Genomic DNA, 142,953 nt, shown 5'->3' on the forward strand with positions numbered 1-142,953 from the left:
CCCACAAGAGAGGCTGGGAAAATCGGACGACGGGTGCAGGCAATGCCCAAACCTCCCACGTCTCTCACTGGCTGCCTGTGTGGGTGGGAGCCTGTGGGACTGGGCTTGGGCTACTCCCCTCCCCAGAGCCAACAGCCTGGCTGGGCAGAGTGGTCGTGAAGCAGTGCTGGCCTCCCCCGGGAGCTGGCTTAAGGCGCTCGTCCCCTAGGCCCCTGCCTAGACTTCTGACTCAGAGGGCTTGGGCAGGGCCAGGGAATCCGAGTCTGTTAGGTGCCCCAGTGGTTCTGAGCCCAGCCAAGTTCGGGAGCCACTGCCTCAACTGATTCCTTCCCGTGCGTTATGGCTGGGCTTGTCGCTTTTCCCAGGGGGCCTGCAGACAACTGGAATGTGCCACAGGCTGTCAGGGAGCAGAGGTGCCCATGTCCTTGTGGGAAATGGCCAGGGGTGCCCGTGTGTGCTCATTCAGCACAAGTGAGGCAGGCACCTTGGCGAACAGGCTGGACGCCTGGGCATACGTGTGGCAAAGTTTTAGGCTTACAGGACAGAAAACCTCCAAGCAAGAGTGAGCGGCTGCCGTGAACGTCGGCAGGAGGTGATGCAGGGAGCTGTGGCGAATGTGGTGAGTGTTTCTGGTGGGCCACTTGTGTGTGAAGAAGCACTGAGCGGGGCCGGGGGAGGAGACCCTGCAGGGCTGCAGAATCCCCGGGCTGAGCACAGCCCCTGCAGGGCTGCGACCTGGGAAGGTGTGTGGACCCGGGGCATGTCACCATCCGAAAGTTCTTAGTAATCTGATCTTTGAATCTGTGTTTGCTAAGTCCACTGGGACCACGGAGCATGCTTGTGAGGAAGCACATTCGCGCTGCATGTCCACGCGACTCCTCGCTTGCCTCATTCACTCTTAGGGCTCAGGGCGCCCCTGTACACAAGGTGCTGGTGGGGCGACTGTTTCGGGCCGCCCAGACTCAGGCAGGTTCCAGGTAGGCACATTACTGGACTGCTGAGTCAGCGGGGCACTGACAGCCCCAGGGCCAGGCTTCCTGCTCTAACCAGAACTTGCTTCAGACAGAGAAGGCAGCGGTGTCCTGAAAACCACGAATGGCTACGTGACCTGATCATAGCCTTTTTTTTTTTCCCCCCTTCTCAACTTTTATTTTAGGTTCAGGGGTATAGTGCAGGTTTGCTGCATAGATAAACAGTATGTCGTGGGGTTTGGTGTGCACTTTATTTCATCACTCAGATATTAAACACAGTACCTGCTTTTTTTGTTTTGTTTTGTTTTTATTTTCACTCTTCTCCCACCCTCTATCCTCAAGTAGGCCCCAGCGTCTGCTGTTCCCTTCTTGGTGTCCACATGTACTCAGCGGTTCACTCCCACTTATGAGAACATGTTGGCCGGGCGTGGTGGCTCATGCCTGTAATCCCAGCACTTCGGGAGGCCGAGATGGGCAAATCACAAGGTCAGGAGTTCGAGACCAGCCTGGCCAACATGGCGAAACCCCATCTCTACTAAAAATACAAAAATTAGTTGGGTGTAGTGGCAGGTGCCTGTAATCCCAGCTACTCAGGAGGCCGAGGCAGGAGAATTGCTTGAACCCGGGAGGTGGCGGTTGTAGTGAGCCGAGATTGCACCACTGCATTCCAGCCTGGGCGACAAAGTGAGACTCCATCTCAAAAAATAAAAATAAAAAAAATAAAAATAAATGAGAACGTGTGGTATTTGGTTTTCTGTTCCTGCATTCATTCACTTAGGATAATGGCCTCCAGCTGCATCCATGTTGCTGCAAAGGGCGTGATTTAGTTCTTTTTTATGGCGGTGTTGTATTCCATGGTGTATCACATTTTATTTATCCAATCCGCCATTAATGGGCACCTATATTGAGTCCATGTCTTTGCTATTGTGAATAGTGCTAGGATGAACATATGCATGCATGTATCTTTATGGCAGAATGATTTATTTTCCTTTGGGTATATAACCAGTAAAGGGATTGCTGGGTCGAATGGCACTTCAACTCTTAGTTGAGAAATATCCAATTGATTTCTACAGTGGCTGAACTACTTTACATTTCCACCCATGGTGTATAAGCATTCACTTTTCTCTGCACCCTCCCCAGGATCTGTTATTTTTGATAATAGCCATCCTGACTTGTGTGAGATGGTATCTCACTGTGGTTTTGCTTTGCATTTCTCCAATAGTGATGTTGAGCATTTTTTCATATAGTTGTTGGCCATCTGTATGTCTTCTCTTGAGAAGTGTCTGTTTGCATCCTTTGCCCATTTATTAATGGGGTTATTTGTGTTTTCCTTGTTAATTTGTTTAAGTCCCTTATAGAATCTGGATATTAGACCTTTGTCAGATGCATATATTTTCCTCCATTCTGCTTGTTTTCTGTTTACCCTATTGATAGTTTCTTTTCCTGTGCAGAAGTTCTTTAATTAGGTCCCGCTTGTCAATCTTCGTTGCAATTGCTTTTGGAGTCTTTGTCATAAAATATTTGCCACAGCCAATGTCCAGAATGGTATATCCTAGATTTTCTTTTAGGGTTTTTATAGTTTTAGGTTTTATTTAAGTCTTTAATCCATCTTGAGTTGATTTTTGTATATGACATAAGAAAGGGATCTGGTTTTAATCTTCTGCATATGGCTAGCCAGCTATCCCAGTGCCATTTATTGAACAGGGAATCCTTTTCCCATTGCTGTTATTGTTAGCTTTGTTGAAGATCAGATGGTTGTATTTCTGGGTTCTCTAACCTGTTCCATTGGCCTGTATGTCTGTTTCTGTAGCAGCACCATGCTGTTTTGGTTACCGTAGCCCTGCAGTATAGTTTGAAGTTAGGTGAGGTGCCACCTCTGGCTTTGTTCTTTTTGCTTAGGATTGCTTTGGCTATTTGGGCTCTTTTTTGGTTCCATATGAATTTTGGAATAGTTTTTCCCAATTCTATGAAAAATGTCATTGGTAGTTTGATAGGAATAGCACTGAATCTGTAAATTGCTTTGGATAGTATGGCCATGTTAACGATACTGATTCTTCTATCCGTGAACCTGTAATGTTTTGTGTCATCTCTGACTTTAAGCAGTGGTTTGTGATTATCATTGTAAAGATCTTTCACTTCCCTGGTTAGCTGTACTCTTAGGTATTTTATTCTTTTTGTGGCTATGTGAATGAGATTGTATTCTTGATTTTGCCCTCAGCTTGGATGTTATTGGTGTATAGAAATGCTATTGATTTTTGTACATTGATTTTGTATCCTGAAATTTTGCTGAAGTTGTTTATCAGATCCAGGAGTCTTTGGGCAGAGAATAAGAGGTTTTCTAGGTATAGAATCATCTTCTGAGAAAAGAGATCATCTGATTTCCTCTTTTCTTATTTGGATGCTTTTTCTTTCTTTCTCTTGCCTGATTGCTCTGGCTCGGGCTTCCAATACTATTTTGAAAAGGACTGGTGAGAGAGGGCATCCTTGTCTTGTACCAGTTTTCAAGGAGAATAGTTCCAGCTTTTGTCCATTTGATATGATGTTGGCTGTGGGCTTATCATATTTGGCTCTTATTGAGGTATGTTCCTTTGATGCCTAGTTTGTTAAGGGTTTTATACATGAAGGGATGTTGAATTTTCCCAAAAGCCTTTTCTGCATCTCTCGAGAAGATCATGTGGCTTTTCTTTTCAGTTCTGTTTATGTGATAAATTACATTTATTGAGTTGGGTATGTTGAACCGATTCCGCATCCCAGGGATAAAGTCTACTTGATCGAGGTGGATTAGCTTTTAGATATGCTGCTGGATTTGGTTTGCAAGTATTTTGTTGAGAATTTTTGCGTCTATGTTCATCAGGGACATTGGCTTGAAGTTTTCTTTTGTTGTTGTTGTTGTGTCTCTGCCAGGTTTTGGTATCAGAATGATGCTGGCTTCATAGAATGAGTTAGGGAGGAGTCCCTCCCTTGGCCTTGATTTTTTGGAATAGTTTCAGCAGAATTAGTACAAGTTCTTCTGTATGTCTGGTAGAATTTGGCTGTGAATCTGTCTGGTCCAGGGATTTTTCTGGTTGGCAGGTGTTTTATTACTGATTCAATTTCGGAACTTGTTACTCGTCTGTTCTTCCCAATCATAGCCTTTCTTACTAGGGTTTCTTCCCTGTATCAGTCATTCACAGAGTCAAAAAACAGTGACTGAAAAGGAAAGGGGAAGATGGCTGCGCCTTAAGCTGCCCCCTTCAGCTATTTGTTACCTCAGTTTCCTTTTTGGTTCTCTAAGTCTTCCAACATCTGTTTAGCCTTCCTTTCCCTGTCAGCCTTCCACACGCATCAGTAAGCTGCAGGTGGGGAGAGGAGGTAGAATGTGTGTGGGTCAAAGTGACAATCATACCTCGCTTAACACTGGAGACACCTTCTGAGAAATGTGTTAGGCAATGTTGTCATTGTGAGAACTTCACCGAGTGTACTCACACAAACCCAGATGGTACAGCCCACTAAGCACCTAGGCTGTATCGCAAAGCCTATTGCCCCTGGGCCACAAACCTGTACAGCAAGTTGCTGTACTGAATACTGTAGGCAATGGTAACACAATACTAAGTGATTGTGTATCTAAGCAAAACATATTTATTTATTGAGATTGGGTTTCACTCTGTTGCCCAGGCTGGAGTTCAGTGGCACGACCAAAGCTCATTGCAGCCTCCAACTTCTGGCCTTAAGCGATCCTCCCACCTCAGCCTCCGGAGTAGCTGAGACCACAGATGCATGCCACCACATCCAACTAATTGTTTCATTTTTTGTAGAGATGGAGTCTCACTGTATCACTCAGGCTGGTCTTGAACTCTTGGCCTGAAGCGATCCTCCCATCTCAGCCTCCCAAAGTGTTATGATTACAGGCATGAGCCACCACACCTGGCCTCGAAACATGGAAAAGGTAGAATATAAATACAGTATTATAATCTTATGGGACCTCTGTCATATGTGGTCCGTGGTTGACTGAAATGCCATTATATGACACATGACTGTGGTTGCGTTAGCCTTATGCAGAGCTGCCCTGGTAAGAATGAAATATTTATGCATGTATAAGCTACACAAGACAAATTGTGTAATTTCAGTGATTCTGTGTAGGCATTAAATTCTATTTGCATTTAAAACAAGCAATGAACAATGTAAAAACAAACAGTAATGTTCATCTTACATTTTAATGATAACCTCATATTTTAGGTTTTATGTACTTAGAATAACATTAAATGGCACCAAAAAAATGCCAGGACAAGGGGAGAGAGAGTGAGTGAGAAAGGAAAAAAGTGCTTTAACATTAACAGCACAATTTCCCTGATTTTCAAACCCCACCTTTTCATTTCGCTCTGGCCCCTAAACCCTGGGATGAAGTGAGAAGTGCCTTTGCCTGGATTTCAAGAACTGCCCAGGGAGTTGGCCGGGCAGAGTGGCTCACACCTGTAATCCCAGCACTTTGGGAGGCCGAGGCAGGTGGATCACCTGAGATCAGGAATTCGAGACCAGCCTGGCCAACATGGTGAAACCCCATCTCTACTAAAATTACAAAAATTAGCCGGCCGTGGTGGCAGGTGCCTGTAGTCCCAGTTACACGGGAGGCTGAGGCAAGAGAATCACTTGAACCCGGGAGGTGGAGGTTCCAGTGAGCCAAGATCGCGCCATCACACTCCAGCCTGGGGAACAAGAGCAAGACTTCGTCTCCAAAAAAACAAAACAAAAACAAACAAACAACAACAACAAAAACTGCCCAGGGAGATCATGGAGGCAGGCTGTGAGGGGGCGTCTGTGAGCACCCCAACTGCGTTCCATTCGAGAACAAGTCAGTGTAAACACAGGCCAGGCCAGAGAGCCTGATGCTTTCCTACGAGAGCGCCATGGGGTGGATGACCTTCTGTGCCCCTCCTCTCCTTGTCCCTGCTTTGAGCTCGGTGGAGTCTGACACTGAAGAGGAGGAAGTGACATGGGAGCAAAATGAGGGGCAGGGAAGGACCCTGTCTCCTCGTACCAGATATTGAGCTGTTGTCTCTCAGCTTCAAGTCTCGCTTCTATGCTTAGCCTCAGCTGAGCTACACATCTCTCCGTTGTCAGCCGAGTCCTTGTTGACCTTGCAAATGGGAGGTTCTAGAAGGAGACAAGAAAGCTCTTCTCCTTCCCATCGTGCCCACTGTCCCGATGGTGGTATGTCAGCAACAGCCCTGCACGCCAACAGGGGCGGCCGGTTCCAGACTCAGCTTCATTCTGCTCTTCCAGGACAGCTTCATCGCCGCTCCCACAGGGGCTACCACCAGCCTGGCCATGCTGCTCCTCCCAGATCTGGTTCCCTCTCCCTGGGGCCCTTCTCTGAACTTTCAGGCTCTGACAAGCCCAGATTCTCTCTTCCCTTTATCCCTTAACCCCTAGAGGGTGGCAGCTGCCCCTTCAGCTATTTGTTACCTCCGTTTCCTTTTGGGTTCTCTAAGTGTTCCAACGTCTGTTTAGCCAAGTCCCCACATTCAATTCTTTGTTGAAATACCTAGTGTGGCTCCTGTGTCCCTGACTGGTCCCCACTCGGTGATCCAACCTGCTATCAGGAGTGGTGTCCTGGGAAACAGATCCTCAAAGATGGGGGAGCTCAAATCCATAGTGTGATGGGCCAGTGAAGTGTGGAACTTTCCCATCCCTTATCTCCTGCTCCCTACTTTGACACTAGTAGGATAAAAAAATTCAAGCTAGTAATAAAAGAGAGGAGGGATAGAAGTGAAATATGGGGAAGGGAAGGAATATCCCATGCCACCTTCCCTGCCTTCCTGTATATTGAATATCCCAAGCAGAGAAGGGAGAAGATTTATCTCTGAATGAATTTGGCAAGTTTGAATATCACACAGCACGAGCCATTTTAATAACTAAACTGAAACGGAATTTTTTGCTTAGACTAAGTTTTCTCTTTTCTATGAGAGACCAGAAAGATCATGGGATCTATCAGTTTTCAATCAATTGCTCCCCCACTAACTGTTAAGGAGTCAGGGAGTAAAATAAAATTGCATATTAATTATGTCATATAGGCCCTGCTTATTCAACATACTGGTTATACTAGATTTTATGTTCAAATTTACCTAAATAAGATAACACAAACAATTTAAAGCAGCACTGGGATTTAGTACAACTGTTTTTCTTTCAAAAAAGTCCTGTAATTTAGGAAACTTGAATACAGACTTGGCATTAACTTTAGTTTTTAAAGATATATACTGGAAAATTTAGGGGTAAAATTTAATGATGCCAATAAATTACTTAGTAAAGAAGATATATTAGTCAGCACAGGCTGCCGTAACAAAATATCACACGCTGCATGGGTTAAACAACAGAAACTTCTTTTCTTTCTTTTTTTTTTGTTTGAGACGGAGTCTCGCATTGTCTCCCAGGCTGGAGTGCAGTGGCCGGATCTCAGCTCACTGCAAGCTCCGCCTCCCGGGTTCCCGCCATTCTCCTGCCTCAGCTTCCTGAGTAGCTGGGACTACAGGTGCCGCCACCATGCCCGGCTAATTTTTTTGTATTTTTAGTAAAGATGGTGTTTCACCGTGTCAGCCAGGATGGTCTCGATCTCCTGACCTCGTGATCCGCCTGCCTCGGCCTCCCAAAGTGCTGGGATTACAGGCGTGAGCCGCCGCGCCCAGCTAGAAACCTATTTTCTTAAACAGTCTGGAGGCTGGAAGTCTGAGATCAGGGTGCTGAGATGTTCAGGCTCTGATGAGGACTCTCTTCCCGGCTTGCGGATGGCTGCCTTCTCCCTGCACCATTTTGTTTTTCCTTTTTTTGTTTATTTTTTAATCTTTTATTTTGGTCTTTAAACTCATTAAAAATTTTTGTTTTTTAACAGAACAATAAACACCTTTATTACATGGGTGGAGACAGAAAGGATGAGGATTTATTTGTCTTTCCAGGCCCTGATTTTCCTAAGATAGAACTCTGACTCCTTGGTCTCTAGCACGTAGCCATCTGCCTGGCCACACCGTCCTGGCCTTGATGCGGTGCTTGCCCTGCTGGAGCTGCTTCTCCGGAGGCTGACTTTGGTATTCTTTTTCCTTTCATCATATTTCTTCTGAATTCTTTAGATCAGTTTTTGTTTAAAACCTCTTCCTCCTCAGGAATCAGCTTGGCCCCTTTCTTGCGGCCCAGGAGCAGTGCATGGTAGGACTCGTACCACCACGGTGTGCTGTCAGTGAGTATGACGCAGCTCTTCACCAGCGTCTTGGTCCAGACCAACTCATTATTGGACGCACTGTAGACAACATCCATGATGCTTGTTTTGTGATTACAACACTCTGGGCCCCAGGAGAAACTCCCCACATCCAGCCTCAGGGCACAGTGTGTTTTGTGACTTCTCTGCACATGGACTGCATGGATGTGGCGGGGGCCAATCTTGGCACTGGCAGCGGGGCACCCCAGCTCGTACTTCTACTTCTTGTGGTTAGGCTTTCTCTTGCCCCCGGTCTTGTGGTGCTTGTGCCAGCTGTCCCGAGAGATGCCATTCGCTCAGCGCTGGCTGGAATGACCCACCTGTCTTAATCTTAATAAATGTATTTAAGCCTTCGCTTACCAAATTAGGCACATAGAGTTTGTTGAGGCCACAGACTTACAGGAATTTCAAATTTTTCCTTACCATTTCCTCTGTCACCTAGATTGCTTAGTGTATTGTTAGTCTCCAGATGTGTAAGATATTATAAAATTTATTTTCAATTTTATTACATGATCCTATGATGTTGACTTTGGGATTTACTGAGACTTCCTCTGTGGACTGATAGAGGCAGTATTCCTGTAAGTTCCCTGTGTTGAAAAGAATTTGCCTGTTGGGTCTAGTGCTCTCTCTGAGCCCAGGTAGAGAGCTGCGGCGTTCCAGTCTTCTAGTTCTTTGCTTTTTCACCCACCTGACCTGTCCATTTCTGAGAGGGGTGCATTCAAATTTCAAACCACACTTTTTGGTATTTTGTTTCTCCTCATGGTACTGTGAACCATCATACGCACACACAGTTAGTTATATATTATACATATACTACATGGTGCATGTTTTGTAATTTTATATATTGTTAGGTTTTCCATTTGCTCACGGCCCTTAACTCTTTTTGATTAGTGTGTTTTGGTCATTGACATTTATTTTAACTACTGGTATATTAGGGCTTATTTATGCTTTTATTTCATTTTTCCTATATTTACCATATTTTCTGGTACGAACAGACTTGATCTGTTACTTGATCTGTTACTTGATCTTCGCCAAAAATCTAAGAAGCAAGGATGATATTTTCTTTTTCTCCCCTTTTCCTGACTGAATTTCCTTCTGGCCCAAGTAATGATTTTTATTTTTGTCTATCAATTTTAACAACTTTTTTTTTTTTTTTTTCAGATGGAGTCTCGCTCTGTCACCCAGGCTGGAGTGCAGTGGCCGGATCTCAGCTCACTGCAAGCTCCGCCTCCCGGGTTCACGCCATTCTCCTGCCTCAGCCTCCGAGTAGCTGGGATTACAGGCGCCTGCCACCTCGCCCGGCTAGTTTTTTGTATTTTTTAGTAGAGACGGGGTTTCACCGGGTTAGCCAGGATGGTCTCGATCTCCTGACCTTGTGATCCACCCGTCTTGGCCTCCCAAAGTGCTGGGATTACAGGCTTGAGCCACTGCACCCGGCCAATTTTAACAACTTTTAAAAATGTTAGGCATCCATCCCACAAACCCAGGTGCGTCCCTAATATCCTCTCACATTCCTCTGGTCTCTCTCTCCATGTTTCATCTCCACCTCCATCAGCAGAGTTGGTATCATTCTTGGAGCTTTATGAAGTCTCATGGTCCAGAAAAATGTCCAAAGGTTCACGAGTTACTCCTCAGGACTCTCAGAAGCCACACTGACTCCTTAGTAGTTTCTCTGAAGTCAACACCAACGCCTTCAGCCACATGTAGGTAGCTCATTACAAATGCTATTATGCAGGCACATATGTACATGGCTACCTATACCTGTGTCCGTCTATAAAATACATGTGTATACATCATGTATACATGAAGTTAAGAGACTTTTTTTTTTTTTTTTTGAAACGGAGTCTCGCTCTGTCGCCCAGGCTGGAGTGCAGTGGTGCGATCTCAGCTCACTGCAAGCTCCGCCTCCCAGGTTCACACCATTCTCCTGCCTCAGCCTCCCGAGTAGCTGGGACTAGAGGCACCTGCCACCACGCCTGACTAATTTTTTTTCCTATTTTTAGTAGAGACGGGGTTTCATCATGTTAGCCAGAATGGTCTCCATCTCCTGACCTTGTGATCCGCCTGCTTTAGCCTCCCAAAGTGCTGGGATTACAGGCGTGAGCCACTGCACCCGGCCGAAGTTAAGAGACTTAAAAATCTGGTTGCTTGTAAAAAATCAGTGGGGAAATTAATGACTACATACCAGTATAAACGCATGTACATACACATGCATGTAGACAGGATATAGCAGGTGGTGAAATAACATTTGGAGAATCTGGGTGAGGAAGAATTCTTTGTACTATTTTTGCAACTTTTCTTATTTCAAAATTAAAATTTAAAATGTAATGGGGTCAGCCAACAGGACACGGGACTCAGCTTTGAAAAGCTTCCCTGACTACAGTTTTGGCAAGTCAAGTCTCAAAAAGAGGAATGAAAAAGCCAGAGAAATAAGGTATGATGCTGCCTGAGGCAGCTATGAAACCAACACCACATTCTGAGCCTGACCAGTAAAGGGAAAGAACAGGGCACGGGGCTGCCTTTTGCCTGAGGCTCACCTCAGGGCCACCAAACAGCCCTGGCTGACATGCGGGAGCTCTCGCTGACAGCAAACTGCCAGCACGTGATGGCAACAGGACAAATTAAGGAAATCACTCTTCCCCGAGCCCTCAAAGAATTCTTGCTCAAGGCCAGGATTGTCAACTGAGGCCAACAGCATGTGACATGTGGATGAGGCACCCCCAAAGGAAGCCCACGTGGACAACTTCCTCTTCACAGGGAGGAAAATGTGACTGAGGGATGGAGGACTGGACTGTCATCACGCTAGCCAGTGGCCAATGTTAGCATCACTGGCCTGGTGTGATGGCTCATACCTATATTCCCAGCACTTTGGGAGGCTGAAGAGGGAGGACTGCTTGAGCCCAGGGGCTTGAGACTAGCATGGGCAACAGAACAAAACCCTGCCTCTAAAAAACATGTAAAAATCAAAAACCAAAGTTTTAGCATCACTGACAGAGGGTTAAAAAGATATGAAGTGTCCTTTGGTGTGATTTAATAGAAAGGACACAAAATCACTTAAATGTATTACAACCAAAAGATGCAGGTGAACCTAGCAAAGCTTTATCTGTACCTTCCAGATTCCAGGAGATCCTGGGGATGGGAGCAGGTCAGGGCAAACTCTTAGAAGTGGCCACACAAAGCTGGAGGGTGCACACCCTGCAGCACAGCCTACCCTGCCTGGCACTGTTAAGTTGGTTCAATGGAGGATAAGAAGATCCTTAAGGACACGACAACCAGAAAGCAGGCACTATGAATGCATGGGTGTTGACTAGGCCCTGGAAAAAAAGGCAAGGGATGCTCAAGGCGATAAACATCTGAAGTCACACCCAGCGTGAGCCAGGCTCTGTCCTGATGGAGACATTTTTGTAGTCATCAGGCAACAGGAGAGCTGCCTGGCGTCAGTTGTACGGTCCTTTGCGGAATCAGAGTCACGCAGCCTTCAAAACACATCACTTCTTTATTCACGCTGAAAAAAAACAAGGCCACTAAGTGCCCTGCTCCCTCACTCACTCGGACCTACAGACACAGGGACAAAACTAGTCATGTTTTCTAAGTGGCCACAGGATAGCAAAAGTGTGGCTATCAAGGGGGAGGCGGGCGCTCACCACCTGCCCCTCTCAAGTAAAAAGAAAGCACTCTGAGATCCAGGGAGGGTGCCAAACTCATTTCTTTTTCTTGAAATGTGACTAGTAACTGGAGCAGAGAGTGACGCTGAAGTGCATTCATGCTTTCCGTGACCCATCCATCAAGCTCCTTCTCTGTGACCTTGCGGCTGAGTGCTGAGGCTGCAGAGCTGAACTGCCCTGCTGACGGGGAGACAACAGCCACGTGGACGTGTCCTGATGACTGCCTGAAGGTGCTGCTCATCACCAGGCAGATGAAGGTTCGGGAGACACGTTCATGCCATCGGACCACAGATGTCAAGTTGGGAGAGAATGTTTACGACGATGACAGAACTGGGATTGACTGTAACATCACAAAAACTGAGATGGGCCTAGACCCAGCGTGTGACATGGCTGTCGAGACTAAGGCCACCCGAGACTGTGTTAATTAATGGGGGCCCTTAGAGGGTGCCCTGCTCAGGCTGTATCTCAAATACTGTGTCTACTCCTGGGCCCATGTTTTAGGGGTGCAGCTGACAAGTGGGTCCCCAAGGTGGTGAGGCTCTGGGGGATTTTATTGTTAGAGAATGGGTCTCACTCTGTCGCCTAGGCTGTAGTGGCCTGGTCAGTGCTCACTGCAGCCTCACACTCCTGGGCTCCAGCCATCCTCTTGCCTCAGCCTCCCCAGCAGTGGCAGCTTTTTCATAGGAGAGGGGGTTGGATGAACTTTTGAGTTTAACACAGAGAAGGGAAGACTTGGAGCTGACCTATCCAATTAACACGTTAAAGCCTGCTACCAAAAGCAGGTCAGACTTGCTCTGTTTTGCCTAGAGGAAAGGTCTAGGGCCCAAGGGCAGAAGGTACGGGAGCCAGGCGTCAGTTCCATTTAAGAAAGAACGTTCCAGCAGTTAAAAGTACAAACGATTCGGTGGGAAAGGAATTCCCTTCTTGTGAACAGGGGCTGGGTGACCAGCTGTGAGGAACTCTTCAGGCTGAGTCCTACTTGAAGGTGTGTGACGCAGAGAGCCCCCCTGTGCATTCCGCTCTAGATGCGCAAATGAAGTTCACTTCAAAGCACACTTAAAAATGTGTGAATGAAATTAATTTCAAAGCACATTTATAAAAGCTGTAAGAAAATCACAGGGAGTTTGAGGGAAGAGGAGAGAATATATTTTTGGAGAATCAATTTAAAATACGGTTTTAAGGGAAAGAATTTATTTCAAAGCTCAGCACAGAACCACTCCTTTAGGAGACTGTTTAATGATAGCTGTGTCTTTGTACATTTCCATCTAGCTCCTGAGTTCCACATGGAGGAAGTGATGGCAACTACCCAGTTCACTGGAACAAAGTCGTTGTCTTTTCTTTCTGCCATCAAGTAAGAACACCAAGCAGTGCTGGGGCTGAGTGACGATGCCCTGTGCACACCCAAGATTTGTGTACAAACGAGTCAGGCCCAGCAAGGGCAGAAAAGGCAGCAGAACCCTCCTGAGGCTCCGCTCCCTGAGAACACGAAGCGTCTGGGAGCTGCATCTAGAAAGGGGCTTTTCAGCCGGGCACAGAGGCTCACGCCTGTAATCCCGGCACTTTTGAGGACGAGGCAGGTGGATCGCTGGAGCTCAGGAGTTCGAGACTCACCTGGCCAACACAGGGAAACCCCGTCTCTACTAAAAACACAAAAATTAGCTAGGCACGGTGGTGCATGCCTGTAATCCCGGTTACGTGGGAGGCTGAGGTACCAGAATCGCTTGAACCTGCGAGGTGGAGGTTGCAGAGAGCCGAGACCACGCCTCTGCACTGCAGCCTGGGCGACACAGTGAGATTCCGGAAAGAAAAAGAAAGAAAAACGAAGGAAGGAAAGAAGGAAGGAAGGAAGGAAGGAAGGAAGGAAGGAAGGAAGGAAGGAAGGAAGGAAGGAAGGAAGGAAGGAAAGAGGGAGGGAGGGAGGGAGGGAGGGAGGGAAGGAGGGAGGGAGGGAGGGAGGGAAGAAAGGAAGGAAGGAGGGAGGGAGGGAGGGAAGGACGGAAGGAGGGAGGGAGGGAGGGAAGGAAGGAGGGAGGGAGGGAAGGAAGGAAGGAGGGAGGGAAGAAGGGAGGGAGGGAAGGAAGGAGGGAGGGAGGGAAGGAAGGAAGGAGGGAGGGAGGGAGGGAAGGACGGAAGGAGGGAGGGAGGGAGGGAAGGAAGGAGGGAGGGAGGGAAGGAAGGAAGGAGGGAGGGAGGGAAGGACGGAAGGAGGGAGGGAGGGAGGGAGGGAAGGAAGGAGGGAGGGAGGGAAGGAAGGAAGGAGGGAGGGAGGGAGGGAAGGAAGGAGGGAGGGAGGGAGGGAGGGAAGGAAGGAAGAAGGAAGGAAGAAAAAGAACGGAAGAAAGGAAAAGAAAGAAAAGGAAAAGAAAGGAAAAGAAAAGAAAAGAAAGGGGCTATTCACATGGTATCCACTGGGGTCCAGGGCTCCTCTGAAAGCTTGGCAAAAATTCTGTGCTTATGGCGTTTTTCTTGGGAGAAGGTAACAGATGTCAGCAGATTCTCAAAAGTGTTTATGACTAAAAGAGGAGAGTGAGATTTGCAAGAACGCGCTGCCCACGGGGTCAGGGCAGACCCACCGCTCCTTCTTGGTGCTGTGAGGTGCCCTTCTTTCTCGGGCGTAAGGCTTTCTCACTGTTGTAGGGTGGGGGGTTAGACAGAATGATTCTGGATTTCCCTTCCAACTCTAAACACCATGGAGGAGAACTGAGGCAGCAAACACTCGTGCTCACAGTGACCCTCGGGAACCACGGCCTTGGTCGTTCTAACCGCAGAAGAGCATGTGGTCTCCAGGCCTTGAGGACTCAGCCTGTGACCAGCTCCCAATGGCTGAGACATGCATCTCCCTTATATAATGGCTACGTTCAGCTGCAAGCAGATGTGACTGACCACTCTGTCACTGTTATTACTGATTTTGTTACCAATTTTCCTGATTAAAACAATATCGAAGAACTGCCTTATTGACAAAGGTAACCACCTTATGCTTAAATTCACATAAGTAGCCACAGAATCTTCCAGATAATGCAAGTAGCTAATTATGACGTTATTTTGAAATACGGGCACTCTCCTTCCTCCCTGAAAAGCCCCACCCCACCTACGTGTATTACTTCAGTCGATAAATAAAAAGCATTTCAGTGCTGCCTACAGTGAAAGAGGGAAGAGGGAACAGGACAGAGAAATGGAACCCAGACCCAGACCCCAGTATCTCAAGAAACAGCTTCCTTCTCGCAAGACCTTTACAAACACAGCTGACACGCATCTCTCTGGAATGATTCTAGTCCTTTTAAGCAGACAAAGGAAATTGAGCCACTGAGTGTCCTTCTCCTCCTGTGGTATTAAGTACTGAAGCCTAAAGTGCTTCAAAAACACACGTCAGATGAACTTGGCTCATCCCTTGCAAAGCCACAAGCACCATGAACGACGTTAAGTCATACGACTAAGGCTGACTGGCGGATTCTCCTGGCCACGCCTCATGAGAAAACAATTACACCAATACTCTGAACCGTGCTTGTGTATTGGTGACGTCAAAACTTACCGCCATTAGTTTTGAAAACACAGATTTAGGAGTTTGCAGAATATTTTCAATAAGAGAACAAACAGCAATGTTTCTGCCTTTCATGTGAAACCTCTTACTAATATTGATCAAAAGCATGATGCTTTATCATCTATCTGTTTCATGTTAAATCTGTCATCAGAGATGGTGATGGAGAAATTATCTAATTGTCATTTAAAAACACACAAAAATTGGACATGCTATACATTTATCTTTTAAAATGTAGTCTGTATTATTTTCACCAACCAAAACACACATAATATATTTTATTATAAAACATTAGGCAATGTTACTTTTGAGATATGCAATCTGAAAGGTCACATTTGTATTTATTACCAGAAGAGTTACATTAGAAATCAACCAGACAGACTCGTACGTCGTTATCGTGACTTACACAGCATGAAATGCGGGTTGAAGCAGCACCCACTTAGTGTTTTGGACACGGACCTGGTGTGGGCATTCCCCTCTCCGCACTGGGGCTCTGCGTCTCACATCTCAAAGACCAGAGCAGAGCCCTGTGTCCACTCCAGGCCCACGGCTGACACAGTGTGCACAGCCAGTGTTTCTAGACTCTCTCCTGCTCTGACAGAACTCGTTCTCCGGACTCTGCACTTGAAATTACAACCTGAACATGGGGGAGACAGTCATTTCCTTCTTGACTGAAAACCAAGTCAACAAATGAAACAAACCTAGTCTAAATTCCAGGATAATAATAAATTACCTGGTTTATAAAAATACATGTCCAAAATAGTTACTTCCCGGGTTGTGTACAATATAAATTACAAAAATAAAATAGAAAAGATGAAAAGTTGAGCACATTTTTCAGTTCTTTAACCAACACCAGCATTTTTCCATAGAGATCAGTGTGAAACCATGTGTGTGGCACCAAGACCCTGGCAAATCTAGGCTCAGGAGGGAGAGCCCTGAAGCTGGGCGAGGTATTTCTGTGGAGCCCTGTGGCCTGTCCTGGGCACACTCGCCTCTACCTGGTGGAAGACGGCCTTTCCAGGAAACCCTCCGCGCCGTCCGGGCTCCATCTGTGGCAAGTGGCTCGCAGAGTCACAGCCGAGCGAGCGAGCAGAAGGGCACCTGCGGGGGCCTCGTCCCTGTCCACGTCTCCCGAGGAGGGAGCATCACACAGTGCGGGGCAACTCGTGCATTTTCAACCTCTCCCTTTTGTTTTTCCTTTTAAAGATAGATTTAGTGAAGTCTTTTAAAAGAATGTGTATTACAGAGAAGATAGATAAGACAGCCATACAATAGGTATTTCTGCCTCAATCCAAGTTATTATTACCATTTTGTATTTGAAAGTGTCTAAATGACAATATAAAAGAACTATTTCTTATTTCAATATTAGTTTTGCTAATCAAGGGTTCCAGTTTCCAGTGATTCGACCAACCGACAGGACATAACGGGTGCAGAGAGAGCCATGCACTTTAGATCATATCTAGAACCCACTTTCTCATCACAGTTCCTCCTCAGAACACAGTCTAAAGAATGTTGACTGAAAAGCTTCCAAAATAATTGAACACAAGATATGAATCAGCAAGAAAATAAGCTCAAGGGAAAAACACGGGCACAGGCAGCAAAATGTGATCGTCATAGCTCCGTTTCTGCAGTGACACTTAACACACTCGGTATCTGAATGAGTTCTGAATCATTTACTTATCGGAAAGTCTCAAAGTATCAATTTCAGGTGAGCAGTTTTAAATCAGAAAATATTCAATGGTTAATCATTACTCTTTAAGTATTTCCTTCATATCCTCTGAAGAGTTTCCCAGAACATTCACGGGTTTCCCTTGTGAAAAGGAATGCCCCCAAACAATGGAAAGCAATAGCAAAAAACAGGCATCTGAATCAGCCTGGCCTCTGAAAACAGACCAAAGAGGAATTTATCCGCTTTCTTCCAGTGAAGAAAGAAAATCAAGAACATGGTATTGGCAGAGGGAAAGTGAATGAGGGAAGGTAAGTAAAGGACCCAGGTCAGTCTCTGGCAAAGGAAGCACTGAGGGAATGACTGCAGTGGTCTCTAGGGACCATTCTGTAAGATTCTACTCCAGCGTTAGGCCATGGATGCAGGAATCTATCTGCCATCATCTTATTAAGAGGGAGTGTTACACGCCTAACAAAGAAGGTGAAGTTCTAGGTAGAATTTTAAATTCATAGTAAGTCTAGAAGACTAAGAAGAAAGAGATAAGGTAGCTAGGATTTCAAGCAGCACTAAGCAAAACTTAAAATTTTATCGTGCAGTAAAGCTGAATGTACAATCATCCCAGACAAGACAGTTTAAAGAAAACAAGATGTCCACATGAGTGTCTTGGTTTTAGCCGTGATAATTCTCAGCCCCAAACATCACAAATTTAAGAAAAGCTATATATTTTTATTTATTAAATAGATTTAATTAATATGTCTTCTGAAATACAAAAGATAGAATAAATCATAGCACAAAAGGGAATAAGATATGATAACATCATGACGGCCAATTAATACACATAAATCAACCTTTTCTGGACAGACACCAAATTACTTAAGAAGATTAAGAGATAACTTCAGAAGCAGCACTACCTGGGAGATTATTTGGCATTTAAATACTGATTTCCAAAGTGCTAGATGGGCAAGTCCAAGCAAGCATCTGTGGTCACATGCACACACCTCTCAACAGTTACGGATGATGAGAAACTGTCACTATTACAGCTTGAAACAACCTCACCTACTCTAACTGCTCACCTGAAATGATCTTGAACAAAATCTCTACAAGTGTGGCTTGCACTTTTTTTCTTCAGACATATTCTGCCTCATTTTATCATCTAAGCAGGCAATCCTATTAGATCTGAGTAGGGGCAAGGCATTGTGTTTCGTACATGCAGAACATGGAGTTTTCTATTTGGTTCCATCAACTCCCAAGCATTTCAGGCCCATGGAGGTGAGAGTTCCTTCAATGATGACAGGTTTGCTATTTCTAACTTATCATCGACAACCTTCAAGGGGTCCCGTCGAGGCATCAAGACTGCTGTCTGTGTCTGAGGCCAGTGTCTGCTCAGTGGACATGGATGAAATGTCATTGATAGATGAAGACTGAGAAGGAGTGGCGTTGCTACTTACTGCTGCATCTGTGCTAAGAAAACCAAATATAATAAAATCTGAGGCACGACATTGCTGCAAATCCAGGCAACGAGACTTCAGGCCATTTCTCGGCTCTGTCCTTTTGCAGTTTCCCAATCCTAACTATGAGCATAAACAAGAAGTTAGTCAGCTGGACTTTCTGAACTTTTCCTTGAGTCTTTCTTTGGGCCCAGAGTCCCATATTCCTATGTCTTTCCTTGCAAGATTCTTCTTTTCTTCTCAGTGGCTAAACATATATGTGGCCATGTATAATCATGTTAGCTACTTAAAAAATAACCGCTGCTTTCAAGCAGACATCAAAAGGAAACAGCTATATTTATCTGAAAATGCAGTATCACAAAAGCTTAAGCCTGAATTGAATTCAAGTGTCACCAGACACTTGAATTATAACAATTTATAACATAAACACTAAATCTACAGAAAAGAAAGCATCAACATTCAAATAAATCTTTTGCAATAAAGACTATATACTAGAAAAAGGAAAAAAATTAGTGGCCTCGTATTTTTTATTGTTTTGTACCTCCAGAAAACTGACATTTTAATCTTTTAAAGCAAATGAAACTATTCTACTTCCTACTATCTATATTTTAGTCTGGTGTGAATAAAAATACAACATGCAGACTCTCTGAGATCGACGTCTGCAGTCATAAATTCGTGCTTAGTTAACAAGCACTTAAGTTCTTGCTGAAGTTATATAATCTCTAGATGCTTGACACATACGTCATGTTGAATATAAAATTCAAGAATAAAAAGTAAGCTGTGCTCTCTGCACATCCCCACGCGTGTGTGCTTTCCAGTGGGAGTGGGAGAGAGACAATAAATATAACTTGAGCGTTTCATTTAGTAAACGGGAAGAATCCTGCAGACGTAAGTGAATACCACTAATATCAGAGTCTCTCATAATCGTACAACCACCCGGTCAGCAGGCTTCCACCACTATCAAGATCGGCAGATCAAGTAGAAAAATGGGAGAATGATATGAACAATTTTCTCAAGAGAAAACCAAATTCCATTTTACTTAGATTGGCATTTTGGGTGGGTTATCAACGTTGAAAAGGCTTTAAATTCCATTTCATCTGTAAATGGACGTGACAGCAATCGTTGCAAAGATGAAAGAGAAATGTTTATAAGGAAGTTCAGTGCCTGGCACATCAGTAAAATGCCATCCACCACCCCCTTCACTATGACAAGCCAAAAAGGGTGGCTATTCATACAGTGGTTTTTAAATCTGATGCTAGCCAGGCTGGCGTTTCAAACATGCTGCTGCCATTTATAAAAGATGAATAGGGAAAGAGGCCAGGTGCAGTGGCTCACGCCTGTAATCCCACCACTTTGGGAGGCTGAAGCGGGCGGATCACGAGGTCAGGAGATCAAGACCAGCTTGGTCAATACAGTGAAACCCCGTTTCTACTAAAAATACAAAAATTAGCCGGGCGTGGTGGCACGTGCCTGTAATCCCAGCTACTTGGGAGGCTGAGGCAGGAGAATCACTTGAACCCAGGAGGTGGAGGTTGCAGTGAGCAGAGATCATTCCACTGTACTCCAGCCTGGGTGACAGAGTGAGACTGTCTCAAAAAAGAAAAGCTGAATAAGGTAAGAAAAATATCATACAATCAATTAAAACAATCACTAACCTGAAGGCTGATCTTTTACAACACCATTCTTGCTTCTTTCTTCCCAATCCATGACTTCTTTGTAAATTAGCTCTTTAATAAAAATACAAGTTAAAATGCTTAATCAGTTTCTAAACAGTTTCATTGTATCTCTAAACTCTGCTTCCAAATCAACTGGAACCACTCCAAAGGCACTCCGATGTGTTATTTTTAATTGTAAGATAAGAGTCAATTCAGTAATATAGTCTAAGTGGACCAAAATATTCATGTTTTGATACATTATATCTTTTCTTTTCTTTCTTTCTTTGGGTTTTTTTTTTTTTTTTTTGAGACAGTTTCATGCTGTCATCCAGGCTGGAGTGCAGTGGCACAGTCTTGGCTCACTGCAACCTCTACCTCCTGGATGCCTCAGCCATCCAAGTGGCTGGGATTACAGGTGTTCACCACCATGCCTGGCTAATTTTTATAGTTTTTGTAGAGATGGGGTTTCGCTACGTTGGCTAGGCTTGTCTTGAATTCCTGGCCTCAAGCCGTCTGCCCACCTCGGCCTCCCACAGTGCTGGGATCACGGGCCTCCCACAGTGCTGGGATCACGGGTGTGAGCCACTGCGCCTGGACTACATCCCATCTTTTCCATGCAGCAGTAAGGGAGCAAAACGTGGGGTGGTTCTGGACCCACAAGGGGCTGTATGAAGTGGACTGGCTCCCACAGAACACTGTAAGGGACTGGATACTCTCACATCCATTTCAATATGCTTCTCTATGTAGTTACTTGGGGTTTTCCAAAGGTAACCGGCATCCACATGTGGGCTAGGAACCCCCGACACTGGCCAGAAATGAATCCACACGCCTAAGTCTTTTCCTTGTTTCAACTTCAACTTTCATTTGTAAGAAAAACTAATTACCTACTAAGTAAGTGATTAGGGATTCCTAAAATGTCAGTATTCATAAACCAGCACTAGCGCGTTGCAACCATTTCCGGAGGCCAGTGAGTGTGCTGTGAGCATGCACTGCTGAGCACAGGCTCACACAGGCAACCGGCACTCCAGGAGGGCCCTGGGGCAGGACCCACCCTCAGTGCTGACTCACTCTGACTGTGGTTCTCAGTTACTACTGATGCCGCTTCTTAATGAAGAACTGTCAGGCCGACCTCTTCATTATAGGTGCAGTTTGTTGTGGGTGGTCTGGTTAATCTTACAGTGGTAATAATACCTATTTGCATATTTTCAATCTGCAGTTTCCCCCAAACTAGATTTTAAAACGTATGTACAACTACACGGCTTAAAAAAAGCAGGCAGAAGTTCACATGACCCCCAGCCCTGGCTCCCCATATCTGCACACACTGGGAATTCTATAGGTAACATGCAGCCTGTGAACTGGTGTCACCTGAAATTTGCAACATGTTATCAATGTAAGTGTGATGCAATTACTAAGCTCAGTTTACAAACCGATATGTGAAAAGCCATGAAAAAAATGCTATTTTTCCCTCTTGAAGCAAATGATAAGAAATTGATACATGTTCCTCTCTAACTCTGTTCTCTTCAAGTCCTTTTTCTACTGGAAACTGGGGAGAAAGAGGCTAAGTGGGTCGCAGCATTTCTTGCCCCTTCCTGAAGGGAAATGTCACAAAATGAAAAGCCTCTGCTTTACAGGACTGGAAGAAATGTCCTAAGGAAGGATCAAAATAAGCTCCATCTTTACCTTTCCATTCTTCAATTGCATGTTCTCTTTCTTCCAACTGGGCATCATAAATCTGAGGTGGTGGCTAAAAATTAAATCATATGTAAAGTCAATAGTAATGCCTCAAAAAAAATGAGGCACTAAAAAAGGTAAAATCGCTTGGAAGACTTCTAGTCTATTTATGATATGGATTTAGTTTAATTCAACACATGGTTTAATAAAGATTTGTCATGCAATATTGGATCAGCTTTGGGATCAAAATAATTATGAAAAAGTTAACCAAAAAAGAGTTACTATGTTCCTCTTAATAATCACCTGACCTCAAAACACAGACATCTGCCCATCACAGGCTGTTTCCCGAGACCCATCATGGACAAGGCATTGTGCAGGCAGCTATGGAAGGTACTGCTGTTTCTTAGAACAAATTTTACATGTTCTTCATGTGAGAACTCCCAAACCCAAAGTCCAACTCATAAATGGACTGTTACAAAAGTCTGCTTATAAACTGGATTCTTTTTATATAAAACAACGTTTAAACTGATGGCAAAACCACAGGCCATGCCATAAACATGTGTGTCACTCATGGCACGAAGGAAGCCCGCCACTACGCAGTGATCTCCCTCACAGCTAAGGCTCACTCACACCAGCGCTGACACAGAAACACGCACGTGAGCACCGAACTCAGAGTGGAGCTCCTCCAGCGGGAGAGCCAGGAGGCACAAGGCCTTTAGGGAAGGATACACAGACGTGTGATTTTTCAGCAAGCTGCTCAGCCTCTTGGCCTAAACAAGAGGATGTAACCAAAGCCAATGGCACAGAACAGATGCTTAATAAACTATGAGCTCACAGCAGCCTTTGCAAAATGGAGACTGGTATCACCAAAGCGTAAGTTCATTCCTGAGGTCCTCCGAGCAAAGCGGCCCAGGCCTCAGACAGCACTTGGCCTTTTTCTAACTGGGAGCCCCAGATGGAGAACTTGCTACCCATATGTAGCCGCTCTGGACGAGCAGACAAGATCCAAGGAAATACAAGCCCGGCCTCCACATACAAGTCTTTTCAAAACAGATACTCACTGCCTCTGCTTCGGCCGGGTCATACCAGACAGTGATGTACGGGTGACGCAGAGCTTCGTCTACAGAGATCCGCTTGTCAGGATCAATCACTAGCATTTTCGATAACAGATCTCTGGCTTGACTGGCTAGGGTGACAACAAAGATTAGAATAATACACTAATGCTGTTAATATGAAACAAAGAGAATCATACAATAAAGAACTAAATACGACAGCACAGACAGAACAAAGATGTATTAATTTTGAGAAACGTTTGATAGGTTCAAGATGAATATAACACAAACTTTTTTTTTTTTTTTTTTTTTGAGACAGAGTCTCGCTCTGTCGCCCAGGCTGGAGTGCAGTGGCGCAATCTCGGCTCACTGCAAGCTCCGCCTCCCGGGTTCACACCATTCTCCTGCCTCAACCTCCCGAGTAGCTGGGACTACAGGCGCCCGCCACCCCGCCCGGCTAATTTTTTGTATTTTTTTAGTAGAGATGGGGTTTCACTATGTTAGCCAGGATGGTCTCGATCTCTTGACCTCATGATCTGCCTGCCTCGGCCTCCCAAAGTGCTGGGATTACAGGCATGAGCCACCGCGCCTGGCCATAACCCAAACATTTTTAAGAAAAAGTCAGATGGCCACTTTCATGACAAACCAGGTTTCCAAATGTGGTTTTACGCCTCTGGATCTGCGAGGGGAAGAGAAACCTGGGCCCCCAGGGTGGTGGGGAAGAGCACCAGGCAGCCTCAGACCAATGTCTGGGCAGGGCCCAAGGCTGGGAAACCACAGCAAGGAAGGTGGCAATTGCCGAGCTGTGGGTGGCACTGCCCAGGGTGTGGGCATGAGGCACGGGGGAGTATTTTTCTCTAAGTCACATCAAAATGAAATTAGAACAGACTTTTTAAACCGTGCAACAATCTCACATTCCCACAGGATGAAACACTCACAGATGCTTCTGGCTGGCCTAGCTGTATACAGTGCTGGCAACTTACAGTTTTTTTTTTTTTTTTTTTTTTTAATCTACAGATTGGTATTTAGAAAAAAAAAAAACAAAAACAAGTTCAATAACTTAGTTAAATATAAGGATCACCTAGGTTTTGGCAATTGAAGTTCACAACCTGAGTAAGCATAGGAATGACTGAGGGTTTTCTGATTAAGGCACAGTTTACCTTAATTTTTTTTTTTTTTTTTTGAGACGGAGTCTCGCTCTGTTGCCCAGGCTGGAGTGAGTGGCGTAATCTCGGCTCACTGCAAGCTCCGCCTCCTGGGTTCAGGCCATTCTCCTGCCTCAGTCTCCCGAGTAGCTGGGATTACAGGCACCTGCCACCTCGCCCGGCTAATTTTTTGTCTTTTTAGTAGAGACGGGGTTTCACCGTGTTCGCCAGGATGGTCTCGATCTCCTGACCTCGTGATCCGCCCGCCTCGGCCTCCCAAAGTGCTGGGATTACAGGCGTGAGCCACGGCGCCCGGCCCAGTTTACCTTAATCTTAATGTGGACAGAAGAAAATCTCTTCTTTCTCCTTAAGCAATCACACCGTAGTAAAGGCTGCAGGAGGAGGTGGGGAGGACCTTTTCTACCGAGTGACTGTCACATGGCTCCGACTCTAGAATCTGCATTCAAGGGTTCTTTTCACCTGAAAACTTTGTGAATTCCAGTTGCTGTAACTGTAACAAGATTCTTTCAGACTGATTTGATGATTTTTATTTTGGCCAAAGGCTTCAATTAAGCCATGTTATGGAGGATAAAGCTTCTAGACCTTTAAGCTTTCTCTCCTCAGTGCCTTCATACCTCAGACTTCTGGCCTAAAATGACTTTCTCTCCCAAAACTCACAGGTTTTTAGAATACAAACATGAAAGACTGAAAGCGCCACCTGAATTACAAAACACAAGTCTAAGAAAAAAAGGGTATCTTACTTTTTATTTTGTCTCGCTCAGACTCTGATGGGAATATCCAGTCTGGAAAGAGTTCTTCGAATTTGATTCCAGGATACTTTGGTCTGTTTTCTACATAATTCCTCACAGTCGGCTGCAGTTTCTTCATGAACTCTGCTGATGGTGTTCCAAGCTGCTCAATAACTTTATTCCACTGATCAATATCTAAGGAGTCTCTTGAGGAAAATACAACTGGAGTGCCTCGTATTCACAGCACATGCAGCAGCGTTTGACTCATCTTTACACCTATCGGCTAGGCCACCCCACCGGATCAGCAGCAGAATTTCCAAATAATATTCAAATAAGGTTTGGGTTTCCAAGTTACACTATTTTTAAAAACTCTTCCACTCTGCATCTTCATAAACTATGACACAGCTTATTAAATCAACACAATGAAGTCTACACACCTTCCCACTCTAGTTCAAAATAAAGTTGATCTTGTAACTAAGAATACCTATGGCAAAAATGATTAAACATGGAACTAGATAAACATTACATCAGCAAATTGAAATCAGTTTTCATACTAATGCTACCTTAGATTCATTCACAGCTCTCTGAAGAACAGAGGATCTCGAGGGACCTGTGAGAGACCTGTCTGACCTCCTCAGTTTACAGCCGGGGAACCAACCAACTGGGCTTAGACTGAGCCCACTGACAGCTTTCAAACGATACTCTGCTTTACTTGGAATTGACTCTTCCCAACCATCACTGCAATACCGAGGTAATGCATTTTATTTCCTTTCAAAGTGCATGACCTGGGTTTCAGACTCAACTCTGCATTCAACACTCACAGTGTGTCAGGAAAGTCAAGCTTCCTTAGGGGTCCATTTCCTTCTTTGCTCAATGCAGACATTACCAGCTTTGCCTGTTCCACAGGGTGCTTGTTAGGCTTGGGATAATTAGGATTACATGTGGGAAAGTGATACTGGAACCGTACTCAACTATACAAGAGAATGCAAGCGAGAAAAAAACAGCATCAACAGCAGCTTCAAAAAGTGCTCACTGAGGCATGTCTTAGAAAAATGAACTTACATGACCATGAAATAACCTAGGGAACCGGTGCATGAACTCAGTTCTTCCAAAATGTTATACTTCCAAAGACCTGCTCAGGAAATGGGTTTCTGGCCTTCAATTCACTAGCAAATTCTCCTTCTTACTCCTGTTTCATACATGTTGTCAAATCAGAATTATGTCCACATTTTATTTACCTATTTAGCCAAAATGTGAAAACTGTTCTCAGACTTTTTCCTTCTGCCATATATAATATACACACACACACACATACACACACACACATACATATATATATATATAGTCTCGTTCTGTCGCCCAGGCTGGAGTGCAGTAGCATGATCTCGGCTCACTGCAACCTCCACCTCCCGGGCTCCAGTGATTCTCCTGCCTCAGCCTCCCAAGTAGCTGGGACTACAGGCACCTGCCATCACGACCGGCTAATTTTTGTATTTTTAGCAGAGATGGGGTTTTGCCATGTTGGCCAGGCTGGTCTTGAACTCCTGGCCTCAAGTGATCTGCCTGCCTCGGCCTCCCAAAGTGCTGGGATTATATAGGTGTTAGCCACCGCGCCTGGCCCGCCTTATACTTTTGATACCTCTTCTGTATGCTCACTCCCACAGACTCCCCAGGATGCACCCACCCAGCATCTGTGTGCCATTTGCCACACAGCAACCAACTGGGCTCCCGGCTACACCTAGCCTGCCCAGCTCTAGGCTAACCCTCGTGCTTACCCAAGGAAGAGCTCCCTCAACTCTTCCTTCTCCAACATCATCAACGTTTTACACTCTACCAGTACATTCCATCACGTTGGTAACTGACAGTGTTTTCTCCTGTGTTAACATAGTAGCTGCCTGCTTTTGGCCCCCACTACCTATTGCTCTATCTTATTCCTATTTGCAGCAAAACTTCCATAAAAAGCTGTCGGTCGGGCGTGGTGGGTCACACCTGTAATCCCAGCACTTGGGGAAGCCAAGGCAGGTGGATCACAAGGTCAGGAGTTCAAGACCAGCTGGGCCAAGACGGTGAAACCCCAGCCCTACTAAAAATACAAAAATTAGCTGGGCGTAGTGGCGGGCACCTGTAATCCCAGCTACTCGGGAGGCTGAGGCAGAGAATTGCTTGAACCCGGGTGGTGGAGGCTGCAGTGAGCCGAGATCACACCACTGCCCTCCAGCTTGGACAACGGAGTGAGACTCTGTCTCAAAAAAAAAAAAAAAAAGAGCTGCCTATACTTGTGTCTCTAATTCCCAGCCTCTCATTTTCTCTCAAACATACTCCCATCAGGCTTTCTTCCCTCCACTCCATAAATGCTGTGCCCATCATGGCTGCCAGCAGCCATCACGAAGCCCAGTGGCCAGTCCTCTGTCCTCATCTCATGTGAATGACCCTCCCTCTGTCACCACGCTCTAGGAGGAGGGGTCGCTGGAGTGCCTTCTCCATTTCCTTCCCTATTCCCTTTGTCCCTCCACCTCAAGGGGGCTAAGTCCTGGGTCCTGGTCTCTTCCTCCCCTGCAAGCGCTTGCTACCAGTCCTAGGCTTCAAGGCTACCAACAGATGGATGACACCCACTTTGATCTCTCTATTCCCAGACCTTGCCCCTGAATTCCACTGTCTAACAGACATCTCCATACCCTAGCAAGGCTCCTTGAAGGGTCCAACTTCAAAGCAGAGTACAAGCCCATCTCCCTGGCCGCACCCTCCCAGCCTGCTGGGGGCCTCCACCTCCATCTCCCCGGCCGCACCCTCCCAGCCTGCTGGGGGCCTCCGCCTCTCCTCTGGATGATGGCAGCCTCTGCTCTGGTCTCCTGCTCTGCCCTGCCCTTGATGATCCAGCCTCAATTTAGCAGCTGGGAGGAGCCTCTTTGCATCTAAGTCAGACTAGGCACCCAGAAATGGGCAGGTGAGAGAAATATCTGCTGGATTAATGATAAAGGACTAGAAATTAAACCAGTTGTGGGAGAAGCCCCACAGATTCCCTGAGAGGCCTGCACCCCAGCATCCCACAGATGGGAGGGACAGGGGACAGATGGGAGGGCTGGGGGAAGGGGAACAGTAATTCCAGCAAGCTCAGTGGACCCTGTTGTCTAATTTTCGTGAAGCTGCAGGCAGACTGCAGGTCTCCTATTTTACAGAAGGGGAAACCAAGGCTCAGAGAGGCCCTAAATTTCTCAAGAATGCTTGGCTGCCGAGGGGAGGAGTCTGAGCTGGAGCCCGAGGTAGCCTGGCGAAAGCTTTCTCTTTCTCATAGGCCACCACAGGGACAGGAGTTCCTTTTCTACCCCAGGTCACACATTAAAGCAAATCTCTGAGACCCTCAGTCTGATTTCTGCAACTTTTTTCTATCTCCCAAATTTCAATCTAATACTTGAAAGAGCTGGCAAAATTTTCTTTAGAAAAATGATGTTAAATTGTGTGTGACTTTTGGGAATAACAAGGTAACCTTATAGATAACACCATTAATTACTGACATTAATATTAACATGTAAAGCAGGAATTTTAAGTTACTTACTAAAATGCACCAAAAAGTACTCACATTTTTCATTTTTGTACTTTTTGAAGAAAACATTTCTTAATAAAACAAGGAATGGCACAAAATGAATAAGAATTGAGACAAACTGAACATTAAGTATATATTTCTAAATTATTAGTCTCTTAATTCCTCAACTTTCCCTTTTTAATTAAGTTCACTTGCAAAATAAAGACTTCCTTATTTATAGGTTGAAACAAGTGAATCTGAGGTAAGGCTATAGAAACTGCTAGAAAATTTACTAGAACAAATAAAATATTTAACTTGACATATAATCTATGATACAGAAAATGTAAAGAAAAGTAAATAAAATGAGAGGAATAAAAATATTTTCATTTCAAGTTTGCATTGTGAAGAATTTATGTTATAAGGAGACCACTCTGATGAACTTATTAAAATCTGAAATTTTCTTCCTAAGATACACACAAAACACTGACCACAGAGCTCGCTTTCCTTAAAAGCAGCCATCAATCTGCCCAAGGATGGAGACCAATTTCAACTTTTGTAACGAAAACAAAGCCAAAGACTAATGAAAAACTAAGTGGTTAAAACACAAATGAAAAAGGGAAGATGTGAAGAACCATGTTAGGGTAAAAAATACTAAGGATGGAAGAATGGCAAATGAGGAAAGAAGGCTATCGTAACAATTAGTTATTCTCCTTTCTGCTGTATATCTAACACGACTTGCTGACTACAGTATGAGTTTATCTCTTTCATTTTACATGTATTTTGACTTCCCCAGTGTGTCACAAAATAACCCACCAGATTTTTTTTTAAATTCTACAAAATGTCAGCACAGTAACAAACAAGAAAGTTTAACATATTGTTCCTCACAAAATTTTCATTTTAATCTCTTTCACTTAGGTCTTTTATAATGTGCTTCAGTTCTTACTTTGGGGGAAAATATTTCAATGCATACCAGTAACTAACAAAATAGTACTTAATTAAAGCACACAAGTACATGAGTCTATTAAATTTAGATAGCATCTTTCCTAGTTAAATGGGATAAACTAAATAATACAGTATTTTCATTTAAATATCAGAATATACTTATCAAAGAGTAAATAATTTCTTCTATATGTCCAGCTATTTTTGGTAAAATTAAGCTAATATAATTGATTTAACTTAACTCTAACTCTCAAAATCATCACAGGTAATCAAGTTAAAAATAAAGAATAAAATTGAACCACTTGGTTTGTGACGCTAATTAACAAATATAGTCAAGCCCCCCTTAGAACACAGTCTGGCGTGGTTACGACATTGTCCTCGTGAGCGCCCGTGTAAGCAGGTGGTCATGCTGCCTGAGGCATTATGGAAAGCATGGCGGGGCCAAGGTCGCGGGGAAGGATACGGTCAGTGCCTTGGAATATCACACAACCTTTCACCAGCTCTCCCATGATGCAACCCACTGACCAGATATCAACTGAAAATAAAATGAAATGATAAAATTATGAAGTGTCATGAACAAAACAAAGGTGAGGAAAAGGAATTCTAACAGTGCACTAAACACACAAATATGGAAAAATAAATTGCTAGCTAAGGGTGAAATTTTACACAATATGAATGATTGCTGACCTCTAGTTTAGCCTTCAGTTTGTAGCAATCTGGGGTTTTAGTGCCAAAGAGTCCAATACTTTATAGCTTAAAACAAACAAACAAACAAAAAACCAGAAACAAGAAGTGCCTGTGAACACAAAGCTTTTCAGGGTCACATGCCCACCCCCAGCCTCTATGGCCAAGTGCCAGGTCCCCCGTGAAGGATACAGTCTCTTCCTGGGAACAGGACTTTATGGAGGACCATTTCTGCCATGATGCACCCGACAGACCAGATGTCCACTACCAAACACCAGGGGATTAAAAACCAGCTAGAGTCCCACATCCCTTTTCTCCAAACCCCCTCCCAGAGACAAACCCAGTAAATGTCACTAGCTTGCCAGTGAGAGCCTTTGTGCATTGTTGACACCACACCTCCTGAGCGATCACTTTCTAGACTGCCCGTCAGAAAGGCAGCAGCACTCCATGGGGGAACTGATTGTTGGCGCAGGTTGGCCGGCTTGTAGGACTGCAGGTGAGGCCCTGCCAGAGGAGCCCAGACTTCCACAGTGCCCACCCTCATCTGTGGGGCCCAGGCCCCAGACAGACAGCAGAGCCCTCTAAATGCCCTGCTGGTGGGCAGAGGGGACAAGTGAACAGGGGATCAAGTTTTCTCTCCTCCACAGGAAGCACATAGAGCTGTGCCTCTCAGGGCGAGAACACAAGCTACAACGCAGCAAGATGGACCTGCAGCAAAACTCATTTCAGATGACCTGGGCAAACTTTCAGTCTTTTTAAAAACAAGTCAGCGAGATTTCGTTATTTTCAACAAATTTGCTAAAAGCCAAGTTTCAAAGAGCTCTGATATTGCTAGAATAAGCTAAGTTTTGATGTAAAAAACACCAATTTTACATGAGAACATGTATTATTCCATTTATATCAAATTCAAAACACCAATATGCAGACCAACAAATAAAGCTGATCCAGGGCACTGGCGATCAGGAGACTGGCCAGCCCCGTGTGCTGCGACGGGGAGGGGCCAAGGGGAGGCCAGAGCTGCGGGTGCTGTGGGTGTGCTCACGTCAGCTGAGCTGCACACTCAGGATCTGCACACTTGGCTGCAGGTAGGTTAAACTGATTAAAAAGTTCAAAAATACTAATTTTAAAAGTGGATGTTTAAGAGAGAATGATTTTAACCAATGGAAAAACACAATTAATTATTTATCATCTCTGGATCATGCTATATTCTATGCGTAACAGTCCCCACAGTATACATCATATAGTTCAAAGGAAAGAGAGAAAACTCGAGACCACCACTAGAGCAGTTTCTAAACATCCCAGCCTCCTCCAGCCCTGGCTATACTCACCGTTCTCTTTGTAGCCCATACCCAGGATGACTTCGGGTGCCCGGTAGTACCGGGTCACCACGTAAGGGGTCATCATGAAGTTGGTGCAGGCCGTCCGGGCCAGGCCAAAGTCAAGGATCTTCAGGGTGCAGTCTGATTTCACAACGATGTTGCTAGGCTTCAAATCCTAGGAAAGCAACGGGTTAAATTAGTCTAATGAATGAAGCACACTAAATAAACGACTTCGCATCCGTGAGGGTTGTGAAGCCAGTGTGAGAGTGCAGGGAGTGAACAGAACTCTGAGATTTGGGAACAATTTTGGAAAATCTTACTCTCAAACTGAAACTAAAATAAATCAGCCTAAAGCGGTCAGATGGTGCCCCTCGCCCTCAGTGGAAACCTTCATGGCTCTCCTTTGCCCGTTCTGTGGTCTCGCAGGCCCTCAGGCTGTCCTATCTACCCTCCATCCATGCATCTACATGTCCAGCACACGCGCCCCCTCCCGCTCTCCACACCTGGACTTGAGCTCCCCAACACTCTGACTCTCTTCTGCTAAGGTCCTCATGCTCACCATCAGTCCAGGGCAGTGCTGTTCCATAGACAATGTCACAGAATGCGAATGATGTGTATAATGTACATTTTCTAGTAGCCATGTTCAACAGCATGAACAGAAATAGGTGAAATCCTAATACAGTGTATTTTATTTAACCCAATATATCCATAATATTATCATTTCAAAATGTAATCAACATAAGAAAAATACTGAGATATTTTACATTCTCTTTTTGGTAGTGAGACTCTGAAGTCCAGTATGTATTTCACAAATGTGGCATGGCCACATCCTGGGTGCTCCACAGCCTCTTGTGGTTAGTGGCTGCCATACTGGACAGCACAGGTCCAGAATCCTCCCAACCTGGAATCTTCCCATGGCTCTTTCTCTCCTTGGAAGAGCAATTCCATGATCATCCACCTCCAGGCTTCTCACCTCCGCCACAAGGACCCACCAGCACTGGTGCTGCCATCTCCATCTGTACGTGGCACAAAAACTCACCTGCTCATGTTCCAGTTGCCACCTCTCTTCCCCTCCCCAGGGCTGACTCTGTGTGAGCAGGGCACTGGCTGTGCTCTCAGCACTCAGAAGCAGGCCTGGGCAAGCTCTCAGCGCTCAGAAGCAGGCCTGGCGCAAGCTCTCAGCGCTCAGAAGCAGGCCTGGCGCAAGCAGACACTTGGGAAGTGCCTGCTGAATGAAGACGTGCATCACGTTCCACCCGACTTGCAAAGCCTTAACACAACCTCTGCAACCGTTTCCCTCATAACTAAGGGACTTTCTTCCTGCTGATCCTCCACCCCAGCCCCTTCCTCAGGCCTGAGGAATTTGACTTTTGCCTGGGGACTTCAGCCTGCAAACTCAATCTAGAAACTGTGACTTGTAAACAACCCATATCCATTCTTTCCACAAGAGCAGTGTACCTGCAATGTTAAACTGCCAAGCCACTGACGCAGGGTAAGGCGTGAGGATCCTTTACCTGGGGAGTTGCAGGTTCCGTAACACTGCCTAACACCTGACTTTAAGACATCTCAACTGATGGGCCACAAGCGGGTTGCAGGTGTGCCTCCGTGAAGGCTGTGGAGCTGTTATCAGGGCAAGCAGGAAGCCATTTCAACATTCACAACAGTTACAATCACATTCCAATGCTGCTAAATGGTCTATTTCTAGGCTTCCTAGATTCTGTAAAATTTAAATGATCAATATATAATGTTTAAAAATGCAGTCACAATCTCTACCTGGCCCCCAGGCCTCCATTCCACCTCAGGGCACTGTGCAGACACCCCGAAGGCCTGAGAGGAAGAAGCCAGGCCGCCTCCCACACGAAGGAAAGCTGGGGAGAAGCAGCCCACATTCAACCAGGGACTGTCCGCTGTGAGGACCTGGTCATGGAGCTAAGACCAAATGAACCAATTTGTTTCTCGTTTCCTTTTTTAAAATCAAAGAACATGGCAAGAACAGGCATTTCAGAACACAAATTACTAACAGATAAAATAATGCTCAATCTCACAAAAATCTTTTTTAAAAACCCAACATGAAAGCCCATTTTTAGTCTATCACGTGGCAGCGATGGAAAGCAAGCAGCCGTGGTGCTGGCGGGAGAAGCTGAAAGAGGCGCTCCCTCAGGCCGCGGAGGGTGTGGCGTGGGCACTTTCTCTCCAGAAGGCTGACTTCTGAGGTGTGAAATGCACACACTTCACCAGCCAGCAGGCCCCGAAGCCCAGCCCACCCAGAACTAACAGCACAGCCGCAGGAGCAAGGATGACAAGGACAGCCTGGTTCTACAAGGACAGACGCAGCAGTGGAACCATCTCCACAGGCTGCCCGCCAGCTCCGCGAACCCCAGTGCGCCAGAAAACACGCTCATCTGAAGACGCTGCCATCTGTCAAAAAACTGTCACCACATACTAATGTAGCCGGAAAAGCACACTTCACTGCCGTCTGCTGGAAGACTGTGGTGACAGAATCCCAAGCTTGCACGGGTGCTCTGTGTGGCCAATGGGGAGGTGGCTAAGGAGGTCACAGGGCTCCTAGAGCTCTCCCCGCACCCTGGGACCCTCTCTAGGCACCCGCGAAATACAAACTGAGACAACTTCCCAACACCTCACTTCAATTTCAAGGACAGCAGAGGAAAGACAGTTATGCCCCTTCAAGTCTTGAAAATCACTCAGAACAAAGATGACAAATGCCAAGTAAAGATCCAAGTGATGCCTGGCTCGGGGCTTGGCTCCCAAAGAGCCTGGAACCCAACGCTACTCTGTGGGCAGCAGTGACGGCACCACAGCACCCGCAGCACGAGTGGGGCACCAAAGAGCCTGGAACCCAACATTCGCAGCACAAGTGGGGCAGGTGCTGACCTCCCCCACTGCCTGCTCGACTCTGGGATCCAGACCCACTGCTTGAGAGGTATCCCAGGAAGGAGCACATCCTGACAGGTGTCCACTGTCTGGCCTTCCCTGGTCCTTCCCCACAGGTAGCTGTGGCTGTCCACTGGGTAAGGAGAACAGCCAGGCACTCTTGAGGATGAATGGACACAGCTCTAAGTAGACACTGAAACCCGAAGACCCCAAACGCTATCATGGCTCCTCCACTTGCGGAGTTTGTGGGGTCAGGTCAGAAGTGAAGTCTGGGCCAGTTCTCTTCTGGTCATGTTATGGGAGGGTGGGAACGTTAGCAAAGCCTTAGAACAAAGCTGTAAGAGAACACTGCTGTCCAGCCTGCACGCGTGTGGGTGCTGTCTGGGCCTCTCTTCTAAGCAGTGTGGAGGATGCATTTGCCCGATCAATACGCCGCACCTGAGGCCTTATTAATCTGCTCCAGCAACTGCACCTCGACCCGCACAGCAGCCGCAGCCAGGACTGCCAGTGCCATAAGCCTGTGGCTGTCTAGAGTCATTCGCCAGAATCCATGCAGTTTCTTCAAGGGCTGGACTAGTGAGTTAGACGGGGATGCAGGAGACCACTGTCCCCGCTCCCCTGAGGCTTCCATGGTGGCACGAATCTCTTCCACCCACCCGAGCCCTGCATGTGTGATCTTGTTCTTGATTTGCTATCTTGGGGGCAGTTTCAGGTTTCCATCTGGCCTCGTTGTGATGACTTACTCGCAGGCCAAGGAACTCGTGTGGGGGTTACTCCAACTGCCAAGGGCCTCTGCTCCAGCCACACACTGAGGGCTGGGGAGACGGCCACTGGGTGGCTGGGACCCTGTGGCCCACTGAGCGCCACCAGACACAGACGGCTCAGGAATGAAGGTCCGGGACACACGCCAGGTAAGCCACAGGGGCTTGCCGATGTGAGAGCTGAGGGTGTGAATAACAGGAAAGGGGAAGGGCAAGAGCCAGCAGAGAGACCACAGGGACAGGGACTATAGGGTGTCCCACTAACCTCTGTCTTCCAGAGTTCCCCTGAGGAAGAGAACCATGGACGCCACAGGAAAGCCACTCCCAACTTATGTGGAGAAGTAGAGCTGAGGGGGCCAGGGTGGACTGTGGGGGCCACGGAAACGCACTCCTTGGTCTCCCACCACAGGAGTGGGAGTGACAGACGGCCCAGTGCGGTGTCTGCACCCATCCTCTGTCCCTGCCAGGGTGTACCTCTCACAGAGCTGTCAGCCAGGGGCCGATTGGGCAGGGGTGCTGAGGCAGGCCTGTTCCTGTGTGACACTGGAGGCCTCAGAGCTGCACCGAAGTCTGGACCGGCCCTTTGAGGGGCCAGGACTGCACCGCATTCAGCTGGTATTCGCTGCCTCCTCCGGCTGCTCCCCCTTCCTTCTCCCAGCCGGTCCCTCGCCTGTGTAACCCCCCGTGGCATGCTGATGTTGCCCACGAAAAGCCCCCACTCTACAGAGACAGGAAGCTGCAGGACCGTACCAAATGCCATGGCAGAGCGAAGGGAATGCCAACCTCCACAAATGGCCACGACACCCAGGAAAGGCTCAGCAAGTGAACCACAGGTGCTATGGAGGCGGAACGAGGCAAGGTCAGCACTCGGAGTTTTCTTTTTACTGAAAGTCCAAGTACGTAGCAGTTAGATACCCCAGATCCCCACCTCCATCCCAAAAGTGAGGCTCCACTCCTTCCTCACTCCTGCTGGCCCTTCATGCAGAGAAACTGATGCCCAGCTTCCAGGTGCAGGGCCACAGGTGCAGCACGCAGTCCTGTGGGCACCAACAGGGAAGGCACGGCGAGGCCTGCCTGCAACAGGGCTGCCCAGAGAGTCTGCACTCTGCCACATGAGAAGCCCAGTCCCACCCCACAGCCCTGTACCCCAGCAGCCAGGCTTACATCCCTCCACCAAGGGACTGGAAGGGCCTTTTCCAGAGAAATTAAATGGTGCCCAGAGAAAAAACCTACAGAAGGCGACACCTGCAGCTGCCTGTGGCCCAAGAGACACCCATTCTTTAACAATCCACCCATTCACTCAGCACTTCCAGTCGGCTTCTAATACTTCAACCTTTTTTTTTTTTTTTTTTTTTTTTGAGATGAAGTCACGTTCTTGTTGCTCAGGCTGGAGTGCAACGTTGTAATCTTGGCTCACTACAACCTCCGCTTCCGGGGTTCAAGAAATTCTCCTGCCTCAGCCTCCCGAGTAGCTGGGATTACAGGCGCCTGCCACCATGCCCGGCTAAATTTTGTATTTTTAGTAGAGACGGGGTTTCACCATGTTGGCCAGGCTGATCTTGAACTCTTGACCTCAGGCGATCTGCCCATCTCAGTCTCCCAAAGCACTGGGATTACTGGCATGAGCCACCATGCTTGGCCTAATGCTTCAATCTTAAACATGATCCAACCAGACATTTGGGGAAAGCCTTGTGTGTGACAGGGAGGGACCTAACACACTAAAAAAGGAACTCTGGGTAGAGAAAGACAATGAAGGGAGTGATAAAACCCTTTAACAAAAGCTTATCCTCAGAGATGATAGTATATCCATGCAACAAGAACAGAATGCTGTAAAAAGGAACTTTTAAGAGCAAATGAGTGTCAATTAACTCGTGCTTCAGAGAAAAAGAATACAGAATGGAGTTAAGAGGACATTCTGAAAGAAATGATATAAATTTCTCAGACCTCTATAACATGTGCTTCCAGACTGAAGGCCAAGTGCCCAGCAAAACTAAAGAAAAAATGTCCATATCAAGGCATACATCAAAACATCTCAGAATACAAGGAATAAAGAACTGAGTTTAAAAGTTTCCAGAGATAAAACCAAACCAAAACCCCAAACCACAGCACTTAGAAAAGGTTAGTCATCGGCCGGGCGCGGTGGCTCACGCCTGTAATCCCAGCACTTTGGGAGGCTGAGGCAGGTGGATCATGAGGTCAGGAGATTGAGACCATCCTGGCTAACACGGTGAAACCCCGTCTCTACTAAAAATACAAAAAATTAGCTGGGCGTGGTGGCGGGCGCCTGTAGTCCCAGCTACTCGGGAGGCTGAGGCAGGAGAATGGCGGGAACCCGGGAGACAGAGCTTGCAGTGAGCCAAGATTACGCCACTGCACTCCAGCCTGGGTGACAGAGCGAGACTCCGTCTAAAAAAAAAATAAAAAAATTAGTCATCAGATGACACTAAGGCACTCTGGGGCGATGCTAGGGGCCTCGCTACCACAGGACTGCATCTGCCATTCTGAGCGCAACTGATCTGTAACTAAGAATTCTACACACAACCACACTACTCACCATGGGAGAGGGCAGAATAAAGAGTTTCAGACATTTGAGGCCTCAAAAAATGTCTCTCCTCTGTGGCATTTTTAGGAAGCTTTTGGAGGATGTCTCCCACCAAAACAAGGGAGTAATCTGAGAGACAAGGACAGCAAGCAAGGAATCCAACATGGGAGGGAGATGAAGGAAATTCCCAGAAAACCACCAAGGGAGATCCAGGACAGCCCCTTCAAGCAGGTGCAGGGGCAGTCAGTGCAACGGGGAACAGGGCTGAGGCTGCGGAAGAGGTTCCTGAAGAGATGAGACTGATGAAACACCCAAAATATCTGCATGTGCTGAGAGAAAATTTAGATGCCTGATAGAAGAGTTAGGGCTGAATTACCAACAAGAACATAGAAAACTATCTCCCAAAACAAACAAAAACCTCAAACAAACAAAAGGTAAGTGTTTGTTAACTCCAGGGACCGAAAGGGGAAAGGGGAAGGTCTGTTGTACCAAAGCATTTCCACGCGCACGATGATGCAGTCAGCCAAACACCATCACATCAGCCAGCCGGGAGGAGGGCGAGGAAGGCCAAGGGTGAGGGCTGGGTTGGTAAGAAGCTAAATCAGCTTTTTTTTTTTTTTTTTTTTTTTTGAGACAGAGTCTCACTCTGTCTCCCAGGCTGGAGTGCAGTGGTGCGATCTCGGCTCACTGCAAGCTCCACCTCCTGGGTTTATGCCATTCTCCTGCCTCAGCCTCCCGAGTAGCTGGGATTACAGGCGTGCACTACCACACCCAGCTAATTTTTTGTATTTTTAGTAGAGACGGGGTTTCATCGTGTTGCCAGGATGGTCTTGATCTCCTGACCTTGTGATCCACCCGCCTCAGCCTCCCAAAGTGCTGGGATTACAGGAGTGAGCCACCGTGCCCAGCCACTAAATCAGCATCTTATGCCCCAAACTGAGAAAGGATCAATGAAGAAAGAGCTAAGCATATTTTTTCAATATGGAAATAGACACCAAAATAATCAGCTAAATGAACTGAAGGAGTTTACTTCTAGGGAGAGAGAAATAAAAGAGGAGGTGGAGGAATCTGTTTTTCATAAATATAAATACTTAATAGAACTATAAATATATAATAGTTCTATAAATAGAACTATTTGATCCTTGATTAAAAAAAAACCAAGCTACTTGTTTAGCAAGTTGCTACAGTTATATACAAGGTGATCCTGTCTTTAAATTAGCATGTAAGTTCAAAAGGACATAAGTACAGATATGTTGGTATTAACATCAGTTAACAGAGGGAGGCAGGACATGCACCAGCGTGCTCTCACTGGCCATCTCCTGGTGCTAACACAGGGCTGGGGTACTTGCTTTTCATTTTTTGAATTATATAAAGTATATACTTTGGTGGGATATCATGGGCAAAACTTTATCTTTCAAATATTTAAAATTTATGTTTTGTATTAAATCATTTTAATAGGCAAAATTAAAAGTATGTCTATCTTTGTGCTTGGTACTGTAGATGGGACAAAGCATGGTGCAGTCCACACAGAATAGTTAACTTAGGGCTCCTCCCCTCCTGGGATGTGGGCAGGGGTGGGGCGGGGAGCAGGGGCAAGAGGGGGTTTCCCTCTTTGCTTTATACACCTGTGCAATGTTTGGAACCTCCCCACAGTGAGTGTGCCTCACTCTCCCACATGGACACAGATGTGGGGAGAGCCTGGCAAGGCCATGGATGTGAGAAGCACGAGGGAACAAGGTGACAGGGAGGACACAGCAAGACGCCAGGCTGGTGGGGGTGGTGAGCACGAGGGAGGGACGGCAATGGGGTCATTTTCTGACGGCGTCTTAGGTTTCTATACCTCATGCTGGGCAAACCAAACACTTCTCTGGGCCCCATCTGACTCGGGCTCAGGAACCGACTATTTCATAAAAAAGGCCTCTGAGGCTGCAGCTCGCACGAGGCCCCAGTGACAGGAGGCCATTGCTTCCCGCTCACCTCGGGGCCCAAGGGGGAACAAGTCAGGCAAACCATTTCCCCTCATAAAATGAATAAGGCCTAATGTAGTACGACTAATAATCTGGGAAATTATTCTAAAGCATGAATTTAATAAAATCTATTTAAGAGACATTAAGAGTATCTTAAATTACATGAAGGTCCGTGGACATTTCAGGAACGGAAATAGGATGGTACATCAGGAGATCTTCATTTTTAATTCAGAAGCCTAGTGTTACTATTTTTAAAACAAAGTCACCAATATATTATTTTAACTGACCATCTGATGGCAGCGAGGTTTCTATTTTAAATAACAGTACACTGGATGGCAGATGGGAGGCTGTCAGCTAGCCCTGGGAGGGCCAGAGCTATCCCTGACGCTGGCCTTGGGCCACAGCCTGAGGCTTGGGATGAGGCAACCCTGCCCTCTGTGGGTCAGTGGGCTCTGCCCCCAAGGGAGGGCTTCACTAGCTGTGATAGAACCAACCTTTGCTGGCACAGCAGATCTGAAAAAGCTATTTTACCACTCCACCACCTAAAACCCATCTGCTCATTTCTGTAACAACAGGCTCCGCTGTTCTTGTCTCTCACTAGCTCCTTCCCGACATTCAGTTTTCAGTTCAGCAAAAATACGACCTCTTGCTGTTGGAACATAAAATCTAATGGCAATCTGTCAATAAAATTAGTATAGTAATAATTTAGGGAATGCTAAGCACATCTATTTCCGATAAAATTATATTATCTCTGCCTCTAGTCTCACTCAATACTTTGTTTTTTTTTAAAAAAATTCGGGCCCAGGAGGCCTAGGTGGCTCTGCCTCAGACTCTGTCACCCTGTGACCTTGGAGATCCCTAAGCAGGATGCCAGAGAACCCCGGAAGCCAGGAAATGGAAACAAATGGGAAGACCAGAACATTGAAAGTCATTTCAATAATTCTGGAAAAAACTTAAGAAGTCCTATGGTAGAAAGACTCTGTGAATGTAAAGAAGGTAGTCCTTGTGGAGAAATATTCGGCCAGATTCCAAATCTGAACCTGAAGAAGAAAATTTCTGCTGATGTAAATTCATGTGAATGCAGTGTGTGTGGGCAAGTCTTTATATGTCCTTCACCCCTTAATAGGCACATCTTACCTCATTCTGGACACAAACTATATGAACGTGAGAAACGTGGGGTGAAGCCATACAAATGTAAACAATGTGAGAAAATCTTCCTTTCTCCCATAAATGTCCAAAGACACATGGTAACACACGCTGGTAATAGACCTCATAAATGTAAGAAATGTGGGAGGACATTGAAGTTTCTCTATTTACTTCTAAGACACAAAGTAATTTACACTGGAGAAAAACCCTGTGAATGGAAGAAAGGTGGTAAAGCCTTGAGATTTTGCAGTTCTTTTCAAAAACATGGAAGAACGCACGGTGGGGAAACCCTTGTAAATGTCGGAAATGCGGTAAAGCCTCTGGACATTCTGGTCACCTTCACAGCCACAGAGGTGCTCATGCTGAACAGAAACCCTATGAATGTAGGAATGTGGGGAACGATTCAGTTTCTGTAGCTACTTTGAAAAAAATGTAAAACAGCTCACAATGGTGAAAAATCTTCGATGTGTTTAAGAAATATGGTAAAAGACTCACTCTTTCTAGTTCCATTCAGAAATATAAAAGAAGTAACACAGGAGAGAACCCTATAAATGTAAGAAATGTGGCAAAGGCTCGAGTCGTTCCTGCTCCGTGTGAAGACAGAAAAGAACACACTGGACAGAAAAAGCCGCCGACTGCAGAAAATGTGGCAGAGCCTTCAGTCAACACAGTCCCCTAAGAAGACACGAAAGAGCCACACCGGAGAGAGACCCTACGAATGTCAAAAATGTGATCACGGCCGGGCGCGGCGGCTCACGCCTGTCATCCCAGCACTGTGGGAGGCCGAGGCGGGCGGAACACGAGGCCAGGAGATCGAGACCATCCTGGCTAACACGGTGAAACCCCGTCTCTACTAAAAAAAAAAAAATACAAAAAACTAGCCGGGCGAGGTGGCGGCGCCTGTGGTCCCAGCTACTCGGGAGGCTGAGGCAGGAGAATGGCGGGAACCCGGGAGGCGGAGCTTGCAGTGAGCTGAGATCCGGCCACTGCACTCCAGCCTGGGCCACAGAGCGAGACTCCGTCTCAAAAAAAAATAAATAAATAAATTAAAAAAAAAAAAGTGATCAAGGCTTCAGTTGGTTCAGTTACCTTCAGACACATGAGAGAACTCATACTGGAGAGAAACCCTATGAATATAAAAAATGTGGCCAGGCGCGGTGGCTCACACCTGTAAATCCTAGTGCTTTGGAGGCCGAGGCAGGCAGATCATGAGGTCAGCAGTTCGAGACCAGCCTGGCCAACATGGTGAAACCCCGTCCCTACCAAAAAAAAAAAAAAATCAGCCAGGTGTGGTGGCAGGTGCCTGCAATCCCAGCTACTTGGGAGGCTGAGGCAGGAGAATCGCTTGAACCTGGGAGGTGGAGCTTGCAGTGAGCCAAGACCGTGCCATTGCACTCCAGTCTGGGCAACAGAGCAAGCCTCCGTCTCAAAAAAAAAAAAAAAAAAAAAAAAAGAAAGAAAGAAAAAGTGGTAACACCTTTAGGGATTGGACAGCTCCCTTCAAACACATGAAAAATCTCATACTGGAGAGAAACCCTGAGAGTGTAAAAAATGTGGTCAGGCCTCCAGTTGCTTCAATTACCTTGAAACATGACAATTCACACCAGAGAGAAACCCTCTGACTGTAAGGAAGGTGGTCATGTCTTTAGATATTCCAGTTCTCTATATAAACACGACAGAACTCACACCGGAGAGAAACCCTCTGACTGTGAGAAACGTGGCAAAGCATTTAGGTATTCCAGTCCTGTATGTAAACATGAAAGAACTCATACTTTGTAGAAATCCTGAGAATGTAAGGATTTGGGGAAAACATTCAGTTAATTCAGTTATCTTTGAAAACATGAAAGAAATTATACTGGAGGAAAACAGTATAATTTACATAATATGCATAAGAGAAGTGTGATGACGCCTTTATATGTTCCAGTTACCTTTGAACACATTAAAAAGCATATGCAACGTTTCCATTTTCCTTTGAAAATATGAAAAAAAAATACTACTGGAGGAAAAATTCTATGCATGTAAACAATGTGGTAATGTCTTCAGTCTTTCCAGTTCTACTTGAAGATATAAAAGAACTCGTTTCTGAAAAGCCCTGTAAATGTAAAGAATGTGGGGATGCCTTTGTTTCTCTTGGGAACATTCAAAGACATGATCTGTGCAAACTGGAGATGGATCTTTAAACACAAGAAGGTATTCTGTATCTAAACCCTAGTAGTTTGCCAATAAGTTTTCATTTTAATAATTATTTCAAAAGTCATCTGAGAACTCCCACTGAAAACAAATCTTATAAATTTAAGGAATTTGGAAAGCCTGATGCAAATTAAATATTCCACAATGCTCAAAACATGCACATGAATGAAATGTTATACAAGTTATAAATAGATTGTGTTTGTCAGTGGCTCTTTTTTTTTTTTACATCAATTCCATCTTTCTTTTTTATGAAAAATGTACTGTTTTTTGGCAGGAAGAAGTTTATTTCATTTTCTTTGCTAATAAAAGTATTGGTATCAAATTGCTAAAAACAATTATATCGTGATAGTCTGCTTACACAGCTGTACAAGTAATAATAACAAAACTTGTAAAATCAGCTCAGCGAGAATTATATCCTAGCTCCCCAGTTTATTAAATGTGTTTCCTGACAGTACAGTCACACTGTCAGTCAAATCCCAGCCTGTGCCGAGCCCACAGGTCTGCTCTGAACCCTTGTGGCACGGGGCCAGGTCACTCCCACCAGTGACGCAGGGAAGCTGGCAGGGCAGAATTTTAGGATAAGAGAAATGGATATTTGGGTCATTATTTAAGAAAGTTAGTTCTCAAGCAGCTGTCTCACTGACTACTTGGCCTCTAAGTTCCTTGCTCATTAAAAATGGGCTTTCAAATATGGCAAAAATATTAACCATAGGTGAACGTAGACAAATGGTAGTTGGAAGTTCTCTGTCCTATTCTTGTAATTTTTCTCTAAGTTTTAAGTTACTTTAAAATGAAAAGTTTAAAAAAATGTATTCTTGTGCAGTATCTGACCGAGAGTGCAGTATCTGGCCGTGTCCACGGCAGCTCGCCTAGCCTGGCAGGCCGGTGCAGTATCTGACCGAGAGTGCAGTATCTGGCCGTGTCCACGGCAGCTCGCCTAGCCTGGCAGGCCGGTGCAGTATCTGACCGAGAGTGCAGTATCTGGCCGTGTCCACGGCAGCTCACCTGGCCTGGCACGCCGGGCGGCTCCACAGAGGCTTCCTAGAACGACTCTCTTACAACACAATATGATTCCATCATTTATTTGGATTTTCAACCCTAACAATTGTTTTTAAATGTTATTTTGTACGTAAAGGATTATGACAACCAAATGATTATGTTTTAAAAATAAAATTAATACATCACTACTTACTCTATGAATTATACCAGCTGAATGCAGATGTTTAATACCACAAAGCATCTGGTAAAGAAGGTAGGACATTCTTTCATGATCCAGCTCCATGTGAATAACCTGACATAAGTTAGCATCCATTAACTCCATAACCAGATACCTGAGAAGAAAAGGTCAGTTATGTATTTGAAAATTATCCAAAGTTCCTTTATGACTAAATTTCATGAAACGGTAACTTACTTCCAATCACTGCACTGGCTAAAGTAAAAAGATAACTTGGTATAATGGAACTTTCTAAAAATTTTCCAAAGAATATATAAATAACACTTAATGTCTTACAAGTTAAAAATTAAACAAACAAAAAACCTTTAATAGCATGGTAAATAGAATCTCAAACACACACAGTTTCCTACTTCTTACATTTTTGGCTGAAATCCTCCTTACCAGCCTAAAGACCATGCTGTTACAGGCTCATCAGTCACAACACATGTACCCTCTGGTGGGAGATGCTGATAATGGGGGAGGCTCTGCATATTAGGGGCCAGGGATAGACAGGAACTCTGCACCTCCCGCTCAATTTTGTTGTGACTTTAAACTTCTCTACAATATATATATGTGTTTAAAAGTGATCATACAACAACAACAAAAAGGACACTTGACCACACTCCCCACTCAGCAACTCCCCAACTCTTTGCTCCCTTTGCCAGCAAAACTCCCCAAAGAGGCATCTCATGTGCTAGCTCCAATTCTTCTCCCTTCGTTTTATTTTTTAAATTTTTTTGAGACAGGGTCTCACTCTGTCACCCAGACTGGAGTGCAGTGGCGTGATTTCGGCTCACTGCAACCTCTACCTCCCGGGTTCAGGTCATTCTCATGCCTCGGACTCCCAGAACTGAAAATTAAATACCAAAAAAAAAAAAAAAAAAGCCATCATGCCTGGCTAATTTTTGTATTTTTAGTAAAGACGGGGTTTCGCCATGCTGCCCAGGCTGGTCTCAAACTCCTGACCTCAAGTGATCCACCCACCTCAGGCCTTCCAAAGTGTTGGGATTATAGGCATGAGCCACTGCACCCAGGCTTCTCCCATTTTTTTCTTAATCCCACTTGGATAAGGCTTGTGCAGCCGACATTCTGCTGAAACTGTCCTCTTCAAGGCCAGTGATGGCTTCCATGCTGCTAAATCCACTGGCCAGTCCTATAATCCTAGCTGGTCCTGCCCTGTCCTGTCTCCAACTTCTTGCTGTCAAAATGCCCAGCAACTGGTCCCTGACCCTCTTCTCTTCTGTGACAACACTCACTTTCTTCGTGATCTCAGTCATAGGCCGTCAGCTCCCAAAGTCCTACCTTCAATGCAGACGTATCTCCTGAACTCCAGGCTCATTCCTCTGCCTCCCTATTCCCAGTTCCACCTTGATGTCCAACAGGCGTCTTAAAGCCACGTCCGAAACTGAACTCCTGATTCCACCCCTAGCCCAGTCTGCCTTCTCACAGCCTTCCTCGTCTCAGCTGAGAGCTCCTTCATCCTTCAGGTGCTCGGGCCAAAAATCTAGGTGTCATTCTCAGTTCCTCTCTCTCACACCACACATCTGATCTATCAGCTAATACTGTGGCTCTACCTTTAGAACCATTTCAGCATCCAATCTCTTCCCCTCTCGCCCCTCTGGGACAAACGGACCCTCCAAAATGCCTTAACAGAATTGCTGCAATAGCAGTAACTGATGTTCTGCGCCCCCACCCCTCACAGTGGGTCACCAACCCAGAAGCCAGACTCATGCTTTTAAAGCAGAAGGCAGGCGAGCTCACCGCTCTGCTAAGACTCTTATTCTGACTTGCCTTAGAGCAAAAGACATCCTGACAACGGCCTGGGGGCCCGCAGTGTTCACCCTCTTCTCTTCCCCTGCTCCCTCATCTCTAGCCACACCACCTCTTGACGGTCTTGGAAAACACCAGGCGGGAATCCGCTGCTGTCCTGAGCGTTGTCTGTTCCTTCTATCTCCATTCTACTTGCCCCCAAGCATCTGTAGGACCGACTTCTTGATCTCCTTCAAGGCGTTCTCCACATGTCACCAACTCACGGAGGTCTTTCCCCAGCCACCTTATTTAAAACTGCAGCCTCAAGTCCAACCCTCAGCACTTTTGATCCCCTGACCCAGCCTGACCCTTTGTCCACAGCACTTAGCGCTTTTTTTTTTTTTTTTTTGAGATGGAGTCTTGCTCTGTTGCCCAGGCTGGAGTTCAGTGGCGCGATCACGGCTCACTGCAAGCTCCGCCTCCTGGGTTCACGCCATTCTCCTGCCTCAGCCTCCCGAGTAGCTGGGACTATAGGGGCCCGCCACCACGTCCGGCTAATTTTTTGTGTTTTTAGTAGAGATGGGGTTTCACCGTGTTAGCCAGGATGGTCTCGATCTTCTGACCTTGTGATCCGCCCACCTTGGCCTCCCAAAGTGCTGGGATTACAGGCGTGAGCCACCGCGCCCGGCCAGCACCTAGCACTTTCTATTGGACTACACGCGTTCCTCATTTATCATGTTACCTGTCTGTCTTTCCTGACAGGCTCCAGGGAAGCCAAGTATGCCAAGTCCCAGAGAGCGCCCAGCACACAGAGGGCAATCAGATACTTGTTAATGACTGAACACACCAATAAATTAAGGATGAAGTTGGGCATTACGCCTCTCAATAGATTAATACTTCATTGCACTGTTAGTAAGATGATTCTACTTAAGATTCTGGAAGTATAGAATCTTAAATAGAATTAGTGCCTTAATCATTACAAATAATACTCATAAATTCCTGAACCCTAAAATCCTGGCTATGAGGGACTTGAGAAAAACATTTTATAGTTCAGCAAAACACATTAGTGATCCTGGTCTGCTCTGAAGAATTCTTTCCAGTCATCCTTTATCTGTTATGAAGACGAAAACCCATGTGGTACAAATAATTAATATTACCATCAAATTTTCTAAATACTTCTCTGCAACAGAGAAAGTTATCTGTGATGTCACAAAATGTATTGCCACCTACGTTTCCTAAGTATAAAAAGCAGTTGCTGCCTTTTCTAGATGTTCACGCTTTGATGTACAGTGCATTACTGAATAAAAATGATACTTACACATCTTGAAATTCTTCTAGAGTTTTTTGTGGTGTAAACACATTTAACAAACTAATAATCTGAAAAGAGAAAATTAATTGTACTTCAATATGTCAGATGACTCTACTTGATTACAAAAATTAAGTTTAATATCGAAAAGCATTAAAACTGGGGAAAACAATCACAGCAGAACTCAGTACTTATTATTATTACTGCTTTTACCAATTACATGGCATTTGAGAAAAATTAAACATCAATTAAAGGAAAGATGCACTTTTAATCAAATCACCTTCATGTGTCCCTAGTGACTTAATTATTACAGAATTTAAACACATAATGTCTTTTTGAACATAAAAAAGTAGAAGTTATGGGTAACAAAACACTAAATAAAGCAGTATGTTAACTCTGAAAACTTAAATACTATGCACAAATTTCTAAAAAGTTTCGAAATATGAAGGCTAAGCTCATATTTTTGGTGTGACAAAGTGAAAGGCCTCATAGCATTGTATTTTTACTTAAAGAGGGTTAAGAGCTGATCCTGCTGCAGGCCTCCATCCTGGCACTCTGACACGACTTGGCTTTGTCCCCACCCAAATCTCATCTTGAATTGTAATGCCCATAATCCCCACATGTCTAGGGAGAAGCCTGGGGGGAGGTGACTGGATCATGGGGGCAGTTTCCCCCATGTTGTTCTTGTGATAGTGAGTGAGTTCTCCTGAGATCTGATGGTTTTAAAAGGAGCACTTCCCACTTTGCTCCTTACTTTTCTCTCTCCTGCCGCCTTGTGAAGAAGGTGCCTGCCTCCCTTTCATCTTCCGCCTGATTGTAAGTTTCCTGAGGTCTCCCCAGCCATGTGCAACTGTGAGTTAATTAAACCTTTTCCTTTATAAGTTACACAGTCTCAGGTATTTCTTTACAGCAGTGCAGGAACGAACCAATACACCCCATGGTGTAAACAGCGAGTCCCACGGCTTAGGCACCAAACACATAACCTAAGTCATTCCAGATGACTGAGGGAAAGATGAATTATCCATTATATAGGATTGGGGTGATCGGTTAGCTAAGGACAAAAATAAAACTGCATCCATATTTCAATCTTTATACCAAGATAAACTCAAAATGGAACAAAGATTTAAATCTAAAACATGAAATAAAACATCAGAATATGATAAACATTTATATAATCCTGGTGTAGAAAAATCTTTTCTAAACCTGACAGGAAACCTAAGGGATCTGATTACATTAAAATGAAACAAAAAAACAGGCGATAAAAAATCAGTATGTCAACAACATAGTCAAATGGAAAAAAAGAAGTAAAGGGCAATAGTTTTAATATTAAAAAAAAAAAAAAAACCCTCCTTCAAATGCAGAAGAGACCAGCAGTCCAAAAGAAAAATGGATAAAGGCCATAAAAATTAAATTACCAAAACACATAAAAATAAATGACAACCTCACAAATAAAAATATCATTTATCTATCAAATTGGCAAAAGTAAAACAAAAAAAAATCAATGGTATGTAGTGCTGGGGGATTCTGAAGTAACAGACATTCTCAGATACTTTTTTTTTTTTTTTTGAGATGGAGTTTCACTCTTGTCGCCCAGGCTGGAGTGCAATGGTGTGATCTCGGCTCACTGCAACCTTCGCTTCCTGGGTTCAAGCGATTCTCCTGCCTCAGCCTCCCGATTAGCTGGGATTACAGGCACCCGCCACCATGCCCAGCTAAATTTTGTATTTTTAGTAGAGACAGGGTTTCACCACATTGGCCAAGCTGGTCTTAAACTCCTGACTCAGGTGATCCACCTGCCTTGGCCTCCCAGTGTTGGGATTACAGGCGTGCACCACAGCGCCCAGCTGACACTTTTTTTTTCAAGAGATGGGGTCTTGTTTTATTGCCCTGGTGTGCCTTGAACTCCTGGCTTCAAGCGACCCGCCTGCCTCAGCCCCATAAGTAGCTGGGATTACAGGTGGAAGGGACCATGCCCAGCTTCTCAGATACTCTTAATGAAAATATCAAACTAATAGTCTTCCTTGAGATCAATTTGTCAGTATATATTAAAGTAGAATATATATAAACCAGAAGTGTGTACTCTGACCCGGCAATGTTGGCCAAGAACTTCACCTGGACAAGTGTGCAAAAATTCAGGCGTAAGAATGTTCATTGCAACACTGCTTATAACAGTGAGAAACAAAACAATCTATCCAACAACAGGTGGTTGGCAGTCTCTTAAATTACTGTGCATCTGCGCTATTCAGTCATTTAAAAACTGGCTTATATCTATGTTAATTAAAGTACATGAGGTCAACCCACACTGCGTGAGGAGAAAAGCAGGATGAAGAATAACACGATTAATCTTGTTTATGTACTTGTGTACATGTATGTATAAGAATGCTCACCAAATTGTTAATGCTAGTACTCTGTGGGTGGTGGTAGTCAGGAGTTTTTACTTTTTTATATTGTTTGAATTTTTAAAAATAATATATATTTTTTGTAACCTGAAAATTTTTTTAAATAAACAAGTAAAATAAAGCATGCATTAGAGAAATTAAAACCAACTCAAGCCACAGACTCAAAAGAAGGAAGCTCAGGAGTTTAAGACTAGCCTAGGCAATGCGGTAAGACCCCAACTCTACAAAAAATTTAAAAAATTGTCAAGCATGGTGACACACGCCTATAGTCCCAGCTACTTGGGGGGCTGAGGTGGGAGAATCACAGCCTTGGTGACAGAATGAGATCCTGTCTAAAAAATCAACACAAAACAAATAAAAAAACTCCTTCCAGATTTAACATTATTTATTTATTTATTTATTTATTTATTTATTTTGAGATGGAGTCTCGCTCTGTCGCCCAAGCTGGAGTGCAGTGGTGCGATCTCTGCTCACTGCAAGCTCCTCCTCCCGGGTTCACACCATTCTCCACCTCAGCCTCTCGAGTAGCTGGACTACAGGCGCCCACCACCACGCCTGGCTAATTTTTTGTATTTTTAGTAGAGACAGGGTTTCACCGTGTTAGTCAGGATGGTCTCGATCTCCTGATTGTGGTGATCCACCCGCCTTGTCCTCCCAAAGTGCTGGGATTACAGGCGTGAGCCACCGCGCCCTGCCAACATTTTATAATTTTATAACTTGGCAAGGTTATCAACGTAATGCTCAGCAGCGACCACTAGGAGAACATACAATGTGCCTGATTGAGCACAACTTCATTTTCTAGAAACATTATTTCTCCATAAAATTTAGTGCTTTGATTTCTGTGGCGCTTCCAAGAATAGCTACTCTAAATGTGACATCATCTAATAAGTGTATTTGAAACTGAGATGTCATATACAAGGTAAAAAATTACTTATAGAACAACATCTTTCCACAAAATATTTAGTTGTTTCTCAATTTGTTGGATCAATACTGTTCCTATTTTACAGAAACAGTATCAACTGATATTCCTACTCTGGTTGAGTGACCTAAATTCCTATGAACCATAATGATGCCTCTTTTCAGCTTTAATTTCCTCAATGTTTATTAAGAATTTTATCAATAAAAAATAGGCCGGGCACAGCGGCTCACACCTGTAATCCCAGCACTTTGGGAGGCCAAGGCAGGTGGATCAAGAGGCCAGGAGATCGAGACCATCCTGGCTAACACGGTGAAACCCCGTCTCTACTGAAAATACAAAAAACTAGCCGGGCGTGGTGGCGGCGCCTGTAGTCCCAGCTACTCGGGAGGCTGAGGTGGAGAATGGCGTGAACCCGGGAGGCGGAGCTTGCAGTGAGCCGAGATCACGCCACTGACCTCCAGCCTGGGTGACGCAGCGAGATCCCATCTCAAAAAATAAATAAATAAATAAATAAATAAATAAAATAAAATAAAATAACAATGTTAATAGTCACTTTTATCCTTAGCTTATCCTAGATCTGAACTCAATGTATCTCCAGAAGACCCTGAAGATTCTCACATTATTGACAACATGGAAGCACACAGACAAAATACACACATAACTTACATTTTTATGATTGACACATTTTAAGAGGACGAGTTCACGATAAGCTCTCTTTGCATGAGTTTGGTTCTGAAAAGGACGGCTTAGTTTCTTGACTGCAACATTTATCCCAAGAACTGTATCAAATGCAGCACTAGAATTAGGAAATATAATGCACAATCCATTAGAACCGTTTTGGAAAACACAGCAATGCCAGAATATACATTGAATATATTATCTTTTTAATAAGTAACAAGGAAAAATCTGCTTATTTCCATTCAAGGTACCACACATATGAAGAGCACAGTGAGCTGGCTAAGACTACAGCATGGACTAACCCCTTTGCAGAGACATATTTCAGCGACAGTTAAGACGGGGTTCAGCAATCCTTCACGTACCGTTTTCACAGTTTAGACTACATTCAAAACCAGGTAATTTAACATAGAGTGCATAAAACCAGTCAAGAAATGAAATCTTCAGTTTAAACATGACAAGAAGTTGGAAACAAAGTCACTGTTATCCCATCTTAAAATGTGTATATTTTGGAATATCACAGTAGAGGAAATGGTTGAGTTGATGAGAAGAATACAATAAATCTAAAGTTTGAGTCATTGTGTTTTTTTCTTAGACAACAGTATCTAATAAGAAAAGAAGCCAAAATTTCAGCTCATGGTAAATGCCCAAGATACAAAATCTCTAACGTAAGCAACTGCTATATAAAGTTCTTTTAGAAATATCTCCTCCTACTACTATGGTAAGAATAAAATTTAAAGGCTGTGTTTCCAGATCTCAAGTTTCCTGTTGAAATTCTGTTCATTTTCCCCCAGAAAACAGATATGAAAAATCAAGTAGCCTGATGGCACATTTTTAGGTTTCTAACTGGTACTAAATAGTACCATTTCTGTTATGACCTCTGGGCTACCCATCAGGGCTAACAGTTACTAAAGGCCACCTGAGAACCTAAGCACTGATTTAAATATTGCTTCTATTTCTTTATTCTATTGAGTTTATAACATTGTTTACATTTATTCTCTTCTATTAATGCTTTTTGCCAAACAACTCGAACTTAATTCAACGTTTTAAAGTTAAAGGCTGTCTGCTGTAGCATTTGGTTAAGAAGCTACCTTACTTTAATTCAGTTAATATTATGTGTCTGTCTACATACATATGTAAATCCACAGGCTCATACGCAAATTGCACCACTTATATGAATTATAAAATGATGAGGATACATCCATGTGTGAAACAAGTCATTAACATACATGTAGCCATCAAAAGTATTTATACTTATATACTTCTCAGACTCAAGAATTTGAAAACAGGCCAGATGTGGTGGTTCATATCTGTATTCCCAGCACTTTGGGAGGCCAAGGCAGGCAGATCGCTTGAGCCCAGGAGTTTGAGACCAGCCCGGACAATATAGTGAAACCTTGTCTATACAAAAAATACAAAGATTAGCTGAGTGTGGTGGTGCATGTCTGTAGTCCCAGTTACTCAGGGGACTGAGATGGGGGGATTGCTAGAGCCGGGGGTCGAGACTGCAGTGAGCAGTCATCCCTCCACTGCACCCCAGCTTAGGTGACAGACTGAGACCCTGTTGCCCAGGGTCTCAAAGAAAAAAAAAGAATTTGAAAACAGACACACTTTTTTGGTATCAAAAGTTTTTGTCCAAAATTTCAGTTAGGAGGAATAAGGTCAGGAGGTCTACTGTGAGATACGGTTACTGTAGTTAATAACAATATATTGTATTCTTGAAAATTGCTAAGAGTAGATTTTTTAAGTGTTCTTGTCAAAAATTTTAAAGAAGTATGTGAGGTAATGCATATGTTAATTCGCTCAATTTAGCTAGTCCATAAAGTATACATATTTCAAAACAATATGCTGGACACGATAAATATATACAACTTTTATTTGTCATTTAAAAAATGTGTTTAGCTAACACAAGCCAAATGGACCAGGTCTAAGCATCTGAGTGGGCATAAGCTTCCCCACTTGTAGCTCCAGCTCCATGGGGAACTCCCTTCAATTATTCCTGGTTTTGGTTATTGTGGTCACTCAAAGAATACATTTTTATCACTCTCTCTTCATTTATCCACTTTAGAAATGATCTACCTACTCCCCACTATGAAAACTGAGTAGTTAACCACTTCCCTGAAATCCCCAACACCTCCTATTTTTTCTCTTCTGCTTTTCGGGTTTTCCCTGGTTACGTCTTTAAGTAACATCCCTAATCTTCGTGCCTCTTCAACTTCGAAGGGAACGTCTTGACTTCTGCGTATGTAAAATGGGACGACTCCATCCCTTTCTCCTCCATTTATCACGTATTTATAACCGTGTCTTCTGTATTTCTTCTTTAGGATGTGTCTAGAAGTTGAAAATCAATCCATGGAGTGTGGGTGTGTGTACACATGTAACCGTCACGAACGGCCAGAGCTGGGACTGCGTTTCAGTTTCTAAAGATCACATGGCTCTTGCTGCCACTCATGAGACGGTGAGACTGTTTTCGGGATCGAGAAAGGATTCTCTTTTCTTATATTTCATCAACTGCTCAAACATCATGTCCTTTTTATTTGTTTTATAATTAGGCCATGATTTTTTCTAGTTTTTCTCACACAATCCTAATAAATAATAATTAGATGATTTTATTATATTACTAGATTATTATTAGTTTTTACTAATACAAAATGCCAGTTTTAGCCTATCACTAGTACTTCCTAGCTTCTTACACTATCTGCTGTTTGGCATCTACTCCACATTCTTTGCAGACACTCTTCTTGGAGCTTCCTTAAGGCCTGCCACACAGCCACCATCCTGGGATTTCTGTTTAGTCCCCACTGCTGCTTGCATTACGCTCTTGGGTTGCCTCTCTTGCTGGAGTATATCCTCATGGAATTTTTTCCTCAGAAAAGGTGTATGGAAGATAGATGGTACTGCTCTGCCCTCACCCTTGACTGACAGTACGTTTTCTGAGTTTAAAATCAATTTTCTGTGAGAACTTTGAAGGCACTGTCCCACTGATTTCCGCACTGAGCGCTGCGGTGAGAAGGCTATGCCTGTTACTGTACTGATTCCTGTGCTGCTTCTTCTGTTTCCCAGCTCAATGATTTATCAGTCATGTTCTCTCTGTATCCCAAATGCCTCTCTCAAAATTATCCCAACTAATTACTGTCCCTCCTGTCCACCAGTGATAACTGCTTCTGACATGTACAATAATCACTTTCTTGCTTTTACCAGCGAAAACATGCACCCTGGAGTGCCCAGTTTATTTTTGCCTGTTTTTTGAAATCTTCTGTGTCTGACTTATTTGGCTCAATATTACAAGACTCATCCATTGTTGCTGTATGTAGCTATAACTCATTCCATCATTGCTGTAAGTTTCCTTTGTATAACGATATCACATTACATTGAGGTATTTCAGTTGTTTTTAGTCTTCAATCAATTACAAAACACACGGTCATCAATATTCCCATCCACAGCTCTGGGTCCCCTATTCATGTGTTTCTGATGAGTAGACAACTAAGCGTGGGAACGTATCCGTTGTATTTCAGTAGATAATGTCAGACTCTTTACCAAGGCGGTTCTACACATTTGTAGAGCTGCCAGCAGTGCGTGAGGGGTCACGTCTGAGAGCTGCCTCGGGTGGTTCCACAACCTTACCAGCACCTGGTATCACCAACAGCTTAGTTTCTAACCATTCTGCGAGTGTGGAATGGTATTTCATCGCGGCTTTAAATTGCACTGTCCTGATGCATAATGACATTGAGCACTTTTTCCTGTTCACAGGTTATCTGGGTACCCTCCTGTGACAATCTGCTGACTATTTGTTTGTCTATCTTTACAATCGTCTTCACTGTTGTTCTTTACATATTCTGAACGAGAGTTTTTTTCAGTCATATATCTTCTCACATGTATGCTTATCTTTTCAGTTTCTTGATCTCAATTTTCTTAAACAACATTTCTTAATTTTAATACAAATTTAATCAATCTTCTATGATAAATTTTTGTTTGTTTGTTTTTTGAGATGGAGTCTTGCTCTGTCGCCCAGGCTGCGGTGGAGTGGCGCGATCTCAGCTCACTGCAAGCTCTGCCTGCCAGGTTCAAACAATTCTCCTGCCTCAGCCTCCCAAATAGCTGGAACTACAGGCGTGCACCACCACGCCCGGCTAACTTTTGTATTTTTAGTAGAGACAGGGTTTCACCATGCTGGCCAGGCTGGTCTCAAACTCCTGACCTCATGATCTGCCCGCCTCGGCCTCCCAAAGTGCTGGGATTACAGGTATGAGCCACCATGCCTGGCCTGATTTTTTTTTTTTTTTTTAAATAGAGATGGGGGTTTCATTATGCTGGCCAGGCTGGTCTTGAACTCCTGGCCTCAAGCAGTCCTCCCACCTTGGCCTCCCAAAGTGCTGGGATTACAGGCGTGAGCCAGCACATCCAGCAGACAAACGTTTTTATGTTGTGTTTAAAGGAGCCCTTCCCTGCTCCAAAGACCATGAAGAAATTCTCCTATATGACCTTCAAATAGCTTCACTGGTTTGCCTTAGACATTTACAGCAATTCAACTGTGGTTGATTTTTGTATATAATATGAGGTTGGGGTCAAATTTCACTTTTTTCCATATGAATATTCCTATGTCCACTTATGTAAAAGACCATCCTTTCCTCATTGCTCTACAAGGCCACCACTGCCATAAGTCAGAAGCCCACACAGGCATGATTCTGTTGCAAGGTGAGTCCACTGTTTCTCCTCGCACCACACAACACCATCTTGAGCACCAGTTTTCTAGTAAGTCCTCACATCTGGCAGAGGGAGTGCTCCTCCCTTCTTCTTAATGGGTGTCTTGACCATTCTAGGGTTTTTATTTTTACATATAAATTTTAAAATCAGTTTGTTCATTTCTTTGTTTTTTAAGACTATTGAGATTTGACTGCAATCACTCTAGACAAGTCTGAAAATTGACCTTTATGGTATTTAATATTCTAACTCATGAAAATCAGATTTCCCACCACTATTTCAGTTTTACTTCTTCTAATTTTTTTAGCTTTTTGTAAACAAGTCTTTCATATTGTTAGACTTTTCCCCCAGATACAATAATTTAAAAGTTTTTATCCTATTTTAAATGGTATCCTTTTCAAATTCTCATTTTCTATATACTGCTAGTATATAAATATGCAATTTGGGGGGGGAGGGGTACATATATTGACCCTGCATCTTGCAAAGGGACTAAACATACTCACTAATTTAACAAAAGGCAGATTATCCAGGTGGGCCTGTTCTTATCACGAGAGCCCTTTAGAGGCAGAGTTTCCTCTGGTTCACAGAAAGGGTAGGAAAGTCAGGGAGATGTGAGTCTGGGAAGGGCTGGGCAGGCCACTGCTGCCTTTAAGATGGAGGAGGTCACTTGAGAAGGAAAACAGGCAGCCTCTAGGAGCAGAGAGGGGTGCCTGACTGAGAGAGATCGGGAGACTGGGAACCACAGACCTAAAGCTGTGAGGAACTAGACTCTGCCAACAGCCTGAATGAGCTTGGAAGCAGATTCCCTTCCAGAGCCTCCACCTGTGAGCCGAGCCCAGCCCCGTCGAAATCTGGACTTCAGTTTTGTGAGACGCTGGGCAGAGAACCCAGGCAAACCCATCCAGATTTCTGACTACAGAACTATGAGATAATCAACAGTGTTGTTTTAAACAACTAAGTTTTTGTTAACGTGTTATGCAGCAATAGAAAACTAACAACCTCTCTTTTGTGCTCTTCTGCCATTTTTGCCTCTGCAGCTTTCATTCTGGGTATTTTTTGCTGACCCATCCTCCAGGTCACTAAATCTCTCTTCAGTTATATCTAGTATGCTGTTAAACACATTAAATTCATAATTCAATTACTATAGTTTTTTCTAGAATTTTGACTTATTCCTCTTAAAAAGTTTTCATTTCTCCACCAAAACTTTTAATCTTGCCTTTATCACCTTGAACATAACATCATAGCTATTTAAAAATGTAGATCTAATAATGCCAATATCTCTTATGAATCTGTTTCTTTTGTCCATTGTTTCCGCAGGATTTTACTCAGATTGTCATATCTCCTTGTGTGCCTAGACTGGGCCTTGCACTTGTAAAACTGTCTGCTATCTAGAAGTAAGTTTATCTAATATGATGCTGTCTTCCTCCACAAAGAATTCAAATTTATTTCTACTAGGTACCTGGGTGCACTAGCACTTTTTGTTTACCTCCATATAAGTTCAGCAAATGAGACGATAATCTGAAGCTGAGTGGCGGTGCCTATTAAGGGCCAACCTCTGAGTTACCTTGACTTCTAGGAAGCAGCCTTTTATTGGTCCCAATACAAGGCAAAAGAAGTTTGCTGCGCAATATTAGAGGCCCTGGACTCTAGTCTCCTAGCCACAAGGCAGTCCAAAACACTCTCTCAGCAGCCCCGTGCAGAATGTTCAAAGGCCCCTGAGGGAAAGACAGCCCCACATGCTGAAGCTCCCCCCCGGAGGGAAAGACAGCCCCACATGCTGAAGCTCCCTGCCCCGAGGGAAAGACAGCCCCACATGCTGAAGCTCCCCCCCCCGAGGGAAAGACAGCCCCGCATGCTGAAGCTCCCCCCCCAGAGGGAAAGACAGCCCCGCATGCTGAAGCTCCCCCCACCGAGGGAAATACAGCCCCGCATGCTGAAGCTCCAGCTCCCCCCCCCCCGAGGGAAAGACAGCCCCACATGCTGAAGCTCCAGCTTCCCCCCCCGAGGGAAAGACAGCCCCGCATGCTGAAGCTCCCCCCCCGGAGGGAAAGACAGCCCCACATGCTGAAGCTCCAGCTTCCCCCCCCGAGGGAAAGACAGCCCCGCATGCTGAAGCTCCCCCCCCGGAGGGAAAGACAGCCCCACATGCTGAAGCTCCAGCTCCCCCCGCTGAGGGAAAGACAGCCCCACATGCTGAAGCTCCCCCCCCCAGAGGGAAAGACAGCCCCGCATGCTGAAGCTCCCCCCCCCAGAGGGAAAGACAGCCCCGCATGCTGAAGCTCCCCCCCCCGAGGGAAATACAGCCCCGCATGCTGAAGCTCCAGCTCCCCCCCCCCCGAGGGAAAGACAGCCCCACATGCTGAAGCTCCCCCCCCGGAGAGAAAGACAGCCCCACATGCTGAAGCTCCAGCTCCCCGCCCCGGAGGGAAAGACAGCCCCGCATGCTGAAGCTCCCCTCACTAGGCTTCTGTGTTCCCCAGATCCTGACCTAGTAACTCCTCACCGACTTCCTCTCTAGGGGCAACGCTGAGCATGGGGGAGAGTGGGAATGCTGGGGGAACACTGGCACAGTTGTTTCATACGCACACTTTTAATTAACAGCCCGAGTTTTAGCCGCTCATTTCGTTCTTCTTCTTGACTGTCATCTCTATGCCCACAGCCCCCGTAGAGTTTTACTACAGGTAGATTCTCTTCCTTAACGCAAATACTTCAGCTACTTATTCTCACTTTATCTGCTGTTTTATCTGTATCACAAGATTCAAGCTACTTTCTATATTTCATCAATTTGTTAAAACTCTCTTCCACTCATTACTGCCCTCTTATCTTTGTACAGGTGTTTGGGCCACCATCTTAAATGAGAAGTTCCAAACCACTCATTTTACAGGTGAAATATTAGGGCCCATAAAGAAACTGATCTGGCCGGGCGCGGTGGCTCAAGCCTGTAATCCCAGCACTTTGGGAGGCTGAGACGGGCGGATCACGAGGTCAGGAGATTGAGACCATCCTGGCTAACACGGTGAAACCCCGTCTCTACTAAAAATACAAAAAAACTAGCCGGCCGTGGTGGCGGGCACCTGTGGTCCCAGCTACTCGGGAGGCTGAGGCAGGAGAATGGCGGGAACCCAGGAGGCGGAGCTTGCAGTGAGCTGAGGTCCGGCCACTGCACTCCAGCCTGGGCGACAGAGCGAGACTCCGTCTCAAAAAAAAAAAAAAAAAAGAAACTGATCTGCCCTGGTCATAAAGAACTCTGGCTGTGAGGAAGAGAGCAGGGCTCAGAACTCATCTCCCGAATCACAGCCATCCTAGGCCTCATCCCATGTCTCCTTTATCACAGAAATGTTGTTGTGAACATTGTTATGTTTTTATGTATTCATATTAATAGAAAATAAGGCCAGGCGCGGTGGCTCACGCCTGTAATCCCAGCACTTTGGGAGGCTGAGGCAGGTGGATCACAAGGTCAGGAGATTGAGACCATCCTGGCTAACATGGTGAAACACCGTCTCTACTAAAAATACAAAAAATTAGCCGGGCGAGGTGGCGGGTGCCTGTAGTCCCAGCTACTCGGGAGGCTGAGGCAGGAGATGGCGTGAACCCAGGAGGCGGAGCTTGCAGTGAGCTGAGATGGCGCCACTGCACTCCAGCCTGGGTGACAGAGTGAGACTCCATCTCAAAAAAAAAAAAAAGAAAAGAAAACCATGTTAAGAACAGGCCAGTACTCATGTTTGTACAGAACTTGAGGAAACAAAAAGGAATACACTATACCAATTATTTCACGTTAAGGCTGTAACTGTCGCTTCTAAGTACTGCCAGACTTAATATTAAACACTTTAAAGGTTAAACATTTCATGGAACGGTTTCATAAAACAAATAATCTTTATTATTTTGGCCAAACAACTTGAGATTTTTTAAAGAGAAAGAAAAACTGAATATCTGTATGAAAGAAACGTACACACATCTTCCCCACTAGAGCTTCGAAATCTTACGATTACTTAATTGTACTATAACACAGTTGATATTTATGAATACTTCAAAATTACATTTTAAAACTTATTTTAGGCCAGGCACAGTGGCTCATGCCTGCAATCCCGGCATTTTGGGAGGCCAAGGTGGGTGGATCACAAGGTCAAGAGATCGAGACCATCCTGGCCAACATGGTGAAATCCCGTCTCTACTAAAATACAAAAAATTAGCCGGGTGTGGCTGCGGGCGCCTATAGTCCCAGCTACTCAGGAGGCTGAGGCAGGAGAAACACTTAAACCCGGGAGGTGGAGACTGCAGTGAGCCGAGATCATGCCACTGCACTCCAGCCTGGTGACAGAGCAAGACTCCGTCTCAAAAATAAAATAAAATAAACTTATTTTCAACTGTAAAAACTTATTTCCTAATAAATTTTACTAACATTTTTAAAAGAACGAAAACAAAGAAATAAATCAAAGACAACTATAAAAACAATTCAAAATGAGGAACCAGAATATTTTCTTCTGGTTCCAGCTCTTCCATTTAATCCTGTACAGGTCACAGGCCCTACCTGCACTTTGGTTTATCTGCACACCTGCCCTTCATAAAGCTCTAATTTAAATAGAAGATTAGCTAGTTGCATAAACCATACACTGCTGCTATTATATTTCTCAAAAATGTAAAAATACACATGCTCGTGAATCAGTTTCCTATTGCTATTGTAACAAATAACCACAAATTTACTGCTTTAAAGCAACACAAATTTACTATCTTACAGTTCTGGAGGTCAGAAGTCCAAAATGCATCTTATGCGTCAAGAGGCAAGCAGGGCTGCGTGGTTCCTTCTGCAGGCTCGGGGGGACTCTGCTCCCCGCCTCCCTCAGCTGCTGGGAGGCTTCCTGTACTGCTCGGCTGTGACCCCACATCACTCCAAACTTCGCTGTCATCACATCTCTGACTATGACCCTCCTGTCTCCCTTTTGTAAGAAGGACCCACCCAGCTAAACCTGGAATAACCCTCCCATCTCAAGACCATTAATTTAATCACACCTGCTAAATTCCTTTTGCCATGTAAAGAAACATACAAATTCCAGACATTAGGATGTGGACAGCTCAGGCGGGGCCATTATTCTGCAGGCTACACCCCCCAAAGAATCATTGACAGATGATTTTCAAGTACAATAGTGACAAAAGGAAGTTTCAGATCATCAGTTAACTATATAGTGCCAATATTTTAATATGAAATATGATAGAAAATCCAATTCCTCTTGTCAAAGTGTCAGCTAATCTACTGTTGAGCTTATTTTAGGAAAAGCTTTTTTTTCTTTTTTGAAACGGGAATGTGCTATAACTAGATTATTTCCCAATTCTACTTGGTGCCTCAGAGCCTGGTGAAGAAGAGAGAGAAAAAGAAAGGGGGAAAGGAAGCTAAAATCACTTACAAAGTGTTTACTTTCCCTATTAGAACATAAGATAGAAGGACACCATAAAACACAAAGCCAGTTATAGTTATAAAAATTGAAACTGTTCTTGAATATAACAATTGTCTTATAGAGATAAATACAATTAACTAAAAATTATTTCATAGGTGTTTAGTGAATATTTGTTCATTATTGCTAAGATTTTTTTTTTTTTTTTTTGAGACAGAGTCTCGCTGTGTCGCCCAGGCTGGAGTGCAGTGGCGTGATCTCGGCTCACTGCAAGCTCCGCCTCCCGGGTTCACGCCATTCTCCCGCCTCAGCCTCCCGAGTAGCTGAGACTACAGGCGCCCGCCACCTCGCCCGGCTAGTTTTTTGTATTTTTAGTAGAGACGGGGTTTCACCGTGTTAGCCAGGATAGTCTCGATCTCCTGACCTCGTGATCCACCCGCCTCGGCCTCCCAAAGTGCTGGGATTACAGGCTTGAGCCACCGCGCCCGGCCCATTATTGCTAAGATTCTAAACAGAGGTTGGGTCAGAGGACTTGTCCTGTCAAAGTATCAGTGGTTCAAAGTCTTCAACAAGTCTCTCCATGGTAGAGGCAATCAGGTCCCAAAGGCCCACAGCTTGTTTTGGTCCCAGGCCTCCCACTAACACTCTGTGAGATGGGAGACGCAAGTGAGCCTTCCCAGTCCTTCGTTTCACCACCAGTGAGGGTTACGGTAGAGCTCATGGTGATTGTATACTATGTACTATTCACACTACTACCAACCTTCAAAAGCAAGTGAATGACATGCCAGCTGGGATAAATGAAGCACATATTTAAAACAGCTACCTGTAGATCGGGTGCAGTGGCTCACGCCTGTAATCCCTGCACTTTGGGAGGCCGAGGCGGGTGGATCACAAGGTCAAGAGATTGAGACCATCCTGGCCAACATGGTGAAACACTGTCTTTACTAAAAATACAAAACTTAGCTGGGTGTGGTGGCACGTGCCTGTAGTCCCAGTTATCGGGAGGCTGAGGCAGGAGAACTGCATGAACCTGGGAGGCGGAGGCTGCAGTGAGCCAAGATTGCTGCACCCCAGCCTGGTGACAAAGTGAGACTCTGTCTCAAAAAAAAAAAAAAATATATATATATATATATAATAAAAAAATAAAACAGCTACCTGTCTATAGCCACAAACAACTCCCCAAGACCTCTGATATTTCTCCCTTCTTGCTCCCTCTCTCCTTTTTCTCTCTCTCACGTGCACACATCAAATTATCTGTCAAATTATCATCTAATTCCAAATAGGAGATGGATTATAAATCAAAAGAATGTTTTGTTGTTTACAACTTTCCATTACCATCAAAGTTTCCTAATTTGAACCATCATCCACTGACTTTAAAACTTCTTTTTTTTTTTTTGAGATGGAGTCTCGCTGTCCCCCAGGCTGGAGTGCAGTGGTGCGATCTTGGCTCACTACAACCTCTGCCTCCCAGGTTCAAATGATTTTCCTGCTTCAGCTTCCCGAGTAGCTAGGCTACAGGTGTGCGCCACCATACCTGGCTAATTTCTATATTTTTAGTAGAGATAGGGTTTCACCATGTTGGCCAGGATGGTCTCAATCTCTTGACCTTGTAATCTGCCCACCTTGGCATCCCAAAGCACTGGGACTACAGGCATGAGCCACTGCGCCCGGCCAACTTTAAAACTTCTTCTGGCACACTGGATTTAAGTGCCAAAACAGTCTGTGTCACTGGGAAGTTAGGATCACCATTACTTTAGATGCAAGCTGGGCATTCCTTCCAAACAGTCCCTTCTCCCACCTTAGTTTCTCAAAGAAGCTCTGGACTGCAATTTCGTCTTAGCTCCCAGGGCTTGCAGCCGCCAGGGCCGAAAAAACAACTGTTTCCCTGATCATAGGTCTCTGCAACAGAGGATCAGTTAAAAATCATTGGTAAAGATTCTCCAAACCCAACATCTCTATAAGTAAATGTAAACTCCCCTACTAGACCATCCAAAAGAGTTTTCTTCTATCTCAAATCCCCTCTGTCTACTAGCTGTAAACATTAGATGTTTAACTTCATCAGTTTCTTTAGGCGCAAAGGTAATCCTATTTTCATTGACCCAAAAAAAAAAAAAGAGAGAAAAAAAAAGGAAAGAAAAAAAAAAGAAAAAGTTCTGCCCAGAAAAACAAGGGGTAAAAAGTATGGGAAGTGCTGACAACTGCAGTCTAGGAAACGTGAAGAGCTTTACCTTGAGCTGGCCCGTGACGCCGCGGCGGCTGACCGTCTTACCATGCAAGAGACTAATGTTCAGGGTCAGACTAACGATTCTGACGTTCTGGGCTGGACACACAGTTGAAGTGAGACACCAAGGAAGAGACGGCCAGCCCAACCCCTCACACAGCATCCCTTCCTGGTTAATCCATGGAGTGACAATGACACTGACTGGCCTCATCCTGCCAGTGAATGGCAAGGCACTGCAATGATGGCGCCTAGAAATGAATAGGAGTGATTGGGAATAAAAGGGGGAGGGGGGGGAGAAGGTGGCCATGATGAAGAAATGAATAAAACTCCAAATTTCTGTTACAACTCACTGCCATACCTATTACTCTGATATCACAATGACAGGAGAAATGAAAAAAAAAATGAAAGAAAAAAGAAACAAACAAAAAAGAAAACCTGCTACCTATTTAAATTCCTGCAGCGTTCTAAGAATATGGGTTTGTACCCTACAGCCTGACTACACAGAACTAGAGCGAGCAGTTGATTCAATTTAGCTCAGAAACCTATAACACAGTTTTGTTTTTTTTCTTTATCATCAATGTTTCTAAATTCTGACACTTTAGTTTTACTTTTTATTACAGCAAAAACTCAGTCCACACTATTAAAACAGACCATACTTACCAAACAATCCCTTGGGCCCCAGAGCCAATTGGTTTCAGCTGCTGGTAACGTTTTAGGACAGTGAAGGTTGAGTCTGCCACTTGCACACTGTAAAACTGACTGTCACATTTACCGTCGCTCATGATGTAGTGTCATGCAATATTCCGAAGGGCTGGCAACTTTCAGATTCCTTCAAAGAAAAACAGAATGAACACGCATTCTTACCGAAAGTATACATACATAGCTCACTTACAGCGTTCGGAACTTATTGGTATATAAGACAATGTGGCTGTAAGTTGATAAAGTCAATTTGACCACGTTCTGAACTTGAGCAAGACACAAAAACATGCAGACATTTTAGCGGCACCAGGACCATTATGAAAGGAAGGAATGTTGAGGTCCAGCAAGACCACACTTCAGGGGGTTGGACTAGAGAATAAGCACCGTTGGAGAAAGAATCTGTGCATTCCTGCTGGCTATGAAAACACGACATCACTCTCCGCTTCTCATCAGCTTGCCGGCTGCGGAACCATTTACTCCTAGCTGTCTCAGCCAGAGACGGGGCATTGCTTCAAAAGGACCTTCTAGAATGCCTAGCGGGAAGCAGACGGACCAGTCTTCTGCTCAGCGTATAGATTCTGGTTGAAACGATGAACCAAAAAGCGAGATTCATATGCCAAAGTGACAGGCTGCTAGAGGCCTAGTGGCATCCGTGTGCTGTGTGTGCCCAAGCACGTGCTCCTGCCTCAGGAGGTGGGTCCCAGAGTCGGCATCAGCTGGCACAGCCCTAGAGTCCCACATCACCACCAGGCTTCAGGGTAGGTATCTGTATATGAAGAACTCTGCTGTGACCTGTAGTCCATAACAGCAACACTATGAGGTTGATTCACTATGTCTGAGTGTAGGCCAGCAGGCCCAGAAAGCAGCTTTTCTGTGGCTGAGGCACAGGCTGAGATTCCTGCTCTGCAGGAGGCTGGATGATTTTATACAGAAAATAAGCAAACAGAAATCAGCAAGTGGTTCCGAGGCTCTTGTCTGGTTACGCTTATTTAAAAGTCAGCAAGCTATGTATTTTGGTCTTTTATTTTTTTATTTTATTTTATTTTATTTTTTTTTTTGAGACGGAGTCTCGCTCTGTCACCCAGGCTGGAGTGCAGTGGCCGGATCTCGGCTCACTGCAAGCTCCGCCTCCCGGGTTCACGCCATTCTCCTGCCTCAGCCTCCCGAGTAGCTGGGACTATAGGCGCCCGCCACCTCCCCCGGCTAGTTTTTTTTTTGTATTTTTTAGTAGAGACGGGGTTTCACCAGGTTAGCCAGGATGGTCTCGATCTCCTGACCTCGTGATCCGCCCGTCTCGGCCTCCCAAAGTGCTGGGATTACAGGCGTGAGCCACCGCGCCCGGCCATTTTGGTCTTTTAAAACTAGATAGTCAACAATAAAATCATATAGGTAGACATTCTATACTGTTTAAGACTACAGAATTTAAGTTTTATTCTACAGCTCCGTCAAATCCCTTGCCTTTATGTTCTAGTATCTAATATCTAACGTCAACCCAATGAGATTTTTGTGGTGATGATTTGTATTTCCACACAATGATATCTAGGATTTTCCTTAAACATGGAAATAAATGCATTAATAACAAGTCTAAATAAAGAACTGAGTCAAACTAATTAATTTCTCCAAGTGACTACTGCCCCACGGTCCTCTCCCCATCCTCCGGGTGGTGGCTGCAGTGTGGCTGCCACTCTGACCACTCCTGCCAAGATGTGTCAGCCAGCCAGGGAGTGACTCCAGGGACGCCACAGTGCTTTAGATGCTGGACAAACAGGTGCTCATACAACCCGCACAGCAGGAGTGTCAGTTCCGGGTTACCTGGGAGCAGTCTAGGATTGAGTGAGCTGAAACACCTGCCTAGGGCACAGTGCTGTGAGAAGGGGACTCGGGAGCTCCCCACTGTGCCCTAAGCTGTAGGAGGTGCGAGGCAGGTCTGTCTTGCTCATGGCATCTCACGCTCCAAGGACAGGAGGACAGGAAGCTGGTCTTTGGGGCAGCATGGGCATTCAATAAACCTTTGTTGATCTGATTCCCCACAACGCTGCTCCATCTTACTGACATCTACAGGGAGATCCTTTTCTAAAGATTAGCTTATTTACAGTTTACAAGAGGCTGAAACAATTCCACTCAACGTTTAGGGGGTGCCTGTACGCACGAAAGTGGTAAGTATCGCAAGAGATATGCCGTAGTCAGCTAGCAACCAGTCTTGAAGCAGCACGAACTGCACTATTTGGGGGAGAAGTGTGAGCAATGAGTCCATTATCTATATTACACGTGACAATATAGGGCCATATGCAAAATGTAAACAAAATCAAAAGGCAAAAGAGATCCTACCCACTGGCAGGGGTGCAGAACACAAGGATGGCTTCATGGAGGAGGCGGCATCCGCCCTTAGACTCTTTTGCCAGAGATGGACAGTAGAGGCACAGAGCTCAAACTGACTGTGTCCCAACACAGCAACTGCTCAGCTTGGCTAGCAAGGGTACAAGTGCAAAGGATTAGAGACAACTCAGCATAAAGGCAGGCACCCACTACCACCTGCTTTATCAGGGGTGGCCGTTCCTCTGCTGTGCTGCAAACACACCAGTGACACAGTTACTTCCAAGCGTTTGCTGAGCACCCACTGTGGATGGTGAGGCACTATGCCAGGACATGTGGCCTGCCCTCAGTGAGCACACACTCAGGAAGAGGCCCTGCACACCAAGGGTCCTAAACCCAGTAGGGTGAACAAGATTTAGGGGAATGGGAGGAAAAGCAGCAGAGGTGGAGGCACATTCAGAATGTGACAAGTCACTAGGGACTGGGTAGAGGGCAAGTGAAGCTGGAGAGAGAAAAGGAGGCCAAATCACTATGGGCCCCAGAAGCCACGCAGAGCCATCTGGCCTCAGTCCTGAGGGCTGTGGAAGCTGTCAAAGCATCAGAGGTGCGGCACAGGTGCTGAGGTGCTCAGGGAACCATTCCTCCCTTCCTCGCTTTCATAAGAGAAGCCTCCCCCCTTCCTGCTAGACAAATGGCTGCCCAAATAGAGACGACGCCTGGCAGCTTTCCCAGTAGCCAGGTATGGCCAGATGACCAAGTTCTGACTAATAAGATGTGGGTAGATGTGATGTATGCAACTTCCAGATCACTTTTATTATTTTTCTTTATAGAAAGCTGCTGGCCCTCCAATCTGACTTTCTTCCTTGCTGCTGGCTATCAGCTGTCACAGACCCAGAGACGGAAGTCACATGCTGTAGACAGAAAGCTGCCCACCAGCTGGATTCCTCAACAACCTCACGGCACAGAGCCAGCCCCCATTCAGGACCCCTGTCCACACTGGGACTGACAGATCAATCTCAACCCTGCTGACCAACCCTGGAACTCTCCCTGCTACAACTGCTTTCAACCTATACTTGGACTATGACAATATTAGGTTAACTTCTTTAAATTTGGGGAGTATATTCAATCGTATTAGGTTTTAGAACTATAATTCCATCTCAAGATTTAAAATAGTCCGGGCACGGTGGCTCACACCTGTAATCCCAGCACTTTGGGAGGCCAAGGTGCGGGGAATCACTTGAGGTCAGGAGTTTGAGACCAGCCTGGCCAACATGGTGAAACCCCATCTCTACTAAAAATACAAAAATTAGCCGGGTGTGGTAGTGTGTGCCTGTAATCCCAGCTACTTGGGAGGCTGAGGCAGGAAAATCATTTGAACCGGGAGGCGGAGGTTGCAGTGAGCCGAGATCATGCCACTGCACTGCAGCCTGGGCCACAGCAAGACTCCATCTCAAAAACATACAAACAAAAAGATTTAAAATAATTATAAAATTAAAACAAGGTGCCCTTATTGGGCAGGAGAAAAAAGTCGCCTAAGTGAGAACCTGTTAAAGCCACCTTCTCTGTCAAGCGTGGGCTTTGTGAGAGCAAAAGAACCTCAAGGCCACCTGAGAAAGCATGTAATTTAGCTATTCATGAGTCAACTCTATTGAGATGATATTTCAACAAAAGGCTCAGAGAACAGTTTTACAGATTGGGAAGTGCGAGAATTCTTCATGCAACCACATCAGCAATACAGCCAACCCTGCCTTCGCTGCTCCACTTCCCACCCCAGCAGGTGCCGGCTCCTCCCCCGGCTCCCAGTCTGTGCTGCCACTGTCCGTCCAGCACGGGGCTCCCTCCTTCCAGCACGGGGCTCCCTCCTTGCCACTTGTGCACTCAGCAGCGCCCGCCAGGCTGCACTGTCACAGCCTTTGTAGGGTCTGCCTCCCTCCCAGGCTATGAGCACCTCCAAACTGGGAGGGAACGCTACAAGGAGGCTTCCAGGAGGAGGCAAGACCTGAGCTCAGGTTGGTTCACAGTATCGACCAACGCATGAGGAAACAGGCACTTTCACACACGTCAGTGAGAGCTGTGAAGTGGCAAAACATTTTTTTGGATAGAATAGAGATAATAGCTAGTAAAAGTTACATGCACATCCTAAACTGGCAAATACAATTCTCTAAGTGTATCTGACAAATATGCGTACAAGCATCCAAACATATTTGTGCAAGGATGTTTGTAACACTTCTTGTAACAGGCAAAAAACTAGAAGTAATCTAAAATGTACACTGTGCATGGACTGAATAAATTATGGCACTAAAGTACAAGAAGGCCATTCAACAGAATGCAAGGACTTTAGGTACCAATGTGGAAAGATGTCTAAGATACAGAAAGGAAACACAGCAAGTTGAAGAAGAGAACACATGATGCCCAGCTACGTAAACACACACACACGTGCGCATACACGTGCACATACACAAGGCTAGCAAGTAGAGAAATAGCGAGAAATGAGAAACCTTCTTCCCATCGTAACTTTCTATTCTGTTTTTCAAATGTACATATTTCACATTTAAAAACTGAGTAAACAAAAAATGTTAAATGAAAAGCTGCAGAATGATCATTTAACACTTGTACAGAAGATGGGCTTGAGGCAGGTAAGGCTAGAGGCATGAGAGTGGGCCTGGCTCTGAGATATACATTTATAAACACCCTTATAACAACTAGTGAGGGACATATTACTATCCCCCGCTTTGCAAATGAGGAAACTGAGGCTTAGAGGCAATAAGGAAGTTGTCCAAATTCTCAGCATGGCCCAGATTTGAATTTAGGTGTGTTTCACCACAATATTCAAGTTCCTCCCAAAGCACCATTCTGACATCCCTTTAGAAAGTGAAGCTATTTGCACGCAGGCTGGCCAGGACCAGAACACAGTCCTGCATATTTCATCCTGCTGACTTCCCCTACCAAAACACTTTTTCCTCTAACGATGACGATTCAGTGATCCACAGACTCAGGCGAACCTTGAATCACACTAAAGCTTCAGAATACCCAGGACATGCGATATTTAAATCAACTGACTACTGTGATTAAAAGCAGATTCTCACAATCACCCTCAATGCTTGCTGCCGACGTTTTTTTCATTAAATTGTTCTGTTTTCCAGCTGGACACGATGGCTCACACTTGTAATCCCAGCACTGTGGGAGGCCGAAGGTGGGAGGAGGATTGCTTAGGCCCAAGAGTTCCAGACCAGCCTGGGCAACATGGTGAGGCTTCATCTCTATGTTAAATAATAATAATAATAGTAAAAATTTGGCCGGGCGCAGTGGCTCATGCCTGTAATCCCAGCACTTTGGGAGGCCGAAGCGGGCGGATCATGAGGTCAGGAGATCAAGACCATCCTGGCTAACACGATGAAACCCTGTTTCTACTAAAAAATTACAAAAAATTAGCCAGGTGTGGTGGCGGGCACCTGTAGTCCCAGCTACTCAGGAGGCTGAGGCAGGAGAATGGCATGAACCCAGGAGGCGGAGCTTGCAGTGAGCCAAGATCGCGCCACTGCACTCCAGCCTGGGTGACAGAGCAACTCCCATCTCAAAAAAAAAAAAAAAAAAAAGAAAGTAAAAATTTTAAAAGTTATTCTATTTTCCTACTGTAATTCTTCTGAAGAATAGCTTGGTAGAACAACTTAACCTTTCTTTGATAATCGAGAATCTTGCAGCTCTCAGGGCCATCCTCTGTAGTTCTTAAGCCACAGTATATGCCACAATACAGAACAACCAGCATTTGGTTATCGCCTCACCCACTGTTGGATCCACAGGACCCTGCAAGGATCCCGGTCACCAGCCCCACTTCCAGGCACCCAGGCCTGCCTATTTGCCCCTCTCTATCCCCCACTCCCAGAGGCCTGGGTAACAGCTTCTCATGGCTCCTTGGACCAGCGACAGCAGCAGCATTCTCCCAGATGCCATTCCCGTGACCTCCAAACCACTGCACACATGCCACTTTAGACAGAGAAATCACTCCACATGAGAATATGTACACAAATGTTCACAGCAGCTTTATTTTTAATAGCTAAACTAGAAACAACCCGAACGTCCTTCAATGGGTACACAGGTAAACTAACTGCTGTACGCCCGTGCCACGGAACACCACTCAGCAACGGCTGAAACACACCACAACTCGGGTGGATCTCGAGGGCAGTATATTCTATGAAAAAAGCCAACCTCAAAAGTCACACGCTGTCTAACTCCATGAGTATAACACTCCTGAAAAGACAAAAGTCTAGAGATGGAGACTAGATTAGCACTTGCCAGCAGTTATGAATGCTGGGGAAAAGGTGCTGTGGCTGTAAGGGAGTGGCACAGGGAGATATTTGGGATGATGACGTAGTTTTGAATCTTGATTGTGGTGGTGGTTATATGAATTTTCACATGTGATAAAAAATGACAATGAACTCTATACACATTGTTCCAATGCCAAATTTCCTGGTTTGGACATTTTACTATAGTTATGAAGATACATAACCATTGGAGAAAGCTGGGTGACGGGTACTGGGACCTCTCGGTGCCATTTGTGCAACTTCTTGTGAATCTATAATTATTTCAAATTATGGAGATGGAAAAAGAGAGAGATTTGTTAAAAATACGCAGTGATCATGCCATACCATTTGAACTCCTTCAACAGTGACTGACCGCCTTGAGAATAAGACTCAGTTCCCTAGCACAGCACGGGAGATGGCAGTCCTCTGGCCCAAGCCTGAGCAATATCAAACCACCTGGGATCGGCAGACACACCCAGCTACTGCACACCTGCAGGCCTCTGCCTAAGCTGTTGCATCTGCTTGAAATGGCGTCCCTCTCCTTTCTGACCTCCTGGTCAACCTTCATCCTCCTTCAAACACTAGTTCAAGCACCTGCTTCTCTTACATGTTTCCTCCTCCAGCCTTTCCCTTCAAACCGTGCTGGGCATGCCCCCATTGTTGCCACCCTCACTGTATTCACTTTAGACTGCACTGCGAGTCTACTTATACTTCTACTCTGTAAGGGCAGAAAATGTGTCTGATTTATTTCTCAATCCTCTACTGATTACACAGTGGGTGCCCAGTAAATGTTTGTTAAAGACAAAGCTAAACGGGAGAATACATGTGGTAGGGCAGCTGGGAGCAGTGATTCAGATCAGGACTTTGAGTCAGACTCCCAGTGGGTCTGCTGCTTATCTGGGTGATGTGCAGAAACGATCGGGCTCATCTGTAAAACAGACGGGCAGAGAGCCTCAGGTTACCTCTAGATAAGAAGTGCAGAGCCCACTTAGGACGGCATCTTGATGGAGGAATGTACCCTAAATCTGACCAAGCCTTGTCTAGATCCAATCACTAACTGACAGAGATTACAGAGAAACACATTAAATTACACTGCAGAGATGCAATCAATCAAATACCAACTGTGGAAATGCTACAGAACAACTTGATTGCTTCAACAAATAAACTACCAAGAAAACAAAGAAATAGGAGGGGGATCTATGGATGAAGAGAAACTTAAAAGACGTATCAACCAATCAACAATGTATGGACCTTATCGTGCTCTACCTTCAAACTATTAAGGAAACTTAAAATTCATGGGGCAGCTGGAAATTTGAAGATTGACTAGTTATTTGATGATATGAAGGAATTATTACTTTTTCACCTTTAAAAGAGTCAGGACCTTTAGAGACCCACCGCAGTGTGCTGTATAACTACTGCATACCTACCGAGCACCCTGAGGTTGTGCCCGTCTGTTTTACAGATGAGCCCGATCGCTTCTGCACATCACCCAGATAAGCAGCAGACCCACTGGGAGTCTGACTCAAAGTCCTGATCTGAACCACTGCTCCGAGCTACCCTACTACATGTATTCTCCCGTTTAGCTTTGTCTTTAACAAACATTTCCTGGGCACCCACTGTGTAATTAGCATCCTGAAAAATAATGAATGAAATGACATGATATTTAGGAATTCCTTGAAAATAATTATGGGTGGTAAGTGTGTAAGAGGATAACATTAGAGATGAAACAAGATTGGTCAGGAGTTAATAACTGTTAAAGCAGAACGCTATTCTGTTTAGTTTGTATATGTTTGAAAATTCCCATAATAAAAGTTAAAATTTAAAAAATGATGTTGAAACCGGATCATACAATCAAGTACAAAATATCAGGAATTAATTATTCTGAAGGAAAATTATGGAAAAATGGCACCTTCCTAACCAAGTGTCAGGTATAACTACTGTATGTATGTAGACCAAAAATAGTTGCCCTATTGGCAAATCAATAGTCTTAAGAAGAAAAAAAATCTGGTCTCTGTTTTATGTCTCACGAAAACTGGTCTAGTCACTATTAACTGGTTTGTCTGGTCCTTTTCTTTATCCAGAAAATTAAAAATATTTTATCTTAGACACATTCAAGAATCCCCTCTAATGTTTATTCAGGGAACCAAATAAACAGATTTTAGTCTGTGAACAAATTAATGTTCTGGCACCCTGAAAATTAAATTACCAGGAAAATCAAAGCTGTCCAGAGAAGTCTATGCAAAAATAGTATTGTTTTTAACTCTGCAGGATCCTTTTGAAGAAAAATTTAAAAGTTAAATCAAGGAAAACATTAAATAGATTGGTGGTCATTCTTCCAGAAGAAGTTAAAAGCCAAAAGAGAATACTCAGAGCTGAGGGACTCAGGAAAGAATCCTTATCTAGGGAGAGATCTGGGTTCGGATTCCACTCACCAGCTGCTTGCTAAGAAGCAGACTACTCAAACTCCTGAGCTTCCGTTTCCACAGGGCTCCAGTTACAATCAAATGAGTATCTGGGCTGGCACCTGGGCAAACAGGGCCTGACTCTCCTGGCCTTAGGCTACCTTTCCTGCTCTCCTCACAGCTCCTCCCTCCCACACAGCCACTCCTGGAGGATGACAATCTGCAACCAAGCTGAATGAATCTGTATTTGGCTTGGCTCACAGCATTTAAAAAAAAAAAAAAAAAATTAATTAGCTATTGCCAACATTTAAAAATCGGAACAAATGTGGAGTGCTGCCTTCTGTTTTAGAGACAGGGTCTTGCTCTGTCACCCAGGCTGGAGCACAGTGGTGCGATCATAGCTCACTGCAGGCTCAAAATCCTGGGCTCATGGGATCCTTCCACCTCAGACTCCCAAGTAGCTAGGACTACAGGTGGATGCCACCACACCTAGCTAATTTTCAAAAATTTTTTGTAGAGACAGGGATCTCACTGTTGCCCAGGCTGGTCTTGAACTCCTGGCCTGAAGTGATCCTCCCACATCAGCCTCCCAAAGTGTCTGAGATTACAGGCGTGAGCCATGGCACTAGTCAAATTCCACCTTCTTCTAGAAAACTGCTAGGTAAGGTTCCAGTTCTTCAGAGTCCCCACGACTCTGTGCCCTTACACCTGGCCCTCCAGACTGATTCTCAACTCCACAGTGGGCTATGGTCCTTACCTGGCCCTGCTCCTTCATACCTCTGCCTCTCCCTGCCTAGCAAATTTCTCATCACCCTCAAGGCCCCCCAGCATCACCTGTCACCTCCTCCACATTTCCATGGCATAGCCCCTCCACGACAGCAAGGGTTGCACAGTCCTGGAACTAAGTGTCTGCATGCCTGCCTTCTCTACTGGGCTCCTGGGCTCTCTTCGGAAAGGGACCCTGTTGCTATCTGCCTTGTGTCCCTAGGGCCTAGCAGAAAGCATGACCTAGATAATGCAGAATTCAGTAAATGTCTCCTGCATGTGTGGAAGAAAGCTAGAGCTAAACCATTATAAAAATGTGAGATTTTACATCACAGCTTGTTCCAACGGTTAGCAATTAAAGGGGTCAAGGACACCAAAATGTTTCACAAAATAGAACAAGCTTCCATCTGCTTACAAGTTTCACACGTTAATCAGAAGTCACTAAATTAACAGATAAAGCAGAGACAACAGGGAGACTGAGCCATTTCTTTGATCATTCATTCATTCATTGAGCTGATACTACTGAATACTTACTGTGTGCTTTCTAAGTACTGGGGATAAAGCAGTGGACAAATCAGACAGCTACCTGTTTTCACAAAGTTACATCCTAGTCGGGGAGACAGAAAATAAACAGGCAAATAAATAGAAACGTTTCAAACCAGGTAAGAGCTAGGAAGGAAATTTTTAAAATAATGAAATAGCATGACTAAGGGAAGAAAGAGGGTGGTCGAGGAGGGCCTCACCCAAACCGAGACATCTGGCCAGAGGAAGGAGCAGAAAGAGCTACTTGTGCCAAGATCACGGACAACTCCAAAGACGAGGAAACAGCAAATACAAAGGTCCTGGGGCAAATGCGGGCTGGCATGTTCAAGGCGGGCGAGATGAGTGGACTGGGGCAGCAGTCTTCTGGGAGAGGGGTGTGGTGGTAAGGGATGTGGGCTGGGTCCCCTCCGGCACTGCTGGACACTGAGTGTGCAATGACAAGGCAAGGGAGGCGTGCGTGGGGAGGCGGGAGGCTGGGCGGATGAGGAGGGGGTTCCTACACCACTCACACCGGCAAGGGCCAGCACCCTGCCCAATCTTCCACAAATGTTCACCGGCGTCCTGCCCAGGCGTCTGCATACACTCACACAGCCTGACAACAACCCTGTCCAGAAGAGGCATTTCCCCACCTTCCTGAAGGCAAAACCGCGGCAGAGCGAGGGTCAGTGCCTTGGTCAAGGTCGCGGGGACGCGACCCCGGGCCCCTGGGCCCCCGGCGCAGGAGTGCAGCTGTTCGCCCCACCTCCGCGAGGGATGGCGCCCGCAGACCCCACGGGCAGGTCGGCCGGGCCAGGCCGGGGAGCAGGCCCGCAGCCCGGAGCCGCTGACAGCCGGGCGGAAGGGGGCGCCTGCGGCATCCCCGAGCACAGGGGCGACGGCTGCGGCTGCCAGGGCCCCGCAGCCCCCGGCCCACCCCGAAACCCCGGCCGCGCGGTTCCCCCGCCGCCCCTCCCCGCGGGCCCGGCCCGAGCAGCCGCCGGCAGGCCTAGCCCGCCCGCCGGGCTCACCTCGCCTCCCCGCCGCCGCGCCACGGGGAGAGGGCGGGCGGGCGGACTGGCGGCGCTGCGTGCTAGTCACTCCTGGCTCCGCGGCCCCGGCTCCGCCACCGGCCCGCCCCGCTCCGCTCCGCCCCGCCGCCGCCGCCGCCGCAGTGGGTGTGAGGGGCGCCGGGGCGCTGCGACCCTTCCGGTCCCGCTCCCTTCTCTGCCGCTGCCGCCGCCGCGGCGCCCGGTCTGACCGACCCTCGGGCCGACCAATCAGCGCGCGGAGAGCGGAGCAGGCGCGGCCAATGGCGCCTGGGGGGCGGGCCGCTGGAGGTGGTGTGGGCGGGGCCGGGGGCCGGGTCGGGCGCCCGAGGTCCTGGGCCCGGGTTCCGTGGGTTCGACGCCCCCGGGCCTTTCAGTGGCGTCGGCCGACCGGCCATGGCGCTCGGGTGCGCGCCGCGCACGCGGTGAGCTGGAGACGCAGGCACTGCGCGTCCCACCAGCTGAGCCCGCTGTCCGCGCGAGGGGGCCGCAGCTCGGGGGAGAGGGTGGCCCGGAGGACCGGGAACCGGGCTGGAGGCGCGCGGGGCTCACACCGCGGGGTCCGCGGGGAGCCGGGCCTCGCCTACAGGTGCAGGCTCGTGGCGGCGAGGCGGCCTGGAGCAGCACGGGAGGCCGCCCGTTTCGGGGAGAGCCCGGGGCGATCGCGGGGAGAGGCCGGCCTGGCGTCCGGGAGCCCGGCGTGCTAGGGCCCGGGAGGCGGGGCTGGCCTTGTACTCGGTTGCTCGCTGCGGCGCCGCAGGAACGGGTCTGTGGGGGTGTGGGTGAGGCCAGAAGTCGGGTTGGAGAAGGGGAGGGGGTGCGAAGAGATGGCCGTGTGTAGACAGGTTACCCGATGGGTCGGTGACGCAGGAGGGGAGTGCGCTTGGTGGCGGGGTGACTTAGTTGACAACATTTAAAAATTGGGAGGTGCGGCAGGGCGCGGTGGCTCACGCCTGTAATCCCAGCACTTTGGGAGGTCGAGGCGGGTGGATCACCTGAGGTCAGGAGTTCGAGACCAGCCTGGCTAACCAGGTGAAATCTGTCCCTATTAAAAATACGAAACAATTAGCTGGGCGTGTTTGCGGGCGCCTGTAATCCTAGCTACTCGGGAGGCTGAGGTAGGAGAATCACTTAAACCCGAGAGGCGGAGGTTGCAGTGAGCCGAGATTGCACCATTGCACTCCAACCTGGGCGACAGAGTGAGACTCTGTCTCAGAAAAAAAAAAAAGGGAGGTGCTCAGTCAAGTCTCTGAGAGGGGTGGGGGGCGGGGCGAGGAGTCCCTTGCTCAGGGCCCCCTAGGGACTGGGACCCGTTGACTCTTGAGTTGCTTTTGAGGCTGGATCAGGTACCAGCGGCCTGGGGGTCGTACAGGATGGGAGAGGCCGGGACTTGGGATGTTGCCAGATCTACGTTGAAAAGTGAAGCAGGAAGCGCGGCACGAGGCTATGCACATGGGGAAAACCGCGGAGAGCCGGGCTTTGGGGACTGGAAGAGTGGGAACAGTGGTTGACAAATGGTGAGTGGGGGGTAGAACAGCAGTAACACAATACCAGTATCCACGGAGTGGCCAGGGCCAGAGTTGGGAGAAGGAACAGGACTCTGCAGATGGGGAGGGCAAGGGGCTGGGTGGTGTGAAGGGTGGTTGCAGACTTTGGGGAGGGCAGCTAGCCTGTGACCCAGATTCCAAGGGCACTGAGGGCTGGGCCAGGCCGCTTGGAGGCACCAGAGCCTCAGAGGAGGGGTGGGGTAGAGGAACGGATGCAGCATGGTGTCCTCCTTGGCCACCAGAGGGAGTTTGCTAAATCTCAGCATGGCTCATCGCGGCTTGAAATTCTACCTCGCAGTGTGGCCTGCATTGAGGAGGGCCCACACCTGTCCTTACCTCAGACTCACCTGCCACCTGCCTCAGGTGCATGAGAGAAAACAGGAAACCAGAAATTGCCAGGATCAAGGATCATGGGAAAAGAGTAAAAGCCTAGCTGTCAGAGCTGAGGTTCCACCAAGGAGCACTGATGGGTGCTTCTCCTCATTAGGAAGGCTACCCGGTGGCTCACACTTGTAATCCCAGCACTTTGGGACGCCGAGGGGGGTAGACTACCTGAAGTCAAGAGTTCGAGACCAGCCTGGCCAACATGGTGAAACATCATCTCTACTAGAAATACAAAAATTAGCTGGGTGTGATGGTGGGTGCCTGTAATTCCAGCTATTCAGGAGGCCGAGGCGGGAGAATAACTTGAACCCAGGAGGCAGAGGTTGCAGTGAGCCGAGATTGCTCCACGGCACTCCAGCCTGGGCAACAGAGCAAAAACTCTGTCTCAAAAACAAAACAAACAAACTAAAAAAAAAAAAAACGGGGACACCAATTTCAAGCACTGCAGTCCTAACTTCATAGCACTCACATCATGTCAAGTGAGTAACCAAAAATCAGTGTACATGTGTACACACCTATACATATCTCACACTAAGTTTTCTGTAAGGGTTCTTTTTATTCCAGAGACACTGCTTTTTTTCTGGTTTATGAAATACAGTGAACATTTATGGACACAAAGCTGAGGTGACAGGGTGGGGATGGGGGCCTTGGAACAGCACCAAGAATGCTGGTTGAACCCTCCAAGTGAAAAGATCCTGCCACAACATATGTGAACCAGGTAGGACACGTGAGCATGTCTCACCTGATCTGGTCTGTGGTGGGGAGAAGCAATTGAGGGAGGCCTCCTGGGCCGGAGGAAGCTGTTGCTAAGACTGCCCGGCAGGATATGTTGGGCCTGCGACTTAGGCAGAAAGGGCACTCAGGCCCAAATGTTCAGACGTGAGGACCTGCTTCCTGTGTTCAGGGAGCCACAAGTCACCTGGTCTTAGGGAAAGGTGAGGGGACTGGAGAGTTCTGAGGACCTTGAGGTAGATTGGCACTGCCAGGCCTGCGGGCTGCCTTTAGCTCACTGATAGGCCTTGTTTAGCCCAGAGAGGTTTGCTTTTTTTAGTTGATTAGTTAAGAAACATTTAAAAATTAGGAGGTGCTATTTTGAATATTTATCCTCTATGAAACTCATGTTCATACTTAATCTCCAGTGTGGCAGCACTGGGAGGTGGGGCCTCTGAGGGTGGTTGGGATTAATCTGATGGATTCATGGATTAAAGGGTTATCACCGAGTGGGACTGGTGGCTCCTTTAGAAGAGGAAGGAAGAGCGGAGCTGGCATGTGAGCATGCTCAGCCCCCTGGCCATGTGACACCTGGACCATCCTCAGGACTCTGCAGAGTCCCCACCAGCAAGAAGGTCGTCATCAGATGCAGCCACTCAACCTTGGACCTCTCAGCCCCCAGGGCTATAACAAATACATTCTTTTTAAAAGTCAATTACCCAGTTTCAGGTATTCTGTTGTAAGCAACAGAAGCAGACTAAGACAAGAGCACGGCAGGGTGGAGGAGCTAGGGGTGCCTGGGGCATCGGGGACTTGTCCGGAGACCAGCTGTATGTGCAGCCACAGTGCCTACAGGTTTCTGTGGTCCTGATATCCCCCACCCTTGATTGGCCTGGATTCCAATCTGACTCATTTGTCAGCTGTGCTCCTCTGGGCAAGGGATTCACTTCTGCCTGCCTTGGTTCTGTAGGAAGTGGTGTGGAGAAGGAGGGAAGCAGGAAGAGTGAGGTGCAGCCCATGCAGCAGGGATGGTGTACGTCCTTATGCTGACTGGCCTCTGTCCCCTCAACACCGTGCCTGCCCTCCCCCGACTCCACTAACCCACATCTTCCCTTCTCCCCAACCCCTACAAGGACCCAGAGATGTGCTGAAGGGTGTAGGTCAGGGCTGCCCCAGCTGTGTGCTGTAGAAAGCTAAACTGCACTTAAACCAATGGGGATGTTTGTTGGGAGGTGCCTGTAACATCACACTCAGAGGAGGCGGGGGTAGAGCTGGCCTGGAAACCCTAGGGCCACGGAGGCCACCTCAGGCCCGAATGGAGTTTGACAACCCACAACGATGGACTCTGATGGTCCCCCGGACAGGGCTTCTATCCTGGGACTGGTCAGCCATGCTGGGGAGACCGGCTCACACGAGGCCATGCCAGGGAAGGGCAGAACTGGGAAAGGCAGAAGTCTGGAAGTTTCTTACATGGTGATTATTAGAATGAGGGCATCTGAGCTGCGGCACAGCTGAGGGTGTGGCACTGCATGGAAACAGGGTTATTTGGGCGCCGTATAACTGAATGTTGAACCCAGTGGCCCTTTGCCGTCCTCCTCCGGGAATCCCCCAGAGCACCAGCAGCTGGGCCCGTACTCTCAGGCAGGGAGCCAGCAAGCTGTTCTCCAGAAGTCTGACGAGCCCTAAAGGGAAGACCTGAGACATGAACATGATGACACCCCCACCCCCGCCAGATTTCCCAGCAGGGAATCTTGCATCAACCAGCCCTACCATGTGCTTAGAACTTCCAGTCAGCCCACCTTGAATCTGAACAGACAGCTCAATGTCATATGGCTTAGAAAAGTAAGACAACTGCATCTTGAAAGAAACAGACTCTGGAGAAGGAAAATTCAAAAAATAAAAATAAAACTATTGTTGGCTTCAGAGAGAATGAAAACATATTACATCCTTAAAACAAGAGCCAGCCATTTAAAAATTGTTCAGCACAGGTGTATGCAACATGGCCTTGCTCTGTCAGCTGAGATGGCCTAGAAACAATGACATCTCAGTAGCAGCCAACACACCCAGAGCCCAGAATCTTCTGTAATGTCATTTGCCATGCAAGGAACCAGGGATCCCTGGAAAAATGGCTGATTCTAGGGCTGGGGCAGGGTATGGACAAGACAAACCTGGAGAATATTGTAGTGCGAGTACACACACACACACACACACACACACACACACACACACACACACACACAATGATGGGGCTATGCCAAAGAGACAAGAGCCAACTGAAAAAGCCTCCAGTGGCTATTGCTAGAACTATTGGAGCAACAAACTAACATAGTATTGGGTATGACTCAAAATATAAAATAAATATCTATGGTTCATACTAATAGAAATAACAAATGGGGAAGAATAGACAAGTTTGTGGCCAGGCACGGTGGCTCACGCCTGTAATCCCACACTTTGGGAGGCCGAGGCGGGCGGATCACGAGGTCAGGAGATCGAGACCATCCTGGCTAACACAGTGAAACTCCTTCTCTACTAAAAATACCAAAAACAATTAGCTGGGCATGGTGGCGGCGCCTGTAGTCCCAGCTACTAGGGAGGCTGAGGCAGGAGAATGGCGTGAACCCAGGAGGCGGAGCTTGCAGTGAGCCGAGATGGCGCCACCGCACTCCAGCCTGGGAGACACAGCGAGACTACCTCTCAAAAAAAAAAAAAAAAAAAAACCTTTGTGCAGAAGAATCCCAAATTGTGTAGATACTCCTCTCTCGAGGAGGTGAAACATCACACCCTGCCCTTTAAGTGTGGGCCAAGCTTAGTGACTTCCTTTCAGAGAGTACAATATGGAGAAGGAGGAAAATGGGAACCTTTACAGTGGAGAGACCTGGCTCCCACCTCCTCAGCCAGCTGATGAAGGCCGCACAGCACACCAGTGATAAGATGTGGATAGTGTGCACCAATGATATGAAGGGATGAGAAAGGCACTTTCTTCTGTGGTGTTCCTCCCCAGAACCCAGAACCCCAGTCTAGCCATGAGTAAAGCGTTAACAAACCCAACAAAGGGACAATCCACAAAGCACCCACCAGTAGTCTTCAAAACTGTCAAGGTCATTACAAACAAGTCTGAGAAACTCTCACAGCCAAGAGGAAACTAAGGAGGCATGTCTCAGAACAGAAAAAGGACATTAGATAAGAACTAAGGGAATACAGATAAAGTACAGACTTTAGGTAACTTTAAAAATATGTTATATAACAGCAGGGCGCAGTGGCTCACGCCTGTAATCCCAGCACTTTGGGAGGCTGAGGTGGGCGGATCACGAGGTCGAGATTGAGACCATCCTGGCCAACATGGTAAAACCCCGTCTCTACTAAAAATACAAAAACTAGCTGGGCGTGGTGGCGCATGCCTATAGTCCCAGCTACTTGGGAGACTGAAGCAGGAGAATCACTTGAACCTGGGAGGCAGAGCTTGCAGTGAGCCGAGATTATGCCACTGCACTCCAGCCTGGCAACAGAGTGAGACTCCGTCTCAAAAATAATATACATATATATGTTTTATATATAGAGAGAGAGAGCAAAGAAAAACTCTTGAAAATTAAATCATATTGGCAGAAATGAAAAATCTTGGTAGCAGGTTGGGAGATAAAATTGAGATCTCTCAGTAGGGCAAAAAGACAACAAATGAATGAAAGAAAAGATAAGAAATTAGAGGCCAGTCCAGCAGCTTCACCCTGGGAATAATAGACACTCCAGTGAGGACAGAGAAACAGAGAAATCCACAACAAAGTAATTCAAGAAAATTTCCTAGATCTGAAAGGCAGAAGTTACCGGACTCAATCAACCCGAAATGAAATGTGACTGTAGGCAACTTGTGGTATTTCAGAACACAGGAAACAAAAAGGAGACAAAAAGGTCACCTACAAAGACATCAGACTTTGGACTCCTCAGTAACAACACTGGGAACAAGACGATGGAGCAGTACCTTTAAAATTCTGCAGGGACATTTTTTTCCGACCTGGAATTGTATGTTTAGCTAAACCCTCTATCAAGTATAAATAAAAAAATCATTTCCACACTTGCAGATTCTCAAAAAACTTGCCTTCTGCCGTGGCCTGAATATTTGTGTTTCCCAAAGTTCATATGTTGCAATCCTAACCCCTGCCACATGTGATGTTATTAGGAGGTGGGGCCTTTGGGAGGTGATGAGTGTGAGGGTGGAGCCCTTATTAATGGGATTAGGACATTTATCAAAGAGGCTCCAGAGAATTCCCTTGCCCCCTCTGCCATGTGAGGACACAGCAAGAAGGTTGCTCTGTACAAACCAGGAAATGGACCCTCACCAAGACTCCACATCTGCCACTGCCTTGATCTCGGAATTGCTGGTCTTGAGAACTGTGAGAAATAAATGTCTGATTTTTATAAGGCACCAGGACTGTTATACAGCCCGAACTAAGACACCTCTCAAGCACCTTTTCTCAAGAAGAATGGGCTTCACCGGAGCAAAAAAGGAAACTCAGAAGAAGGAAGACACACATACAGAAAACAGGGGCTCAGGCCGGCCACGGTGGCTCACGCTGTAATCCCAGCACTGTGGGAGGCCGAGGCAGGCGGATCACCAGATCAGGAGTTCGAGACCATCCTGGCTAACATGGTGAAACCCCGTCTCCATTAAAAATACAAAAATTGGTCGGGCACAGTGGCTCACGCCTGTAATCTCAGCACTTTGGGAGGCTGAGGCGAGTGGATCACCTGAGGTCAGGAGTTTGAGACCAGCCTGGCCAACGTGGTGAAACCCCGTCTTCACTAAAAATACAAAAATTGGCCGGGTGCAGTGGCTCATGCCTGTAATCTCAGCACTTTGGGAGGCCGAGGCAGGCGGATCACCTGAGGTCAGGAGTTCGAGACCAGCCTGACCAACATGGAGAAACCCTGTCTCCACTAAAAATACAAAAATTGGTCAGGCGCAATGGCTCACGCCTGTAATCCCAGCACTTTGGGAGGCCGAGGTGGGCGGATCACGAGGTCAAGAGATTGAGACCATCCTGGCCAATATAGTGAAACCCCTTGTCTTCAGAAAACACAAAAATTAGCTGGGCATGGTGGCGGGCACCTGTAGTCCCAGCTACTTGGGAGGCTGAGGCAGGAGAATCACTTGAACCTGGGAGGTGGAGGTGGCAGTCAGCCGAGATTGCACCGCTGCACTCCAGCCTGGGCAACAGAGTGAGACTCTGTCGAAAACAAACACAAAGACAAAAACAAAAACAAAAAAACCCAGGAACCCAACACAGAAGACATGGCCTGGGAGGCCCATGGAGGGTGGCGAGAAGTGACCCTGGGGTGATGGCTCTGCACCAGACGTGGAGGGCGACTGAGCCATACTGAGCAGTGTGACCCATGGGTGAACAATCTTCACAAGGCCCCACCTCCATCAGGCCAGCTGTAGCCGGGGGACGGAACGCCCAGGAGAGCCTGGCCTAGGCTCTTGGCAGTACTTGGCTTGGCCATGTGCCGATGAGGGGCGCTCCCATCCTCCGCTGAGGACACACAACACTCACAGAAGTTCCCAGCTTCCCCCCACGGAGAGCTGAAGGCAGGCCGTGGTGAGCTTAGAAGCAGGATGTACAGGACAGCCCCCTCCCTCTGATCGTATTTCCGCTGCAGGTCCAGCGCCTGGTCCCCACCTTGGCCCTGCCAGGTGGCTGACTGTGCTGAGCCCAAGACTCCCTCGAGACCTTGCTCATGACTTTCCCAGGAGGGGCCTTGTCAGCTCCCAGAGAAGCGGGAGTCAGACCATGACCTGGAGACTGATCTGCTCGCCTCCGGGAGCCTCCGTCCAGCGGGGGCAGTGCCGCCCCCTCCTTGCACACCCATTGTGCACTCACCCTCCACTTTCGAACTAGACAGGGTATTTGGGGATAGATACACAGGTGGAACCATAAAGAAAAGGGAACAATTAGCACAAAAGTCAGAATGGCCATCGCCTCTTGGGCATAAGGATGAAAGACACTTTCTAGGTCTTGTCCGGAGAAAAATGTTCCGGCTAGTTTGTAGTCTCCTAATCTTGGAAGTTGTATTGGTCATGGATTGATCAGTAGGACAGAAACCATTCTAGCCATTTCCCTGGGACTGACCCAGGGCCTGGAGGACAGAAGTCAGGAAAAGCCCTGCAGCGCCCGGGTCCTGCCAGCTCTCCAGAGTGGGGATTTTAGAGGAGCCACAGGAAACCTCTGCTCATGGTCACCACTGCCTGGGATGCTGAGGTGGGTGCGTTTTGGGCAGCACCCAAGGGCCGTAGCAGAACCCTCCATTTGCGGAAGCCACATTTCTGTCTGCTTCTGCCAGAGAGAAATACAAAAGGGTTTCTGCCGCTCAGCTGTCTTCCAGGTCTCCCATGAATGCCTCTCGCTGGTGGACAACCTGGAAATGCAGTTCCCAGGTTTCCAGCCCCTGTGATACACGTGAGGGCAGAGGAGGGGATGGAAGTTTGCTGAGTGGCCCGTAGGTAATCCTGAACAGAGTTTAATGAGATACTAGTGCGGCGCACATCCGTTGGCATGGAGACGCCATTCAGGGTGTGTGTTATAGCACTTACGTAGGCAGCCTAAGTTCCGACTTCACAAGACTTCAGAACTTTCTGGCTTTCAATCTTCTTGTCTGATTGTATTAACGAAACCAGGGACTGTAATAGGTTAATTGGGGGAAAAAATACAAATTGGAGAGTTTCAGCCCTCTGTGCTGTCTCCAGGTTCTGGCCAACCCCTTCCAGGTTCAGTGGCCCCTCTGCTGAGTCCCAAATCTCTTGCGTTTGTTGTATCGTAGAAAACAGCCCTCCTTTTCCTACTAGAAACCCATAGGTCTCAGGTGTGGAAGAGGCCAATGGTTACTAACAGGGCTGCCCCTCCAAACATGGCCGAGCTCCTGCACAGTCCTCAAAATCCAAAGTACACAAAAAGAATGAGGTTAACAAAATGCAAACACACACACAAAATTGTATGTTCTTTATTGTCCTAAAATTGCATAGTACTTTGATTGTGCACGCTTTTAAATCGAGAGCAGAGTCGCCCACTTGAAACTACTCTCTTGCATGGGATATTTCAAGCTGTTTTACTATATGGGCAAGGAGCAGGGACCAAAATGCTGCCTGGGCCTAAAAAGAGCTGTGATCAGATTCAACAGAAGTTGGAGAGGGGGAGGGATCTGGGCCACACACGAGAAAAAAGTGTGGAAGGAGGTTGAGATTTCAACTGGACTTGTAGGAAGCACAGATGGGTGCTGGAGGGGCTTCATGGATGTCAGGGAACAGGATTCAGGAGCAGCCTAGACAGGAAGGAAAAGGAGAAAGGAGTCCAGAGGGCCATGCCTTGTGCTCACATCTGAGATGAATGCCACCTGCCAGGGGCAAGCCTGGAGACAGCGCACGGGTAGCCAGGATGAACAGTTTGGGCGTTACCACGGCTACGGAAAGCCGTACCACATACTAGAAAAATAACTTAAAAGCTATACAATCGTCATTATAAATATTTTGTCTTCTAAAACTAACTCTAGTGTCGGTTATAAAAGGTTCACAGTTACTCTGAAGAGAGCTGTATCTCTATTGCACAGTAGTGGAGAAGTCTGCTCTGGTCCCCATGTGTAAACAATGATTCCCTTCTCCGCTGGCGACTTCAGGACACAGAGAAACAGTATCTGCTGTAAGCAAAAGCACTTGGGTAGAAGGCACGTGGCAGCTGTCAGACTCTACAGGAGCAGGCAGAACATGTGGGATGCCCACTTCTCCTCCCATGTCGCATCCCTGCTGTTGGGACAGGTCTGGAATCAGAGGAAAGGTGGTGATGGTCTTGTCACGGTCTCATCCTCATTCCACAGTTACAGACTTGGCCAGATTTCTGGGGAAGTCAACCTAAAACGAAAAAAAGTGGCTGTTCAGGACCCCAAAGATCTCAGCAACATGCTACCCCTCAAAGACAATTTTCAGAGTACTTAAAAACAAGGAGACAGATGTTCACCATAGTCACCAACCTAGAGACCTGCATCTTGGAAGCAGATTCCTTAGTCCAGAAGCTTCATTTAACTGTATAAGGGTTAGTCCCTCAATAAACATTTATTGTGTACCTGATGTGTGTCACGATCTGTTAACATGATTTAAAGAATATGGTTCATGCTTTTAAACACAGGTAACTTGATGTATACCGTTAAAAACTCACTTTTCTTGTAAGAATATATATGAATTCCATGTGACTAATTCATTTAGGGTGGAGTGGGAAGGAAATATAGGAATGGTTCATCAGTAGGCTTCTACTGGGCCGGGCGCAGTGGCTCACGCCTGTAATCCCAGCACTTTGGGAGGCCGAGGTGGGTGGATCATCAGGTCAGGAGTTCGAGACCAGCCTGACAAACATGGTGAAACCCTGTCTGTACTAAAAATACAAAAAAATTAGCTGGGAATGGTGGCGCGCCTGTAGTCCCAACTACTCAGGAGGCTGAGGCAGAGAATCGCTTGAACCCAGGAGGCAGAGGTTGCAGTGAGCCGAGATTGCGCCACTGCACTCCAGCCTGGGTGACAGAGCGAGACTCTGTCTCAAAAAAAAAAAAAAAAAAAGTAGGCTTCTACTGTATCTGGTATCTGCAATGTCTTACATTTAGATATTTTAAAAGATGAAACACATATGAAAACATGTTAGCAAACGTCAGCTCTGGATGATATGTACATATTCAGGTACTCATTATATTCTTTGTATTGTTATGTATCTTTAAAAGCTTCAAAATAAAATTGTAATAAAACTTTTATTTCTTTGTACTGTGAACTGTGTGTTCTTACTTGCTGTGAGATAATAAATTGGTTCTTTTCTGGAACATAATTTGGCAATATATGTTAGGAGTCCAACATGTTACATCATAGCTCATTTGTTAGATTAAGGACAAATTTTTTTTTTTTTTTTTTTTGAGACAGAGTCTCGCTCTGTCGCCCAGGCTGGAGTGCAGTGGCATGATCTCGGCTCACTGCAAGCAAGCTCTACCTCCTGGAGTTCACGCCATTCTCCTGCCTCAGCCTCCCGAGTAGCTGGAACTACAGGCACCCGCCACCAAGCCCAGCTAATATTTTGCATTTTTAGAGAGACGGGGTTTCACCATTTTAGCCAGGATGGTCTCGATCTCCTGACCTTGTGATCCACCCACCTCGGCCTCCCAAAGTGCTGGAATTACAGGCGTGAGCCACCGTGCCCGGCCAGGACAAATCTTAAATGTGGGACAACATTGTATATACAAAGATGTTCACTGCTGTGTTATTTATGAAGACAAAAAACTGGGAACAGCTTAAATAGTAGAAGATTGGCTAAGTAAACATTAATTAAATCATGTTATAAGATTGTGGTGGAATATTATGTAATGATTAAATGCTACATATAACAAGCTCATAAAGATGTAAGAAAATACTTGCAATATAACAATAAAAGGAAGATGCAAACATTTTATCCTTGACATAATATTAAATAATATTTTTTTAAAAAATTCACATGCACAGGAAAAACCTAGACTAAAATTCTACATTTGCTAATTGGCATTGCCTCTGGGTGATGAGGTTGTTTCCGGTTTTTTGTTTTGAAACAGAGTCTCACCCTGCTGCCCACCCTGTGCAGTGGCGTGATCCTAGCTCACTGAAGCCTTGAACTCCTGAGCGCAAGTGATCCTTCCACCTCAGCCCCACAAGTAGCTGGAACTCCAGGCACATACATCAGGTTAATTATAAAAAATGTTTTTATACAGGCAGGGTCTTGCTATATTGCCTAGATTGGTCTCAAACTCCTGGCCTCAGGCAGTACTTCCACCTTGACCTCCCAAAGTGTTGGGATTACAGGCGTGAGCTGCCTCACCTGGCCAGGTTATAGGTTAGTGCCATGATCAGAAGATACATTTTGCAGTTTCCAGCTTGTTTTGGGGGGCGGGAGGTGGTATAAGCTACTTTAAAAAGAAAGCTATTTTAGGCCAGGCATGGTGGCTCACCCCTGTAATCCCAGCACTTTGGGAGGCCAAGGTGGGCAGATCGCGAGGTCAGGAAATCAAGACCATCCTGGCTAACATAGTGAAACCCCATCCCTACTAAAAATACAAAAAAATTAGCCGGGCGCGGTGGCGGGTGCCTGTAGTCCCAGCTACTTGGGAGGCTGAGGCAGGAGAATAGCGTGAACCCAGGGGGCGGAGCTTGCAGTGAGCCAAGATTGTGCCACTGCACTCCAGCCTGGGCGACACAGCGAGACTCCATCTCAAAAAAAAAGAAAAGAAAAAGAAAGCTACTTTAAATAAAATTACTTATTCTATGACTATTTAAGTATTTAAAGAACACAAAGGAACTTTGGGGCTGTGTCTCTCCTCTCTGCTGTTAGGTGCGGTTTTTAGACGTACGTCATATCCTCGGAGCACAGCCAGGTGGAAGGACAGCAGCTGCAGCGGAACCACACTCAGGATGCCCTGGAGGCAGTCCACAGTGGGAGGCAGCTCGATCGTCTTATACGCAAACTTGGAACTTTCAGTATCGTCCTTGGAGCACAGTATAATGGGGCGACCCTGGGGCAGAGAAATAGGATTATAAAATAGATGGTCTCTGAAAGCGGCAATCCCGGACGCATGCGGAGGATCTGGAACCTACAGGACTGTGATGAGAACAGTCCTCTTTTGCATTTGCTGGAATCCTGGGTGAGGTGGTACACGTGGGACACAAACGCTTGGAAAGGATAAAGTGTCTGAGGCTTTTTGGTGGGTTTCTTCCCCTTCCCTGAGAAGGAGATTGCCACCCTGCTGCATCATGTGGCACCCGTGTGTGCCTTGCCGAGCGCAGGGCAGACTCACTCCTAAGTCTGTGGGGCTCGTAGTCCAGTGGTGGAAAACAAAAACCTAGACAAGGACACCAAGAAATAAAGATGAATTCCAAAGACATGCCACCAAGGCAAGAAAACAGGATAATGTGATTGGGAGACGGGTGAGGTCTCCGAAGCTCTCTCAAAAACAGGAGACATTTGGATTGAGCCCTAAATGATGAGGCCAACTCTCGGCAGAGCATTCTGTGGGAAGAGCATTCCAGACAGCAGGAACAGCCAGCACAGGCCTGGAGGCGGGTGTGGGCGCAGCGTGAGTGGAAGCAGAAGGAAAGCTGGAGTGCCTGGAACTCACTGAAGCAGGAGGAAAGGGCCAGATAACCAGGACAAAAAGGCAGGTTTTTGTTTTCCACCACTGGACTACGAGCCCCTCTAGACTTAGGAGTGGGTCTGCCCTGCTCTCGGCAAGGCACAAATGGGGGTGCCAAATGGTGCAGCAGGATGGCGATCTCCTTACCAGGGAAGGCTCACCTGTGGCTTGACGGGAAGGTATGGGAGGGTTTTAAGTGGGCAAAGGATGCAGTTGTGTTTTATCCCCTCACAGTGACCTCTGTGCTGAGCCAGGGGTGGTGACATCTGGATGCGGCACCTTGTTGGATTTCACCTCCCTGAAACTTCATGAACTCTGCCCTCCCACCTCAGGGCAGCTGCTGTGCACAAAGCATTTGGTTGGTCTCTGTGGCCGGTTCCAGGAAGGAGCTCCCAGCCTCTGGACCTTCCCATGTGACAGAAGCATCTTCGTTATTCATGGGAGGTCTCTTGGACTATACCTGACTGTATGCTAAGGTGACGACTCGTGGTGGGCCTGCAGATAGTCCCAGGATGGGGTCTCGCCTGCCAGAAAGCCAGCCACATGATTAGAGGGGTGGGGCTTTGAGACATGAGCCTGTCAGCCTGATCTCCCAACCTCCAAGGACAAAAGTGGGGCTGGCAGCTGAGTTCAATCACATGGCCGATGGTTCACTCTGTCCTGCCTACTTAATAAAACCACAATACAAACTCCGGACACTGAAGCTAGCAGCTCAGGGGAGCTCCCTGGAGACACACGGTGACGTGCCGGGAGGGTGACACATCCTGAGGACACAAACTTCACATTTGGGGCCCTCAAACTATGGGTCCCTTGTTTGGGGTTGGCTGTGATTTTTATAAGAAAACTGTAATAGGATAGTGATTTCCTGAGCTCTCTGAGTCGTTCTAGAAAATTATTGAACTTGAGGCGAGAGTGGGAATCCCTGGATTCATAGTCAGTTGCTCAGAAGTGCGGGTGGTTCCCTGGCTTGCGACAGGTGCCTGAATCAAGGGCAGTCTTTGGAAAGCTGCGCCCCTGCCCTGTGAGATCTGGCCTAACTCCAGGTAGTTCGCGTCAGAGCTGCCTGGCCGCAGAACGGGGAAACCCTGCCCCGGGGATCTCCACCAGGAGCCCCTCCCCCGAGCTCCAGGCCAGCATCCGGCGCTGCTCACGGCAGTGTGGGACCCCGGGCCCCGCCAAAGAGCTGTGTGGGACAGCTGCAGGCTGACCAGTTCCTTTCCAAGGGTGTGCACTCCTCACGGGGGGCCCGGGGAGGGTGTGCGCTCGCAGCCACGCGCTGGCCAGACCATCCATCGCTGGTACTGGCAGACGGTGGTGAGGTGGGCATGCGTGCAGAAAAGCAGGAGAGAGCTGGCCCAGTCCGGTGGAGAGCCCTCACCTGGCGGGCCGTGACTTGCTGCAGGGCATTCTGGCATTTGGCAAAGCAAGGATCCTTCATGATGACCATGATGACTGGCATCTGCTTGTCAATCAGTGCCAGGGGCCCGTGCTTCAGCTCCCCAGCCAGGATGCCTTCTGAGTGCATGTAGGTGATCTCTTTAATTTTCTGGAAAGAGGAGGTGAGATCAGAGTCACTCTGGGCAGATGGGGCAGGAGCAGATCAACCAGAGGGGAAGAAGGGGAACCAGGGGAGGATGACTCCGGAAGGCAGAGAGCCAAGGGTTGCAAGGCAGACAGATGCCTGGAGTGGTTGACAGCACTGAGGACACCCAGCAAGGGCCTGGGGAGAGGCCTGGTTACCACCCAGGGCATGCACCAGACCAGGACACAACCTCTGTGTCCCCACACCAGCCCCGGGCACTGCTGCTCTGTCTCTCTCCAGTCCCATGCACAGCCACCCCTTAGGACAGACAAGTTGGAGTCAGCCTAGCTCACCCTCTCCTCCTCCCTAGCCAGCCACATTTATCACGATGGCATTGTATTCTGCGTAGCTATACCTTCAATTAATGATCTGATTAAGCATTCGCCCATTAATAACTTCTAAAGAGTGGTTCCACGCAAAATCGCACAAACTGGGGTGTTATTTGAATTAATTTTTTTCCTATATTCAGGTAGATCCATCTGTATTCAGTTACCACAGATCCACGTCATTGAAATGGTGAGACAGGCCGGGCACGGTGGCTCAAGCCTGTAATCCCAGCACTTTGGGAGGCCGAGACGGGCGGATCACGAGGTCGGGAGATCGAGACCATCCTAACATGGTGAAACCCCGTCTCTACTAAAAATACAAAAAACTAGCCAGGCGTAGTGGCGGGCGCCTGTAGTCCCAGCTACTTGGGAGGCTGAGGCAGGAGAATGGCGAGAACCCGGGAGGCGGAGCTTGCAGTGAGCCGAGATTGCGCCACCGCACTCCAGCCTGGGTGACTGAGCAAGACTCCGTCTCAAAAAAAAAAAAAAAAATGGTGAGACAGTTGAATAAATCATCTCTTGACTCCCGCCAGCACTGTTGATTTGGGTCAGGGCAATGCTGTAAGGAGTGTGGCTCCACTCGAGGCTGCCGACAGCTGCAGGGCCGGCCTCCCAGTGACCAGAGGACCACTGGCTCGTGCCAGCAGCCACCTAAACGCTTCTTTCTTCACCAGACTCATGTGGCGGCATGGCTGAAATGTGCACCTTTCACCAGTACATTCAGCCGCTGCAGCTGAGCCCCCCACCCATGAGGCAGAGTCATCTGGGGGCTGTCAGTGCACCCCAGGCCTTGTCTCTACTGCACCCCAAGAAGCAGCACCTGCCTGTCCTCAGCTTCCTGTACCAGGATCTCCAGGGGGCGGGTGCAGGAGATGGAGCTCACTGTGGTCAGCCCAGCACTCCCCACCAAGACCAAGAAAATCCATTCTGAATGTTTCCGGTGACCACTTGCAACCGGCATTGTCTTATTTATTTCCTTCCTTCCTTCCTTCCTTCCTTCCTTCCTTCCTTCCTTCCTTCCTCCCTCCCTCCCTCCCTCCCTCCTTCCTTCCTTCCTTCTTTCCCTCCCTCCCTCTCTCTCTCTCTCTTTCTTTCTCTTTCTTTCTTGAGATGGGAGTCTCATTCTGTCACCCAGGCTGGAGTTCAGTGGCACGATCTTGGCTCACTGCAACCTCCTCCTCTTGGGTTCAAGTTATTCTCCTCCCTCAGCCTCCCATGTAGCTGGGATTACAGGCGTGCACCACCATACCCAGCTAAGCTTTGTATTTTTAGTAGAGATGGGCTTTCACCATGTTGTCTAGACTGGTCTCGAACTCCTGACCTCAAATGATCTGACTGCCTTGGCCTTCCAAAGTGCTTGGATTACAGGCATGGGCCACTGCACCAGCCTAGCATTGTCTTTCAAATGCGGGTGGTGGGGAGGAGATGGGAGAGGATGGCAGCCCAGCTGGGCCATGGTTAATGCCCTCATCTTGATGGCCAGTGCAGCCTCACCTGGAGCGCTGTCCCTGTTACCTGGGCTGAGCCTCTGCTCCGTGCACGGCATGCTGACAGTGAGAGGGCAAACCCGAGATGCAGGGCCCTGCCCGGTTCTCTGCCCACCCTCTGGGCAGCCCTGTGGCCCTGGCACCTTGTCCCTGCCCCATCAGCTTTCTCTTTGCTGGTGTGGATCTTTATTGCTGAAGGCGGCAAACGGCCTGTCATCCATTTTTGAAAAAGCAGGGCCCTCAATGTTTATTCCTGCAGGATCTCGAACTCCCCTTGGAAGTTTGAGGGGTAACAAGGAAACTCTGCGGAGAACCCCCCCTCGCAGTTTTGGTGGTGGCGGAAAAAAGTAAAAGCCCCATAGACTCGGTCCCCATGGACTCAGGTCTGATTCGGGTCCTCTACGTCATCTTGAGTGAGATAGTTAAGCTTTTGGAGGCTTTGTTTCCTCCTGGATGAGAGGCGAATAGCAACCGCCAGCCTCTCCTAAGAAGCTCATGAGGCCTAAGTGAGCTGTTCCAATTGGGCCCTGGCAGTGGCTGGAGAGCTGAAGCGGCACACCCCAGGCGCCTGTCCCTTTCTCCTCAGTAGACTGGGAGCTCCCTGGGGCAGGCACCTGCCTCACCCATCTCTGTGTGCCCAGGGCTAGAAACCTGGTGGAGAGCTGGTGCTTGGCATAAGCTCACAGGAGTGGTCAAGGGGTCCTTAGACCCGGCCCTCCCCAAGCCCAACGCCCTGCCCTCCTTCCTGCTGGTTCCTCCAGGTCTCCTGTGCCTGTCCTCCTGGGGGTGGGGGCTGGGGGGGGGCTCACCAGGGCTCCCTCCAGGCAGGTGGCGTAGTTGTAGCCCCGCCCCATCACCAGCAGTGACCTCTGCGTGTACAGCTCCAGGGCTAAGTCGTGGATCTTCTCCTCCAGTGACAGCACCTCCTTGATCAGCTCTGGGCCATGCACCGAGCAGAGGGAGAAAACCAGTCATGCCGATTTTAGAGCGATATTCATGAAAACAAATGCTGGGGTTTAAGAGGAGGTTTTGAAACCCACATCACTTAGTACACTTTGCTTCCTTGCATTCGTTTAAAACAGATTACAGGAAAGAAATAACTCGGGCTCCTGGCCAGGATTTTGTCAGGGTGGGGATTTGTACTGTGCGAGTACTTTCTTGAGCACCAACAAGGTAGGCAGGGAAGTATCATTTCTCACTCCATGTTACAGGTAAGACAACTGAGGCTCAGAGAGGCAAACTCACCCACTGGAGACAGAGCTGACACCACCAGTTAACACCCCTCTTTCCTGCTGTGTCTCAAGACAAGGCCCCTGTAAGTGGGACCACCAGTTCTCCAACTGTTTGGTCTCAGGACTCCTTTACGCTCTTGAAAATTATTGCAAGTCCCTCAAATTATTGCACATCCCTAAAAGCCTTTGTTTTTGAGTTAAATCTGTCAACATTTACCAGATTAGAAAATAACACTGAGGGCCGGGCGCGGTGGCTCACGCCTGTAATCCCAGCACCTTGGGAGGCCAAGGCAGGCAGATCACGAGGTCAGGAGATAGAGAACATCCTGATTAACACGGTGAAACCTCGTCTCTACTAAAAATACAAAAAATTAGCCAGGTGTGGTGGCGGGCACCTATAGTCCCAGTTACTTGGGAGGCTGAGCGGAGAATGGCGTGAACCCAGGAGGTAGAGGTTGCAGTAAGCTGAGATTGTGCCAAAGCACTCCAGCCTGAACTACAGAGCCAGACTCTGTCAGGAAAAAAAAAAAAAAAAAAAAGAAGGAGGGAAGGAAGGAAGGAAATAACAATGAGAAATTTAAAAATATTCACTTAAAAATAACAACACTAAATCTATTACATTACTACATTTTCAACAAGAATTAGTGAGAAGAGTGGTACTGTTTTTTGTTCTTGCAAAACTTTTTAGTGTCTGTTTTTTTAATAAAAGACTGTTGACTCTCATATCTGCTTTCACATTCAATCTGTGGTGATACGTTCTTTTGGTTGAAGTATAAAAATAAAATTCAGCCTACAAATACAGATTTGTAGTTGGAAAAGCAAGGAGTATTTAAATTATTTTTCAAATAATTGTGAATGTTGTTCTTTGACACCACAGTACATCGAACTTGAGAAACAGTAGGCTCTTGAAAGGGTAGGTGCCAATATAGCATCCGAAATCCTATCAATAAACTTTTTCTACTTTGTTATGTTAAAATTTATTGTTCTGTCTTATGCTTTTAAATGGAACATTTACAAGTGCATAATTTTGTGACATCATGAACTGGCCACAAAGGTATGTAAATCTTCTTAAAATGGACACATTTTATTATAAAATTTTTTTAACAATCCCCTTGTTGAAGTCACCTTGATCTTATCAGAGAAGTCTTTATTTTTTTTTTGAGACAGTCTCACTCTGTCATCCAGCCTGGGGTGCAGTGGCGCGATCTTGGCTCACTGCAACCTCTGCTGCCCAGTTTCAGGTGATTCTGCTGCCTTAGCCTCCTGAATAGCTGGGATTACAGGTGCCTGTCACCGCACCCAGCTAATTTTTTTTTTTTTGTATTTTTAGTAGAGACAGGGTTTCACCATCTTGGATAGGCTGGTCTTGAACTCCTGACCTTGTGATCCACCTGCCTCGGCCTCCCAAAGTGCTGGGATTACAGGCTGAGCCACCGCGCCCGGCCCTAGAGAAGTCTTTAAATGTTGGGAACTGGTGAAGCTCATGGTAACAGGTGTTTTCTAACACTCAGAGTTTTGCTTGGGAGCTCAAAGGTTATCACTGGCAACACATACCATGGGTTGCTTCTACTGGTGCGTCCACTGATGGTTCATTTCGAGAAAATGTCTACCGAACACAAAATCAGCTTGCTATTCAATGGCACGGCTGCTTCTCTTGAGACAAGCACCATTCTTCACTGTACAGCAGAAAGGCCTTTTTTTTCCCCCCAGATAGAGTTTTGCTCTTCTTGCCAAGACTGGAGTGCAACGGCGCAGTCTTAGCTCATTGCAACCTCCACTTCCCGGGTTCAAGTAATTCTCCTGACTCAGCCTCCCAAGTAGCTGGGATTGAAGGCACACACCACCACACCTGGCTATCTTTAGTAGAGATGGGGTTTCACTGTGTTGGTCAGGCTGGTCTCGAACTCCTGACCTCAGGTGATCTGCCCGCCTTGGCCTCCCAAAGTGCTGGGGTTACAGGCGTGAGCCACCGCACCCGGCCTCAGTAGAAAGGCTTTATGCATACTCTCCATTTCATTATAAAGAATACTAAAAAGAGTTGCAATTTACAGACCAATAATTTTTACCACCTCATCAAGGACATTCCTTTTTTTTTTGAGACAGAGTCTCGCTCGTCGCCCAGGCTGGAGTGCAGTGGTACAATCTCGACTCACTGCAAGCTCTGCCTTCTGGGTTCACGCCATTTTCCTGCCTCAGCCTCCCGAGTAGCTGGGACTACAGGTGCCCGCCACCACGCCTGGCTCATTTTTTGTATTTTTAGTAGAGACGGGGTTTCACTGTGTTAGCCAGGATGGTCTCGATCTCCTGAACTTGTGATCTGCCTGCCTAGGGCTCCCAAAGTGCTGGGATTACAGGCGTGAGCCACTGCGCCTGGATGTCAAGGCCATTCTTAAGGGAAACTGGCTGTGTGCTGGTGAAGGACACAATGACCAGTAGGCCTTCTAGTGTGCTGGGTGCCAGGCACAGCCACCACTGCCTTTGCAAATGTGGATACAGGCAAAAAATAAAAAGAGATTTGCTGTAAAAAATATATTGCTATATTACTATGTGAACAGTTTTGCTTAAAGGGCTTTGCAGACACCCAGGACCTGTAGACCACATCTGGAGAACCGCTGACTCAGACGTCAGAACTGGGTCCTGTTTTGCATGGTTATGACCTGGCTTAAAGGAAGAATGCTCTTCTCAGAAATAAACCCTCAGCATGCGGTCTCGGCCAGTGTCAGGCCCCGAGGGCCTGGAATTGCCCGTTCTCTATGGTGGCCCTTCCCCCACTGCCTGCTCTGGGGTTTGGCCCCGGCTCCCAGGGAGGCTCCAGTGCCCACTCTGTCTCTGGGAGGGCACCCCCCAAAGCCCCGTGATGTCCTGTCCGCAGTGAGCACTCCACGTCAGCCTGGGGCAAGGCTCGACTCGTCTCCACCTCTCAGGCCTGCACAGAGGTCTCCCTCCTACTGTGGCATGTGGGTGACTGGAGGACGTGAGCCGCTGCTTATCTTGGCAGGGCAGGGATGGCACGCGGGGCAGGGCATGGCACTGGTTCTTCATGTATGTGTGGTGGATGAATGAAGAAAAGGGAGGCCGTGGTCCCCAAGAAGGTCATGATTTAGTGCAACAGACACTGTACCTCACCAGCTACAACAGCTGGGGCTGTGCTGCTGGCCAGCAAACGGGGAAAGTGTGGTGGGACTGCCAAGGAGTGCCTGGCATAGGAAGGGCCTGAGGCCATTTGCTCTTTCTCGGGTACTTACTGAGCACCTACTGTATGCCTGCCTGTGCTGGACACCAGCTATCCAGCGGCGGCTCTGGCAGACAGGGCTGTGTGTTCGTGGAGCTGACATGTCAGCTGGGGGAGACAGGCCAGTCAACAGTTAACAGGGAATGACCTCCGGTCATGAGGTCATGAGGTATGTTACAAAGAAAGTAAACAGACTAATGTTTCACAGAGTGCTGGGGCTGGGGCCTTAGTGTGGCCAGGGAGGGTCTCAGGAGGTGACATTTGAGCTGAGGTTTCGGAGATGAGAAGCTGTGGGCTGTATGCAGAGCAGGAGGAAGATGGGTCAGCAGAGGAAACAGCCAGTCCAAAGGCCCTGCGGTGAGAAAGTGCTGAGCACCACTGAGGACCAGGGAGGCAGGGAGGCAGCGCCGGGTCGGGGCAGGGGCCGAGCAGCATGAGGACAGAGGCAGCAAGGGCTCCAGGAGGGAGCTGGGGTGGCTAGAAAGTTTTAGGAGGAGGGAGAAATGAACAACATCCTGTACAGGCGAGAGTCAACAGAGAGTGGCCAGCAACAGTCCACTAGATCTGAAAACATGGAAAGCTGAATTCTAGAACATACCAGGTAAAGATCTCAAGCCACGGATGATCTCTTGCCTCCTGTTTTGTAGTGAAATTCGGTCTTCAGACATCATCAAACCAAACATCACCAGAGAGATGAACTGACTGGTATAAGCCTGTGCACAAAGAAGGAGGTGGCAAGGACCTTATTTTCACTTTTAAGTCAACTTTACTTTACTTTTTGAGACAGGGTCTACCTGTTGCTCACGCCAGAGTGCAGTGGCGAGATCACGGCTCACTGCAGCCTCTCCCTCCTCAACTGATTCTCCCACCTCAGCCTCCTGAGTAACTGGGACTACAGGCGCCACCACCCTGCCCAGTTAATTTACAGGAGCCACCACCCTGCCCAGTTAATTTTTAGGTTTTAGTTATTTATTTATTTATATTTTGTTTTTGAGACAAAGTCTCGCCCTGTCGCCCAGGCTGCAGTGCAGTGGCACGATCTCGGCTCACGGCAACCTCCACCTCCCAGGTTCAAGCGATTCTCCTGCCTCAGCCTCCCGAGTAGCTGGGATTACAGGTACGAGCCACCACACCTGACTAATTTTTGTATTTTTAGTAGAGATGGGGTTTCACCATGTTGGCCAGGCTGGTCTCAAACTCCCGACCTCAGGTGATCTGCCCGTGTCGGCCTCCCAAAGTGCTGGGATTACAGGCGTGAGTCACCGCACCTGGCCTAAGTATTACTTTTGAAGGGATGGGGTTGTCCGGGGCGGTCTGGAACTCCTGGGCTCAAGGGATGCTCCAGCCTCGGCCTCCCACAGTGCTGGGATTCCAGGTGGGAGCCCCGTGTCAGGCCTAAAGGGCTTTAAAATAAGGGTCTCCAAGGTGCTCAAAGAGCCACAGGACGACATGAACAAAACACAGGAACATGGGAATAAAATGAGACTAAATGAAGAGATGGGATCCCAAGAGGGGAGGGGAAAGGAAGGGACGGGGGAGAAGGGGTGAGGTGGGAAGGGGAAAGAAAGGCGGTGGCGTGGGCAGAGCAGGGCGCAATTGCCCAGCACGTCCAGGCCGAAGGAGAGCGGCCTCCGGGGCCTTGCGGCCTCCGGTGCACCTGCCTGGCCAGGCTCTCCCCGGGAGGGGCGCCCGTGGCTCCTACCTTGGTGCTGGCCACGCCGACCTCCGGCCCTGCGTTGATGTGGACGCCGCAGTCGGTCTCACGAGAGATGGAGCTGCCCACGGTGTTGGTGACGCCCACGGTCAGGGCTCCGCGGTCCTTGCAGTAGCGCAGTGCCAGGAGGGTGTCCGCGGTCTCGCCTGCCACACAGGGGCCTCTCAGCGCCGCGCTCCGCCAGCCTTAGCCCTACCCCAAACCCCCTCCTCCTTCACCTCAGCTCTGACACGGAAATCGGTGCCTAAGACACAGCCAGCAGGTGTTCGGAAAGGAAAACGCACGCAACAGCCTTTTCGGTTGATTCTTACATTCAAGATTTGTTGCTATGTATGTGGCGAGCACTTTTTCATTTAAATCTCGTGACAACCCCGTGAGGACCATCGTCCCCATTTTCCTCTTGAGGATGAGGGCTCATGACAGGAGGAAAATGGTGCTCTGATCAAAGCCATACAGCTGGTGACAGGTGGGCCTGGCTCCCAGCGCCCGTTCTGCAGCTGAATAAGCTGAGATGGAACAGATTTAACATTTGAAAAGCAGGAATGTCCCCAAGTGGTGTTTCTCACTAGATTGTTTGAAAGGACACTTCTCGCAAGCCTCTCAGTGTGGACTCAAATTGTTTTTAGAATAAAGCTAAACAGCTTCATGCATAAACCAGCACAAACTCCCTATGTTTGTAAGTCCTAACGAACTCAAATTAAATTACAGCATAAGCCAGACTATAAAATCAAAACTGTTGAAATCCTCAAGAGTCAGGAGGCTGTTCTGTCTGCAGGGCCATGGCTCCGAACTCAAATTAAATTCAGCATAAGCCAGACTATAAAATCAAAACTGTTGAAATCCTCAAGAGTCGGGAGGCTGTTCTGTCTGCAGGGCCACGGCTCTTGGCTGTGTCTGTCCCAGCTTTGCAGGGCAGGCAGGGGCCGCCCGGTACTAGGCGGCCCAATTCTCCTCTGTGTTCTTCTTTCTTCGGAGCCCTGGGTTATGGCACTGGAGTGTCACGGGGTACTGCGGCGAGGGTGGGGGAAACAGGGTTCTATCTTTTGTCACCCACACCCCAGGGTTTGATAGTGTTTTTCCCATCTCATTAAAGGGCTGACTTCTATACATACAGAATTTCGGAAGCTGCCACTGCATTATTTTCATATTAGGTCCACCTCTGTTCTTTTGTTAATGTCTCCCACCAATTTATAAAATAGTTTCAGGCTCTGGCGGGATCATAAACCCAAAGGTGAATGTGACAGCAGGTCCTGGGTCATAAGGTGGGGGGCCGGATGGTCGGTGCATCTGTACTGGTTTTTCTTCGCTTGTCAACAAAATGGAAACGGTATTTAAAACTGACAATGGCAGCAGTACTAAAAGTCCCAGTAGATGGTGGAGCATTACAATCAGTTGTGGTAGTAACACTGTGGTTGTATGTTTTTCTTTTATCGTTTTAATCATACAACCTGAAGTGTTTATGTGGATGAATATCATGATGCCTGGGATTGGCATCAAAGTAACCCCATGGAGAAGAGGGGTTAATATCAGTGTGTCCGACCGGCACAAGATGGGCTGGATAAGGCTGCGATATTCATTAGATGAAAACTCTACTTTTATAAAGGTTTGGAATTATCCGTAATTAAAACATTTCAAAAGTCCTCCACGAGCTCAAGGAGACTCCAAGCCTATGGCCCTGGATCACCTCCCTGAGGCCGCTGGAGCACATGTCAAGTGTTGGGAGGGCACCGGACGGGGTGCATTTAGCTCAGGGGACCTTCCTTGGTCCTAAAAGGGAGCACCGTCTCCCCACACCTTTCTCTGCTGGGCAGCATGGGCACTGCAAGCCACAGGCCACGGCTTGGACACTTGGGCACAGAGCCCATACTGGGTCCTCCACATGACTCTCAACCTAACAGAATGTTAAAGGAGATGTTTTTTCTATTAACATAAATCAGCAAACATTTATGGGCGCCTTGGTAAGTGGTCCTTGAAGTCTTGGATAGGCAAGAAGAGGGAGAAGCCATGGGGCAGGGGAAAAATGAACGTGCGTCATTTCCAGCCCAGTCCCAGCTCTGTCACACCCTGGCTGCATGGCCTTAGACATCTCTTGCCCTCCCCGTACAATGGCAACAGCAATCCGCGGCTCTAAGGGTTACATGACCGCTGCAAGAGCGGGTTCGCAGCACAGGGTAGCCATGCAGAGGAATTAATTGAATGATGGAGAAGAGGAGAGAGCCCAGAGCTGACCTGATGCAAGGCTGGCCACACTGCCTTGTCCCTTACCTGATTGGCTGATGAAAAAGCAAACGTCATCCCTGAACACAGGTGTGTTCCTGTCCAGAAAATCGCTGGCAAGTTCAACCATCACAGGAAGCTCGGTCAGTTCCTCCAAAACTTGCCGCGTCTGAAGCCAACAAGCATGGAGACTAAAGTCAGTCACAGGCATGACAGGGGCATGGGGCAGCTGGGCTTCTAGGGTCAGTGTGTGACACGGAACCTCACTGTCCAGGTGGCGAGGGGACTTCGGTCACCCACAGGCCACCTCGAAGATACAAGGGCTCCGTGTCATTTCTCACGCTAGCTCATGGGAATGGGTCCGAGGGCTTAGCCACTTTCAGAAGGCCAAATGAGTGATAAGACTGAAGGCCAGCATCTAGTCCCAGACTGCTGTGGATTTCCCCACACGCATGTGTCCCACTTACAGCCACGGCAGCGTGGTAGCTGGTCCCACAGCCAATCACGATGAGCCTTCGGCATCGTCGGATCTCCTTCAAGTGGTCCTTCAGGCCCCCCAGGAGCACTGCAGGGCACACGGCAGGGCGTTAACATTGACACAGTCACCGCATTCCCTGAGACTAGGCACAGGCGGAGCCTCCCCACCGAGTGCAGGAATTACCTGTGTTGGTCTCAAAATTCACCCGACCTCTCATAGTATTGAAAACGGACTCTGGCTGCTCGAAGATCTCCTTCTGCATAAATGCGCTGAAGTTACCTGGTCAAATAAACGTCTGGTCAGTTTTAATTTCATTATATTTCACTGCTTTTCATTATGCAGCAGTGATAGCAGCTCCTGTAAAGTTTACTGCAGATTCCCAAAGGCATCCCCAGGGATTATCCTGCCTGACACTCACTACCATCAGAGGCAAGCAGGTCAGGGACCAGGGCTCTCTCCAATTTACATATCGGACCCTGCAGCTTGAGGGAGGGAGGGATTTGCCCCAGGCATGCAAGTAACAAACGGCCTGGCTGGTCCCTTTGGGCCATGCTCCCTTAGCAAGGCCAAACGCAAGTAAAGTGCTTCCCTACCAAAAAGCCACCCAGCTAGGAAAGTACAGCTAAGCCCAAAGCAACAGGCAATTTTCCTTTTAATAAACACCCTCCTAGTTTCCGTAATAAAAACCTTCCCAGCCACACAGGCATTTCCGGGGCTCTGGTTTGAGTGGGACTGGATGGTGCTGACGGGACAATGGGGCTGCAGGTGTTCAAGCCCCGATGCAGCAGCTACACCTGATGCTCTGGAGGTGCCCACAGGTGGGGCAGGCCGTGTTCTCGGGGATACACATACTCATGACGCCAACACGCCAGTGCTCCCAGCCTGTCGCCCATGACCTGGCACGTGTGCGACGAGCAAACGAAGCAAGTGGGGGGAGTGAGGGGTGGCCACCGTAGGGGAGGGGTTGGGGAAGGACCATGGCAGACACAGGAGCAGAGAAGGACTCTCTGAGGGGTGACATTTCAGGGCAGCTGGAGGCAATGAAAGGAGCCAGTCCTACGAGAAGAACAGTGAATGCAGGGGCTGTGGCGGGGCACAGTCGGACAGTGGGTTGGGTGTGGTGGGGCCAGGCTTTAGCTCTGGCAGGAGTGTGGGGGTTTGTGGGCTGCGGCAGGGAGTTTAGATTTTATTCTAACAACAGCAGGAAACCACTGGAGGGCCTTGAGCCACGGGAGGATCACGGGGGCTGAATCAGGTTCTTACAAGTTTGCTTAGGCTACCCTGTGGGGTAGAGGTTGTAGGGGATGGAAGTGGGTGCAGACAGAGAGGCTCTGCTTGTAGGGAGAAGGTGTACCCCCAACCCCCCATTTGCTGCAGACCTGCAGACTTCCACCCAGAGGAGAAACGATGCCTGAGGGTGGGAATGTGATCCCCGGAGTTGGTGAAGGAAGGCAGTGGACACACCGGGCTCAGTTCCAGTAGGGAGGACCTGGCGCCTGGCTGCTGACAGGAGCCCCCGCTTGGAGGCACCAGGCCAGCCTCCCCACATCCCCTCACCTGTGCAAGCCACAGGCTACCTGCAGCCCCGCCCTGGTGGCCACGGAGGGCAGGAGGGCTGTGGCCTCTACTAGGGCCAGGCAGAGTGTCAGGAGCTCCACCAGACACTGGCTCCCGAGGCTGCTGCACACGGGCTCTAGGGGACACCTGCCTTTCATGATTTGCTGCAGTTCCATCTGCAAGGTCTGGATGGCTCGAGATGGGTCATCACTGGCCGAGCGCTTGACCCGGTGAATGGAGAGTTTCCCATCAGCCGCTGCGGCAATGTCGTCGTCCTCCAGGAAGATGACCCGGTTGGTGTGCTCTATGATGGCGCTGGCGGAAGGGAAACAGGCGTTATCAGGCCCTGCCCTGAGCAGTTACGAGGCAGCAGCCCCTGCCGATTCCCGAGCGTGGGGGCCACATCGTTGGCATTTCAGGAGGGACAGAGACACCACAAGGAAAACACCGATTTGCAGGTGAATCTTCCTCTTCTCCACTCGTCCTCCCGTCCCCACGGAATTATTTTGATGCCAGACGTTGTATCATTTCTTCTGTAAACACTTTAGCTCCAAAACTATTTTAACCTACTATAATACCGTAATCATATCTAACATTAATAGTTGTTCCTTTATATCATCAAATATTCAGCATGTTCACGTTTCTCCAATAATCTCATGGCTGTCTTTTTATAACTGGTTTCTTCAAATCAGGATCCAAACAATGTCACCTCTGGAGGATACTCGAGAACCAACACATTATTCTGAGTCGTAAAGGGAAAGAATAAAGCATTCATCTTGCCTTTCTAAACAATTTGTCTTTCAGGACAACCACACATTGTATGAAGGCAAGTCTCTCTAAGAAGTGATACAGCTAGTAACGAAGAAATAATAGAATTAGAATAATTAATTTATGAACTCCTAATTATTAATAGCTCTAATCAAGGACCATCCATTGCTGTTGAAACCAGAAGGTGAAAAGCTGGATGAAGCTTTATCATGGATGGATAAGGCTGGCAACACTCAAACCCCTGATGGCTCTCAGCACAGAAAGAGAGCCGGTGAGACATTGTCTGCCTCCTGATGGAAGGACACACCACCAACCATGTATTCTTGCCAAAAAAATCAAACCTGAGTAAGACTGAGCTTTTAACACTCGTAAACTCCAGTGTACAGGGAAACAGAGGAAGATGGTAAATAACACCAGGGGGTGCACTCAGCAAATCCCAGACAACGGGAAGCTCATCAGGACAAAATACCTAGTTTCCTTTTTTTTTTTTTTTTTTGAGACAGAGTCTCACTCTGTGGCCCAGGCTGGAGTGCAGTAGCGTGATCTCGGCTCACTGCAACCTCCGCCTCCCGGGTTCACGCCATTCTCCTGCCTCAGCCTCCCGAGTAGCTGGGACTACAGGTGCCCACCACCATGCCCAGCTAATTTTTTTGTCTTTAGTAGAGACGGGGTTTCACTGTGTTAGCCAGGATGGTCTCGATCTCCTGACCTTGTGATCCGCCCGCCTCGGCCTCCCAAAGTGCTGGGATTACAGGCGTGAGCCACCACGTCCAACCAAGACCTAATTTCTTACACAGGCGCATACATGTACACAAAGGAGCCCTAAAAGTAATCTACAAGCTATGCTTACCAAAGAAACATAGGGTCATTGTGTTTATTTTTATAATTTTCTCTGTATGGAAAGGAATAATGATTTTTTTTTCCCTTGAGATCATAATACAAAGTGTCTTTTTAAATAATTTTAAGTTTGAAAAGTTGCTAAATGAACAAGAATGGTAATTAATGGTGTATAGTTGTGGTATAAACCATCAGGTCGGGCTTGAAGGATTACTGGATAAAACACTCTTGGCCGGGTGCCCTGGGTCACACCTGTAATCCCAGCACTTTGGGAGGCCGAGGCGGGCGGATCACCTGAGGTCAGGAGTTTGAGACCAACCTGGTCAACATGGTAAAACCCTGTCTCTATTAAAAATACAAAAATTAGCTGGGTGTGGTGGCGTGCACCTGTAATCCCAGCTACTCGGGAGGCAGGAGAATCACTTGAACCCAGGAGGTGGAGGTTGCAGTGGGCTGAGATTGTGCCACTGCACTCCAGCCTGGGTGACAGAGCAAGACTCCGTCTCAAAAAAAAAGAAAAGAAAAAAAAACAACAACAAAAAAAACCACTCTCATTCTATCAAGAGCCACACCCACATGTGAATGCCTGAAAATGGACACTTAACTCCTGGTGCAAAGGTAAGGAGGGAAACTATCAAGGTCTAAGGCTCTAAGAGAGGGATATCCAGCCAGATCCTAGGAAGAAACAGATAGAAGGATGGCAAGCCACTGTACTGGAAAAAGTATTTTAAACAAAACTTGGTATGTACAAATAACTTTGTATATGTTGCATGAAAGTATACAAATAACTTTGTATACGTTGTATAAATGTATACTAATAACTTTGTATACGTTGTATAAAAGTATACTAATAACTTTGTATACGTTGTATAAAAGCATACTAATAACTTTGTATACGTTGTATAAATGTATACAAATAACTGTATACTTTGTATAAATGTATACAGAGTTTTGCATAAAAGTATACAGTTTTATACAAAACTCTGTCTAAAAGTATACTTTTTTTGTATAAAAAGTAGAACTATGGAGTGACAAGAAGTAAAAATGGCCCCGTCCTATCTCCAAGAGATGGACACTGCTTACCTTGTAGCATTAACCAACCAACAATGCATGATCCATGTGTGTTTATATTTATGTGTGCAAGTACATATGTTTGTTTAAATATAATTATTTTATTTCCAAAATGAGTAGTAATGTAATCTAGTCATTAAGACCACTGACCCACAAGTTAGGCCTGAGGTGCACTCGGGGCCTCTGCCTCTTGCCAGTCCTGTGCCCGTGGACAACATCCATCGCCCCCTGGAGTTCCTGTCTCAGGTTCCGCCTCTGTAAAAAGAGTTGTGCCTTCCCCAGAGGTCTGTCGTGATTATTGGATGGGATCCTGGCGAGGCCCTCATACCGTGCCCCGCACACACTGGCCACCATTGCCCAAAAGCTGGACAGCGTGCTCACATCTGGGAGGGCCACCTGCCGTTCCTCTTTCTCAGCATGTGTTGTCTTTCTTGTCTCTACCTTACACATGACAGAATCACTTCCTGACGTTCCAAAGGTATAAACAAATAAAAGAATCTGGAGGGTCGAGCCGGGCGCGGTGGCTCACACCTGTAATCCCAGTACTTTGGGAGGCTGAGGCAGGCAGATGATGAGGTCAGGAGATGGAGACCATCCTGGCGAATACGGTGAAATCCCGTCTCTACTAAAAATACAAAAAATTAGCCTGGCGTGGTGGGGGCCGCCTGTAGTCCCAGCAACTCGGGAGACTGAGGCAGGAGAATGGCGTGAACCTGGGAGGCGGAGCTTGCAGTGAGCCGAGATTGTGCCACTACACTCCAAACTGGGTGACAGAGCCAGACTCCATCTCAAAAAAAAAAAAAGAATCTGGAGGGTCTTAATTACAACGCAGAATTCACAGATTAATTTGGGGGAGAGTCAATATTTTTAAAAAACAACTTGTAATCATTAAATTAATTTTAAATGTTGAGTGCATTAATTTTTGAAAATAGCTACTCTGGAAGCTGAGGCAGGAGGATCCCTTGAGTCCAGGAATTAGTTTGAGGACACCCTGGGCAACTTAATGAGATTCCCGTCTCAAAAAAAATAAATAAATAAGATGAGAATATTAAGCCTTCCTACTGAGGAATGTGGAATCTCTTCCTATATTCAAACCTCTTACTTCCTCACGGTAAATTTCTGTAGTTTTCTCCAAACGTGTTCTGGAGTATTTTTGTTAAAATTTACTCTAAGGAATTTAATTAAAGCATTTTTTTTTTCCAGCTATGGTGAATAGTATTGCTTTTTGGGTTCACTTAACGTTTGCTGACTGCCTCGTGCCTGGTCACGTGAGGTGACACCTGAGAACAGGGTGGACATGGCCCCACCCGAACCAGATACAGCTTAGTGGCTAACGCCAGGATATAGGATTTCCACACCTTTACTCCCAGCTGCTAGTACTATCAGTTCTAACAGCCTTTTGGCTGGATTTAAAAATGTATAATAGATAGTATTCCCTACAAATAATTATTTCCTCTCAGGCATTCATGCCTTTTTTTTCCCTAAAAAAAGAAACCTCTGGCAGGGCACGGTGGCTCACGCCTGTAATCCCAGCACTTTGAGAGGCCGAGGAGGGTGGATCATGAGGTCAGGAGATGGAGACCATCCTGACTAACACGGTGAAACCCAGTCTCTACTAAAAATACAAAAAATTAGCCGGGCGTGGTAGGGGGGCGCCTGTAGTCCCAGCTACTCAGGAGACTGAGGCAGGAGAATCGCTTGAACCCAGAGGCGCAGGTTGCAGTGAGCCGAGACTGTGCCACTGCACTCCAGTCTGGGCGACAGAGCGAGACAAAATAAATAAATAAATAAAAATAAAAAAAGAAACATCTATCATATTTCATTGAATATAAGTTACTATTTATCGCTAGGATCACAATTATTTGACAAACTTCTAAGAAATAAAAAAGCTTCAACAAATTCTAATGGCACAATGCCAAAATCTACAATTCTCTGTGTTTTAGAATCACTGAAATAACACCAGCGTCTCGCTGGTACTCTCGGCGTGTTCTAAGGAGCACCATTTGGGAACGCTGCCCCAACCTCCGCGCTAGGTACGACGCTGGCTGTGCGTTTCACCAGGCCTTGCCTCCCTGTCACTCCGGTTTCCCAGGAGATCTGACCTGGTGTCCTCCCTGCCTCACAGCACGGCCCTATTAGATGCTGGTCGGGAAAGAGAAAAACCATCAAGAATGGAAACATAGCAAAGGCCCAAGCCTTCGGGTCTTTGAAGAAGGTACCAGAGGTCATTATAGAGGTTTTCTACTTCAAATGGCAGGAAAGTGCTTTGGTTCTCTCTCTCTCTCTCTCTCTCTCTGTGTGTGTGTGTGCCTGTGTGTATAACTTTTTTTTTCCCCTGAAATGAGTATAAAGTAGAATTTCTCAAATTTCAAAATCGTTATTTGGTGGATGGATGAGAGCATGGACTTCAGAATCCATTGAAAAACTCCCTGTGTCTTCGCTCCGTCTTTCACAAATGGTCTCAATCCAGGCAAAGGCAGGGAGGGCGTGGGAGGGACCGAGGTCTAGACACACCTGTCTCATCTAAAGGGGGCAGCCTCTGAGCAGATCCAGACACCTGCCACCCGAGAGGGGGCTGCACGGCGTGCCCAGACCTGGTAGTTCTTCCAGAGAAGCTAGAGATTCAGATTTTTGTGTGAAATCTCCAAATTTTACAACATTGGCAACTAACCCATTCATTTGGTGCAGGCTCGAAACATTGTGCCCACCAGTGCGTCTGGCCTTTGGCCACCAGGGCTGCCTACCAGTCATGCAGGTGCTCCTAGGACAAGGACTCCAGGCCCAGGGCCAGGGATGGCTGAACTCTTTGGCCCTGCGACGTGCTGAGCCCACGACAGCTCACATGGAAGGATGAGTAAGAACCGGCAGTATTTAGACAGACATTCTTTGATTACATAATCCCAGGAAGGGAAGAGAAGAAGGCTCAGTTACCTTGCATCAGAAGCAAAGAAGAATTCCACGGCCTTGTCACCCACAGCGTGCAGGCAGGCAGAGCTGTCCAGCCTCTTCATCCGTGTCTTACAGATATTCTTCACATTCTCCAGAGTGCCTAGCAAATGGAGGAATGGGTTGCAAATCCCACTGGGACGTTTTGTTTGCATAACATGCAGCAAGGAACCAATTTCCCCTCTGAATATGTGTGGGAGAAATTTGCAATTTTTAGCTTTGGCTATGTCAGCCAAATCGCGTAAAAGATCCCCAAATAGCACAGTACCACTGCAGAAGCATTTAAATGGCTACAGTGTGAGAGGAATGCAAACAAAAACAAATCAAAGAAGCACTCAAATCAAAGCCCAGTTGCTGTCATACAACGGCACTTCTGTGTATGTTTGACAATATACAAAATCATGATAAATTCACGTCCATAATAAAAAGCTTTAAAAAATGGAGCCAAGTCTCAGTTGCACAAAAACCTTTTAGACTTGGAGCCATGCGCCTGTTGGGTCTGGCTCAGAGTGGGGCTTCCTTGCCTCAGAGGGGAGCTGACCGTGCCCCGTGCCAGAGCAGCTGCCGAGTCCTGTGACGCCAGGCGGCAGCTGCGCCGTTCCAGTACTTCTTGAGAAACTTACACGTCCTGTATAAGACGGGGATCTGTTCTGTGGAGAGCTTGTATTTGCTCCGGACTCCGATGAGAAGGGGGCTGCCTCTCCTGTAGGGAGAAGGAGGCATCCCATTACCCATTGCCTTTGACACCCAGGGCTGGGTGTCTGCCCAGCATCGGAGGTAGGATCCCCAAATCCAGCCCTTTCCCAGGGGCAGAGGGTCCTGTTTAGGTCCCACAGGATGGAAAGGCCAGCTCCTGAGTCTCAGGTTCCTGACTTGGCATCACCTTCCTGCCCAGTAAGCCTGGTAACCTGTCCCACTCCCACCCTCCTAGGCCGGGCCTCCTCCAGTCCAGTCGAGTCCCCACGTGTGACCAACCCACACGGTTAGATGGCAGAGGCTGAGCGTTCGGCAGCGGATGAGGCGCTGGTGGGCCACGGGGCACTCTGGGTCTCCACCCAGCCAAGGCCGCAGCACGTCCCTCTAACAATAGGGCTCTGCACCCACCGTCTGCCCAAAGACCCCCTGTTGTTCCTTCCCTTCCCCAGCCCAGTTCTCTGGCATTAGTGGGCACTGGTCAGACTGACTTTTGTATATTCTCTACTTTGTAGGTGACATAAGGCGATTTCTTGGGTGGTTGTCTCTGCCTGAGTGACACCCCACAGATGAAGTTTAGAATCGTCACCCTGTACCACGCAGACTTCATCATAAAGGGGACAATGACTGTCACAGGCAAAATCTCAGGGAGTCTGCAGCTGGCCAAGGTGAGGGGCCCTCACTCAGGCCTCCGGTCCCGGCATCACTGTCTCAGCAACTGGAGCCGACTCTCTGAGCACTCGGCAGGGGATCTTTAGGAAAGAGCTGTAGGATATTTCCTTCTGATTCACAGCTTCTAGGGGTGAATGTGATTAAGAGCTCATGATTTGGCCGGGCGCGGTGGCTCACACCTGTAATCCCAGCACTTTGGGGGGCCAAGGCGGGCAGATCATGAGATCAGGAGTTCGAGACCAGCCTGGCCAACATAATGGAACCCTGTCTCTACTAAAAATACAAAAATTAGCCGGGCATGGTGGCAGGCGCCTGTAATTCCACTTACTTGGGAGGTTGAGACAAGAGAACCACTTGAACCCGGGAGGCAGAGGTTGCAGTGAACCAAGATCGCACCACTGCACTCCAGCCCGGGGACAGAGCGAGACTCCATGTCTAAATAAATAAATAAATAAACAAAAAGATCTCATGATTTAAATGACATCCTGCTTCCAAAATCTCATCCTTTTCTCATTCTTATAAATTACAACATGCAAATAAAATTTACCATGGGTGTGCACGGAAATAAGTGGCTCACTCTGGTAATGCGTACGCTCTAAACCTGCAGTTCTTAGAAACCAGGCAGGTAAAATTGCAGTAGTTACTAAAGGATGTGTGCCTTTTCCCCTCTAGACATTAATTTACTGATAAGAAAAAAGCACAGACAAACACTGTAATAAGACAATTTAAGAGAGCTGTTGCAAACACATGAATTAGAATACAATCCAGTAACATCTCACCTTAGGCGATTTCTTGCTAACGTAGATCAATGAACTAATGAAGTGCTTGCTCATCCACCTGAATCCAGCCCACATACATCCATCATCCATTAGCCTGACTCAATGCAGTTCCTAAATTTTTCTTCAACCATCACAGACCTTGTTTTCCAGTCACATTGGCCTGTTTCGATCCCACTTAGGACTTCTCAAAGCGGGGGACAAAGTCTGGGGCTTTGAGGAAGATGCTATGAACACTTTGAATATTTCAATCATTTATTGTCTAAAGCAAATCTGAGACATAGTTCTGGGGCCAGTGGGGAACTAGCATAAATAGTTTATAATAATGGCAGTGAGAAAGTAGGTGGTTATCTAATTTTCTTGGCAAATGACCCCACCAAATTTTACTGCTGTAGACTGAGCTCTGCTGTTTCTCTAGACCTTGAGACATAATTCTCCCAAGACAACCCGAAGATTGTCCTGGAGGTTATAGAACCCTCGGCTACAGGCAATTTTGAAAAATAAAGCTTTATTGCTTCTTCACGCTGCCTTCTTCAGAGTTCATTAAAATAGTAAATCATGATAAAATTGGATTTTAAAAAGGGCTTCTAAATTTGATACGAACCAACTGGTATTTTATAATTTTATTAATTGAAGGAATTAAATTCCAAATGGCAAATTAGTTCCAGTCTTAGAAAAGGTTGAAAAAATGATGATAAACTCCTGTTGTTTCCTGCTGAGATACTATGCCAGTCTGGGAGAGACAGTCTCACCCTCTCCGGCCCAGTCTCCCAGGCCACAGGTTCATTCTAGACGGCTCCCCTGGGCTTCAGATGAAGTCCGCAGCCCACAGGGCACTGAGGCCATTTAGAGCCGGCCTCTGTCCGCCTCTCCACTCCCCGCAGCCTTTGAGGCCCTGGAGCGGTGTCCATTACCACTTTGCTCACCACTATCTCCCGTGCCTGGTACACAGCAGGTGTCAGTAAACACACTGAGCCTGGAACGCCTCCGTCCCACCAATGCCTTGCACCATGCCCCACCTTGCCAGCGGGGATCCTTGGAGGTCCCACTCCCTCTGGGCCCCTTGCCTGTGCTCATGCTGGTTCCTCTTCCCACTGCCTGCCTGACCCAGGCAGCCCCCTGCCTGGGGCTACCTGCCACTGCCCCCTGCCAGGTGAGGTGATGTCCTGTGCTGGGGTCCGGCATAGAGCATCACCATCCTCTGCCCTTCTCTGCCCTCCTGCACAACTGTTCAGCCCTGCAAGGCAGGGACCAGGTCAGATGCCACTAAGTCCCCAGGGCCCAGCACACAGTAAGTGCACAGCAAGAATTAGCTGCATAGTTGGATGGATGGATGGACGGATGGATGGATGGATGGACGGATGATCAACCCATCTGAATACAAACAGGATGGCACTTAATCTGTTTCTGTAAATCCGTGCAGCACTGGATGGATGGATGGATGATCAACCCATCTGAATACAAACAGGATGGCACTTAATCTGTTTCTGTAAATCCGTGCAGCACTGGGGGCCCACATAACAGAGGGACACATGGGGGCAACCAGGCTCTCTGGGCTGATTTCTGGGATGCTCCTTTGGGAAGGTGAAGCTTGAGCTCTGGGCCTTCAAGGCCTCTTCTGTACTGGGTCTAAATCCATATTCACTTTGCTCCCTAGTTTCATGTTCATAATTTTGCACGCTTTTTCTTAAAGGGGGACCCCATATTGTACAGGCTTCAAGCCCCACAAAACCTGGCTCTGCCCCATTTGTACAAACGTATTTATAAGTGGAATCTGTTGCCCACCTCTAAAAATCTGTGGAGATTTCAAATACAAATCCAACTTTCAGGTTTCTTTCTTTTTAAACTCAGAAGTGTAGCACCACCAGCCATGGGTGGGGGGGAACGTGGTCCCCGGGGCTGAACCATAGTTGTCCTTTAGATACCACAAGTGCCTTCCAGCATGCCAGAGGCCCTACTTCTCCCTTCTCCCTCCAGCTAAGTGATTTTATTTCATTTCTTTCTTATGGGAAATGCCGGTGGGTTCCGCCTCACCGTGTGGCAACAGCTTCTCCTGGGTAGTGGATGCTCTTGAAAACCAGCGCGAACGCACCTTCCTGAAAACACACAAACAAACAGTGAGGGTCAACTCGTTCTAGCAGCCACGCTCTGCGGCCTGCCCACAGCCGAGATGGGTCCCCCGGGCCCCTCTTCATGGCGGGAGGTTCCTGGGGTCCGTCAGGGAGCTGAGGGCAGAACAGCGCATCTGGGGTGACATCACGAGGAAAAGCAAAACAGACGGGGCCACGGGAAGTACCACGAACCGGAAGTGTGAATTCCACGGTGAGTAACGTGCAGCTTGCCCAGGCCCACGGGGAGCCTGGCAGGGGTGCCAGCTGGGCGGACAGGGGCAGTGAGAGTCACAGGAGATGATGGCTGGGGCCAGGCTGCCCTGCCCTGCTCAGGGACAGCACCTACTCAGGCCCTGTGAACTGCACTTTCGCTCAACACACGGTAGGGCCTGGGTTCAAGTCCTGGCTCCATCCCTTAACTGGGCTAGCCCTTTAGCCTTCTTTGGTCTCATTTTCCTCATCTGTGAAGGAAGTGACAACAGTGCCACCTGGCGTGGCTTCTGTGATGATAAGCCAGTGCACCGAGCCCGGCATACGGGGACCCGAGAGAAGAACAGGTTGTTATTATCGCTACTGCTGTTATCATTTCTGTGAATATGACTGTCACTCGCCCTCTGGGCCTCAGCTGGTGAATTTGTGCAAAGTCAGAACTAGAATCCAGTTCTCCTAACACAAGAATCCAGATGGTTTTCCGACTTAAATTCTTGGTGTAAATTCCTCCCCTACGTCATGACCATCCTGTACTAACTTACCACAACCCTAGCAGAGCTCAGTTATGTATAACCAGCTGCAAATCTGAATTTCCACATGAAATCCTCCAAGTGTGGGAGCCACGGGCAGCCCCAGGCCCTGTGTGGTCAGCGTGCTGGGTCCAGGTTGCCAACTCAGCTACAAGACCAGAGGAACCTGAGTCAGCGTCCCCAGGCCTCAGTGGGGCTTTCAAACCGCCACAAACCAGGGGGCTTCAGGCAGACCCTGGTGCTTCTGTCAACCACAAAACAGGACTGAACAGAAAAACACTGCTCATTCTCTGCCAAAAAGAGCCCTGTACTGTCGCAGGTAGGAAAAGTCTTAAGTTTAAAAGTGTCATTATGAGCGAGGTATTTCTGAAATTTCAAACTAAAAATGGAAAAGAAGAAAGCATGCTGTAATACCTAACTGGTCACTGCACATTATCCAGCACATCAAATGTGGGATGGGCTGTTATTTATAAACACGTCCTCTAAATGATGGACCTCCAATAACAGGAATTAGAGGACAAAAAGCATTTCAACTGTAGACTTACTTTCTAAATCAGACTCTGAAAACACCTGCTCAAGAATGATACATTTTAAACTACAGGGTGGTGCCTGACAGATGTTCTGGACTCTGGGCCAGTGTCCAGGTGGCCTCAGCCCTGGAGGAGCTACTGGGTGGCACTGCTGTCTGAGAGGATGGACCCCTCTCGTCCTCCCTCACCCTACATGGGCCTGTGTCTGCTCCACCTCCTCCTCCGTGTAAGGGCCTCCCCTTGGACAATACTCCCAGTGTGTGCTCCCTTCTCAGGGACTTCTGGTCCCTGGGCCCTGTCCTCTGCAACGTCCCCAATCTCTCTCTCTCTCTCTCCCTCTTTTGGGCCATTCTGTTCCGCATACAGACATGCTCTGATACCGCCTATCACAAAAACAGGCCAGGCACGGTGGCTCGCGCCTGTAAATCCCAACATTTTGGGAGGCCAAGGCAGGTGGATCACTTGAAGTCAGGAGTTCAAGACCAGCCCGGTCAACAGAGTGAAACCCCATGTCTACTAAAAATACAAAAATTAGCCAGGTGTGGTGGCGTGTGCCTGGAGTCTCAGCCATGCCGGAGGCTGAGGCTGGAGAATGGCTTGAACCTGGGAGGTGGCGGTTGCAGTGAGCCGAGATCACACCACTGCACTCCAGCCTGGGTGACAGACTGAGACTCTGTCTCAAAATAAAAAAAACTAAAAACACCTCCTCCCTTGGTACCACAACCCTCTCTGCACCCACAACCCCCCCTGCACCCACAACCCTCTCTGCACCCACAACCCTCCCTGCACCCACAACCCTCCCTGCACCCACAACCCTCTCTGCACCCACAACCCTCTCTGCACCCACAACCCCCCCTGCACCCACAACCCTCTCTGCACCCACAACCCTCCCTGCACACCACCACCAAGCTCATGTGGGCATCATAAAAAGCCACGGATTCTAATGCCAGGCACAATTTCAGAAGGGTCACAGCGAAACACGTCACTTTCTATTTGATGTTGACTTCCCAAACCACAGAGCGTCTTCCAGTTCTACGAGAGTGTCACATCCTGAGGTGAGGCGCTGTACATGAGCTGTCCTTTACCCTCAGGACTTTGTGCAAGTTTGTCTAATAAGGGTTTACAAAAAATGAAGGATTCCTTGGCACTTGCTGCTTGAAAAAAAATGTTTTTAATGAAAGAACGAAGGAATGAGTCAGACGGGATTTGTAACTCACCAACTGCTGAATGACTCTCTCGACCAGTGTTGAAAACGTAATGTCCTCAGTTTCTCTGTTGTCGAACACATATTTAATCAGCTTGGCGATGGTCTCTGTATCTGTTTCTGATTCAAACTCGTAGCCTTTGCTTTCCTGGAATATGCAGTCGGCACAGTGTGACAGATTGGTCATTGCACAATGCCTGCCTGGCCAGCTCCCTCTCCTCCCTGGTGATCTGCCCTTGGAGTGACTTAAATCAAGAACAAGGAAAACTGGGAAGGGACGAAAAATGTTTGCCAGCATCACACAGCCAAATACTTCTGAGTCACTCCGGGAGGCCCTGAGATCACCCCACCTCAGAAGCTCGCCCTTGCCACTAATCTGGACATTGCAAAATAACAGCAGTCAAAATGATAAAATACGTTGAGTCAAATCCACCCACATCCCAACTAACACCACAAAGCCTTTCAAATTTTAGACATTCACTCTCTAACTTTCTGCCCCAACTCCGCTGGTACACAAGTCGCTGTGTTATATACGCAGACGGTTTAATAAAACAATGTTCCTGTTATTTTGATTCTGGGAATCTGCAGTGGCCCTGGAGATAAATGCTAATGCCCTGTTATCTCCTCAAACGCGATCTGCAGGGCCTGGCTCAGCCGAGGCAGAGGTTCCTGCTCAACACAGTGACGTGGCTGAGTGTGAGGCTCAGTTCCCACACTGGTTTCCGCAAGGGAATGAGCTGGTTGTAAAGTTTCTGGGGAGACCAATCCCACCAGATTGAGACATCACCTGGGGGAAGCATCTTACCAGAAATTTCCTCAGATCTTTGTAATTTGTGATGATCCCATTGTGGATGACAACAAATTCTGAAAAAGAAGTTAGGAGAGAAATGCTATTGGGAAGGAAGTTCACGTCAGATGTGAAGAGAGATGATTTCAAGGCTTGAGAACTCTCGGCAAACTCCAGGCCTCAAGACTTCTGTTAAGCACACTTTGTTTACAGTGATTAGCACTGATGTCTGCTACAATGGAACTGGAGATTAGCACCAGGGATGTCTAGGGCAGCGGCTGCTACAGTGGGAACCCGAGGAGATACACATCCTTCGTTCAGTGGTTCAGTGACCAGCAGCCACCAGCCTGACCGTGCAGCGTGCTCTCCTCTGTGTGCTACTATTGTATCAAACAGGCTTTGGGGTGCATGTCCCATGGGGATGATGAACGCTTCATTCCAGAAATGATTCCAGGCAGTCTCAACTGGCTTTAGGCACAAAGAGGTCGCAAAGAACAGTCCAGCCCGTGCTTTATTGGACCCACACTGTGTTGTAAAAATATTTGAGTTTTTAAAATTCTGAGGGTTCACTTTAAAATCCTGGTTTCCTTGGGGGAAAAATCCCAGAAGTTCTGGCATCCCCAGGCTCAGCCACATTCCTGCACAGCAGGATTTGCCGGCTGCAGCTTCTCCCACCTCCCCCAGGCCTGCTGCACTCGCACTCACGGGTGGTTTCCTGCACAGGTAGCACTCCCGCTGACCCCTCACGGTGGTTTCCTGCACAGGGAGCACTCCCGCTGACCCCTCACGGGTGGTTTCCTGCACAGGGAGCACTCCCGCTGACCCCTCACGGGTGGTTTCCTGCACAGGGAGCACTCCCGCTGACCCCTCACGGGTGGTTTCCTGCACAGGGAGCACCCCCGCTGACCCCTCACGGTGGTTTCCTGCACAGGGAGCACCCCCGCTGACCCCTCACGGTGGTTTCCTGCACAGGGAGCACTCCCACTGACCCCTCACGGTGGTTTCCTGCACAGGGAGCACTCCCGCTGACCCCTCACGGGTGGTTTCCTGCACAGGGAGCACTCCCGCTGACCCCTCACGGGTGGTTTCCTGCACAGGGAGCACTCCCGCTGACCCCTCACGGGTGGTTTCCTGCACAGGGAGCACCCCCGCTGACCCCTCACGGGTGGTTTCCTGCACAGGGAGCACCCCCACTGACCCCTCACGGGGGTTTCCTGCACAGGGAGCACTCCCGCTGACCCCTCAAGGTGGTTTCCTGCACAGGGAGCACCCCCGCTGACCCCTCACAGTGGTTTCCTGCACAGGGAGCACCCCCGCTGACCCCTCACAGTGGTTTCCTGCACAGGGAGCACTCCCGCTGACCCCTCACGGTGGTTTCCTGCACAGGGAGCACTCCCGCTGACCCGGGACGGGCCGGAGCGGGGTGGGCTGCGGTGAGGGATGTCTGCCTCCACCCCACTGCATTTTCTCAATAAAGAGCAGGGGTATGAGGGCCTTGAGGGAAGGGTCCAAGGCCAGCCTGATAATTTTTCTGGGCACGTAGCCCCGTTTTCCTCTCCTCCTAGAGGACATAAAGATTCCCTATTGCCCTTAAGGTTCAATAATTCCACCAGGAGGTGTCTAGATGTTGGATATGCTTCATAAATATTGACTACTTTTTTTTCAAAGCATCGCTGTGAAGTCTTATTTATTATTATTACTTTTTGAGATGGACTCTCACTCTGTCGCCCAGGCTGGAATGCAGTGACATGACCTTGGCTCACTGCAACCACAGCCTCCCGGGGTTCAAGCAATTCTCTGGCCTCAGCCTCCCGAGTGGCTGGAATTACAGGTGTCCACCACCACGTCTGGCTAATCTTTGTATTTTGTTAGTAGAGACGGGGTTTCCACATGTTGGCCAGGCTGGTCTCGAACTCCTGACCTCAGGTGATCCACTCACCTCGGCCTCCCAAAGTGCTGGAATTACAGGCTTGAGCCACCACACCTGGCCTATTGACTATTTTTGATCCCCTCTTTGAATCTCTACTCAAGTTTTCCTTTATTTCAGGAAAGATTTCTCCCACAGCATTTTAAAAAATCTTTTCCATTATTCTTTTTCTTTATTCTCACCATGATTTCCTCTATTTAAAAAAATCGTATTGTTTGTTTATGTGAGGTCACACTAAAAAATGGGAGGGCTTAAATAAGAAAAGCCCAGTTTCAACAGATGTGCTGACCACAGCTCAGCTCTGTTTTTCATTTATTTAATTTTCACTGCTCTGTGTTCTGATCGCTTCTTGTGCACACCAGTCACCCATATTAACTGGCTCCACCTCCATCCCCTTCTCCATATTAACTGGCTCCACCTCCATCCCCTTCTCCATATTAACTGGCTCCACCTCCATTCCCTTCTCCATATTAACTGGCTCCACCTCCATTCCCTTCTCCATATTAACTGGCTCCACATCCATCCCCTTCTCCATATTAACTGGCTCCACATCCATCCCCTTCTCCATATTAACTGGCTCCACCTCCATCCCCTTCTCCATATTAACTGGCTCCACATCCATCCCCTTCTCCATATTAACTGGCTCCACCTCCATCCCCTTCTCCATTTTGTTTAGTATCTTTGGTGATACTGGTTTTTTTTTTTTTTTTTGAGGCAGAGTCTCACTCTGTCGCCCAGGCTGGAGTGCAGTGGTGCCATCTCAGCTCACTACAAGCTCCGCCTCCCAGGTTCATGCCATTCTCCTGCCTCAGCCTCCCCAGCAGCTGGGACCACAGGCGCTGCCACCTCGCCCGGCTAATTTTTTGTATTTTTAGTAGAGACGGGGTTTCACTGTGGTAGCCAGGATGGTCTCCATCTCCTGACCTCGTGATCCACCCGCCTCGGCCTCCCAAAGTGCTGGGATTACAGGCGTGAGCCACAGTGCCTGGCCGGTGATATTGTTTCTTTACATTATTCTCTTAATTCTGTCACACTTTCTTTCATCTCAGTCTATGATCCTATCATTAATTTGTTTCCTAGAATCCATGTTGTCTTTGCAAAATCTTTGTGTCATTTCCCTGTGCAGTGTAGTTGCTGGGTGTTCAGTGTAGCTGCTGCGTGTTCAGCGTAGCTGCTGGGTGTTCAGCGTAGCTGCTGCGTGTGCAGCGTAGCTGCTGGGTGTGCAGCGTAGCTGCTGCGTGTGCAGCGTAGCTGCTGGGTGTGCAGCGTAGCTGCTGCGTGTGCAGCGTAGCTGCTGCGTGTGCAGCGTAGCTGCTGCGTGTGCAGCGTAGCTGCTGGGTGTTCAGCGTAGCTGCTGGGTGTGCAGTGTAGCTGCTGGGTGTGCAGTGTAGCTGCTGGGTGTGCAGTGTAGCTGCTGCGTGTTCAGTGTAGCTGCTGGGTGTGCAGTGTAGCTGCTGGGTGTGCAGTGTAGCTGCTGGGTGTTCAGTGTAGCTGCTGCGTGTGCAGTGTAGCTGCTGGGTGTGCAGTGTAGCTGCTGGGTGTGCAGTGTAGCTGCTGCGTGTGCAGTGTAGCTGCTGGGTGTGCAGTGTAGCTGCTGGGTGTGCAGTGTAGCTGCTGGGTGTTCAGACTTCCTTAAAAGCATGCTCTTCAGCTATCACTGCTGAATTGTCAAAGAAATTTTATAAATCTTTGCTTATTGCCCTGTTGTTTCCTTTTCAATTACTCATCCTGAGTCAGGGCTGGAGTGTCCAAGTTTGGGTGTCTCCTTGGAGGTGGGTCTCCTTGGAGCCTCCCTGCTTTGGGGACACAGTGAGAATCACTGTCTGCACCGAAGTGGGGGATTTTCCAACGAGGTTCCTTTTATCACTCAGGAGGGCAGAACACTGTGGCTGAAGTGGCAACACCTCAGGGCACTTGGTCTGGGTGCAGTGTTTTCTCGGCCAGCGTGACCGCTCCAGGGACCAGCTTCTGCGTCTGACCTGGGCTCTGGCCAAATGTACATTCTAGGTCCTCAGCACCATGGGGTCTGCTGTCCTCCTCCTGGATACAGGGTGTGTGCCTCAGTGATGAAACGCCCTAAGGTTCAGGGGGTGAGCCAGAACCAAGGAACAGGCCCCAGCAAAAACCTCACTCCCTCAAGACTCTGACCACGTGGACGCCTGCGTGAGTAGCCCTGGCCCCTGTGATACCACCAGGCTGCTCTGCTGAGCGGGGTGGACGGGGCTCTCCTTCCGTTCTCTGGGGGACACCTTCCCTTCCAAACTGGGCAGGGTGAGCTGCTGACCCTGCAGAGTGCTCTGGGGAGAAGCAGCACCACTGTTCTTTCTGCGGATGGGGGGGGGGTGCCTGCCCATCCTGCCCAGTTACACTGCCTCGGAGAACCACTAATCTGCAGTGGGTAGGGGGCACCAAGCAGGCTGGTGCTACTCTCCTGTGGCCTGGCTTCCACCAGGATTAACCGCAGAGGGACCCGTCAAGTGCCAAGGCTTAGTGCCTGCTAATAAGCTCCGTGTAACTGCTCTGATGTATTTGGTCCTATCTAACATCAGGCTTGGCACGAACTTACACGATGCCACGGGATGTCTTGGGTTGGGGGGTCCGGCTGACTTCAGAAATCACTCTCTATGCTGTACACCCTCGCTTGGCATGTCCAGGTTGGGGGCTTCAGGGGGTTGTGACCAGACCAGGACTCACCTAGAGTGGGGGACCCCCTGGAAGGCCCAGGTTATATCTTAGACTCCGGCCTGCCCTTGGAGGCCTGGGAGGAGACAGGGATTAGATCCTCTCTCCCACTCCACGCCCACTGCAGGGGACCCGGCGCCCTGGGACTGACCACAGACCCCTGAGGGCAGCCACCAGGAGGTGCAGACCTACCAGTCTTTCCCCCGTGAGAGGGGGCAAGGGTGTCATTTAAAAGAATCGCGCGTGGAAAATCATCCTGGGGCCCCAGGCAAGTGACACAGACCTGTGAGCTGGCCTGAGGGGGTGACTGGGCGAACAGGAGAGCCTGAAACCCACCAAGGACAGCAGTTGCAGCGACCTTGGCCCTTTGCCAACCCGTGGTGCTCCAACTCACCATCAGCTCAGTGTTTCCAGATCCTCCAGTTTTTCAAGGGATGCCAGAAGTCTGGACTTTTATGCACAGTGATTCTCAATTTTTAAAAACATGAAGCAGGCCGGGCGCGGTGGCTCAAGCCTGTAATCCCAGCACTTTGGGAGGCCAAGGAGGGCGGATCACGAGGTCAGGAGATTGAGACCATCCTGGCTAACCCGGTGAAACCCCGTCTCTACTAAAAAATACAAAAACCTAGCCAGGCGAGGTGGCGGGCGCCTGTAGTCCCAGCTACTCGGGAGGCTGAGGCAGGAGAATGGCGTAAACCCGGGAGGCGGAGCTTGCAGTGAGCTGAGATCCGGCCACTGTGCTCCAGCCTGGGCGACAGAGCGAGACTCCGTCTCAAAAAAAAAAACAAAACAAAACATGAATCAAGGTGAGTTGAGGGCTCTCCACCTGGGAAGAGCCCTCGGCTTCCGGCTGCAGCCCCTACTTCTCCAAACCCTAAGCCTCTGGCGCTGAGGTTTCCTGCTGGGGCCCACCGTGCATCAGGCATCAATCGAGATCAGCACAGCCCCTGCCCTCACCTGGACCATTCCGCGGGGAAGAGATGGGTTTAGCTGCATAAGGACAGAACCCATCCTTCCCTGAAGGGCACAGCCTTCTGCAACATTTCCGTCGCTTGGGGAGGAAGAGTGCCCAGACCCCTCAGTCCCGCACACGGCCTCGTCCCACGTATGGGCTGGGTTCCAAGGAGCCAGCAGCTCTCCTGGTTAAGTGCCACGGTTTTCCTGTGCACTCCTGGGAGGCCAGCACCGCCCTGGACCAGGCTGCCTGCCTCCTGACTGAGGTCCAGGCCACTGGCGGATCTCTGGGAGAGGGGTCATCCGCATTCTCTTGGGAAGACGAAGCAGGCTGGGAAGTCAGAAGTGGGCGTGGAACCTGCTTTGGTGGGCACTGGCCCTGACACAGCTCAGGGTGAGGTGGAACCGTGGGGACGGGAAAGCATGCCACGTACCGTTGCCTTTGTCCGAGCGCTGGGGGTGGCTATTGACAGCACTGGGGACTCCGTGGGTGGCCCAGCGCGTGTGGGCAATGCCGAAGTGTGTCTCAAACTCCACTTTTAAGTCCATGCTGTCTTGTTCTAAATGAAAAGAAAATCAGTTTGCCACACTTGAACCACAAGCCTTGGCCCAGGACTGTGAGGGTAACCTGGTGTCATTACCAAGTCACATCACCCACACCGACGGCACCTCCCCCCCGGCTCCCACCCCGGGAGTCCACACAGGCCCACACACCGCCCATGCTGAGGATTATTTACTACTTGTCTGTAGCTTAGCTCTCTTCTTCACAGAAATAAACTTGCTTTAAAAAGAAAATGATATATCCCTACCATAAACACAAAAGCAGTATCATTTGCCAGAATTAAAGTAACTACTATATATAACTATTAACACTTAAAAAAATTATCCCCGTGCTGCCACCACCTAAAATAAAACATCCCACACCCTGCGAAGCCCGGTTTTACAGCATGGGCTTAACCCTCCTTCTGTGTATCTGAGCCGGGACAAGTGAAAATCTCCAGCGTCCGACGCTGTTGGAACACAGTCCTGGAAAGCGGCGGGTGCCGCACTGGCTCCTCCCGCTCCGAGGCCCTCCACTTACTGTAGAGTTCTTCATCGAGAGCCTTGACTTTGCCCCGTTTCTTGACCAGCTGAATGTGTCTTTCTTTGACGTCATCATTATTCCCATCGATGGCCACACCTGTGATGTAGACATTATTTGTTATATTGGAACTTAAGCTTTTTCTCACACACTTAGCACAAGTGCTCCACAGGGCCAGGGCTGCGTGCCCCGGGCTGTCTGTTTACGGCGGGTTGGAGAGCTGGACAGTTTTCAGGAAATCTACTTTGAAAGAGGCTTAACAGCAAGTGGAGAAGCTCCTGCCTCCTCCCGGGCCGCAGCTGCCCCCAGCCCCGCTCCTGCCCAGGGTGAGCCCCTCGGGACGCTTCCCCACTGCAGGTGCTACCAGGCCCTCGGCTGAGGGCAATGGGCCCAGGCAGGGCATTCATCCCAAGGGCTCCCCACATTGTGACATTTTCGTTGCATTTCCACTGCGTTAGTCAGTGTTTTTCCCATCGTCTATCATAAGAGTCAACGGGGATCTAAAATAATTGGGATCCCCCTTTCTCCTCGGGCTGCATAATCAAACAGGGTCAACAGACTAAACATCCACCTCTGTAGTGAGTGGAGGCCTGAACTCTGAGGCAGCCACCCGGTGCAGCGCTGTGTAGCCACTTAGAAACCTACTTAGAAAGACTTTAGGATCGGCCGGGCACGGTGGCTCACACCTATAATCCCAGCACTTTGGGAGGCCAAAGCAGGTGGATCACGAGGTCAAGAGATCAAGACCATCCTGGCCAACATGGTGAAACCCCGATTCTACTAAAAGTACAAAAATTAGCCAGGTATGGTGGTGGGCACCCAAAATCCCAGCTATTTGGGAGGCTGAGGCAGGAGAATCACTTGAACCCGGGAGGTGGAGTTTGCAGTGAGCCGAGACAGCGTCACTGCACTCCAGCCTGGGTGACAGAGCGAGACTCCATCTCAAAAAAAAAAAAAAAAAAAGAATGAAAGAGTTTAGGATCATAGAAATGCTAAGTGAAAAGAGAAGAAAATAAAATTACAAAATTGCATATTTTTTGTAAATATGCAAATATTGATGTACAACACCTCTTCCACTCTCCACCACAGACCACCCCAACAGACAAGAGCGACCAGAGGGGGGACCCAACGACTGGGGGTCGGGTCCTTGTTTAATGAAGCCACCTCACTGAGGTAGGCCTGGCAAGCGCAAAGCTGTGCACACTCAACGTTTACACTTGATGAGCTTGGAGGCCCACATGCCCCCGGGAAACCATCACCGCAGTCTATGCCATCAACCTATCACCTCCGAGCGTCTCCTCCTGCCCTCTTTATGTATTGTTTTGTGTGTGATAAGAGGACTTAGCACACGCTCTACCCTCTTGGCTGGGCTCACTGGCTCACACCTATAACCTCAGTGCTTTGGGAGGCAGAGGCAGGAGGATCACTTGAGGCTACGCCGGGCAACACAGTGAGACCTCATCTCTACAAAATCAAAAAATTAACTGGGTGTGGTGGTGTGTGCCTGTAGTCCCAGCTGCTGAGGAGGCTGAGGGTCGCCTGAGCCCAGAGTCTGAGACTGCAGGGAGCCAATTTCTTGGAACTGTACTCCAGCCTGAGAGATAAAAATAAAAAACTACCCTTTTGGCAAATTTGTATGTGCACAATACAGTGTCATTCAGGTCCGTCACCGTGCGCTGCAGGGCAGCCATCCTGGACGTACTCACGCGGCGTGACTGCGGCTTCCTACCCTCTCTGCTTCCTGATGGGGGACTTCTGATGAAGGGGGTTTTCTGGGGTTTTTTACCCTTGTTCCTTCCTTCTATTTGTCTACGGTTTTCTAATTTCTTTAACGGACAAGTGTTATTTTTATATTGACAAGAGACGTTAAAAAGTAGCAGAAAAATGCCCAGGTTGTACACCCCCCTGCAGAGGACATGGGTGAGCCCAGAGCAGCGGAGCCCCGTCCCCAGCCACAAGGCGGGCGGCCGCAGACCCACCTGCCGAGTCATAGCCTCTGTACTCCAGCCGCTGCAGGCCCTTGATGAGGGTTTCAAAGATCTCCTTCCTGGTCCGGGGGACTCTGTAGTTCATGTAGGCAAAGATTCCTGTTCCGAGAGAAAAAAAAATGGCGCATTCAGAAAATACTCAGCTCGTGTTTGGAAGAAGACGCTTGTGGGGATGCACCAAGGTGGCATCACAAAGCGCTCCCAGGGGCTTACGGAGGTGGGTGTGCCCCTCCCCGGCACAGCTGAAGAACGGCGTGCCCCTTCTTCCCTCTGTGACCCCCAGAAAGTCTATGTCACGTGTCTCGGGCTGGCAGTTTCACTGCGGAGAACTCATCCTATGCTGCACTTGCAGGAGGCAGCTTTCAGTGTGGCAAAGTCCATAAGAGAAAAGGTAGCCATGAAACTCGACCACCTTGGGACATCCGGAAGTCCCCACCTCCACGCACTGCCCGGTTTGCCGCGCACACACCTAGGAGCGCCGCAGGAAGTGACGGCAGCCCCTGGGGCAGATGGGACGGGCGCCAGGGACTTTGCTTCCACGGTCCCCTTCTCCGTAAGGCTGGAGCTTGGCCTTAAATAAGCACTACGTGAGCCTGGGAGCGGTGGCTCACACCTGTCATTCCAGCACTTTGGGAGGCCGAGATGAGTGAATCACCTGAGGTCAGGAGTTCGAGACCAGCCTGGCCAACATGGTGAAACCCCATCTCTACTAAAAATACAAAAATTATCTGGGCGTGGTGGCGCGTGCCTCTAATCCCAGCTACTTGGGAGGCTGAGGCAGGAAAATTGCTTGAACCAGGGAGCTGGAGGTTGCAGTGAGCCGAGATCGTGCCACAGCACTCCAGTCTGGCAACAGAGCTAGACTCTGTCTCAAAATTTAAAAAGCACTACTTTTACGACAGCAAGAACAAAACCATCTCATGCCCCTTGGCCCCTGCAGAATCCTTATGTTCAAGGTAGGCCTGAGTCAAGAAGATTTTGTTCCACTTGACTTTCTGTATTCGTATTTCAAGATAATATTTTTCCAAATAGAAAGTTAGCCGTTGTGGTGTTGGTTCCGCCTTCCAGATTCCTGCACTCCTCAATCGTGATGACAGATCCTTGATCTCCTCTCTCCTGCCCTGTGCATACCCCATCCCCATCCCATCATCGCTCTGTCCTTTCATCCTCTCTCCCACTGTTTAGGAAAGCCTGCCCACCTCAAAGCTCAGCTCCAGCCCCCGCCCTGGGCGGGTGTGCTCCTGGCTCTGGCCACCTCAGTGCTCTCACATCATGGGTTACCCACAGTGCCCACCGAGGGCGCAGGCTGGTGCTTCTATCTTTGTGTTCCTCACTGTGTGTTGGCACCCAGTCCTGTTCACATGTGGAGCAGAATATGTGATGAGTGTGTATCCACATCCACGGAGGGAGGCAACAGTGCGGGTCATAGAAACGTCACTGGGTTTCAGGCATATTCACAGTAACTGTCCTAGTCGGCTTGGGCTGCTGTAACAAAATACCACAGACGGCCTGGGTTATAAGCCACAGACATCTATTTTCACAGTTCTGGAGGCTGAGAAGTCCAAGATCAAGGTGCCGGCAGACTCAGTGTCTGGTGAGGGCCCATTCCTCACAGTGACTTCTCATTCCAACCTCGTATGGTGGAAGGGGCGGGGGTCTCTCTGGAGGTTTTATTTTTTTGAGACGGAGTCTCGCTCTGTGGCCCAGGCTGGAGTGCAGTGGTGCGATCTCGGCTCACTGCAAGCTCCGCCTCCCGGGTTCACACCATTCCCCTGCCTCAGCCTCCCGAGTAGCTGGGACTACAGGCGCCCAACACCACGCCCAGCTAATATTTTTTGTATTTTTAGTAGAGACGGGGTTTCACCATGTTAGCCAGGATGATCTTGATCTCCCGACCTCGTGATCCACCCTCCTTGGTCTCCCAAAGTGCTGGGATGACAGGAGTGAGCCCCCGCGCCCGGCCCCGCAGTTTTTAAATAAGGGCACTCCTCCCATTTGTGAGGCCCCTGTCCCCATGACCCATTCACCTCCCCAAGGCCCCACCTAGTGACATCGCCATGCAGGTGAGGATTTCAGCAGACAATGACGGGGGAACACAAACTCTCAGACCACAAAGGCAACTCGCCTTACGGAGAACGCCCTGTGGGCCGGGCACTGGGCCACCAGGTCCCAAACAGCCTCTGAGGCTAGTCCATGGCCCTCCTCTTAACTTCTAGACCAGAGCCACAGGGGAGCCTGTGACTTGTCCAGAGCCACAGTGGAACCAAGAATCCCCAACTCAGGACTTAAACATTCCTACCCACTGGCCAGTGCCCTGGGATGGAGGCCACGAGGGTTACAAGAAGGTTTATTTTCCCAACTATGTTTTGCTGGGATGAGAGAAAGATCTGATCAGGATTGAAATGCTTCCAGAGGTGAACCTCGGAGAGGACAACCTGCCCACAGAGAGGACAACCTGCCCACAGAGAGGACAACCTGCCCACAGATAACGGAGAGTTGACCGTGATTATACACAAAACCACCTGGAACATCTCTGGTCGTTGAAAGATCAGATTCATGTCAATACGCTGCATCTGAATAAATGATTAAACCTCAATGAAATGAATGTTATATTCCTGAACTGTGAGCAAGGTCCCATCATATAAACTTAATTAATCTACAAACAGTCAAAAATAGGCAATAAAATTAAATAGTACTATAAATTATACTTAACATGCTTCCTGAAAGCCACTGGACACAGGATACGTTTACACACATGCACTAAGGTAGGGGATTTATATATAAAAATATGTACACTGTGCTTTCTGTGCGTTTTCTTTTAAAATCTGCCAAGGGCAATTTTCTCGGTAGGCTATTTTTGTCCTCCTCGCCGTCTTTAGGTCAGGTGAGAGGAGCTGAATGTAAGGGCTGTGTGTGCAGTTCAGGCCCTTCTCCGGCAGGGCCGAAGTGCCCCCAGCGAGGGCTGCACAGGGCTGCTGCTGCTATTTATGGTTCCAGAGGCTCACACGACAGCCCCCAAACCTCTGGGCATGGGAGGTACTTTTGCCACCTTAGTTTTTAAAAAGATAGTTATTTTTTGATATGGTTTCACTGTCTCCCCACCCAAATCTCATCTTGAATTGCAGCTCCTACAATTCCCCAGTGCTAGGAGGTAACTGAATCACGGGGGTGGATCTTTCCCGTGCAGTTCTCGTGAGAGTGAGTAAGTCTCACGAGATCCGATGGTTTTATAAAGGGGAGCTTCCCTGCACAAACTCTCTTCTCTTGTCTGCCGCCCCGTGAGACCTGCCTTTCACCTTCGTCGTGACTGTGAGGCCTCCCCAGCCATGTGGAACTGTGAGTCCATTAAACCTTTTTCTTTTGTAAATTGCCCAGTCTTGGGCATGTCTTTAACAGCAGCATGAAAATGGAGTAATACATCTTTGAATGTCAATTAAAAATTTTTAACAGCTTCCTTGAGATATAAGTCATGTACCATAGCATACTCCCATCTAAAGCATGCAATTCAGTGGTTTAGTATATTCAGAGTTGTGCAATTATCACCATTCATGTTTAGGTGAAATATTTTTTCCTTTTTGAGACAGGGTCTCGCTCTGTTGCCTAGGCTGGAGTGCAGTGGTGTGATCTCAGTTCACTGCAACCTCGAACTCCCAGGCCCAAGCTATCCCCACAGCCTTGGCCTCACAAAGTGCTGGGATTATAGGCATAAGCCACCGTGCCCAGCCTTGGTGAAATTTTCATAACATTAATTCTTCTAAAAACAACCAGAGGCCGGCACAGTGGCTCACGCCTGTAATCCTAGCACTTTGGGAGGCCAAGCTGGGCAGATCACGAGGTCAGGAGTTCAAGACCAGCCTGGCCAACATGATGAAACCCTGTCTGAACTAAAAAAAATAAAAAAATTAGCTGGGTGTGGTGGTGCACACCTGTAATCCCAGCTACTCAGGAGGCTGAGGCAGGAGAATCTCTCGAACTCGGGAGGCAGTGGTTGCAGTGAGCTGAGATCGCGCCACTGTACTCCAGCCTGGGTGACAGAGAGAGACTCCATCTCAAAAACAAAAACCAAAAAAGAAAGAAAGAAAGAAACAAACAACCAGAAAATTCCCTGTGGGCACATGGTCCAATTCTGGTCAATGTAAAGACCACAGTTAAGCGAGGGAGGGAACAACTCAATACAATTTTTGTTGGAGTCTTTTACACTAAACTTTCCTGGCATCCTGGCTGGGAACGTTCTAGAATTATACCTGTACCACCCTAAGGGAAGCAGACATCACAGATGACACAAAGGTTCAAAAATGTACCCACTGCCAACTCTGAAAAGGTTTTGCATCTGAGTGATGTTCCCGAGTGCTTCATGAGTCAGCTCTGCATCTCCCCCCTGCAGCTCCCCTGCCTCCCAGCCAGGCTTCACTCCCGCACGCACGTCAGGCGAGAACGTTCGGCAGGCTCCGCAAGGCGCCTCTGACTTTCGGACCCACGACAGCCTCCTGGACGGCAGCAGGGGTGTAAGGGGTCCTTGTCCTCAGGACCACCCGCTGGGTCCGTACCCAGGCACAGCATGGCAGTTCACTGCAGTGAGAAAAGTGGCCAAGGAGCGGTTTTCACCGTCTTTGCGCAAGAACGCATAAATCTCATTTTCCCCACAAGCCCTCTTGCATAGTGACATCTCTTCAGTCGTTTCTTTCATGAAGGAAGCTCTGTTTCTTTCCTTTTGCAGCTCATCCTCTTGGCTGGATCCTCCCTGCACTCTACTGCACTCAAGTGAATAAAACAGCATTCACACTGTGCTCTGATTCTTTAAAAATAAAACACAAAATAAAATGAAGCTCCTTTCCCAGGAATTTCTCCTGCTGTTTACATCAGAATTCCCTTTTGGAATTCCTTCCATCCATAAATAAGAGCTACGATGAGAATCCATTTTTTTAAAACCTATGAGGTCGGTAAAGATCAAACAGTTTGACAGTGAGAGTTTAAATCTGCATACCCTCTTTGGAAGGCAATTTGGCAATCTCTCAAAATTAAAAAAGTACACATCTGTGGACCAGAGCTGTTGGGCTTCTAGGAAGGTATCCAGCGGACGTCTTCGCGGAGATGTGTGTGCACACGTGTGAGGATGGCTGCTCAGGGCTCTTGTGGTTGTCAAAGACTAGCGACAGCCTGACGTCTGGCAGGGGCCGGGCAAGAGACAGTGCAGCCACACAGCAGGGCCTTTTGGAGGCAGCTCTCAACAGAGCAAGGGAAAGCTGGCATTCTCTTGGAAGGCAACGTACATCTCCAAGATGTGTCAAGGGGAAAAGAAGCTTGCAGAACATGAGTAAATTATGCAAGGGTTGGGGGAGGAGCATGCAGCATTTCTAGAAGGGCACCCGCCCAGAGGGCCGTCCGTGGTAGCCTCTGAGGTCACTGGACGTCGAGCAGAAACTTCCTTTCCACTGCACGCGTCCTCTTTATACGGTTAAGACGTTTCACCGTGTGCCAGTATAATACGTGACATGTGCCCCTACGTGAATGAGGTGGTGGAGAGAACATCATCATTATCTAGATGCCAGATAATGTCTAAATAGGCCAAGACTTCATTCCATCCACCGGGAGATGTCCTAGCTAAGGCCTGAGGGTTGACATGGACCAGCTGTTTGGACAGTGGTGTACACGACACAGACCTGCCTGGTTCACCCTGATTTCCTGTGGCACCGGCACTCCGGTGAAGGGGACCCGAGAGCTTCTGGGGACAGGAGGAGTAATCACGCAGCACCTGGGACCCCGGCCAGGCCAGACCTCCGTCTGGTTCTGCTTTCCACCAGTGCTCTAACCCTCCTGGCATGTCCGAAGCACCAGGACCACAACGGCCCTTCCCTCTGCAGGGGACGCCAGCCCTGACCTGGCCAGGCCCTCTTGCCCGTCGACCTCTCCAGCAGGGCTGGGCCCACCTGACTTAGCTGGTCCCCAGTTCCACTCCCCTGAAGAACAACAGCCATACGAGGGCTGTAAGAAAGGGCTACCTGAGCACATGCCCCAGCCTTAAAAACACCAGCCCAGGGCCACCCACCTGGGTTGGCTTCCTCCCTGCCACTGCCATTCACCAGCCAAGGCACAGCCAGAAGCACAGAGGCCATGGCCAGTGCTGGAACCCACCTCGAACCCCAGCTCCACCCCTTGATTTTGGTGCAGCCTCCAGCAAGTCACTGAACGTTCGGACCTCAGTTTCCCTGTCAGTGAAACAAGGGTGATGGCTACAATAGTGCCTGCCACAGGGCAAGGAGCTTGAGAAGTTATCCCTTGAGAGATTATCATTCAATAAAACCAAGGGGGAAATAGTACCATTTACTGTCATTTCATCTTGGCCTTCTGCCTGGGGAAATAATGGTTAAACCAAATGTGTTACTTGGCTGTGGCTTGATCAAGATTTAATTCATCTGTAAATAGTTGTCAGGCCCACGAGGCCGCATTGCTGTACTGGGTGCTGCAAGCTACCGGGATGGACCCAGCAGGGGGCCTCACTGAGGGCTCCAGAGAAGGACAGGGATGCACAGGGACCTCCCAAGCCCGCAGAGGAGGTGGGAAAGGGCTTCCCGCTGGGGTGGGAGTAGACAGCTCTTTGCAAAGCTGGCTCTTGCTAGCTCTTTGCAAAGGTGGCTCTGACCCATTCTGCAGGTTTTAGCACACAGGTTCCCTATGCGAGCCTTTCCCGCCGCCTTTTCCAGCCACATAGCCCTGGTTTTTCGACGCAGCACTTGCTTCCTTGTGTTTTTCTTCGGCTCCCCGCTGGATTGTAACCTTCTGGAGGATGGGACCACATCTGTCTCATCCATTGCTGAGTCCTGAGCACCTGGCCTAGGGCCTGGCACATCTTAGGTGCTCAATAAATCCATGTTGAGTGAACGAATAAATGAACAGGTGGAGGAATGCCAGAGAAGGTAGCCTTTGCGCTGGGCCTGAGACAGCCACCCTCCGCCAAGCACAAGCAGCTCTGCTCGCTGGGACCCACAGCAAGGACAAGAGGGACACAAAGAAAGGAGGTCCCTGAGTGCCAGCCCCTTACAATGGGAGCACGGCGCCACCAGAGCTCTCAGTTAACCCCAAGACATTCAAACACAGAGGCTTACGTCCCCCGCAACACCCCCGGCCCCGTGCACCGTGAGGATCCCAGAACCAGCATGAGGACAGCCTTCTAATCAAATGAGCCAGGACCTAGGGAAGGCCCCCAGCACCCTGCTGCGTGGCCTGCAGGGTAGACCACCATCTACAGGGGCTCCCCACATGCCAACCCTTCCCAAACCTCACCTCTTCTAATCCTCACGACATCCTGTGCCAAGGAACTGTGGTTCCTAGGGATAGAGATGGCATCTGAGGCTCCACCTCCAAAGACTTGAGTAGTTCACAGCCAGGTCTGCCTGACTGCAAGCCTGGGCTCACCACTTCTACCCCCACGCCCCCACAATCAGCACAGAAACCTACCCCAAGGAGAGAGACATGGCTCACACAGAGGGTCCCTGGCTTCGGGGGAGATGCCCGCCTAGCACCAGATGGGTCCAGGACAGGTGCTGCCCCCTGAGAGCCAAACCCCACCACACGACAGTCCAGCTTCCAACTCCACCTTTTTCTTCCTATTCGGCCCCCTCCCCACGAGGGTCTCGGTGACCACGGCAAGGCACGTTCCAGCTACGTCCCTCTCTCGTCCTCTCTGCCCCGGGGGACCACCGCCTGAAGTCAGCCCCTCCTGCTGTCTGGCCTGAGCCCGCCTTGCTTCCCATGCCATCCTGCAGTGTCCGCCCTCTGGGTCCCACTCCCGCAGGGTGCCCTCAGCCCAGTGCGTGTGCCTCTCGGGTTCCCAGGCCTATGCACATGTGATGCCTCCTCCAACCCCCTACCCCAAATGAAGATCTTTCCCTCCTCTGAACCCCTTTTCCATCTTTCCGCCCCCTTTCCAAGGCCTCTGTCACTTCCTGCCTTGATCTACTGCTTTTTCCTGGCCTCCACTCCCAGGGCTGCCCGTGGCGTAGGCATCACCGGCAGGCGACAGGATTTTAAGTGAGCTGAGAACGGAGCAGCAAATGACACCAAACTTCTTTAGGGGAAAGTCCTCCCCTTTCTGTTACTCTTCTTAGCTTGGAAATCTCGCAGAACTGAGAGGGAACAGACATCAGGCCTAGCAAACCTGGGAGCAGTCTTATTTCTCACACTGAACTGACAGGGGATGGACTCAGCCAGGTGGCGGATGCTGAGCGCCCAGAGGGGCTGGGCAGGGAGGGGCCTTCGGGTTCCCAGGAGCCTGCAGAGGGTTGGGATTGAGAGGCCAGGAGAGCTGAAGGCAGGAGGGCCTGAAAATCAGGCTTCATGGAAAGTCCCAGATACAGGAGCCTGGAGTTCTTTTTAAATAAAGGGAACACTTTGCAACCCCTACAAAGATGGCCCTGGGCCAAGCATCCTTCCCACCGGCAGGAGAGCCCAGGTGGCTTGGAGAAAGGCCCGGTCTGGGGGCAGAGGCTGCCCTGGCCCCACCACCCAGCTTGGTCATGTCCCCTGCGGTCACCCACCCAGAGCTTCCAGACAGTCTTTCAGGGCCCTATCCTCAAAACTGATAGACAAAATGAACCGGGAAAGGTCCCAAAGGGAGAGGGACCAAGAAAAACTCAATGGGATTCCAGAAGGACTTGTCATGAGCCCTCCGAGAGGAGACTGTAGACCCTTTGGCCCGGCTCACTGCTATGACCTGGGGCTTCCAGCACTTCCTCTGTACAAGGCCCGAGAGATCACACAGGAAGTCAGGAGCAAAGACACCACGAAGGAGCACACGGGCAGGGGCCTCTGAAGCTCAGGGTTCAACCCCCAAGTGACAGATAATGACAATGACCAGCGCAGGGAGGTGACATTCCCTGGACACCCAGCCAGAAGGTCACCCGCACCGGGGCACTGAATTCCTGGGATTTTCTTTACACCCCCCGGAGTGCTGAGGGCGGGGGGCGGGGGGGCTGGTCGGGGGTGGGGGGTGGGGGTGGGGGTGGGGGGTAGGGGGTGGGGGGTGGTGGTGGAGGGAGGAAGGGTTTGCGGCCTGAGGGGTGGGGAAGACTCCACTTCGCAGCAGCCAGGTTGGGCCCCTGTTCTGATTCTGGTGATGCTGTTTTGAAAAATCTCTCCAACTTTCCAAGCACAGGCTTCCCAGCGAAAGCCCAGCCCTCACTGTGAGTGAGGAGACCGTTCCAGGGAGAGGCCCAGCCAGTGCCCCACACAGGAGAGGCTGGCTCTGGGGAGCTATGTCACCACCCACCCAGGCCGGGACTCTCCCCTCAGAGAGTCTGTCTTTCTCCCTCCATCTGGTGCTTCTCAGAACTGAAGGGACTGACCTTTGCAGTCCATGAGCCTCCTAGAGATTAGATAATATCCCAGGTCCCAAACTGCATTACTTCCTGTCTCCACAGAAGAGTATGGCCAAGTTGAACATGTGCCTCAATGAGTCTCATAAAATTCCCGAGCGTGTGCACGTGTGTGCCTAGGCCTGCCTGTGTGTGTTGGGGGAAGAGGGACAGGTCCACTGTCCTGGGAGAGGCCCACAGGTGTGGGGAGTCCCCTGGGCCTTGGGCTAGGGCTGCTGAGAAGCTGTGGCCTCTCTGACCATCCAGCCCTCATTCTCATACACTAGGAAAAGTCACTTGGTGAGGTGGGGATGACAATTCCTGCCACCTCCTCGCAGAAACAAGATCAAAGCTGGAGGTGCTGTGCATGCATGTGATCCCACGCCAGGCTCTTTCAGAAAGGCAGAGGAACCTGTGGGCCTGGCGGGGGCCCTGAGCAGACCCAGCACCTGGCTCAGGGTGAAAAGGGGACTTGGCTCCCCTGGAGACAGCCCTAGCCTGCCCCAGGCCTCTTCCAGGGGTTAAAGTAACCTCACCATTGGAATCCATGAGATAACAGACTCCGCTTCCTGCGGTCACCCGGACAGGACATTTCTTTTTTTTTTTTCTTTTTTTGAGACAGAGTCTTGCTCTGTCACCAGGCTGGAGTGCAGTGGTGCGATCTCGGCTCACTGCAACCTCTGCCTCCCGGGTTCAAGCAATTCTCCTGCCTCAGCCTCCCAAGTAGCTAGGACTACAGATGTGCGCCACCACACCTGGCTAATTTTTTGTATTTTAGTAGACACGGGGTTGGTCAGGATGGTCTCGATCTCCTGACCTCATGATCCGCCTGCCTTGGCCTCTGGAAGTGCTGGGATTACATGCATGAGTCCCTGTGCCCAGCCATTTCTATTTTTTAATAGAAAAGTTGCTAGTGTCCCTTTCATTCTTACAGTTTCACCAAAAACAAAGGGGGAAGTGACATATACTCTAAAATTTAATTAAAAGAAAAAAAAACTTAAGAAAAGAAGGGGACAGGTATAGTGGCTCATGCCTGTAATCCCAGCACTTTGGTAGGCCAAAGTGGGAGGATGGCTTGAGCCCAGGAGTTCAAGGATGCAGTGAGCCATGACTGCCCCACTGCATCCCAGCCTGGGTAACAGAGTGAGACTCTGCCTCTAAAAATAAAAATAAAATACCTAAATAGTTCAGTTGTTTTATTGTGGAATTCATTTTCAAAATTTTCTCTCAAACATATAATCTCAAATTAATCTCTCTTAATAAACTAATTTTGCTAGATACAAAAATAATCTCTCAATTGAAAAGCACTGTTTACTGACGCTACACCATAAAGATATAAAAAGAAGGTTTTTCTGAACTTGGGAAACTCCTGAGGAGACAGTGGACGGCTGCAGCCAGCACAGAGCCTGGAGCAACACAGCCACAAGCCAAGGAATGTGGCAGCCCCAGGAGCTGGGAGAGGCCGGCGACGGATTCTCCCTGGAGCCTCTGGAGGAGGCACAGCCCTGGAGGTACCTTGATCTGGCCCGGTAAAACCGATTCTGGACCTGTGGCCTCCAGTACTGTGAGAGAATACGCAGCCCTGGAGGTACCTTGATCTGGCCTGGTAAAACCGATTCTGGACCTGTGGCCTCCAGTACTGTGAGAGAATACATTTCTGTTGTTTCAAATCAGCAAGTCTGCGGTCATTTGTTACAGCAGCCCGTGGAGACCACCGCACCAACCAGGACAAAAGATGGTGACGTCAAGGCAAGGGCTTCACCTTCTGGCAAGAACTAAAGATTCTCCAATTCTTCACAGTGATTGTGGTTTTTTTCTTTTTTCTCCCTCACGGATTACTCAGTGCAGTATGGGAAGCACAGGGACGGTTTAAAAATTCGCGGATGGGAAGCACAAATCCTTCCCGCCAAATCCCCAGGCATTCCTGGTCCCTGCTGCCATGCCCTGGCTCATGCTGTGCCCCAGCCCAGCGTGCCCGCCACCCCCTCCTCTCTGCAGAGCTTGTGCTTGTGTCTGGGCCCTTGTGGCACTGCCCCAGGTCCCTCCCTTTCTTCCTAGGAAAGTCAGCTCCTGCCTCTGTTGTGCAGAGTCCCATCAGTGAGTGAAGCAGCTGGGAAGGACTGGGAGAACAGAGGAGTTTGCGTCCATCACCCAAGGGGTCACCCAGGCGCTATTTGGAAATAAGGACTCAGGGTTGCTCATCTTCAGATTTTATCAAGAGAAGCCAAAACTCCCACCTACGTATGTGAAATCCCCCAGTTTTGTACGTTGGTAACTAACATAGGAAAAGGTTAAAACCCCATGACCCAAACAAAAAGATGTCTGCCTTCCCGGTTCGGCCAGTACTCCACCAGGCTGTAGCCCGTGCTCAAGGTCCTCCCTCCACAGCAGCGCTGCCCCGATCGGCATCCCGTCCCTACTGGTGACCAGTCTCTGGACTGGCCCTGTGGCTCACCTGCCCCTTCTTTCAGGGGAGGACCACACCCATGAGATCTTCGAGTCCCCCAAGGCCTGGAAAACACAGGGCATTTCCACTAGTGGCTGAATGAAAAAGGAAGGAAAGGAGGGAGAGAGGGAGGAAATAAATTTTCTGGCGCAGAAAGTCAGCAAAATGCCAGCAACTTTCAGAGTGTCATTTCAGCTAAATTCTCAGTGCACTGAACGTTTTTGAGAATCATCTGCTGTTTGCAGAGGATCAACTACTGCTGAGTCCTGGCTTCCCGTGAAAGAAGCAGCAGGATAAAGGACAGCAAGACATAATCTCAGCGGTGTCATCGCCAAGTGATAAGGAAGGGCCGTAGGTCTCCGCCCCTGTGGGAATGGCCCAAAGGATCTGAGACCCGAGGACTGCTCAGACGCCAGGTGTGCACAGACTTGGCAGGGCCTCAGCTTCCCCAGCGTAAAGTGAAGAGCTTATCTGGTTCTTTCTAGGAGCATCTTCACGATTCTTGCAGTATCCTTGTACTAACAGCATAATCACTACTTTTTTTTTTCTGTAGAAATTGATTAAATTTTCAAAAATTTAAATGAATTCATGCCAAAACAAAACAACCATAAAAGGAAAATCAGTATCACTTGTCAAACATACTCAGACCATCATTCCCCCAAAACAGACCAATGTATTCAATTCTAGCCAGCTGCTACTGCCTGCTCTGAGCCAGGAATGGCTTCCCCTGTGCAAAGGATACTTAGCAAGTGTCAGAGATGTTAACGACACATTGGCACCAAGGTGAAACCTTCTCCTGATGTTCTTGAAAAGGAAATAAGTTTCTCATGCAGGGAGTCCAGGACTTCCTGCTGAGCTGTGCCCTCCCCACTTCCCCCACCCTGCCCCCAGGCCCAGATCAGCAAATCTGGGAATTCTGAGAAGGCACCTAACCCAGCACACACTCTTTGATTCTGGCTCCGAGTGGGCATCCCCATGGACCGCAGCCACTCCTGAGCCCTGGGTGTCCTTTGGGGACCTCAAGCTCCTTCTCACATACAAGCACAAGTCAGTACCAGAAGATCTGAGGACACAGGTGGTCACACCCCAAGCTCAACCTTTCCCTAGGAGACAACGTGTGTGTGACCCTCTAAGAAGCAGAACAAACACGCTTGTGATGTTGTGAGCTGGAGGAGGTAGAGCCCCCCCAAAGCTCACAGAGACTTGGGAAAAAGCCAGATGCCAGTAGAAAGGAGGATGACAGGCAGGGGTGGCAGTGGGGGCAGAGGAGCATTCAAAAAGGAAGGGGAAGGAGAGCCTCTGGTGCCGGGGGGCAGACCCTCCTGGTTCAAGGGTCTCCTGCACAAGTCTGGTTCCAAGGCCACCAGCTTTGGTCAAGGGTCTTGAATGCCACACTGGGAGGTTTGGAACCCCCAGGGCTTGGACATCTGGCAAAACTGCCACCTTTGCCTCATCTCTGTCCCCAGAAACACCCAAAGGTGGCTCTACACATGGCGAATGGCGTCTGGGAGTACGAGATTTTAGCCGAGGGCTCAGGAATTTCAACGGATGCCCGTTCAGCCAGGGTGAGGCTGCAACCCGAAGCAGGCTGCCCGCTCCGCCGTAGGTCGTTCCCTTCTGCTGAGCGGCTGGCCTCCCAAACAAGGCCTGCACAGACCTCGGCCAGGCTCACCGCGGGCGCACCCCACCCCGGCCCTCAGCAAAGGCAGAGAGAGGCCTTTCATGGCTTCAGAAGTTCCTGCAGGTCCCCCAGCCACAGGCGGCTGGAATGGGTAACTGAATCCTACTCAAGGAAAAAAAAAAAAAAGCACAGTGACCTTTTGTCCCAGCAGAAGTTCCCGGCTCTCTCCCGGCCAGCGGAGGCGGCCCAGCCAGGAGAGTAAAGAATTGCAGATGTGCGCTCCGTTCCCGGCCGCGGCCGCCCTCCCCACGGTCCCGCAGCCACGCAGGACAGCGCCCGCCCGCCGCGGGCATCGGACGCCCGGCCCCGCTCCCCGCCCCGGACTCCCTCTCGTAGCTTCGGGCCGAGGCTCCGGCAGCGGCTGCCTCTTCCCCGCGCAAAGAGGGGGCAACACGGCACCAACCCTTCCAGGCACCAGAGGTTCCTTTGGGGTCGCGAGGAGGACGCGCAGGCCCTGCTGAGCGCGCTGACGCCGCGGGGGCGACCCGGCGGGCTGGGGGGACGGCGGGGCGGGGTCGCCTGTCCTCCCCTCGGTGGGCGCGGCGGGCTGACCGGGATGGGCGCCCCGCACCCGGGCTGCGCCGGCTGCCCGTGGCCGCCTCTGTGGGCGACTGGAGGAGTGGAGGCCAGCGGCCTCGGTGGGCACGGGGTGGGGACCCCTCCGTTACGGGGTCCAGGCCGGACCCGACCACGTCACTCCCCTCCGTGGGCAGCGGGCCTCGGTCCCCTCACTATGTCCGAGACCGGGAGTCGGGTTGGGCATCCCCCGCCCACACCTCCGAGACAGCCACTCGGGAACGCGGGTGAGGGGCAGCAGGCCCGGCCGACCACAGCCCCTCGGTGCGGCCCGGGCAGCTCGGCGCCCCCAGCCAGGTCCTCGGCGGCTGCTCGCGGGCGGAGGCTGCGGCGCCGGGACCCGCGGGCGGCGCGGAGGAGGCGGCTCGGGCGGGCGCGGCACTCACCGCACATCGTGGCTGCTTCTCGGGTTCCGCCGCGGCTCCGGGGCGCTGCCTGTTCGGACGCTGGGGCGACTCCGTGGGCTCCGTGCGCTCCGCGGGCTCCAGCTCCCGCCGCGCGGCCGCCAGCGCTTATAACCCGGAGCCCTCCGAGGGGGGCGGGGACGGGGGCGGGGAATGGGCGGGAACGGGGCGGGGCCTCCCCCGCCTGCCTGCTCCCATTGGCCCCCGGTTGTCGTGACAACGGCGGGCCCCGGCCCCCAGGAGCCAGGGAGGGGCGGAGGGGCGGAGGGGCGGCTCCCGGGCGCGGGTCCGGCCTGTAAGGCGAGGGCGCTGGGCGCAGGTCCCGGAGGGGGCTTCGGGCCACCGGCCGCCCGAGTTGGGACCCCGACTCAGCCACGGATAGGCGTGGAAGCCGGGCAGGCCGGATCGCGCTGTGCCTCCGCGTTCCCATCTCTGAAACGGGCTACCGGGGAGCTGCCTTCTCAGTCGAGGGTGCTGAGAAGTCAGACGGTCTGTGCACGGCGCAGAGCGGGGGTCCGGCACCGCTCGCCAGCCCCGGAAACCCGCGTGAGCCGCTGGCCCCGCCGCGCTCCCATCTGGGTGACGGGCTTGCTTCAGAGCTCCGCGAAACGCTGGGCCTGGGCCTCACCCTGCACGGAGAGAACTCCCGGGCTGGGCGGAGAGGTGGGAAACGGAGGCTCCCGGAGGCAGAAAAGGACTCTGCCAAGACCGGACCGCCGCGGCGGGGGCAGACTTCGAACCTGGGATTTACCGCAGAGCCCGAACTTGGAGGCGAGGGTTCCGCAGTTGTGAACGAAGCTGGAGGCGCCCCAGGAAGCCCCGACCCCACCCGCGCCCAGCTGCTCCCGGAGATCGTCCTGCGCTGCAGGCCCGCGAGGGCCCCGGGGGTTCCCACGCCTGAGGTCGGAATCCGGCCTCCGGTGAGGCACCGAGGCCCGCCTTTCTCCGCCCTGGTTCCCGGCCGCCCTCCCCTTCCCCCTGCACTCTGGGCCCCTCGTCTCCCGAGGAAGGCCACGAGAACCGGCCCAAGGTTTGTGCACTTTGAAGCAGTTTTTCTTTTCTTAAAAGAAAATCATGAAATTTTAAACAGATCCTCCTCAGTCGTGAAAAAAAAAAAAAAAAAAAAAAAAAAGATTTTTACATCTCGTCTCGAGCATTCTTCTGACTTAATTTCACCGCGACTCTGCAAGCCCTGGGGGAAGGAGGTTGTGCCATTGGAGGGTTGAGAAAACTGAGGCTCCACGCCAGTGAAGGAGGGGGCTTGGGCGAGTCGTGTTGTTGGGATATCTCAGAGCGATTCAGGAGCCGCCGCGTTTGCCCGCAACCCTCCACTATGCAGGCTGGCTTTCCTTCCTTCCTTCTCTCATTCCTAAGTACCCACTTCACGCCTGTCAGGGTGTGGGTACTAGAGACTTACTGATGAAAGAGAACAGATCTGGCCCTGCCCTCCTGGCACTTACAAGTGAAGGGGAATTAGACACTAAGCTCATGGTTACACGGAGAGCTAAAAATTCCAGGTAGGATACAGGGAGGGGGCTGGGCCAGTAGCGGAGAGGGTGCCAGGCTCTGCCTGGGACTGGGCAGGGCTGCGCTGGTGCAGGTGGTCCAGAGCCTAGCGAAGCCAGGAAGGAGGGAGCTGCAGACGGTGCAAAGGTCCCCTGGGTGAGGGCTAGAACTTGAATGTGGAGATCAGGTTGTTTGACCCAGACTGGCCTCCACTGTTGTAACTGAGGTGGGGACAGGGTGATGTCATCACCTTGTCTTGCTAGCACCAGGAACCCAGTAGCCCTGGGGTCCTAACAGCGTCCAAATCTGTCCTTCATCCTCTTGGAGGAGTCACAGCCCCATGGTAAGGAATGGCATGAGTGCACACTACCACCCCCGTGGATGCATCTGCAGCAGCTGCTGGCTGAGCATCACTCCTGCTTGGAGTACCAGCTCTCTGAGAGTCATTTGGGAGGTTGATGGCCTGGGCCTGGCCACATAGCCTGGGCAGTGGTTCAGAGGTCAGCATGTGGCCCAGGCTGGGACGTTGACAACTTGCTTCAGCACGTGAGGGAAACCAGCAGAAAAGGTGAGCTTGCCTGGCACAGTGGCTTGGGTCTTCATCCCAGCACCTTGGGAGGCCGAGGCGGGAGAATCGCTTGAGGCCAGAAGCTGGAAACCAGCCTGGGCAACAACAGAGAGATCCATCTTTACAAAGAGTAAAAAAAAAAAAAAAAAAAAAAAAAAGGGAAAGAAAAGAAAAGAAAAAACCAAACAGCCAGGCGCGCTGGGCGCAAGGGCCCAGGCCTGTAATCCCAGCACTTTGCAGGGGCAAAAGTTTGAGATCTTTTGGGCTGGCTTGAGCCCAGGAGTTCGAGACCAGCCTGGGCAACACAGCAAAACCCGTTTCTACTAAAAACACAAAAATCAGCTGGGTGTGGTAATGTGCACCTGTAGTTCCAGCTACTCGAGAGGCTGAGGCACGAGAATGGCTTGAAACTGGGAGGTGGAGGCTGAAGTGAGCCGAAATTGCACCACTACACTCCAGCCTGGGCGACAGAGCAACTGTCTCAAAGCAAAACAAAAACCCAGGTGTGATGGCATGTGCCTGTAGCCTCAGCTACTCAGGAGGCAGAAGGACCTGCTTGATCAGCCCAGACAACATATTAAGACCTTGTCTCTACAAAATAATTTTTTTAAAATAAAAAGGATGGCTTATCCTCTCCTGAGTGGTGTGGCCGGTAGGAGGATGTCCTGATGATGCTGGGGACCTTCTCATCACTTTTGCAGTGGGGTGGAGAGAGGCCATTGAACAGTGGAGCAATCGGAGCAAGGCAGATGGATCGAGGATGGAGATGATACACATCACAGCCCCTGGATTCAGCCAGATCTGAAACCAGGATTTATTCCTGGACTTCTCAGTATCAGAGCTCAATAAATTCTCATCTTTGCTTGGGGTACTCTCAAGTCACTTCTGTCATTTGCAACCAAGTAGAGTCCTGACTCTTTGATCATGGTGGAACTAAAGTCTGAAGCCCAGGGGAGTGGTTAGGCAGGAAGCCGGTGGCAGCCCGGAAAGGAGGCCTGGTCTGGATCAGGGGGCCCAGGCTTGGCCCTTTTGAAGGAGGGAAGATGCAGGGCCATGCCTAGGTGCCTCTCTCAGCTGGACCCCATACCTGTGCTTACAGGGGGAGCCGGGTGTGGAGTCTGCTCCTCACGGTTCCAGTGTCCACTGCCCATGCTGCTCTCCACGGCCGGCCCCAGCCACACTTTCCAGGAGTGCCTCAACCTTTCTGGCCAGCAAGTGAGCCAAAGACCTGGCTGCTTCACCTAAGCAGCTTTTGCAAGCACTTGATAGTTGGGAGATTTGCTCATTGATCTGGTTTCTCCCGAACAACCCAGAGATCTTCTCCCCTCCCCCAGGCTCTACCCCCAACACAAGCTGCCCAGCTGGGTTCCATGGCTGTCCAGGTAGATGAGGAATGCACCTGCCATCCCCTGGCCACAGGCCCTGTTCAGCTGCTTTTCCCTGTGACAATCCCACTACGGTCTGGGGAGGGTTATGGGGCCCGTGGTAGGGCAAGGGCCTCCTCCAACTCCCGTGGGGTCCAGGCTGGACCTTCACCAACTCTTATGCTGTCATCAGGGTCCTCTCTACCAGTTTCCACCAGCCCAGCTCTGCCTGAATCTGGCTGGGCTATGGCTGCAGGGTGACCTGGGGTGGTCACCTGTTCTTCCTGATCGCCTT

The 142,953-nt window shown here is 48.6% G+C and overlaps 3 protein-coding genes and 1 pseudogene across 10 annotated transcripts; 1 reads left to right on the forward strand and 3 right to left on the reverse strand.

Moving 5' to 3' along the window:
• Positions 1–7,752: 7,752 nt before the first annotated feature.
• On the reverse strand, positions 7,753–9,896 carry LOC135971531 (small ribosomal subunit protein eS8-like; annotated as a pseudogene).
• A 5,716-nt stretch (positions 9,897–15,612) lies between these two features.
• On the reverse strand, positions 15,613–75,566 carry MAPK9 (mitogen-activated protein kinase 9). 8 transcript variants are annotated; one of them, XM_073995036.1, is made up of 13 exons: positions 75,340–75,566; positions 63,970–64,138; positions 63,317–63,557; positions 50,992–51,121; positions 47,020–47,078; positions 43,932–44,070; positions 31,251–31,416; positions 29,702–29,773; positions 24,792–24,974; positions 22,895–23,019; positions 21,843–21,906; positions 20,163–20,234; positions 15,613–18,515 (listed from the first exon to the last, which is right to left on the reverse strand). In XM_073995036.1, the coding sequence occupies exons 3-13, from the start codon at positions 63,358–63,360 to the stop codon at positions 18,373–18,375; spliced, it is 1,197 nt and encodes a 398-aa protein (XP_073851137.1). In that variant the 5' UTR covers positions 63,361–63,557; positions 63,970–64,138; positions 75,340–75,566; the 3' UTR covers positions 15,613–18,372. The 8 variants fall into 8 exon arrangements, with proteins under 8 accessions (XP_073851137.1, XP_065403224.1, XP_045250592.1 ...); XM_065547152.1 differs by lacking the exon at positions 29,702–29,773 and adding an exon at positions 30,115–30,186; XM_045394657.2 differs by lacking the exon at positions 63,317–63,557.
• A 9,407-nt stretch (positions 75,567–84,973) lies between these two features.
• GFPT2 (glutamine-fructose-6-phosphate transaminase 2) lies at positions 84,974–139,306 on the reverse strand. The gene is made up of 19 exons (XM_005558807.5): positions 139,203–139,306; positions 124,755–124,862; positions 122,776–122,874; positions 122,129–122,254; positions 116,150–116,208; positions 115,358–115,492; positions 112,794–112,855; positions 109,242–109,321; positions 108,604–108,721; positions 103,148–103,311; positions 101,623–101,718; positions 101,429–101,526; positions 101,010–101,130; positions 98,733–98,890; positions 97,629–97,743; positions 93,376–93,503; positions 90,550–90,717; positions 88,392–88,553; positions 84,974–85,890 (listed from the first exon to the last, which is right to left on the reverse strand). The coding sequence occupies exons 1-19, from the start codon at positions 139,207–139,209 to the stop codon at positions 85,846–85,848; spliced, it is 2,049 nt and encodes a 682-aa protein (XP_005558864.1). The 5' UTR covers positions 139,210–139,306; the 3' UTR covers positions 84,974–85,845.
• Positions 139,307–139,373: 67 nt separating this feature from the next.
• Positions 139,374–142,196, forward strand: LOC135971532 (uncharacterized). Its single transcript, XM_065547210.2, has 2 exons — positions 139,374–139,433; positions 139,526–142,196. The coding sequence occupies exons 1-2, from the start codon at positions 139,374–139,376 to the stop codon at positions 140,444–140,446; spliced, it is 981 nt and encodes a 326-aa protein (XP_065403282.1). The 3' UTR covers positions 140,447–142,196.
• Positions 142,197–142,953: the final 757 nt, after the last annotated feature.

The sequence above is a fragment of the Macaca fascicularis genome, chromosome 6 (assembly GCF_037993035.2).
Source record: "Macaca fascicularis isolate 582-1 chromosome 6, T2T-MFA8v1.1".
In the NCBI taxonomy this organism is placed as follows: domain Eukaryota; kingdom Metazoa; phylum Chordata; class Mammalia; order Primates; family Cercopithecidae; genus Macaca; species Macaca fascicularis.

Coding starts and splice junctions, on each gene's coding strand:
- LOC135971532 (XM_065547210.2), top strand. CDS start 139,374: ATGGGCGGGAACGGGGCGGGGCCTCCCCCGCCTGCCTGCTCCCATTGG. Junction 139,434..139,525: donor CCCATTGGCCCCCGGTTGTC/GTGACAACGGCG, acceptor CTGTAAGGCGAG/GGCGCTGGGCGCAGGTCCCG.
- MAPK9 (XM_045394657.2), bottom strand. CDS start 64,091: ATGAGCGACGGTAAATGTGACAGTCAGTTTTACAGTGTGCAAGTGGCA. Junction 47,079..50,991: donor AATGTGTCAATCATAAAAAT/GTAAGTTATGTG, acceptor TTCTCTTTTCAG/ATTATTAGTTTGTTAAATGT. Junction 20,235..21,842: donor TGCAATTGAAGAATGGAAAG/GTAAAGATGGAG, acceptor TTTTTATTAAAG/AGCTAATTTACAAAGAAGTC.
- GFPT2 (XM_005558807.5), bottom strand. Junction 103,312..108,603: donor TTCTTTGCTTCTGATGCAAG/GTAACTGAGCCT, acceptor CCCTTCCGCCAG/CGCCATCATAGAGCACACCA. Junction 101,719..103,147: donor ACTGCAGCAAATCATGAAAG/GCAGGTGTCCCC, acceptor TTATTTGACCAG/GTAACTTCAGCGCATTTATG.